Source organism: Schistocerca piceifrons, chromosome 1 (assembly GCF_021461385.2).
Source record: "Schistocerca piceifrons isolate TAMUIC-IGC-003096 chromosome 1, iqSchPice1.1, whole genome shotgun sequence".
NCBI lineage: Eukaryota > Metazoa > Arthropoda > Insecta > Orthoptera > Acrididae > Schistocerca > Schistocerca piceifrons.
The window spans coordinates 451,089,992-451,234,170 of NC_060138.1; the positions used below are offsets into that span (position 1 = coordinate 451,089,992).

The following is a 144,179-nucleotide window of genomic DNA, read 5'->3' on the forward strand; positions in this document are numbered from 1 at the left end:
TGGTGTTGGCGGATGCGGAAAACAAGCCGGAGAGCATGACATTCGAGTACCTATACTGACTTAAAGAACTTAGGAGTGGCAGAGACTTATGTAACATTTGCGTAGCAAAGGATGCAACAGATCAGGGATTTGTACGTGTGTAGGACAGTGGAGGGGTGTAGTCTGCATGTTCGGCTAGTTAGCAGTTTTAGTAGCTTCAGTGTATTGTGAGCTTTCTGCTGGATGATAAGTAGGTGAGGTTTCCAAGTTATTTGGCGATCGACGGTTAGTCCAAGGTATTTTAGTGTATTAGTTAGTTGGATGGGACAGTTATAATCGGTGAGGTAGAAGTCATGGAGACAGAATACTGGGTAGTGCTATCCTATAAGTACAGCCTGGGTTTTGATTGGGGTTAATCTTAAGGAGCCATTGATTACACCAGGAGGTAAACTGATTCAAGAGGATTTGGAGGGATCGTTGGGATTTCTGGAGATTAGTATAGAGGTAATCAGCATACTGCAGGAGGTGAATGGGAGGAGGTTGTTTGGATGTACCAGCAGTGTCTAAGAGATAAAGGAGAGGGGAGAGAATTGAACCTTGGGGCATTCCCACAGGTGGGCGGAAGGTATGGGAATTGATGTTGTTAACAGTGACATAGGATGGGTGATTGGAGAGGAAGGATGCAATAAGGCAGACATAGCTGACAGGAAGTGTATAAGTCTGGAGTCTGAAAAGGAGACTGGAATGTCATACAAGGTCGTATGCTTTCCCTATGTCAAGGGAGATAAGGATTGCGGGTTTAAGGTTGTTGAACTGTTGGAGTAGGAGATGGGTGAGGTACATGAGTTGATCATCAGCACAGAAGGTGGGGTGGAAGCCACACTGGCTGATTTAGAGTAGATGGTGATGCTGTAGCTGGCAGTGGATGCGTTGGGAGGGATTGGATTCACAGATCTTGCTAAACATTGAGATAATCCACATGGGACAGTATGAGGGGTTTATTTGATTTCAGGTTAGTAGGACTTTGGGGAATGGGAGATAGTAGCCTGCGAAGAGGATAGTGGTATGCAGAGTTACAAGGGTTACGAAAAAGGAGATATGGCATTCTTTGAAGTGGTGGTGGGTAATATGGTTAAGACCAGGGGAAGTTTTGCACCTTCTGTGAAGTCCTTGTTTTATATCCTGTGCTATGATTAGGTGTTTAATTCAGTTTCTGCTATTTTTTCAAGTACCAGAAGCTGGGACCCAGGGGTGGGACTGCGGTATCTGTGTGCTCATGAACAGTATGGAATCGGGAGTAATCAAGGCGAGGGCCATCAGGGATGAAGAAGATGTCAGAGAGATGGGATGCAAAGTGATTGGCTTTGCTCAGGACTTCGGGTAAGGGAAGGTTGTTGTGAATGATTGGGTAGTGACGAATGGGATGGGTGCCAGTAAGTCGGTGGAATGCTTTCCAGTGTTTGGAAGAGCTAACTGGGAGTGTAGCATTGAGTCTGGTGCACGTCTGGTGCGAGTCCAGGCATTATTTGGCATTGACTAACATTTCTAATGTGTTGTTGTACTTGCCGATGATGTGGACACGAATCCGGAGGCAGGAGCAACATACGGCACAAGATTCAACTACAAGCAGTACAGATGGTGATAAGAGATTGGGGCGATGAGGATGGCTTTAGCATGAATATGCACGGAGACAGCATCTGACAAGATCTGTCGCAGGAAAGCTGTGGCATGGGGGATATCATCGTGTTGCTGGAATGTTTGAGAATGGTTTCCGGTCTGGATATCTATGGATTCCCGTAAGCATTCCAGTTGCCTCAGGAATAGTCGTGGACAACTTTTGGAAGGAAGATGGGACAGGGTGCATGAGGGCCAGGCAATGTGTAAGATATGGTGAGGAGGATAGGTAGGTAGTCACTTCCAGTTGGATCAAGGACATCTGCAGTGATTTGTCCAAGGAGGTTGGGTGATGCTAGGATGACAACAGAGGTAGTGTCGCTTCCCAGACAGGTGTGCTGTTGAATGGGGGACAATGTCTGACTTCGTGGAGGTTCGCTTGTATTGCTAACTTCCGATAGCACACTACTTGTGAAAGCGTCTTTATGCACAGTGCGTGCAGCTACGTGTAGTTTACCGTATGTGACAGAGGATGTGAAATGTTGTCTATCGCCGGGTTCGAATCCTGCCTCGGGCATGGATGTGTGTGATGTCCTTAGGTTAGTTATGTTTAAGTGGTTCTAAGTTCTAGGGGACTGATGACCTCAGAAGTCAAGTCCCATAGTGCACAGAGCCATTTTTGTTGTCTGTTAATCAAATTAAAGCTGCACATGTGCACCAACTACAACGTACAGCCGCCATCTAATACAGTCACGACACTCTCTGGTGCGAAAGTTGTTACTGTTTGACAGTTGGAGCGACACTAGCGCTCCAAACAGTGAAGAAGCAGAGAGTCACAAGCGTAGTAAGCATAGTGTTTGTTGTTAAGAAATTTCTACTTAATTAACGAAATACTTGATTCAATGACATAAGCTACAACTTATTCGTGAAGAAATATTTTCGAATACGCGTACAGCTCACTCCGCAAAAAGCAAGAGACTATAAACATACATTGCATGCATCAGAAGCGTATATTTCTGTTGTTGTCTGTTGTTATTATAGGCACTTTTTTGATAATTCAAAAAATTTTCATAGAGTCTAATGATTGGCCCCATTCTTACATTACAATCGAATATCTGACACACGAATATTTTTGTAACTGTAATAATGTTTACTTCAAAGACGAATGTGTTGGAGATTCTTGCCGTTTGTTGCTCAGATTTGAAAACAATTGCGTAATTAGTTTCTTCGGTGTTGGGAAGCAGTTATATTGCTTCTGATGCTTTATTATCACGTCTTTGTGTTTTTCCTTTGTGCTACACGTGTGGTAACTTATTTGGCACGTTAAATAATGTAGGTATTACATTCAACATAGGTTTCCTACGTTTCGAATTTACTGATTTGGCTCAAAGTGTAGTGAATAAAAGTTTGTGCAGGGAAGACGTGAATAACCGGCAAAACCCGATTAATCAACATGACAATAAAACTCTGCTTTGTTGGGCAGATACACGACGTCAGGTTTTCTGGTAGTTACCGGCGATTTTTTTATTAAATAAAAACGATATTATTCAGCAAATATCTCTAAGTTATAAGGGAACTGTAAATAGACTTTCCTATAATGTATCGTTTTGTATCTCCCAGGATGCTTAAGAAACTAAAGAATGAGAAACGTGGAGTTATTTTTAGTTATTACTGATTTTTATGGCATTACGTACACTACCTACAGTAAAAACTATGTTACAAATCAATTTAACCGTTAGTATTTGCACTCGTCCGATATCGTATTCATAAGTGTTGCTTGCTGGTAGCTTGGGGCGCTGCTATTGAAGAGGGTAACAAAAACTGGACATAGTGTCCCGACTGTTTTGTTAGACTGTGCACAGATTTCATTTGACGTGAAAGAAAGCGTTTGTTGCTGCTAGTACGGACGGCGCTCGTCGTCTGTCAATGCGAAAGCTAGGTATGCTGTTTTATCTTCAACTCACAGAGCGTGTTCAGTTCATACAACAAGCAAAGCTAAACATAATGTAATGTAATTATGGTGTAAAAGATACTAGAAGCAAAAAAGATCCAGTAAACATGGGCTCAAAAACGCAATCCTTAAGGGCTATGAGCACTTCAGTATCTTCGATACTGCGAAACTAATGTAGTCTGGCTGCAAGTTCTTTGCTTTCCATATCTTGAGTGGAGGTAGTATGGACCAAAACAAGAAAACAAGCCAAGTAAACAAAGGCTCTAAAGCGCATGCCTGAAGAGCTATGAGCACTTGTTCAGTAGAAGATAAATCTTTCACAGTGGCGAAGATGATGAGGTGCCAATTGCTCTAAAGGTCTTAGCCTTAAAGACCATGTTTACTGGACACTGTTTCTTCTTGGTCCACCTAGATATGGAAAGCAGAGGGTTTGTAGTAGAAGAGATTTTTTCATATTATTAAAGAAAAAGTAGTGCTGAGTGTTGTTAATGTATGCGTTTTAGAGCCCATGTTTACAGAGACTTTTTTCCTCCTAGTACCGTGTACTTTTAACTTTTTACGTTTACGACATCAATTATGATACATCGTATCTAATTCAGAAAGTCGTTTGCTCATTACCTGACACTTGGACTGGACGTGATGGCAGTTCCTCTGCACGAAGTGTGTGTTCTCTGTGCGTGAACAATTTTCTCCGACCAGTGCGGTCGCATAGTGTAACAGGTTACGAAGAAAGGTTGCAGTAAATGTTCATGCGAATGTACGGAATGAGTTTCGACACCATATGACAGACTCGCGAATATAAAACGGTTTAGCCGTCATAAAGAACAGTTGATATTTCATAGAATACTACGTTTTATTAACTCCAGTGGTTATACATATAAAAGCGCTATGCAAAATCAAAGATGTATATACCATATAGGTAAGAAAAAAGGAGGGAGATGGCGCAGGAGACCATAAACAGGGTGAGTCACCTGACGTTACAGCTGGATATATTTCGTAAACCACATCAAATACTGACGAATCGATTCCACAGACCTAACGTGAGGAGAGGGGCTAGTGTAATTGGTTAATACAAACCATAAAAAAATGCACGGAAGTATGTTTTTTAACACAAACCTACGTTTTTTTTAAATGGAACCCCGTTACTTTTGTTAGCACTTCTGAACATATAAACAAATATGTAATCAATGCCGTTTGTTGAATTGTAAAATGTTAATTACATCCGGAGATATTGTAACCTAAAGTTGACGCTTGCGTACCACTCCTCCGTTGTTCGATCGTGTGTATCGGAGAGCACCGAATTACGTAGGGATCCAAAGGGAATGGTGATGGACCTTAGGTACAGAAGAGACTGGAACAGCACATTACGTCCACATGCTAACACCTTTTTATTGGTCTTTTTCACTGACGCACATGTACATTACCATGAGGGGTGAGGTACACGTACACACGTGGTTTCCGTTTTCAATTACGGAGTGGAATAGAGTGTGTGCCGACATGTCAGGTCAATAGATGTTCAATGTGGTGGCCATTATTTGCTGCACACAATTGCAATCTCTGGCGTAATGAATGTCGTACACGCCGCAGTACATGTGGTGTAATGTCGCCGCAGGCTGCCACAATACGTTGTTTCATATCCTCTGGGGTTGTAGGCACATCACGGTACACATTCTCCTTTAACGTACCCCACAGAAAGAAGTCCAGAGGTGTAAGATCAGGAGAACGGGATGGCCAATTTATGCGTCCTCCACGTCCTATGAAACGCCCGTCGAACATCCTGTCAAGGGTCAGCCTAGTGTTAATTGCGGAATGTGCAGGTGCACCATCATGCTGATACCACATACGTCGACTCTTTTCCAGTGGGACATTTTCGAGCAACGTTGGCAGATCATTCTGTAGAAACGCGATGTATGTTGCAACTGTCTGGGCCTCTGCAGTGAAGTGAGGACCAATGAGGTGGTCGCCAATGATTCCGCACCATACATTTACAGTCCACGGTCGCTGTCGTTCTACCTGTCTGAGCCAGCGAGGATTGTCCACGGACCAGTAAAGCATGTTCCGTAGATTCACTGCTCCGTGGTTTGTGAAACCCGCTTCATCGGTAAACAGGTAGAACTGCAATGCATTCTCTGTTAATGTCCATTGACAGAATTGCACTCGATGATTAAAGTCATCACCATGTAATTGCTGATGTAGCGACACATGAAACGGGTGAAAGCGGTGACGATGCAGTATGCGCATGACACTACTTTGACTCAGTCCACCGGCTCTCGCAATGTCCCGTTTACTCATGTGTGGGTTCATGGCAACAGCAGCTAACACACCAACTGCACCCGCTTCTTCTGTGACAAGCCTGTTACGGACCCGTTTGCGTGCTACGACCATACCTGTTGCATGCAATTGGCGGTAGATGTTTTGCAATGTGCGGCACGTTGGATGCTCTCTGTCTGGGTACCGTTCTGCATACCCCCTGCAGGCTTCAGCTGCATTTCGCCGACACTCGCCATAGATGAGTACCATCTCCGCCTTTTCAGAGTTCGAATACACCATGGTCACAGTTCCTACAACACTACACATCACAGACGTCTGGTAACACGGTGTACTGCAGTTGGTCTGCGTGCGGAGACGAATGCAGAATAACAATAGCAGCAAGCGCTACATGCGAACACTGCGACAGCTAGACCAAACCACAACAATGCACTACAGCCACACTCGTAAACACAGTCGTCATCGTAAATATGTCCCTGCAGATGCTGCTCGCAGACAGTGGCCTGTGTTTGTTACAACACGCAACTGAACGTCGGAGGTTTCAAGCGTCAACTTTAGGTTACAATATCTCCAGATGTAATTAACATTTTACAATGCAACAAACGGCACTGATTACGTATTTGTTTATATGTTCAGATGTGTTAACAAAACTAACGTGGTTCCATTTAAAAAAATGTAGGTTTGTGTTAAAAACATACTTCCGTGCATTTTTGTATTAAACAATCACACTAGCCCCTCTCCTCACATTCGGTCTGTGGAATCGGTTCGTCAGTATTTGATGTGGTTTACGAAATATATCCGCCGGTAACGTTAGGTGACTCACCCTGTATAACATAGACCGCTTATGTCCCTATCTTTCCCTTGTAACGCTTGAGACCAACATCTAAATCACATGACTCGGGGAATAAAGTCGAGTTCCTGTCATTACGCTCTGTGTGAAGTGGAGCTGACAGTTACAGTTTCTTTCATTTATAGCTGAAATCAAGCATTGATTCACAATTCAACGAGCTGTAGTGCTACTCTTACACATGTAGTAGTGTAGTTAACATAGATCCTTCGGAATTCCTGATAATAAAGCAATGGCTATCGTTTTCACACGTGGTCAAGTTGGAATGTATTGACAGTTATTCCAACAAGCGACACAGTGACTGTTCTTCAATGAATACTTGTTTTTTTGTGTGGTTTTTTTCCACTGTGAATTCTTGTAGTCCACCGCTTCCACAGAACTGAAACACAAAATAACTATTTCGAACGCAGGGTTAGTTTTCTGACGAATCCACAAGAATATGTGTGAAATGCTTTAGTAAGCTTCTGAAAGAAAGGAAATTCTTTTATGTGCATAATGTCAGTATTTACACAAAATAAGCACGTATGTTTTCTGACTTTTGTTTAATGCAGCACAGATACCGAAGCGATATCAAGCTAGGAAGCGTAAGATATTACAAAACGTTGATTATATTGGTGTAGTGAGCTAGATATTAACGATACGTCGCCTCAAAATCTTAGAAATTCACGAAGTTTTACATCTAAGGACCAATTTCCACGCTAATTATCAACTTATGAAAATACCTCTGCAAATAAGAGTATTTGAAATTAATTCACGTACACAACTAAGATTCTAGTCGCTTGACCTAATCTGTAGGGCACAAAAAAACTGTGTATTCTGAGAATATGCGAAGGTCTTTACTTCTGCATCTAGTAAAAAGCACATTTGATCTGTAATAAAAATGTCATAAATTGTGCAATACAAATGTGTAGTGACATGCTCAGCTTCGAGCGCCGAATCACATGACTTAGTTGTTGGTTTCAGTAAAATGACGTCATGCGCAGTCTATGTTATCTATGGTCTTTGGAAGGCACAATAAACTTACGCTGAACGTTGTTTTGAAACCAGAGTGGGCGGGGTCTGCCGCCATCTTAAACATCCCAAAACATCACAAGACTATTTCTTACGATTGCTTATTGTTCATTATTTCTGTCGAGCGCACGCAACACTTGTTTTAAATACTAAAAATTACAGTGCTTGCGCGAATAACATAGTGCCAGGAACGCAATTTCGAACGTTTTTCTCTTCTTGAAAGTGTATTTGCTCTAGTAATATGACATATTTAGCCTCCTTACCGTAACTTGTTCATGATTTCTACTAATCAGGCAGTGATGTGAAACGGGTGCTTTCGCAACCCATTTAATTCTACTTGTATTTACACCTATAACAAATGAAGCTGGAACTCCGAAACCAGTGCGTGTTTCCTTGCTGGTGTTGCTTCTTGTTCGTTGCATTTTCAGCTTTCATCTCGTATGCACAGCATTTTTAATGTTTACATTCGCAAAAACTTTCTTACGTATTCTTTATTACCCATAAACGTATGCATTGAACAAAGAAGAAAGGCATGCTATCGTATCTTGTGAAAGTCAACAAAGAGAACAATTCTTGAAATGCCAAAGAAACAGAACTGCATAGAAGTATACCTCCATGCAGAATAGAATTCGCGTTTTATTAGACTGTCAGTACATTAGTCACTCTGTAGTTTACACATCTTCTCACTCGGAAATCTTACCTACAATATGTCACTCAGTATGTGACCAATAATAGCAAGTTACGGGGTAAAAGAAGATATAATTGTAACATGTTTCAGCGTCATGTAATACAATAAATGTGATTAAGGGTATGACCTCTAAATCTTGGACCCCATAAAGTGGATATTTTGCTATAACATGTACATAAATAATTTTTTTGAGTAATGATAGCCTAACCGGCGAAACATACAGGCCTACCTTTCCGACAGCAGCCTATCTGCTTCTTTTCGCGGAATATTTCTCACCAGTAATTCTGTCAGTTATTCAGGACTAACTAAACATACAAGAGAAAAATATTGCTTGAACGGAAAACTTACGAATGAAATGTGATAGTATTTATCTTTGGCTTGCGATCCGATCGATTGTTGTTGTTATGGTCTTCAGTCCAGAGACTGGTTTGATGCAGCTCTCCATGGTACTCTATCCTGTACCAGCCTCTTCATCCTGTGCCAACTACTGCTTAGCGTATTCATCTCTTGGTCTCCCTCTACCATTTTACCCTCAACGCTGCCCTCCAAAACTAAACTGGTGATCTCTTGATGCCTTAGAACGTGTCCTACCAACCGATCCCTTATTCTTTTCAAGTTGTCCACAAATTCCTCTTCCCCCCAGTTCTAATCAATACCTTCCCATTAGTTACGTACACTACTGGCTACACCACGAAGATGACGTGCTACAGATGCGAAATTTAACCGACAGGAAGAAGTTGCTGAGATATGCAAATGAGTAGCTTTTCAGAGCATTCACACAAGGTTGGCACCGGTGGTGACACCTACAACGTGCTGACATGAGGAAAGATTCCAACCGATTTCTCATACACAAACAGCAGTAGACCGGCGTTGCCTGGAGAAATGTTGTTGTGATTCCTCGTGTAAGGAGGAGAAATGGGTACCATCACGTTTCCGACTTTGATAAAGGTCGGATTGTAGCCTATCGCGATTGCGGTTTATCGTATTGCGACATTGCTGCTCGCATTGGTCGAGATCCGATGACTGTTAGCAGAATATGTAATCGATGGGTTCAGGAGGGTAATGCGGAACGCCGTGCTGGATCCCAACGGCCTCGTATCACTAGCAGTCGAGATGAGAGGCATCTTATACACATGGCTGTAAAGGATCGTGCAGCCACGTCTCGATCGCTGGGCCATCAGATGGGGACGTTTGCAAGACAATAACCATCTGCACAAACAGTTCGACGACGTTTGCAGCAGCATGGACTATCAGCTCGGAGACCATGGCTGCCGTTACCCATGACGCTGCTTCACAGACAGGAGCGCCTGCGATGGTGTACTCAACGACGAACCTGGTTGCACGAATGGATACAGAAAATATTCGACTGCTGCCCTGGCCAACACATTCACCAGATCTCTCACCAATTAAAAACGTCTGGTCAATGGTGGCCGAGCAACTGGCTCGTCATAAAATGCCAGTCACTACTCTTGATGAACTGTGGTATCGTGTTGAAGCTGCATGGGCAGCTGTACATGTACACGCCATCCAAGCTCTGTTTGACTCAATGCCCAGGCGTATCAAAGCCGTTATTACGGCCAGAGGTGGTTGTTCTGGGTACTGATTTCTCAGGATCTGTGCACCCAAATTGCGTGAAAATATAATCACATGTCAGTTCTAGTATAATATATCCGTCCAATGAATACCCGTTCATCATCTGCATTTCTTCTTGGTGTAGCAATTTTAAAGGTCAATAGTGTAATCTACCCGCCTAATCTTCAGCATCCTTCTATAGCAATACACATTTCGAAAGCCGCTATTCTCTTCTTGTCTAAAATGTTAATCGTTCATATTTCACTTCCATATACGGCTGCACTCCGTACGAACAGTTTCAGAAAAGACTTCCTGTCACTTACATCTATACTCGACGTTAACAAATTTCTCTTCTTCAGAAACGCTTTCCATGCCGTAACAAGTCTACATTTTATATTCTCTCTGCTGCGGCCATCATCAGTTATTTTGCTCCCCTAATAGCAAAACGCCGGCCGGTGTGGCCGTGCGGTTCTACGCGCTTCAGTCTGGAACCGCGTGACCGCTACGATCGCAGGTTCGAATCCTGCCTCGGGCATGGATGTGTGTGATGTCCTTAGGTTAATTAGGTTTAAGTAGTTCTAAGTTCTAGGGGACTGATGACCTCAGATCTTAAGTCCCATAGTGCTCAAAGCCATTTGAACCATTTTTGAACCTAATAGCAAAACACATTTACTACAGTACTTTGAGTGTCTCATTACCTAATCTAATTCCCTCAGCATCACCGGATTTAATTCGACTACATTCCATTATCCCCGTTTTGCTTTTGTTGATGTTCATCTTATATCCTCCTTTCAAGACGCTGTCTGTTCCGTTCAGCTCCTCTTCCAGGTCCTTTGCTTTCTCTGATAGAATTACTATGTTGTCGGCGAACCTCAAAGTTTTTATTTCTTCTCCATGGATTTAAATCCTACTCCAAATGTTTCTTTTGTTTCCTTTACTGCTTGCTCAATATACAGATTGAATAACATCGGGTACATACTACAACCCTGTCTCACTTCCTTCTCAACCATCGCTTCCCTTTCGTGCCCCTCGACTCTTATAACTGCCATCTTATTTCAGTAGAATTTGTAAATAGCCTTTCGCTCTCTGTATTTTACCCCTGCCATCTTCAGAATTTGAAAGAGAGTATTCCAGTCAACATTGTCAAAAGCTTTCTCTAAGTCTACAAATGCTAGAAACGTAGGTTTGCCTTTCCTTAATCTATTTTCTAAGATAAGTTGTAGCGTCAGTAATGCCATGTGTGTTCCAACATTTCTACGGAATCCAAACTGATCTTCCCCGAGGTCGGCTTTACCAGTTTTTCCATTCGTCTGTAAACAATTCGTGTTAGTATTTTGCAATCGCGACTTATTTAACGGATAGTTTGGTAATTTTCACAGCTGTCAATATTTGCTTTCTTTGGAATTGGAATTATTATATTTTTCTTGAGTCTGAGGGTATTTCGCCTGTCTCATACATTTTGCTCACCAGATGGTAGAGTTTTGTCAGGACTGGATCTCCCAAGGCTATCAGTAGTTCTAATGGAATGTTGTCTACTCCCGGGGCCTTGTTTCGACTTAGATCTTTCAGTACTTTGTCAAAATCTTCATGCAGTATCATATATCCCATTTAATCTTCATCTACGTCCTATTCCATTTCCATAATATTGCCCTCAAGTACATTGCTCTTGTATAGACCCTCTATATACTCCTTCCATTTTTCTGTTTTCCCTTCTTTGCTTAGGACGGCTTTTCCATCTAAGCTCTTGATAATCATACAGGTGGTTTATTTTTCTCCAAAGGTCTCTTTAATTTTCCTGTACGCAGTATCTATCTTACCCCTAGTGATACATGTTTCTACATCCTTACATTTGTCCTCTAGCCATCCCTGCTTAACCATTCGCAGTTCCTGTCGATCTCATTTTAGATGTTCTTATTCCTTTTCGCCAGCTTCGTTTACTGCATTTTTATATATTCTCTTTTCATCAATTGAATTTAGTATCTCTTACGTTACGCAAGGATTTCTGCTAGCCCTGGTCTATTTTTCCGTACTTGACCCTCTGCTGCCTTCACTGTTTCATCTCTCAAGGCTACCTATTCTTCTTGTACTTTATTTCTTTTCCCTGTTCTTGCCAATCGTTCACTAATATTCTTTCTGAAACTCTCTGCAACCTCTGATTCTTTCAGTGTATCCGGGTCCCATCTCCTTAAATTCCTGCCTTTTTGGAGTTTCTTCCGTTTAAATCTATAGTTCATAATCAATAAATTGTGATCAGAATCCATCTCTGCCCCTGGAAATATCTTACAATTTAAAACCTGGTTCCTCTATCACTGTCTTACCGTTATATAATGTATCTGAAACCTTCCAGTGTCTTCAGACCTCTTCCACGTATACAACCTTCTTTCATGATGTTTAAACCAAGTGGTAGCTATGATAAAGTTATGTTCTGCGCAAAATTCTTCCACGCGGCTTCCCCTTTCATTCCTTACCCCCAGTCGGTATTCACCTATTACTATTCCTTCTCAGCCTTTTCTTCCAGTCGCATTCCAGTCCCTCTTGACTACTAAATTTTCGTCTCCCTTATCTATCTGAATAATTTATTTTATCGCATCATACATTTCTTCAATCTCTTCATCATCTGCGTAACTTCAACCTACAGTATCTGTTTCCATTTTTAAATTTTCTAACCTACCTGCCCGATTAAAGGATCTGATATTCAGCGCTCCGGTCCGTAGAACGACAGTTTCGTTCTCCGATCGATTAGTACAATTGTAAATGACGCAAGCTGGCATTTTTTAAGAAACAACTACATCACCACACAAAGCACCAGATGGCATTTGGGATACGACCGCAAAAGTCGAAAGATATCCTCAACGGTCGAACTGGGCACAGGCACGTCAAAGTGTCATCACGGGGAAGTATCACCGCGGTGAGGAGGTATCAGTGCGGTGAAATGTATTGAGCCACTTAAGATAACGAACGTCAGCTTGAAGTTTGTGGCATAATGGCAACTCGCTTCCTTTTTGCCTCCATGGTATATACCGATCACGGATGTTATAACATACTCCCACAGATACTGTAAAAGGGGAATATTTGTGTGAGATAACAGCGAGAGACTACAAATTCAGCACTTGGTTTTCACTTATTTAATACAGCGCAACAGAATAACTGTTTATGGGTAGCTGTTTGGGTTTCAACATGGCTGCCGTAGGTTTGTAGCTTACAGTAATTTATTAATTTATGAAACCTGTGTGATTGCTAGGCGATGACGCATGACGCACTCTGACAATATAGGTCCTTTTTTTTCGCACTCTGACAATATGGGTCCTTTTTTTTTGTCCGTACACCGCCTTTGCATGAAAGATATTTGTCTTCCTACTATCATCTTCCTCTTTCATTTAGAATTCCAACGTCTGATGCTTTTAATGACCACCAAGTCGATTAGTTTCAAATTCTGATATTGCTACCTTGGGACACATTTTGCAGTTTGCTACTTCCTCAGTGACGTGTTTCGCCTCCTGCTGCGGAAAACATTATTAATCCGATGGGGCCGATGACCTCGCTGCCATCAGACTGAGTAACCAATCCCAAGGTTCCATACGTGGATGTAAGCAGTTTATATGAAAGTTATTACCAGAATCATACACCGAAGACAGTTTCCAGATGTGAGTCCAATGTCGGTACACAGCTATGTTACAAGTATTCAACGTAGCACCATTTTCACCAAGGTAAGTAGTTCTTCCAAAGTTTTCCTATTACAGAGTACAAGGTGTTACATAAAGACTCATCATATTTCTTGGGACTGTAACTTAACACGAATTAAAACACAAACGTGGAGTGATTTTTAACTTATACATAGAAGCACCAAATTTTTATTTTCTTAAACACCATCAGATTGTAAAAGGGTATATCTTTTACATGCATGCTCATACAACTTAGGGCACTTTTTACCAGCAATAAATTTTTATTTTACGCTTCACAAATATTCATTGAATCTTCGAACGGACGCGCAACAAACGTACTAACAGTAATCAAAGTCGTGAAGCACTTTTTTGGATGTGTGGATGTACTGCATTCACTGCTATTGACAAGTCGCGCCGCTGTTCAGCCAAAGTTTCTGATAATAGGGTGGGGAGGGCGGGGGGTGTGGAGCAAATAGAAGGGAGTGTTCTACGAAACAATCGTATGCTATTTCAGCGGACCAGTATCTTGAAACGATTGGTACGATCATCGAACGCCTTGGGATGTAGGACAGTGCGGTATTCTCAACGGAAATCAAGCCGGATAATTGTAACTGAATTCCATCTATTTTAATCGAGAGCGAAAAACACCTTTTGTTGCTGTCTTACAGCCACTGGTTAGTGAACAAAGTAGTAAGAGAGAGAGTGAACGACCTGCGGCACAGGGACTTCTAGCGGCAACCTAATGAACTGGCAACTTATAACTGTCATCGAGATCAACTTCTGCCTTCACTGCATAAGTTAAAATTCACCTGAAGTTTGTATCGTTGTTCACGTAGGAGACATCGTCTTGTGAAATAGACTGAATCTTTGTTTACAGGCTGTAAGGTGTCAGGCAAATCCAACACCTTCCATGAAAACCCTGATGTGATAGCAAATCCGGCAATATGTCACATAGCTCCGAATAAATCCTGACATAAAATTAACCAAAGTAATACGATCAACGAGTGAGCAAATGGGATACAACAGACTAACACAAGAATGTCTAAATGCATGTCATACCTTCCCACCGTGAAACAGACGCAGTTTCGAGGGGAGAAACGAGAACAGAAGTCGAGAGCAGAGCTGTGTAGGATAGAAGGCCTTACGATAAGAGTGGGATAATGGGATACCCGCAATTCCGGCCGACCGCCAAGAGGTCCATCCCCCAGATCATGTTAAAAGATAGAGCCCTCCAGAAGAACAGTATAGATCTTACGATAACACTAAAAGGGCCACACCAGCTGCAAGTTTTAGCGGGAGACTATACGCGTCTTTGACACGTAGCAAACATTAAAAACATTGCCCCACCATGAAAAGTATAACGTTTCTCATTGGATGGACAGAATTTTTGTAGGTGGAGCTTAAGGTTAACATTGAGACGCTAACTGGTCAGTTGAAAACACAGCCAGATATCTTTTCCTAAACCAACTTCGGTAAACAGTAGTAAGGATAAGTTCGAGAGAGTTGCTACCGAGACAGTGAGGTGTGTGGAGCTGCGCCACCAGCTGTCCCTGACGCTACCTAACCACCAACAAGGTAATGAACGCACACGATGCCGCATAAGAGCGCATAAGGCTTCACTCAGAACTGCAGAAGTCTCATCTGTTACATCCCCTTTTTACGTAATACTCGTGTCGATCGTCAATTAAACTTTGTGGTATTCACATTTGCTACTTGAAGTTAGAATCTGAAACATGATAATTTTTCTGTTATATATATATTGAGAAGCCACATCAGCCACTGTAATTTACGACAAGTTAGATAAGTAATTAAAGATAATTGAGGGTCACTGTAGACCATTTTTGATAGTTTTCTCTTTTATGAAACTTAATTTAAACCTATATTCTAGATGTGATATGGCATAGGTCATCCTTCGATCCATTATAGAACTTGGAAACCCATTCAGGGAATATTCGTTCACATTTTTGTTGAACACAGTTGGTTTTTATCATCCTGTATTAAAATATTTCCTTTTATCAATAATACAATTTATAAACAATGTTTTGTGAAAATATTCCAGTGGTAAACTTCACTGCTTTTTCGACGTTATTTTACCAGCTAACTAAAAATAGGAAAGCCTTGAACCCCTTCCACTAAATTTAGTTAGTATTAAGATTCGTTTACAGGGAGTGCAGTGGAGCTGACGCTGAAATCATTAAGTATTTCACTGTATCATCGCTAGTCTCACTGAACTCTTCTGAACTCTAAATGTCATGTGTGGTCTGGCTTCTCCTTACCAGCAACTGGTCCCAGGTTCAAACTAGTCAATTTCCTAGAAACACGCTCAGAGCGTCGTTGCGTGAAAGTGGTAGGGAGACACGACTTAGAACATAGAGACACCACGCAGAATGTTAGAAGGCTGTGGATTTTGTGCTCTCACATTATGACGCTTAAGAATTCACTCTTGAACACCTCATTGTAAAGTGGCCAGAAACGTGAATGACCGTCCGCTTAACATCTGTTGATCTGCAGAAGGCGAACGATACAGTCCCAGTGCGTGCAGCAATGCAGAATTTTGGTATAGGTATTAGGTACGTCTAGGCAGAAAGAAACGTGTATGAGGGGTGCAACAATGTGTTTGAAATAGTTATCAAAATTCCCCAGAAATTCTCCGTACATAACGACTTTATTTAAAGTATACTAAGAACGAGTTTTGGAAAACTGGAAGAGAAAATGTCGTCAAATGGGAATGCCCATAGAACAAGAAATACTGTTTACTCTTCGTCGATGATTAGATCCTGATAGCAGGGGACAAAGATGACCCGTATTACATGTTCGGGAAATTACGAGGAGAGTACTGAGAATCTGAGAATGGGGCCTGCCAATAAATACAAAAGAGACGAGATACATGGTAGCTGGTGAAGATGAATGTGGGATTCTGCAAAATTAAAAAATCTTACATTTAAATACTTCGGCATCACTTTTACAACAAATAGAAGAAGCACTTAAGGCATCACAAATAAAATTAGGCCTGGGAAAAGAGTGATTAACGAACTTCGCTAGCTGCTATGGAGTCAGAAAATTACAAAGAAGACAAACATCTTGCTGTACATGTGCATCATGGAAGTATCAATCACAAAACACTGAAATATGGGAGCTAGCCAATCAAAAAGGCGAAAAATAAACAGACGTCTCTTTAGATGGAGAGGAAGCTGTAGCACCTCTAGACTGGAACATGTCAGAAATGAAATAATGTGGAAAATTATAGGAGAGATAGACAATATTCTCAATGACATAGATTGCAAAATATTAAGTTTATACAGCCATTTAAACTTAATGGATGACAACTAGTGGCCACAGGTTGCGTAGCGGTACACTTCCCCCACTGTCACACCACACTGTGTAAGTGTGAGGAAGAGCAGGAGGGGGAAACTGCACACGCACCACATTTAAATGGTAATGCAGTCCCTCTGTGTACGATTTGGTTTCACATTTCTCAATAAAATAGACCACAAACAAAACAAATTTTCAGTATTATTTAATAAGTTTTGGCTCTCTGAAGACATAATATAATTTTTATTTGGTATAGACTGTCGGCATACGGACCGATGCACACAATTTCAAATGTTTTCGCGCTCAAATTGCCATTTAATCGTGATTTACTTAGTTTCACAACCCAAAGAATCTTTCTTACACATATATTCATTGAAATATTTTATCACATTTGCATTTCCATTATGCAGACGTGGAATCTCTTCCCAAGGAAAACATCGTAAAATTCCTGGAGAGTTTTAATGTAAAATAATTTATATTTTAAAAGAAAATTACTGTGCAAGGCAGAAATTTCCGTCTGAAAAGCACCACATTCAAATGAAAAGGGAAACGGTTTCGAAAACAGATGTGAGACTGGCGTTGTCCTCAAAATGCTTAGACAGTTATCCTTTTAAGTATTTCAAGGCCACATTGAACCCTTCCACAACGCTATTTTCTTTCTAAATGCACCCATACCAAATCATAAATAAGTAGTTTCTGACCTATCAGTGTCTTACTGTGGGCATTGTGCGGTCAAGTCTACTTAAAATGTGGGGGTGTGCGATCCATTCCGGATGTTCTAATTTTTGTTCCAGCTCTTCTTTTTTTCTTCATAAATTCAACAGCAGCGGGTCTTAAATATAAAAATGGTTTCAGGCAAGCTCCTTGAGATAATCGCTTTACAGTAGTACATGATCTCTCAATAGTCTTCGCTCAGTTCCGTCGAAAACTGTCGAAACTGGCAGTCGAATAAGGCATGCGGCTTTAGAAAATTTACTGTTCGTCCCAGCAGTTTTATCACGTATTCCAGGCCTGAAAATTTAGTACAAAATGCTTCTTGATATACAGAACAGTGAATTCCGTTTGTCGACCGCTGTAATTTTTTTCTCGTTCATTTTCAACTAACTCTTTCTTTGTGCATCGTGTTGTAATGTCTTTCCATCACAAATCTGCAGTGCCGGCTGACTACGCAACTGTTCTAATTTTCGTTTCTGCTCCCCTTTTTCTTCACAAATTCAACAACAGATATTGACAGTTTTTATTCTTTTCTTCTGTCACTCCTGCTATTTTCAAGGCATATGACGATTGATCGCTAGGCTGCCTCCATTCGTACAAACAGCCAATGGACCTAGGAACTTCTTTTATACCACGAACAAATAGCGAAGGGTAAACAGCGCTGACACATGATTCTGTCGGCGCTGACACATGATTCTGTCAACCGGGAAATGGTGCATCGCAGTGCTAAATGAAATGTCACTCGTTAGAGAGTACTGGCGAGAAGTAGCGGTCACACCCGAGTGATGTCTAGCCTCAGCCCGTACGCAACCAGTACACGGTGATCGACTGTGACGTGGAAGACGCAAGGTGTTAATGCTACAGTGAACTCAAGGGGCCTTTAGGAAGAAGATTGGACACATAGGGAACTATGGAAGTTGAGGAGTCTTCGTTTGGTTACCTAAAAACGGACAAGAATGCGATACAAAAATTTAGATATTGCATTTGACAGTAGCAAGGATCGAACCCGGTCTTTTTTGTTAAATTTCAGCTAACCAAGCGGTGAAATTGTTTGGCAACACCGTCTCTGATGGGCTGCTAGAATTTTGCATGCACAACAATCTGATTGGCTAATTTCAAAGCTAATTAAACTGCAAAACCGAGCAACGAATCAAATTTTCTTGTAAACACTCTTACAAGCTTCTCAGACGGTTTATGGCCACCTTGTACATATACTGCTTCGGGGACGAGTAACCTCCTCTATGGAAACTAAACCCGATATGGCATGCACTGAGTGGTGAAACTCATCTTCCTCAATTCACTCACCAGATTCATAAGACTGTAGGTAGCGGAATACAGGTTCATGCCTCGTTCCTAGAATTTCCTAAAACAATGGGTAGAATCGTACAGCCTCTGCTTAATAAATAAAATACGTGTCTATGGGATATCGGGATGAATATGCGACTGAAAGAATCCAGACCAACGGAAAGAGTCCAGTACGACGTCAAAAAGAAAATGCGTCGTAAAATGTACCTCAGAAAAGTGTGATAGCGTCCTTACTGTTCACATTATACAGGGTGCTTCACAATTGGTGTTACACACTTCTAGAGGTTGTCTAGGGGACTTAGTAGGTCAGGTTTTACACAGGAACCTATCTCCGGGAACGTCATCCAACGACACTACAGAGCCTCAAAGTTATGGGCACCAACGCCTGAAAATGTGTGCACAGGGTGAAAATTATTGAACTATATGAAAAAAAGCGTAAGTTAGTTACAAACTACGACCTGGACACGCTTTATTGCAGATGTAAGCGTCACCACATACATTCGACATTAGTTGTAGCATATTGCATTTGTCTGCCATCATTGGCTATGATATGGCGCAGACGAATAGCGAATTTCAGCATGACCAGCTGAAGTGTCGCGATACCGATGCTGTCGATGACCACCTGAATGGCTGCTTTCAGCTCAGCAATGGTTTTGGGGTTATTGCTGTACACCTTTTCTTTAAGTAGCCCCACGAAAAGGAGTCGCATGTGTTCAGATCTGGAGAATAAGGTGGCCAATTGAGGCCCAAGCCAGCAGCCTCTGGGTACCCCAGAACCAGAATGCGGTACCCAAAGTGCTCCTCCAAGACATCTAACACTCTCCTGCTTCGATGGGATCGAGCTCCGCCTTGCATGAAGCACATCTTGTCGAAATCAGTGTCACTTCGGATAATGGGGATGAAATCATCTTCCAAAATCTTCATGTACTGTTCGGTAGTCACCGTGTCATAGTCCGCGGCCGGGTTCGATTTCCGGCGGGGTCAGGGATTTTCTTTGCCTCCAGATGACTGGGTGCTGTGTGTCTTTCATCATCATTTCATCCTCATTCACTCGCAAGTCGCCGTGGCGTTAAAGAACTTGTGGAGCGGCGGCCGAACGGCCCCGCGAGGGGTCTCCCGGCCACCAGTGCCATACGCTCATTACATTACCGTGTCATAAAGAAATATCGCACAGATTATGCCGTGACTGGACGTTGCACACCACACACTCAGCCGTTGAGGGAGAAGAGGCTTCTCGATCGCGAAATGCTGATTCTCAGTCTCCCAAATGCGCCAGTTTTGCTTATTGACGAATCCATCCAAATGAAAGTGGACTTCGTCGTTAAACTAAACTAAGAATGCGCATACTAATTTCCATCATGCCCCACGCCCAACAGTGCAGTTTGAACGTTCTAACGCAAACTGTTGAGCAGACATGACGATTTTATTTCAAATAGTTCAATAATTATCAGCGTAGGGGGATTCTATAGTGCTGTGACAAACTTTCTAGGACGATGGAGAAGGATAAACATATCGATTTTAAGAAAGGGTCCCTGCACCGCAAACAAACGAGTCGAAAGTAATAAGCGAAATCGTTTTGATTTCACTGACAGTGGAATATAAAGGTACCGTTGTTGCTAAAACTGTAGGTTAGGCAGCATTCAGAGGTGGAAGTATGAACCAAAACAAGAAGAAATATGTAGTAAACCTGGACTCTCGAACATATGCCTTAACAGCTATAAACATTTGTTCAATAGAGGAGATGTGTTTCACACTAGTGAAGATGAACAAGTGACTCCGTCAAAATACACAGACGAAAAAAATAATCGAAACACCAAGAAACAGCTGTGCGATATTAAAAAAAGTTTGCAGGCGTGTTTTTACATTTGAAAGATGAGGTTTATTTACACCTCGCACCAGTAGCATAAGCCTGGCGCTAGTTGCGCCACTATGAGGATGCATATGGCTTTCTTTAAATACATGCTCTAACGGTCGTGAGCGTTAGTTACCTTCGAGAATGAACGTGGTGAATTGATGTAAGTCAAGAATGGCTTTAAGGCGACAAAGACGCCATTACCAACACCATACTGAGTTTGAACGAGGTCGTGTGATAGGGCTACCAGACGTTGTATGTTCCTTCTACGATAATGCAGAAAAACTTGTCAGGAATGTAGACACTGTTCATGACTGCCGGCAGCGGTGATCACGAGAATGTACTGTAGCAAGGAGTCGGAGCTCCCGACGGCCACGTTGTGGTGCCGACAGGGAAGACCACGCTGATCGGCTTATGGCTGCGGCGCATCCTACAGCATCCACAGCAGTGGTTTGAGTGGCACCATAGCGGCACAACAAATTGTATTCCAAGTGCAGCTCAAAGCCAGACGCCCCGTAGTGTGCGTTCCACTGACCCCAAACCAGTAGTGTCAAGCGAGAAGTCATTAGAGGGCAGGGTGGAAGTCTGTTGTGTTTTATGATAAAAGCTGGTTCTACCTCGTTGCTAATGATGGCCGCATGTTGGGTAAAAGGTAGTCAGTTGAGGACCTGCAACCAATCTGACTGCATACTACGAGGGTAATCCCAAAAGGAAGGTCTCCTATTTTTTTATAAGTACATAAACCTGTTTATTTCTACAATGGTTTACATCAGTTTACAGCTTGAACATTTAGCTATTTCGACATAATCACCATTTCTGTCAATGCCTTTTTGTAGACGCTGTGGCAGTTTTTGTATGACCATGCCATACCAGCTTGCCGCCATGCTGTTCAGAAAGTTATGAAACTCTTCTTTCACCTCGTCGTCGGAGTTGAATCGCTTTCCGGCAAAGTGTTATTTTAACTTAGGGAACAGGTGATAGTCACTGGGCACCAAGTCAGGACTATAGGGTGGGTGGGTGATTATGTTCCACTGAAACTATTGTAGGAGAGCAACGGTTTGCCGAGCGATGTGTGGGAGAGCGTTGTCATGGAGAATCTGTACGCCCTTGCTCAACATTCCTCTTCTCCGGTTCTGAACTGCCCGTTTGAGTTTTTCAGAGTCTCACAGTACCTGTCAGCGTTAATTGTGGCCCCAGTGGGAATAAAGTCGACAAACAATACCCCTTTCCGATCGCAAAAAACGGTTGTCATGACTTTACCGACAGACTGTGTTTGTTTGAATTTCCGCGGATTTGGCGAAGAAGGATGCCGCCACTGGCGTGATTGTTGCTTGGTCTCAGGTGTAAAGTGGTACGCACAGGTTTCGTCACCCGCGACAACTGAGTCCAGAAAGTTATCCTGTTCGGATGCAAGGCGGTGAAGAAACGCGTGGGAAGCATCAACTCGTTGCCGCATGTGGTCCTCAGTCAGCATGCCTGGCCCCATCTTGCGCACACCTTCCTGTAGTGCAATGTGTCCGTTAAAATTCTGTGAGCGGTGCTTCGGGAAACCTCAGGACCCAATGTGCAGAGATCATCCAGGATGATCCGCAGATGTTCACGCATGCTTTGCTCAACCTTCAACACTGTCTCCTCAGAAATCGACGGTCTCCTGCTCCTTTGTTCGTCGTGAATTTCGGTCCGACCAGGTGCAAACTCTCTACACCTCTTACGAACATTTTTGACATCCATGCACGACTCACCATACACTTCCGTCAATTGGCGATGGATTTCAATCGGCGCAGTCTCCTTTGCGTTCAAAAACTGAATAACTGCGAGCAATTCGCACCTGGCGGTAACATCCAACGGGAGCTCCATTCTCAACGGCTGCCAAGCCAAGACTGAGCGCCTCAGCGCGGCGTGCGCATGTTTACACACAGCGCGTGAAGCACTCTTCATAACAGTGTGACCAACAAATAGAATTCTGTACTTTAAAAAAACAGGAGACCTTACTTTTGGAATTACCCTCGTAGATGCAGTGGAACGGCGTCTGGAGCTATGGTGTGGGGCGCAATTTCGTATGACAACAGGAGCGGTCTAGTGGTTATCCCACGCACCGTGACTACAAATCTGTACGTCAATCTGGTGATTCGATCTGTTGCGCAGCCATTCATGAATAGCATTCAAGGGGGTACTTTCGAACGGGATTACGCTAGCTCATATACCGCTTTTCCGAATATGCTCTATAGAGTGGCGACAAGATGCCTTGGTCAGCTCGATCACCAGATTTCTCTCCAGTCGATCACATCATCGGATAAGAACTCCAGAGTCGTCCACTAACAGCATTAACCGCCCCTGTATTGACTGACCAAGTGCAACAGGCATACAATTCCATCCCACAAAAGTGACATCTGTCAACTGTACAAAGCAGCAACGCACGCACGCACGCTTGGATTCAACAGTCTGGCGATTACATCGTTTATAAATGTACCAGAGCTTCACGCTTGCAGTGGCTTACCTTGCGATTACATTAACCTATGATCTTGCAATGTTAGTTACTTAAGTATGTTATCTAGATAAATGTACAAACAATACTGTTGGAGGAACATCCCCAACTGAGCATTATACCAGAGGTTGAAAATACCGCTACAGTTGTAAAGTTCTTTTTATTATCACATGACCGGTTTCCGGCTCTTAAACGCCCATCTTCAGGTGTCTTAACTTGGTGCTGTGACCCTCGAGCGCCGCGGTGGACGTGCAAAAGGCGCTGTGTGCTACCTACGAGCATCCTCTGCGCTTAGTTTGCTGGCAAATGAATGTGAACCAAGTTTATTTTCCTACTGATATTTTCAAGTAACCAAGTACCTAGTTGTAAAATGCGGAGCGCAAGATGCCTAGACAATTACTGCTTCTCCTGTTTTTACGATGAATATCACCCCAGCACGTGGAAGCGATCACCTGTAAAATAATAAAAGTGTATAATTTAAGATACGAAGTTCTCGTGTACGCCTTACAATCCCCTGACGAAAATTTATTTGCCATCCCAAATTTTCCTTTGCCCTCCATTTTAATGCCGTTTACGAAATACTCAGCCTCATTTTGGTTTCTTTGCAGTATAAGTAATTCGACCCCACGAGCTTCGAATTACTGTTCTGTTCTCTTTCCGCTGTGCCAGCCGCTGCCTTGCAACAACACTAACGTAAATGACTCATGCCTCGCGCGAGCCACGCCAATATACACTCCTGGAAATGGAAAAAAGAACACATTGACACCGGTGTGTCAGACTCACCATACTTGCTCCGGACACTGCGAGAGGGCTGTACAAGCAATGATCACACGCACGGCACAGCGGACACACCAGGGACCGCGGTGTTGGCCGTCGAATGGCGCTAGCTGCGCAGCATTTGTGCACCGCCGCCGTCAGTGTCAGCCAGTTTGCCGTGGCATACGGAGCTCCATCGCAGTCTTTAACACTGGTAGCATGCCGCGACAGCGTGGACGTGAACCGTATGTGCAGTTGACGGACTTTGAGCGAGGGCGTATAGTGGGCATGCGGGAGGCCGGGTGGACGTACCGCCGAATTGCTCAACACGTGGGGCGTGAGGTCTCCACAGTACATCGATGTTGTCGCCAGTGGTCGGCGGAAGGTGCACGTGCCCGTCGACCTGGGACCGGACCGCAGCGACGCACGGATGCACGCCAAGACCGTAGGATCCTACGCAGTGCCGTAGGGGACCGCACCACCACTTCCCAGCAAATTAGGGACACTGTTGCTCCTGGTGTATCGGCGAGGACCATTCGCAACCGTCTCCATGAAGCTGGGCTACGGTCCCGCACACCGTTAGGCCGTCTTCCGCTCACGCCCCAACATCGTGCAGCCCACCTCCAGTGGTGTCGCGACAGGCGTGAATGGAGGGACGAATGGAGACGTGTCGTCTTCAGCGATGAGAGTCGCTTCTGCCTTGGTGCCAATGATGGTCGTATGCGTGTTTGGCGCCGTGCAGGTGAGCGCCACAATCAGGACTGCATACGACCGAGGCACACAGGGCCAACACCCGGCATCATGGTGTGGGGAGCGATCTCCTACACTGGCCGTACACCACTGGTGATCGTCGAGGGGACACTGAATAGTGCACGGTACATCCAAACCGTCATCGAACCCATCGTTCTACCATTCCTAGACCGGCAAGGGAACTTGCTGTTCCAACAGGACAATGCACGTCCGCATGTATCCCGTGCCACCCAACGTGCTCTAGAAGGTGTAAGTCAACTACCCTGGCCAGCAAGATCTCCGGATCTGTCCCCCATTGAGCATGTTTGGGACTGGATGAAGCGTCGTCTCACGCGGTCTGCACGTCCAGCACGAACGCTGGTCCAACTGAGGCGCCAGGTGGAAATGGCATGGCAAGCCGTTCCACAGGACTACATCCAGCATCTCTACGATCGTCTCCATGGGAGAATAGCAGCCTGCATTGCTGCGAAAGGTGGATATACACTGTACTAGTGCCGACATTGTGCATGCTCTGTTGCCTGTGTCTATGTGCCTGTGGTTCTGTCAGTGTGATCATGTGATGTATCTGACCCCAGGAATGTGTCAATAAAGTTTCTCCTTCCTGGGACAATGAATTCACGGTGTTCTTATTTCAATTTCCAGGAGTGTATAAAGGGTGGCAATTATTGAACTAAATGAAATATATACAGGGTGACAATTAGTGAACTATACGAAATAAAATGATCTTAACTTCTGAACGGTTTGCGTTAGGACGTTCAAACTACACGGTTTGTCTGGGGCATGAGAGGGGAATTAGTACGTGCATGCTTGGTTTTATTTAGCGGCGAAGGCCACTTTCATTTGGATAGATTCGTCAATAAGCAAAATTGGCACATTTGGGGGACTCAGAAACAGTATTACGCGATCGAGAAGTCTCTTCGCCCTCAAGGGGTGTATGTATGATGTGCAACGTCGAGTCCCAGAATAATCGGTGCGACATTGCTCGATGGCACGGTGACTACCGAATGGTACGTGAAGGTTTTGGAAGATAGTTTCATTCCCATTATGCAAAGTCACCCAGATTTCGACAAGATGTGGTTCAGGCAAGACGGAGCTCGATCCCATCGAAGCAAGAGAGTGTTTGATGTGCTGGAGGGTCACTTTGGGGACCGTATTCTGTCTCTGGGGTACCAAGAGGCCACTGCCATGGGCCTCTGTTGGCCGCCATATTCTCTGGATCTCAACACATGCGACTTCTTTTTCTGAGGATATTTGAAAGACGAGGTGTACAGCAATAACTCCTCCTGAAAACACCCATGTTCCGACGCTTCAGAGGGTCATGCAGAATTTCGCTATTCGTCTGCGCCACATAATCGCCAAAGATGTCAGACGTATCGAACATGGCATAACCTAAATCCGAATATCTGTAGTAACGTTTACATGTTGAATAAACTATGTGCACGCCTTAGTTTGTAACTAATTTACGTTTTTCTTTCCTTTTAATTCAATAACTGTCACTCTGTACATACATAAACCGTTGGCCACTTTTATTTCTACAGGAAATATATTCTCAAGTGTGAGTATGGGCTGCCTCCGACTGTAGAACAGAATGGCGACACTGAAAATATTTGCCGGGTAGGGACTCGAACCCGTATTTCGCGCTTGTCGTGAGCAGTCACCTTAACCATACCGGCTATCCGTGCAGTCTTCACAGCCAGACTCAAACCTCCATATGTCGGCGTCCATGTGTCACTGACGTGTAATCACAGTCGGGCAAGCATGCATGTCCGAAGGAAGATGACCGTGAAGCCTGCAAGGATGCCGAAATGGTTACGGCGACCACTCGCGACAAGGAAGAAATCCAGGCTTGAGTCCCGATGCGGCAAAAATTTTCAGTATCGTCATTCCATTCTATAGTTGGAGCTTGCCCGTATTCGCACCTGCGAATATATGTCCTGTATTTCGCAACGGCTGTAGTTGCCGCAGTGCCTGTCCAGAAGGAATATTGCATCGTACTTCTAATAAACACAGACACTACAATATCGTACTTTCATTCCTGGGCGAACCCTGCATACACCATCAACCTGGACGAAACCGGCTATGGCGTGTAGGTGCGGTCCCATTGTCAGAGGCCAGACTTCTACATCCAGACAGTGCAGAGATCACTGGACCAGACAGCTCGAGTTAGACATCGATTTTAGATAGAGGGCACTGCGTATAATCACAGTCTAACGTAACAGTCGCGACACTCCGTCTTTTTTTTTTTTTTTTTTTTTTTTTTACCCACTGCGATTGCAGCGCGCCAAGCTTCCAGGAAATTACACTGTTGCGTTCGGCGAGATCTCGTAGAAGTGAAATCAAATGGTAATTGTTTATATTGGTCTATAGAGTGGTTTTTAGGAACGGGACCGTCTGTAGCGCGATAAATTGCATCAACAACAGGAAGAGGTTTCGTAACGACCCTAGGAGACGTGAACCGCTACAATTAGAACAGTTTATTTACGATTTTCCTGTAACCCACAGATATTTACTGGAGCATGCAGTGGTTTTTAAGAATAAAAAATTGCTAGTACACAGCAAAAGACCAGATCTTTCGCAGAAAGCTGTTGTGTATCTATTCAAAAACGTGAAGTTTTCTTCATTACAATTCCAGTGAAATCTGTGAACGTCAAAAACAGGAAACGTATACGGAACGCAAACCTACGTTTGCAGTAGATGATCTACCACAACTGTAACTGAAGGAAAAACCACACAGACGTGAAAACAAAAGAACAAAATTGTTTCCCAACACAGAAGATGGTTCAAATGGCTCTGAGCACTATGGGACTCAACTGCTGAGGTCATTAGTCCCCTAGAACTTAGAACTAGTTAAACCTAACTAACCTAAGGACATCACAAACATCCATGCCCGAGGCAGGATTCGATCATGCGACCGTAGCGGTCTTGCGGTTCCAGACTGCAGCGCCAACACAGAAGAAACCAATTCCACAAATGTTGATGCATTCGAGGCACAGAGTGCAATAATCTTCAACACATTTACCTTTGAGGCAAAAGCAATTACGTTTACAAAAATATTTATCTATCAGAAAGTCGAGTGAAGTGTGAGACTGTGTGAAACATTTGGCTCCCTACAAAGTTATGTGTCAAGGAAAGAGCCTATCATAATAAGAGCAGATAACAAAAGAAATATGTTCTTCTCGTGTATGAAATATGTGTTTATATCCTCCTGTTTTCACTGGAGGAAGCTGCAGTTATGTGCATATTCGGAAGTATTTCTTCACCATTAAGGTCTAGCTTATGTCTGAATTAGGGAAATTCGGCTGTTTTACATTATTTCACAATCATTCATGTCATTTGATAATTTACTAATGCTCGGAACGCTAAAATGTAATAACTACTTCGCTAATTAACTAGAAAAATAATTAAAAACAAACTTTAATTTTAGGGTTGCTTTCTCGCAGCTTGGGGTGCTAGTGTCACACCAGCTTTTACAGCAGTCACGCCCTTTACATGGGGCTCCCAAAACCGGAATCCGTAAACTGACTTCCCAAGACGGCTTCTGGGCGCTCAAGTAAACACTTCAAAATCTGTTCCGGAAATACGGTTCCAGTTGCAGAATTTCCAATTCCGTGATCGATTTTCCCTCTAATTTTAACGCAACTGGTGTTGACACGTGCTTGGGTTGTCAAGCTACGTCTTGGTTTCAGAATATTCGATTAATAGCGACTTATTGTACAGTGTAGGAGAAGCAGAAATATTAGACTGAGCATAAAGCTATCTACCTGTAATATTAATGTATAGCGAAATCACAATTGTGTTTGCTGAATCACAAAATGGCCATATTTAACTGGGCTAGCAGATCCGCTTCAGACATTAACATGTAAACATAACAGCGAAACACGTTTTCCGAAATTTGGTTTTCGTCTTTTGGAATATATGGCGCATGTAAACGTGGATACTGAGTGTCGCGAGTGTGTATGTTAGACTGTGGTATAATCTTAATGCTATCGACTAGTTTTATCGATAGGAAGGGTCGATAAGCCAGCGAACAAGACAGCGGCCATCGCCCTCGCGTCAGTCGCGCGTTGTTTTGCACCGGTGCTGTGTTGTGTCGCGTATCGCGTGTGCCCTAGTGTCCGTCGCGCTGATGCCCCGACAATCGCAAAGCACGCTCGGAGGGCTACGTCGCTCGGTGAGCGCCGTGCTTGGAGCCTCCTCGCTGGTTTCCTGGCGTCGCAGCTGGAGGCGGTTCGCGTCCAGCGACACGGTAAGTCGAGAACTGCGCGATAGGTTTCCAGGTGTCTACTGCCCGTGCAAAAAACATTACAGCTGCACAGAGCACCGTGGTACTGCTGTGTCCCAAGAACATCGTATACTTTGTGTATGTTCGCAGGATTGTGTATCCAGTCCTGTAAAATATGTATATTGTCTGAAAACATCGACTACAGATCAGAATGCTAACTGCCTTAAAACAAGAGTCGGTTTCCTTACATCCGAATAAATTCGTTTTAATGTGACTGTGTCAACCGACAACAGACATGTAGCGTAATCTGACGTCGACTTTAGTTGGGGAGGTAACAGCGTAGTTGCACAGCGAAGTCACTGAATCTGAATACAAAATAAATATGCTAACAGAGCTATCTGTGTAGTAGCCTACAATGAACGCACTTATCGCTAACTGAAACGGTAATACATCTACGACGAGCATTTTGGTACAGGCGGTGACTGTCATCCTTCAACTAAAGAAATGCAAAGAGTGTAAGGGGAACGCCAAAGCGTACCTATTACCGAATAAATATGTAAGAGCCAAAATTCATCAGGCATCCAGCTTATGTAATGACGTCACTGTAGCAGGAGACTGGAAAGCAGCTTTCACGTGTTATAGCTGTTCATCTGACCCGGGCTCCGCTCCGTGGGACTTCGTAACATTGCTTCTGATGTGTGTGTATATGTATATATAATCTCCAGGACTATCGACGTATCCGTTAAGAGATAATTCAGCAACTATGCTGATATTTGAAAATTAATGTATAGTTCATTTTTTCGACTGTACAATACAGTGACCATTTTCTGTAGCGTGCTGTACTCAGTACTTAATAGGTAGTTTCTGCGTGACATGGCGGTGGTCGTGATCACATTTTATCGAAACTAGTCTTATTATAAAGGAAAATCTGCAACTGAGACTGCGTTTTCTTTCATGAAAACTCTCAGGGGATCACTTTTAGTAAGTGTACATTGGTTGATTTGTAGATCTTTTGCTGCAGTTCTACATATTGCAGTAGTTCTGAATGTGTTCTATTAATTCCGCTTTACCAGTGCAAAATAACTTTAGGGTAGTCGCTGCAAATGAACGAAGTTCCTGATGTCGTGCCCTTATACACACCGTGTGTGCATCACATCAGTACTCTGATTTAATGTGTTTAGCCAGTTTTCTTTTTAGCCATTTATTACAAACTGAGTGATGTATTTTAAGATTAACATCCGATCGCCCTTATTAAGAAACGAAACCGAGAAACCTTAACACTCCTGAAATGTCCCAGATCTCGGCCTTAAGACTGTTGCACACTACAGCAATTTTTACAGTAACGTTACTGTCGTTTAGATAACTGTTTTGTAGACTACTGCGTCTTGTTTGGTTTTGGTCATTAAGTTATTTTCAGATCTATAACGTATTAACATTGACTATGTGACCTGTCAATTTCGATATCTACAGTTAACGTCTTTTTGTCTACTTTAAGATGATTGTTCAGTCGACACCAATGCCAAAGAAAAGAAATTTCAACTCGAACGGGCAATAAATTTGTTGTAAGAGAATTCTAAACTGTCATAGTCGTAAAATGAAAACTGACAAACGTTGTATTAGTTTTAACTTCGGGTTCTACAACTGAATAACGTATAGTGATTTCATTCTTCCTCAGCGTTTGTTTCGAAGTTTCTATTTTTTTTTAATAAAATTTTGTCTTTGAGTTGGAAATTTTCGTTTGCTAATGTTTCGCGTTAACTTTGCTCGAAGGATCCTAGAGTAAGTTAAAAGAACCGTACAGTGGCAGTTCCATCAGGAAATCGAAATTTTATGTATGCTGCTATAACATCTATACGTCCACCAAGCAGGACCCATGTTTTAACCAGAAACGTCTAGACATGTGCTTTTTTTGTCGAGAGAAGCAATAACTTTTCACCACCACTTCAGTGTGGTCACGAATTGACCAGCATCGTACAATTCCACATCAAAACTGTAGTGCAATAGCGTGTTGAAATCTCTTTCGGACTAACCGATGACAAAAAGAAACGTGAATCGAATATATTTCATTATTAAAAAAAGACGATCGTAGAAAATTGTATAAACATCAATGTCGTAATGAATAAAAAATCTTAACAGAAGATGTACTAGTCTCCACGCATATCCAGATAACTGTCATTTCTTAAACTCCTGGGTGGAGGGGGGGGGGGGGGGGGTGTTGTGTTCGGTGAGGGGAATTACAGCTTGTGTAGAGTCAGTCTGAACGAGGGGAATTACAGCTTGTGTAGAGAGTCAGGGGTCGACAGAAGCGTCCGATCCCACGCGTCGGCTTTGACCCATGACGTAAGGGTGTTGTCGTGTGTGACATGACGGTGCGGAGTTTGGTTTGTGTGTGGCTGTCTCCAGTTCTGTTTTATCTTATTTTATTTACTTTTCTGATCTGTTCGTTCTATATCGTGAGATTTTTTAAATTTAAAAACACTTATTACTTATTTGGGACTAGTGTAGCAGGGGATACAACCCGTCGGCTTTGGACAATGACGTCACAAGTCGCCAATCGAGAAGCGATTCTTCTTAGTGTTGTAGCTCCCTTCAGTGGCTGATAAGTGTTTTTTGGCTTTTTAAAAAAAATCTCACGAGATAGAATAAACAGATCCACTTTATTAAGCAATCAGTAAAAAAACGAAACTGAAACATAACAGCAAAAGCGAAAATGGTAAACTGCTCTCTGGCGACTTGTGACGTCATTGTCCAAAGCCGACGGGTTGTATCCCCTGCTACACTAGACCCACTTATTTTAATTATCTGTTTCCTCCAATTTCTGTTTTAGTTTATTATATTTATCTTTCTGATCTGTTCGTTCTATCCCGTGAGATTTTTTTTAAAAGACAAAAAACACTAATCAGCTACTGAAGCATCTTTATCTTCTATGGGTTGCAGGGGTTACGACCCCTGGGGAGGTGGGTGGGTATTCATGCATGGCTGTCTTCACTTACACGTTGTAGCTACGCAAGGCGTCTAAATTTGTTTCTATTTAGTTTCCCCCCCACCCAAAACACCCCATTTCCGGCGCTTGTCCCGTTGGTGTCATTAGGCTTCTTGTGGAAAGTGTGTGTTTTCGTTTCCGCCATATTTGTGACGTCATGGGTCAAAGCAGACGGGCGGGATCGGACGCTTCCGTATTTCCGAGAGTCAGTCTGAACCGGACATTCACGGAACATTTCGTTACACTGATGGAGACAGAAAAATTGCACGTGGTGAACGAACTAGCAAATAAGGTATCTGGGACGGAAATCGGACAAAATTTAGAAAATAAATGGTGTAGGAGGGAACTAAATTGTATTCAATAGTGCCGAAGTGTATTCTGTAATAATGTGAGCGCACATAAATATCGCAGAAGACTGACCGACGCTGGAATTAAAGTTCCACGCAGAGTAAGAGCAGAAGTCGTAATATGCTGTAAATAACGTGGCAGCTATGACAGGATTAATAAAGGAAATGAATTTCGTCTAAGAGACCGTGATCATGGTGAATATTTTGTGAATATATCTGGAGGTTTTTATTCCAGAAAGTAATATAACCTGCAGAATGAATATGAACTTGAGCAGCAAGAGCAGACGAAAGGGGATGTGGTATGGTGGATCTGTTAAGTTCCATTGGTTGACCTCACTGGAACTGCGGAAAACGTCGGTAACTTATTTGCGGCTGACGCTCGATTGGTTCACTATTGTTTTGGGGGTGATACGGGCTTCCTAGATGCGTAGAGCTTCGTTCTCATCACTCAGGGTGCCATTCGCGTGACGCAAGTAATGTTAATGTATATCGTAGATACAGATCCTGCAACAGGGGCTTTCTGAACTATGTAACTTTCATAATATAGAGATATCACGGTGGTTAATATCGAGAACTGCCGATAAGCCATTTGCTACGATATTGTAGAGATCAGTAAGTGTAGTACCATGGTTTTAAGAGTTTCCTATGACTTTCCTTCTTATTTAATGTCACCACAATTGTAAATGGTTAGACCACATTATAAATTAGGAAGCGAATGTTTAGTCGCAGTTGTATACAGTTTTCTGTAGTTACGTGATTATGTTGTTTCTATCAACAAGCTCCGTTCTACAACAACAGTCCGAAGACAGTCTCTGAAATGTCACTGTTATCGCAAATTTCAGAATTTCTTACACCCGAACCCGGAAACAATGTTTATTTGCGCAAAACTGATATTTCTTACGGTAGTTACAGATATATTACAGCCTTCGACAAAACTTACTGCACTTATATAAGAAAAAAACGTTTTTTTTTCTGAGAGCGCACGAAAGAATTAAAAGACCAATATTGAAGTTGGTAGGTGACTCTTGCTTCTGCTATCTGCAGGAAATTTGCAACCAAGGAAAACCTTCCTGTTATTTATTCTTAGTCATCAAATGATTTCAGTAGTAACTCTTCTAAGTACAACGATGAATGAATTACTATTTAACGTATTCGAATTTTCTGAGTTCTTAAGAAACCAAAACTGGATATTTTACCCTAGTTTTCCACATTTGTCAGTATTTCTTCCGTCACTGTGTTAATTTCGTGAAATAGAAAACAATCGCCCTCAGTCATTCGTGATTTTACTTCAATGCGCGATGGATTTCAAACCCTGGGAGGTCATCTACAGGTGCACTGGCAGTCTACATAGATCATTTTTGCAGATTTAGATTAACTGTGGTTCTGGTAAGATCATAATGGTATGTTATAAAGCAGGCTAATTGTAAAGGCAAGTTTACAAAACTAAAACTGTTTCCATTGGTGGATACATGTTTTTTGATGCACAGTATGAGAAACTTTCCGTTCTACAGCACATTCTGTATACGAAAGTCAACAAATCAAAAAAATTCAAATGTAAAGATGCTGTATTTCTACAAATATGCAAGTGTTATTATTTCAAAGGAGATACAAATCCATTAAATTACTAGTTGTGCAGGATATCATTTACAAAACAAATGTTCGTAAATGTCAAATGTGGATTATGTTACCAAATGGTTGCATAATTAAACATTTGTTTCTTTAGGAAGACATCAGCTGTAAGGACTACTGAAAAACTGTGGCTGCTGAACTCCGTTCATTCAACATATTTTCAGAAGACTTTATTTTGTGTAACATTATTTCTAATTGTTCTACTAGATCGTTATTGATCATGGTTTTCTTTGTGGAGTGTAATTAGGCTGTTGTGGATGTCATTCAGTGTCTGTTAAGGTGTATGTGGTTGGCTGTTGTGATTTGACAGATTGGTTAAGTCTAAAACCATTAGCGTGCACTCTGTGTTGTGTGTGGAAAGTTCTTACTGTTCTGCCTTTGTAATATGCAGGGCAGCTGTTAATTGTATTCTACATATTCCACAGTGTTCTGTTTTTGTGGTGTTAGGGTATACTCCGTGAAGTAAGTATTGTCGAACGTTGCGGATTATGGAGAATGATACCTTAATATTCGTGTTTCTAAATAATTTATCAGCTTTCGGTGATGCTGTGTCCAAATAAGGAATACTTGTGGATAAGTATGTCAGTTGTTATTGTCTTAGTGCTTCTGTTATTGATATTGACCTTTTTGTTGGATAGTTTGTCAATCGATTTTTTCTGAAAACCAATTATTAACTTCAGTTGCTTTGGTCATATCAATTTGTGTTAACGTTTTTGGTTTCAAAGGTAACGTGTGTGCCATGTTTGGCGTGGATCTAAATGTAGCATATTCGTGTGTGTGGATGGTGTAATGATTCGTGTATAGTGACATCAGTGTAGATTGGTTTCCTGTAGATGTAAAAATTGCTCTTGTCGTTCATTAATAATTGGGTAATTTCCAAGAATGATTTCCTATCGAAGTTGGATGGCTCCAAACGTTAGACATCGCAGTTGCGATAGTAAATCGATTATGGAAGTCTCGTGGTGCGTGTTACGAGTATGTTTGAAGGTGTCACTACAGAACGACAAAAGAAAAGCGTTAGAGAAGCACTCGCAAATTGAAAGGACGGTGTTATCGTCTTGTCAGTCCGTCTGATGTATGAGCTGCTGGGACAAGTCCTTTTTTCCCATACCCAGGGTAAACTCTGCCAATATCGCGTCAGAATATCGGCAGTGTCGCATGCGTCGGCTTTCCCCTGCAAACGCAAGTTGTGAAAGTATAGGTACAGGAACATAAACAGTTCGTCCCTCTGTCCTGGACGTCCTTCTCTTTTTATGGTTGACTAGACAGACTTCCACAGGCGTTCTATGTTCTGGGTATGGACACTGGCGTCATCTGGAGAGACAAACTCGACAGAGTGGTTCACAAATTCGCGCTCGAACCCTTCAGCTTTGAGACTCTGGTATGACTGAAACCCGTCGGTGATGACTTTTGTTCCAAGCAGTAATAAATGCTTTATAAGGCCGACTGAAGTGATCTTGTCTCGCGACAATACCCTGACAACGAAACACTTGCGTGAGTCCCTTTCTATGCCACCAAAAACTCAGATATGATCTACTTCACTTTTAGAAGGTCGTCCTCTCTGATTCTTTCGTCTAGAAATGTGAGACTCGTCTACTTCCACTATTTTATTGGGTCCACCAATTGGCACACTGTAATTTGTCACTATGACGTAGCACACTTCTCGGCAAAACCCGAAGTAATCACAGACGCTATTCGCCGATAGATTAGTTTCTGATGCTGTGGCTTGCAGAGTGTAATCACGAATCCAGCACGACACAAGAATTACGCTCGTCTGAATCGATAATTTAGAGGACTCGAACCACGTATTTTTCCTGCTGCTGGTTCGCTTTCCACAAAGTCCTCAAAGAAATTGCAACGGAATGTCAGTGTCCGCACTCCTCTTACGCAGTTTCACCGACTTCGCAGCACCACAGTCAATACAGTCTCCCCTGTCGTCGTCCGGCAGAAGTCCATATTTCCGGGAAAGTCACATTTGTTTACACTGCATATGCATGGAATTAGTTTTCCATGTGAGGTAATCCGCAGAAGAAACTTAAGAAGCAGCACACATTACACTCGCTATGAAGAGAAACTGTCACAATCAATCATGGCAGGAACGTAACGTACTGAAACTGAAGAAACAACACAAAACTAATACAAATGACGATCACAAGTAATTTATCATAACGCGCGCCACGAGACTTCCATAATCGATTTACTATCGCAACTTCGATGTCTATCGTTTGAAGCCCTCCAACTTTGATAGTCAATTATTCTTGGAAATTACCAACAATTGTGAGGCCTAGTAAATTTATGGATCGATTTGTTCCATTTTCAGTTGTGAACTTCATTCTATTGTAGAATGAACTGAATAAAGTAATAAGCTCATAAAGTTCCTCTTTTTGACATCAAATAGGAGCAGAGCGTCATCCGCATACCTTCTATAATATACAATTTTTTCGAAAACTTATTTTTTGTGTGGTTGAGGAATGTCAACCATGAGGCTTGACAAGTTACCAATAGCTAAGTCTTCTATCTTCTGAGATAGTACTGCTTCAGTTATACCATTTGTGTGATCTGATTCTGAAAAATAAAATGGAGGAATTCGTTGACAATGTGGCCACTGTGCTCCCGTAAGGCAGCACGCCTTTTCGTAAGAAAAGAAAGATCTTCGGTTGTCCATGACCGTGGCGCTCAAACAAGGGTAGAGAAATGCCATCACCCGACGGCATGTGAATTTTGTGGCTCTGATACAGCTTTTCGTTTCCATTTGCTTTTTCGTATTTCGCTTTCGTGCAGCCGCATCCAGAGACGCCTGCCGGTAGCTGATTCTTGCGGTAGCTCTCCCAGCATGGCATAGCGTAGAGTAGCGATCGAAGGGCCGCCGGAGCAGTTACCAGTTACGGTAACCCTCTTAGACCAGCCTGGCGTAGTAATGAGATTTCCTTGCTCCAAATTGAGGGGCCATCTTGTGAAAGTCACAGGAAGCAGGGTAACAAAATTAAAACTCATCGAGCATGCATCGCCCTCGGCCGTTAATTACTGCTGTGTGCTGCGCCTTATTTCTTATTTAAAGACGCCGCAGAGAATTCTTTTAGGGCTCTCTTTAATTAGGTTCCAGATTTGTGGGACGTGATTTCCTTCCTTCACTTAAGACGGACAAAAAAACAGTGAAAGGGGCTGGTAGGCTAGTTGCACAAAATTAAATATATAAAGCCTACTACTGAGCTTGTATACTGTCATTAAGTAAGTCTTCTTTCGGGTGTTAGCTGCAAGCACCAATGAATCATTTGACGGAAAATCTAATAAAAATACGACTAAACAACTAAATTCAGTAGTAACTTGACGCCTTACAAATAAATGCTTATTGTTAAATTTCATTCGTACCTAGTCACAGTTCATTGTACTGTATTAAGTAATTGAATTAAGTCGCACTTAGTGTAGCAGTATAAGAATTTCCATTTCGCTGTAGCGAGCATAACAAGTAACCATTAAATACTTAGACATTATTACCCCTGGTTACCGGAAGGCCTTTGTGGTGGACTTGCGTAATGTAAAATGAGCCTTTTTTTTACAAAGCTTGGAGTAGGAGGGGCATCTTGTTCACTGTCGACGTTGACTTAAGTTTCCAAATGTTTTTTTTTTATTTGAATGCGGCATTACCATCAAAACAGTTGTTATATTCATAAAATAAACCTGTTCTCTATTCGTGAGTCTTCTTCACTGATTGATAGTACCTGACTACTTTCGACCAACGTTCACTTGAATATCATACCAAAAAAAGAATAATTAATGGGAATTCACTTTTGCCGTTATGTAAATAGCTTATCTTTTTAGTCCACAAACTTGTATCGGCACATTACTGGCATCAACAGCGCATACTTCTATTCATTTGTTTTTCATTAGAATTTAAAGTTGTGTTGCTTCTTGTTTAAAGTTTTGGTTGCTGTACACATCTGCATGCTCATCTGTTTTAGAAATGCGTACAGGATATCTGAATAATTGTATAATGAACAGTACTCGTAAATTAAAATATAATTAACAAAATGCAATGCTTGTTAGCGTTTTTTGTGGTCGACATTTTCCTTTGCAAGTATTGTTCAATAAAACATGTACCGTCTTTCTGTGCATGTTGTGTAGTACGCCCTACAAATATTAAAATGATAGGACCTAGTGATTACAGAAACTTTCAGGCAATAATGGCTAGTTTGCACTGTAGGCGGACGTGATTTTTCACGATCTATCCTGCAAACATGGCTGCTATTACAGCTTAAAAACGGTTACGAAAGTAATAAATTAGAAAAAATCTGACCTGATAGCAAAAGGATTGTCTTAGCTGGGCCAATGGGGCCATTTTAAGAATATGGAAGCGTTGTTACGTGTACCAGACGATCAGTCATATCGCCGTGAGTGTGAAAATGATCAAAAGAAGGAAACAGATCAACACGCTGCTGGATTCCTTTGGTCGGCTGCATCCACCCCGACGAACACACTACCACATAGCAGCCGCTAGTGGACGGAGCATACGTAATGCGCTCAGCATCGTCTGATTTCATTAGATTAGATTCCTTTTTTATGTTGACCCTAATCTCTTTCAACATGCTATCCATTGCGTTCAAGAGACTTCCAAGAGCATCATTGTCTGACAGAATCACAATGCCTTCTGCATGCTCAGTTTTTTTTTCTTTTTGCTTTTATTGAACTTTAATTCTCCTTCTAACTTTGATTTCGCGTTGTTTTACAGCCTGCGCAATGTAGAAGTTGAATAATTTGGGAGATTTGTATGACAAACATGTTCGTACTTAAGATCATGTGAAGGTGACATTACCCAGTATTGTGATTTATGTATTCCGCTGCTAATTTGTTTTCCAGTAGAGAATCTTACTTTTGTTTAGCGTGACAATGGCGACTTACAGCAGGGACTCGGTTTCCTGTATATCTTCTCAAGCCGTCAGCGTAGGGCTCGAGAGCCTAATACATAGGTTAAACGAAGAGTGTCAGAGGACCGCTGCATCCATTTGGCAATAGCGGTAAATCTAAGAAAACCGGATCAAAGAACAACAGGCTGTCAAGTGACTGTAAGCCTTTCTACTCATCGAGCTACATCGCCGCCGGACCATGCACAATTAAAGTTGAACCTATAGTGCGGTGTTGCAGACCACGGCTTTGTGATGTTACAAATGGCGGCCGATGGTCAAAGTGCTGAAAGCAGATCTGTTGAACGTTAGGGAGGAGCAAGGGTCCGACCTTAATGAGCGCTGTCGAAGGAGCTGTATCTTCAAGAGGTGGAATGAGAAATTTCAGGTATGCAGACTCGATTGGTACGAAAAGAAGTTAGTAAAACAGAGTTTAAAAAAACAGCTGTAAGTGGGACAACTGATAATGCAATGCAGTACATAAAGATCAAAAAATTTTCACAGCCTATGTAAACCTCAGTTATTGAGCAATTTCGATGGCTATAGGAATGAAAGATGTCTCGGATGAAAGATATTAAAATGCATGTTCCATAAAATTCCATGGTGATCCAGCCGCTAATTCTAATGCTAGTGTAATAATTACGCATGGCAAATAAGTAAATGTGACCACAAAGCTGATGGTGCTAACTGTACGCTGAATTTGACGACAGCATGCGATAAAACCAGAGATTTGTGTCCAACACATGTAGATTAGTAACTGTTAACAAAATTATTCGTTGAAGAAATGCAACTTCTTTAGCTTAAATTAAGCACCATTCAAAATTATTGCGCCTGGTGTAATTGTTGAATTCACCTTCATCAAAAGCGACAATAAATAGTCTAGTTACGTATTTCTTCTTGATGTGTGGGTCTTCTGCGTAATTGCTACTGATGTCTTCTACTATTACTGATAGCTATAACAAGCGCATGTGCATCTGTGAGGCCTCAGAATGACGAGAGTTTAATAGGACATATCTTAACAATTTCCTAGACTTTACTGGTCTAACACAGGTATGATTTTACGAATATAGACTGAAACGGGAAGTTAAAATTTGTACCAAGGCTGGGAATCGAAACCGGGTCTCCTGCTTACTCTTTGAAATTGTCATTTCGTTTCTGTAAGTACCTGTACCTGGGTTTAAGACTGAATGCCCTATTTACGTTCAATGAAAGATGCTATTCCAGAACATGGAGAGCCTCGCCACTTCTTTTCGTGTGTAAGGGGAATTTTAACACTTCGCCGTTCGCACGTCTCGTACAAATTGATTCTCTTGTCGCCGGCAGCACTAATTCGGATTACTTGGCTTTTCGCCGGCCATTCTTGACATTATCGGGAGATTATAAATTGTTGTTAAAAACGGATTCGTTGACCAATAGTCGTCAATCCTTGCTTTAAAAAAAATCATAAGGATAGCAAGCCCAAACCATATTCTAAATTCGGGACCCGTAATGTCCACAAATTTGGAATTTTTAAATATATTTTTCTTCTATTGCAACTTTGACTGTAGAACTTGTTGGTTTCGTTGCTAATATATTCAAATAGATCGTTCCCAATATATAATTCGACAATATATTCGACGCCCTGTGTATCTTCGGGAAATGTGTTTGGACCCGGGCATCCTGAAAATTTATTATTGGTCCCCGGAAAATCAGTCTGACCACTATCTACTGCCTTTCTCGTCTGATTCATCCGAACCAGCTGGCAACCGTAGCGTTCGCCGAATTCTTCTTGGACGTATTTGATTATCTTCTGCTTCACTTTAATTTTTTTAATATCCAATGTCTTCTTTCCAATCGGCCAAGTCGTCCGGAACGTCAGACAAGACGTCCGCGCATTCATCGTAAATAATCGTATCGTCTTTATCGTGTGCCATGATGAAACGGCACAAGTACTTGTAAAAAAAAAGCTTGTTCATGTGTGTAACTTAATGTTACTTAAATAACACCAACAGAGTGCAAAAGATGCTGTCGCCGGTCACTGCGCGATACTATGCACGAGACACCACTGTGGTGTCACCGGCCGTTGACCGCCATTTAGCGCACGACACCACTGTGGTGTCGCCGGACGTTATAGTATCAAGTAGACTGGAGAGGCAGTGAGAACTTGTATCGAGAAGGAAGGCTTGCTAGGGTAATCCCTGCAATTGTGAAAACCGCTGCACCAAGGTGGCATAGTGGTTAGCGCACCTCCCTTGTAAGAAAAAGTCCTGGGTTCTATTACCGGCCTTGGCACAAATTTACACAAGCCACTTCAGTCTCTACACAAGAAAACATATTTCAACATCCACAACCATGTGGTAATGAAAGGCCTATTTTTGTTGATTTGCTAATCCTATAAGATGAGCATCAGTGGAGGGGACCCTACTGTTTATTATTAGGAATCACTCGGATTAGCTACCACTGAGTTCCATCTGTTCCTGAATTTTGACTGGGAACAAATAAGTGTCTAATTATGAAGTAGTTGAAGTCACAGGCTTCATGGAACTGCACTCATAGATGGAACATAACACTCTATTAAGGTCATAAATTAAAAACGAATTAAGTCGGAAACAAGGGCACAGTTTACAGAAGGACTCGTGCAATTTTCTGTTCTTGTCTTCAAATCTTTAATAAAGTGCCGGTAATCGGTAGGTTATTCCTCACAAGCATACTAGCACAAGAAAATTGAATATTGGTTGCCAAATGAAAAGTAGAAGTTTGTTAAATAACGATTGGTTCGGCTTAAGGTAAGATAAAGCCACTCGAAAAGCAGTTTTGACTTAGCGCTACATAATGGAAGGAAGACTTGTAAAAAAATTAAGATAACTTCATTGGACTTGTCGACCTAGATAAAGCGTTCGACATCGTAAAATGGTGCAAGATAACAGAAATTTTCAACCAAAAAAGGGAAATTAAGTTGGAGGCTGCAGGGAAAGATGAGTGATGTAAAACATATAACCACATAAACATGTAAGGACAAGGACGAAGTGTTCACATTAGGATGTGTGTCAGACAGGGTTTTAGTATTTCGCCCCTATCGCCCAATGTGCCAGCACTTGGTGAAAAGCAATATCTTTTATGGGAAATCTCTGGAAGCATTTTAAATAAAACATTTGTTATCAACATTCTACATCTTTATTCTTCGTGTCTGCATATTTGCAGCGCTCTGCCGACAGAGGGCTTCGGACTGTGGCCTGTAACACAGCGATGTATAACGTAACAACGTTGTTGCGTGAGAAACAGCGAGCTGTTACCTAGTTTCGAATTGAAAGACTTCGTTCAAACATAAAGCACCCTCTCCTTCAGCATAACTACGCCAGACCACACACCAGCGCCGCGACACGTTGGTTTAACTGTCATCGATCATCCTCCATACCGTCCCGATTTGTCCCCATCAGATTTTCACACGTTTCCAAAACTTAACGAATACCTTGACGGACATCACTCTGATAAAGCGGTGTAAGTTGGCTGTCTCAACAAAGTCCAATATTCTACGTGACGCTACCAACAACCTTGTCTCTCGTTGGGAAGAAACTGTTCGTCACCATAATGACTATGTTGAGAAATAAATATGTATACATGAAGATAAAGATGTAGAATATTAATAACTTTCGTTTTAATTGAAAATACCTAAGAGCGTCCACATGTAAAATTTAGAGTCATTACTTAACAGCATGCCCCGTACACGTTGTCGACACACTGACCGAAATAACATGAAGATTCAGCAGTAGGATGTAAATTAAATGAAGAGGAACATCAATGAAAAGTATCACTGATTACGTAGAAATTCTCAGTGAAAATAAAGAATTACGAACGTGTCGAGTGGGATGATGTTTCATGAAAGGAAACCAAGAGAGACGAAGGTAGGGCAGAAAAGAATTGAGATTAATGATAAACACAAAAATTAGTGACCACGGAACAGACGAAGTGAAGGAATTCTTCTACCTTGGAAACAAAATAACATTCAACGGACGAGGCAAGGAAAACATACAGCAGATTACCACTGACAATGTCTTCATCCCTAGTGAAAAAAATACCTATTAGTACCAAGCAATGGTCACTTGTTTGTCACTCTTTACATTGCAGTCCCCAACCCTTAGGGCATAAATTCATTAGGGCTTTACCCAGTAAGCTTAACGATCTCGAAAACTCTGGATGCGGGCCTGATAACATTTAATTTCTAAAAATTACTTCTACGTGTGTTCGAGGATACATACCCCTAAGGCATGGTAACCTTCACATTCACGCCTTACTTCTTAGGATACTAGTCGCATCTGAAGGCAACAGCATTTTGTCCAGATGGCAGGTCTTCAATATAGCTCAGTTTTGTTGACATGGTAGTACGCATTTTATAGTTAGAGTTCTGATTACATACCACAGTTCCCTCTCTCCCGCGTTACCCTAAAAAAGGTTCGTAAGAGATTTCTGCATCTTTCCCTCAGTGTGTGTTAAATTTGTTGGAAAATTCTCCATTTGTCTCGAGCTCACTCCCAGACGAGATCGCAAATATAATTTCATTTTATTGCTAGTGTCGGCTTACCTAAAATTCGCTTTCAGATCATAACAAAATACATTGATTAGTGTAAAACTCACAAACGGTGGTATTGGGAACATACAATTTTCGTGAACAGCATCTTTTGTTGTACCGTCCAATGGAATGTAATCTAAATGACCCTAGAATAATAACTCCTCGGATGTAATACACACGACAGAATTGGACAGGTTACATATGCGGACACTGCGACCATATTTGCCAAATTATGTTGTTCTAAAGTAACGTCAAAAGCAGTGGATGTTATGGCCTGTGTGTAACGAGATGCGTTTCCCACACTATTAATTAGTACTGGGTAGTTATAGTTTGACTGTGTTCGGAGTGGTGCAGTGCTGGCTGTACACATCGCAAGACACACAAACATCGCATTATTCGTATTCATAAAGTACTACGCTCACGAAGTGTGCTGAAGAAAAATAGTTCACCTTTGGTCACCAGTTGAAAAATATGGCGGTGTAAACAGTCAGAATGTGGAATGTTCCATGTATTGACGTAATTATGCTTTTTGTCACTTGGCGATGCACGTTGATTCCTTTTGTGAATTGACTGTTGCTGCAAAAGGGGGGTGATAAGATTGAAGTCACATGGATTTCGCTCTGAGACCTGGAAGACGACACATCTTGAATGGTCTTGAGATGATGGGGTCGTCAGCGTAGGATTCTCAAAGCAGATCTTTAACCTGGAAAGCGACATGTCGCGTCGCCCCATGTGGCATTAAAACAGTAAACACATTTTCGCTCTTGCAGATCTATAGTCAGTGGGAAAAAGAAAGACGGTACATTGCCGTTAAAGTTTTAATCAGAGCGGCAGCAGTAGTATCGCTGCATTCCGGGAACGTCGCTGACAGAAGCGTACCATGTCAATTGGCTGAAGAATGCGATCAATAAATTTGAAGAAACTTTGAAGTGGTGCTGCAGATGGAGATGGTCCATTCCCATGGCAATTGCAGTTACCCATGCAGCACACGAATCCAGTTCTTCAGCTAGTGCTCTAGATATATAACGGGAATTCTTTCTCCCTTGGTCAATAGTTCAAAGGATTCTGGGCGCGTTTTACCCTAGTATCCATACAATATTCGGAATGTGCACCAAATGAATCCCAAAGATGGTATACAATACCGTGACTTTGCTTTCGTTTATTGACACTCGTGGAAGTGTATGACATGTGACGGGGGAATATTTTTGGACGGAACAGGTGCATTTTAATTAGCACGTTGCCGTAAATGTACAGATCTATAGCATAGGTGATTCCACTCCACCACACGCTGTGCAAGTACTGCGCTCAGATTATGTGACTGTGTGATGTGACTTCACAAGCTCCTTCCGTTTTTCTTTGAGAAATAATACCTCACATACCTGTTAGGCGTACAGTGACATCTGCACTTTACAAGGACCTCCTCGTGCAACACGTGATTCCAGCTTTTCAAGACCGAAACTGTGACCGGATAACGATTTTCATGCAAGATGGGGTGTCAGGACATGTTGCTTTCCAGGTGAAAGATTCACTTCGAGTAACCTTCAATAATGATAGCATCATCTCTAGACAGTTTCAAGATGTGTGGCCTTCCAGATCCCCCGATGTAAATCCATATGACTTCCCGTTCGGGAATATCTGAAAGATGGTGGCTATCAGGGATGTATCCGAATCCTTCCTGATCTGAAGGATAGCATAATATGGCAGTTTCCCGAAGCTTACACATAGCAGATTCAGTAAAATGTGAACGTTTGCAATGATTCGTGACTAGGAAAAATATTTACTAATGAAGGAAAAAGAATTTCAATGAGCATAGAATTTCAAAGAGTATATAATTTCATTTTTAGTAATTCTTAATAACAACTACTGAGGTCAAAGTCACCATCCACTAAAATCGACACATAAATGTTATAATTCTCCTCCGGTATAGACCCCTGTAGTATCTCTAAACATGTGGGAATTATGCTCTTAATTATGGTCGGTATAATGTTCTGCCTATTTTTATTTTTTCTTAATAAAAGCAAAATCTTTGCCTAGGGAAAAGTTCTATACCTTAGAACCGGTAGGCACAATGCTTCGCGCAGCGAAAGTGCGAACACCGTGAGAGCTGACACTTCGATGGTTCGTTACGTATATTCGTAGTGTGAGCAACCCAGCCCGTTCGCAGTCAAGTGACATTTAAGTTAAATCGGACTTGAAGGAACCGAGAATTATGTTGGGTGTGCGTGTTAGTTGTATAATCGTTGTGCGTGTTGCGGAGCTAGCAGGCACCGAGAGTTGCAGGAATGACGGCAGGAAGAGACTCGTGCTTACGCCAGCGACGGGCAATTACCGCTCCCGCGGAACGCAGGAAACGTCAGTCTACGGCTATGCTCTTCTGTTGCGGTCTGCAGGGAACCTGGCTGCCAGAACAGTAGGAGAGGCTGGAAACGCTCAGTCGCTGCCCTGGTCGCATTTCTGAAGGGCCAACACACAAGCGACGGATTGCTGAGATCCGTCGCGAGGTCGCTTGACATGCCCGTAGATCGCACGTATGTGGGCACATCACACTAAACGGATCGCAGCGATCGATCGCTGATAGCTCCTATTTTCTAAGCAATCAGTGCTGCAACACATGCGACGAATAAATTGTGGCTACCTGGTTGCGACTCGTATGTAGAGTTACGCGTGGTTTTGTAATTTAGTTTAGTTGCTCTGTGCCCACGTGGAGTGAAGATTTTATGAGGAGCAATCAAATAAAAACCGAACACCTGCCACAACGGGTCATGGAATGGTTCCATTCAAAAGTGTTCACCATACTCATTAAGACATTTATCCCACTGGGAGACGAGACGATCAGCTGCTGTTAATAGAATGCGATTGGCTGCTGAAGGACCCACAACCGAGCCTATTCTTGCACTTCCTCGTCCAACTAAAACAGCCGTCCACGTATGTCTTCTTCAGGTCACCAAATATGTGAAAATGTAGGTGTGAAAGATACAGGCTGTATGGAGGATGCTGCAGTATAGCCCAACCGAACTGCTGAAGTGCAGCCTTCGTCCTATCCGCAATGTGAGAACGGGCCTTATCGTGGAACAGGATGATTCCGTCCGAACGCATTCCTGGACGCGTCGTAGTTTCTGCGAAATGTGCTCATAGCGCTTCACACTGATCGTAGTTCCACGTTGGAGGAAATGGACGAGCAGAGGAAACATCCTGTTGCACGACAACGCCCGCCAAAGCACAGCCGATCGAACGAAGGCTACGTTTCGGCGATTTGGTTGGGAAATATTGCGGGATCCTCCTTAGTCAGGATCTTTCACCGTGTGATTCTCACATCTGTGACGAACGAAGAATGATATGCGTGGACATGCGTTTCACTTGGACGAGGACCTGTTTTTGATCCCTCAGCAACCGACCGCATTCTAGTTAAAAGGACTGATCGTCTCGTCTCCCAGTGGGATAAATGTTTTCACGCACGTGCAATTAATTTCGAATGGAACCATTCCGTGGTCTCTTTGTGGCAGGTGTTAGGTTTTCATTTGACTGCCCCTTATACTCAGAACTTGTAGCAACCAAGAGAGCGTGAACCAATCTGGAGAGAAAATGAATGCAGAGTTGCAGCTGTAATGAAAAGAAAGTATTACCTATCTAAAATCTATGATACTTTTAGACTTCTCAGTGACCAGAATTTTGAGATTCCTGCAGTACAGACAAGTCATTTGAAATAATAGTTACAATCACAATAAAACTGGATTCCAACTGTGTTCATGAGAAAAAGCAATATGAAAGTTTCTAATTCCTAAACAAAATGCAATAATACAACGTGTACAGCTCTGTTACATTGTTTAGAGCAAACCTACTTCAGTTTGACTCTTAGGTTTTTAATTAACCTTTCCTATTGTATTTTCTGTTTTACAGCAGGTTTCTAAATTTTTATTTTATTGCCATCCCTGGCGTGTAAGGCCTTCTACCCAGACCACAGCGTCTTGTTTTAAAACATCTGTTCAGTCTGTATTTAATGGTGATTTGCTAAATTGTAGCTCACTGAAAAACACTATTATTTGCACAGTTGTTTACTCCTTCATTAATATCGTGTGGTATTTTATTTATTGAGTCTCGAATTACTAGTTCAAAATAAATTGTAACTGTAAAAGACAACCAATAGTAACTGATTACGGCCCCGTCCGCAATCGTAACCGAATCCTGCCTTCCCTTGACAACCAGGTTTCAGTCCCAATGTAAAATTACTTAAATCGGAACTCATTTATTTCAAGGTACTGAACCATCATCTAGAGGCTACACAGGTCGTATAGACCACTACTAATTTAAAGTAACACTTGCAATCAAAAACAGAGAGCAAAATATTAAGCGCAACAAGTACAAACTAAAATCTTGCTCCAGTATAACTGCATTACCAGTCTGACGACGTTGGGTGCAAGTGTTACACTGGGATGCATAGATTAACACAGGAGAGATATTTATGGCGGCCTTCATCAAAGCAGTCAGACAGATGGCTGAAGAATCGAGAAAAGCAGTCTGAGCTGTCCTAAAAGTTACCTACGACAAGAAAGGGTCAGCCCACCAACGCTGGTAACGACAGAGCTCCGGAAGGCCAGTATGCTGTGTAACAGACCAGATGAGCCGCCCCTTTCATCTCCGGTCGTTTCTCTTATTCCAAAATTTGAATGCGCCATGCGCCACGAAATTCTAGTTACATGTGGTGCCACAAAGTGAGGTTAGTTACATATGTTCTATGTAACTGCACTAAAAAAAACAATGAAAATCATCCTCATAAATAACGCAGAATTACAAAACACAGTATATAAATGAATCAATTATTGCATGTGTAACTCAAGAGTCAGAGCTTTAGTTCTTGCTGCTGGTGTAGCTAGTTCCCACGACTGCTGCAGCGTTGTCATGGCCTACCTACAGCTCAGTTTTATAAGTATGTCAAGAGTTCCGTTCGGGAGAACTAATCTATGAGTCTACCCAGCACTACTGAACACTATTTCACAGGACATAGAATACTGCAAATATCGGTATCTCTCAGGAAGTCTTTTTAGTCAGATCGCTGCACTCCAGAACTACATGCTTTGGTTTTCATTCTGCATCACACTTGTATCTCTGGTCCATTCTCCTATTAATGTAGATAGCTAGGACATAGGCCATAATCTGTCAAGAAATGTTAACCCACGTGATGGCAGCATATGCCTTATTTTGCATTGCTCATGGATATTTTGAAGCATTTCGTGAAGCGAAAATTACTCGACCGGTTTGGTATGACCTGTCCTTGTTACGTATCACACACAGATAGCGCTTACAAGCTTAAAGTGCCTGTGAACCCAGGCCCTGCCAGGTTAGGAAATCCCACAGTCAGTGACATTAAGACACCACAATAACAGCTGTTTCACAAGACGTAAAATAAGTCAATGAGGAAGGAATTACCTTTACTTTAGATCAAACGAACTACTACTTGCACTAAATACTTCTTTTATAATACTATATGCAGTGGGTTCAGGTTGTGTATTTGGCGATGAAGGAAAACTCTGTGTACTTACGAAGATCATGTACAATAAATGTTAGAGAATCTTAAGGAACCTAACTTCATGCAAGCTAAAGACGAAAATTTGCCAGGACAATTCTTACACTATTTCAACTTAAAGAGAAAGACAAATGCTAATGTAACTTCAAGCACACTGAATACAAGAAAATTTACTGGAAAAATATTACGCTGACAGTGTTACAAAAATCACTGTCGACTGTACACTGAGTACTCAATTGTAGCTGGACAATAACGTCTATCTGCCGAAAGTCTTCCTCGAATTTAAGCCCCGAGAACACACGCACAATACGTGACTGGCATAGAAATAAGGGAATGAAAAGAACTGCACAAGTCGTGAACTACCTTTAGTTTTTGTGAAGCGGAAAACTGTTTTTCCCTGGCTAAGTCAACTGGCTGTGTCCACTCGCTAAGGCTGTGTGACGTATATACTGTTGCCCTCAGATGTTCCACAGATCTTAACTAGCATATCTATAGACCATAATCTCCAATCTGGAAATATTATAAGGTATCAGTCTCGTGAAGACCCACACCTGTTCACAAAAATCTCTCTCTTCCACAGCAACGACAGATTGGGATGTGCTACGTCCAGCATGAACCATGGACCTTGCCGTTGGTGGGGAGGCTTGCGTGCCTCAGCGATACAGATAGCCGTACCGTAGGTGCAACCACAACGGAGGGGTATCTGTTGAGAGGCCAGACAAACGTGTGGTTCCTGAAGAGGGGCAGCAGCCTTTTCAGTAGTTGCAAGGGCAACAGTCTGGATGATTGACTGATCTGGCCTTGTAACAATAACCAAAACGGCCTTGCTGTGCTGGTACTGCGAACGGCTGAAAGCAAGGGGAAACTACAGCCGTAATTTTTCCCGAGGGCATGCAGCTTTACTGTATGATTACATGATGATGGCGTCCTCTTGGGTAAAATATTCCGGAGGTAAAATAGTCCCCCATTCGGATCTCCGGGCGGGGACTACTCAAGAGGATGTCGTTATCAGGAGAAAGAAAACTGGCGTTCTACGGATCGGAGCGTGGAATGTCAGATCCCTTAATCGGGCAGGTAGGTTAGAAAATTTAAAAAGGGAAATGGATAGGTTGAAGTTAGATATAGTGGGAATTAGTGAAGTTCAGTGGCAGAGGAACAAGACTTCTGGTCAGGTGACTACAGGGTTATAAACACAAAATCAAATAGGGGTAATGCAGGAGTAGGTTTAATAATGAATAGGAAAATAGGAATGCGGGTAAGCTACCACAAACAGCATAGTGAACGCATTATTGTGGCCAAGATAGATACGAAGCCCACGCCTACTACAGTAGTACAAGTTTATATGCCAACTAGCTCTGCAGACGACGAAGAAATTGAAGAAATGTATGATGAAATAAAAGAAATTATTCAGATTGTGAAGGGAGACGAAAATTTAATAGTCATGGGTGACTGGAATTCGAGTGTAGGAAAAGGGAGAGAAGGAAACATAGTAGGTGAATATGGATTGGGGGACAGAAATGAAAGAGGAAGCCGCCTGGTAGAATTTTGCACAGAGCACAACATAATCATAACTAACACTTGGTTCAAGAATCATGAAAGAAGGTTGTATACATGGAAGAACCCTGGAGATACTAAAAGGTATCAGATAGATTATATAATGGTAAGACAGAGATTTAGGAACCAGGTTTTAAATTGTAAGACATTTCCAGGGGCAGATATGGACTCTGACCACAATCTATTGGTTATGACCTGTAGATTAAAACTGAAGAAACTGCAAAAAGGTGGGAATTTAAGGAGATGGGACCTGGATAAACTGAAAGAACCAGAGATTGTACAGAGATTCAGGGAGAGCATAAGGGAGCAATTGACAGGAATGGGGGAAATAAATACAGTAGAAGAAGAATGGGTAGCTTTGAGGGATGAAGTAGTGAAGGCAGCAGAGGATCAAGTAGGTAAAAAGACGAGGGCTAGTAGAAATCCTTGGGTAACAGAAGAAATATTGAATTTAATTGATGAAAGGAGAAAATATAAAAATGCAGTAAGTGAAACAGGCAAAAAGGAATACAAACGTCTCCAAAATGAGATCGACAGGAAGTGCAAAATGGCTAAGCAGGGATGGCTAGAGGACAAATGTAAGGATGTAGAGGCCTATCTCACTAGGGGTAAGATAGATACCGCCTACAGGAAAATTAAAGAGACCTTCGGAGATAAGAGAACGACTTGTATGAATATCAAGAGCTCAGATGGAAACCCAGTTCTAAGCAAAGAAGGGAAAGCAGAAAGGTGGAAGGAGTATATAGAGGGTCTATACAAGGGCAATGTACTTGAGGACAATATTATGGAAATGGAAGAGGATGTAGACGAAGATGAAATGGGAGATATGATACTGCGTGAAGAGTTTGACAGAGCACTGAAAGACCTGAGTCGAAACAAGGCCCCCGGAGTAGACAATATTCCATTGGAACTACTGACGGCCGTGGGAGAGCCAGTCCTGACAAAACTCTACCATCTGGTGAGCAAGATGTATGAAACAGGCGAAATACCCTCAGACTTCAAGAAGAATATAATAATTCCAATCCCAAAGAAAGCAGGTGTTGACAGATGTGAAAATTACCGAACTATCAGCTTAATAAGTCACAGCTGCAAAATACTAACACGAATTCTTTACAGACGAATGGAAAAACTAGTAGAAGCCAACCTCGGGGAAGATCAGTTTGGATTCCGTAGAAACACTGGAACACGTGAGGCAATACTGACCTTACGACTTATCTTAGAAGAAAGATTAAGGAAAGGCAAACCTACGTTTCTAGCATTTGTAGACTTAGAAAAAGCTTTTGACAATGTTGACTGGAATACTCTCTTTCAAATTCTAAAGGTGGCAGGGGTAAAATACAGGAAGCGAAAGGCTATTTACAATTTGTACAGAAACCAGATCGCAGTTATAAGAGTCGAGGGACATGAAAGGGAAGCAGTGGTTGGGAAGGGAGTAAGACAGGGTTGTAGCCTCTCCCCGATGTTGTTCAATCTGTATATTGAGCAAGCAGTAAAGGAAACAAAAGAAAAATTCGGAGTAGGTATTAAAATTCGGGGAGAAGAAATAAAAACTTTGAGGTTCGCCGATGACATTGTAATTCTGTCAGATACAGCAAAGGACTTGGAAGAGCAGTTGAATGGAATGGACAGTGTCTTGAAAGGAGGATATAAGATGAACATCAACAAAAGCAAAACAAGGATAATGGAATGTAGTCTAATTAAGTCGGGTGATGTTGAGGGAATTAGATTAGGAAATGAGGCACTTAAAGTAGTAAAGGAGTTTTGTTATATGGGGAGCAAAATAACTGATGATGGTCGAAGTAGAGAGGATATAAAATGTAGGCTGGCAATGGCAAGGAAAGCGTTTCTGAAGAAGAGAAATTTGTTAACATCCAGTATTGATTTAAGTGTCAGGAAGTCATTTCTGAAAGTATTCGTATGGAGTGTAGCCATATATGGAAGTGAAACATGGACGATAAATAGTTTGGATAAGAAGAGAATAGAAGCTTTCGAAATGTGGTGCTACAGAAGAATGCTGAAGATTAGATGGGTAGATCACATAACTAATGAGGAAGTATTGAATAGGATTGGGGAGAAGAGAAGTTTGTGGCACAACTTGACTAGAAGAAGGGATCGGTTGGTAGGACATATTCTGAGGCATCAAGGGATCACCAATTTAGTATTGGAGGGCAGTGTGGAGGGTAAAAATCGTAGAGGGAGACCAAGAGATGAATACACTAAGCAGATTCAGAAGGATGTAGGTTGCAGTAGGTACTGGGAGATGAAAAAGCTTGCACAGGATAGAGTAGCATGGAGAGCTGCATCAAACCAGTCTCAGGACTGAAGACCACAACAACAACAACACGTCCAGCACGCTGCCCTTCTAAGAAGTGTGCGCCCCCCCCCCCCCTGGAATTACTCACTTGTAGTTGCCCATATTGTTGCAGCCTTCCCCCACGATATTGTGGGTACGCCTCCTTCCACAACTAGTGTCGGCCAATGAGAGCTTTTGCTGCAACTTCCGTTGTTTCTTTGCCCAATGGCGTTTCAGAAACGAACTGGGGCCAACGCTAGCTTCATCTGATCCGATGAGCGTTCGCCATTCTTCTATTTAGTAATAAGCTCCACCCAAACAGGAACTGTCCACGTGGACTAGATGCATTGTTCACGCCCCTATCACATGATACTTGAATGTTAACAGAAATCCCGGTTTCTCACGTCGTTTTGATCCTTCCTGCGCCTAAAAAGTGGCTTCCCGTTGCGTTCTTAAGTGCTTTCTTAAGTTAAAAGGCTTTCGTAGAGTAGGTTCTGGACTCATGCCCTATACGCAAGTGCGTAACGTAAATTTTATGGCGAGCTGATAACGCACTTTCTACGTTCTTACGTTTCCACGTAAATTGATGGGCAGTGTTCTCCTTTTGGACGACCCAAACGAATCCGCTGCTGCTTTAAGATGTTTATTTCAGAGCAGGTGTGAATCAGAAGTGTCGCCCAGTTGTGACGCATTGTTGTGCTTTTATCTCCACCGAAAATTCCAGGTGCGGTCCACGTGTCGACTCCGTAATTGATCTCCTGGGTCGAAGATTCGCTGGTTTATGGCTTTCCTAAGTTAAATTCCGTGTCGCTGTGCCGGGGTCGGCTGGGTAGCCTCGCTTACGCTTCAGTCCACTGCTACAGAAATGCTACTTAGCTGTCGCCGGCCGGAGTGGCCATGCGGTTCTAGGCGCTGCAGTCTGGCGCCGAGCGACCGCTACGGTCGCAGGTTCGAATCCTCCCTCGGGCATGGATGTGTGTGATGTCCTTAGGATAGTTAGGTTTAATTAGTTCTAAGTTCTAGATGACTGATGACCTCAGACGTTAAGTCGCATAGTGCTCGGAACCATTTGAACTTGTCCGTCAACAAGCAAATTAGGTGGATTTTGTTAGTATCGAGTTCGTGTGAGCCACTCATAAATTAATTACTCTCCGTTTTATGCAAATAAAATGATTCCAAGCGAAGTATGGAGTGTCGGGTATGAAATTCATCAGCTTGATGTGTAAAATAGATTTCTTGATGTAAAAATTATGTTAGGTGAAAAAATTATCCTACAACCTTACAACTCACCATAGCGTTGTCCCATCAGATTGTCACTCTCTATCAATTTACTTTCCTCTTTCTAACCAGCCTGAATCCTGTGTTTAACTGTGCTTTGGCTGTCTCCCTACTAATATTACTCGCTGCTCACCCCGCGCCCCCCCCTCCCCCCACTCCACAATGAATAGGTTTCTGTAAAACCAAAGGGTGTCGCCCCAATAATAACCAGGACCCCTTGCACAAAAATGCTCTTATTCTCATGTTAACCCCAAATGCACCTGCCTCAGCAGTCTTCATAACATCAAATCATTTTGCATTTTATTTAGTTACAGCTATTTCCTGTAAGTCTACTAGATAGAAACTAAAGCCACATAGTTTGGTTAAATGGAAAGAAAGAATAGAGAAAGCATGTGCAGCTAATATTTATGGTAACTGATTAAACGTCCTGACTTTCTCCTGTCTCCTGCCTTTCTCCATTTACTCACCGTTTCTTTGTCTATCTTCTCCTTCCTTTCTCTCCATCTCCTCCTGCCTCCTCCATCTCCTCCTGCCTCCTCCATCTCCTCCATCTCCTCTTTTCCTCTTTCTATAACCATTTCCTCACACACCTCTGTCTGTCTCGTCTTCTCTCCCCCCCCCCCCCCCCTCCGGGTTAGGCGATTGCAATAGGACTGAGGTATTCCTGCCAGTCGTAAGAGGCGACCTAAGTCATTCTCTCACGTTTTAGCCTTTAGGTGACGGTCCCCTGTAGGGTTTGACCTCCATTTTTCAAAATTTTTTCGAAGAGCTATCCGATGGGGAAGGGCGCCTTACATGGTGCATCATGTCCATTGTGCCTTGAGATCTTCAGCCCACTTTCTCGCCGTCGCACTGCAGTACAGCTCATTCTCCAACCCTTTGTGAGCTTTCCAGTCAGTAGCCCACATTTTGGTTGAATGCCCCCTTCTTTTGGCTCTGCATATTGAGTACAGACTTCCCCACTCTTTACCTTTAATGTTGGCTGACGATTCCAAGATGGTTGAACTGGTTCTCAGTTTCTTCCATTAAAGTGGTTTTTTCTCAGTTTTAAGGTTTGTAATCTCTCTGGTGTTGGGGCAGGGCGGTGAGGGTTGGGGTGTCTCCCACTGTAAGCTGTTTGGAGATTCCCGACTCCCCTCCTCTTTTCTTTCCCCTTTACTCTGTTTTTATCACTTCTCACAAATGTTTAGTCTTCTTTTCCAAAACACACTTCCACATTCTAGCGGTTGAACACTTTTAACTAGCAAGTGGTCTTCACTGCATCGGAGGTGGGATATTTCCTGCCTCTAGCACAGCCTTGGGGTTTTCTCTCTTGCTGACTTCCCTAATTTTGTTTTTATCATTGATGACATGACTGCACTTTTAGGTTTTCTAGCCTTTTATCGTTCTGATTTTTTTGAGACGTCAAACAGTCTGAATGGACCACATTTTAAACAATGGACTGATGACGTTGCTGTTTCGTCCCTTCAACCCCAATCAACCACCCATCCCTTGGGCGAGGACATCTTCCTGCATGCATTTCTCACCATGCACTATGCATTGTCGCTTTCTGCGCCGACGATGACCATGGACTTCTTTGCACTTCATACCCAGTATGGTAGCCAGTCCATTGTGGTGGGTCCACCATGTAACTTGTTGGTTGTAGCCCCATGACAACAAAGGGATCGCTCTGCTGATTCTTGCACCGTTAACTCCCCACGTATGCCAAGGAGCAGATGCTAGTCATCCTGGGGCATCGGGACTCCCAGCAATGGCCATCCTGCCTGGTGGCCTTTGCTGTGGCAGGGTGGCGCCCGTGGGGAGGGCCCCTGGTTGGAGTGGGTGGCATCAGGACAGATGACACGTGATCAAGTGTACCGCATCATCACTTGCTGGTGATCAAACACCAGCAGACTCTAACCGTTCCAAGACTCAGTACAATGCAAGAAAGTGCAACCCAAAATCATTCCCCTCCCTAGCCACACCTTGGGAGGAATGCCAGGCTAAGGATGACAGCGAACCTTACTCACCCTACCTCATATGTACAAGAACTGATTTGGACTCCTTTTCGGTGAAGCCACAGTTTTTTTATAGAGCATTTAGAGGACAAATTTGGGAAGATTGGGGGATTGTCCAAAATGCGACCTGGGTCAGTCTTGATAAAAACATCCTCTTCCCAATCACTGACTTTACTCACTTGTAACAAGTTGGAGAATGTTCCTGTTACCATTACGCCACATAAGAGACTAAATATGGTCCAGGGTACTATCTTCCACAGGTACCTACTTTCGCAGTCTGACGACGACCCATGTGCGAATGTAGAGTGGCGAGGTATTCATTTCATGTGGCACGTCCATGGGGGTCTGAAGGATAGTCAGGTTGCCACTGGTGCTTAATCTTGGCCTTTGAGGGGGACACCTAATCTGAGAAGGTCAAGGTGATGATCTACTGCTGTGAGGTCAAGCCATATATCCCTCCCCCTACGTGATGCTTAAAGTGCTGGAAGTTCGGCCACATGTCTTCCCACTGTACATCCAGCGTCACATGTCGAGATGTGGACGTGTATCACATCCCAATAATCCATGTGCCCTGCCTTCTATCTGTGTCAACTGCAGAGAGCATAATTCACTTTGCTCGCCAGATTGCTAAGAGAAAATACGAGCACCTACATCCTGTGGCATATGACCAACTCATATGCCGCCGCTACGAGAGCAGTTTTAGTCCCATTAGTTCTGCAAAATCCAGTTCGCTCTGAGCAAGACGGCTACACCTGCCCCCTTGATGGTGGGAGTCACTTCCCCCTGTTGCTCCCACACGAGTCCCCACTTCTTAGCCAGAGAAGAGTAAGTCTTCTTTGGCTCCACCAGGAAGGGTGCTTTGGTCACTCCCTTCCCAGGTTTCTGCTAATGGGAAAGATGACGCCTGCCAGTGGCTGAAGTGCCCAAAAGCAGCTGGTCATAGGGCTTCACGATCATCCTCAGTCCTGGAGACTGAATCAGTGAAGCCTTTACAGCCATAGAAACCCAAGGATCAGAGATAGAAGACCCCTAAGACCAAGGAAATTGCAGTGGCACCCACACCACCTACAAGCTCTGCATCTGAGGATAAGGTGGAGATTCTGGTTTCCACTGAGGACCTAGATTTCACTGGACCCTCAGACACAATGGTTATAGACTGCTCACGCAATAAGTCGGAGGCAGCAGGTGACCGAGGCGTAAACGGCCACATTGGATTTTTCATGCTTTCCCAGTTCATGATGTCATCCTCCAGTGGAATTGAGGCGGTTTTTTGCACCGCCTGGCTGAGGTATGGCAACTGTTAAGCTTTACACCTGCTTTCTGTATTGCCCTGCAGGAAACCTGGTTCCCAGCAATGCAGACCCCTGCCCTCTGTTACTATAAGGGATATTACAAGAACCGTAGCAACTACAATCGAGTCTCTGGGGCAGTTTGTGTTTATGTCCTACACTCAGTCTGTAGTGAAACGGTGCCCCTTCAAGCCCCTCTTGAAGCTGTGGCTGTCAGAATTATGACGACGCAGGAAATATCGGTCTGTAATGTATATCTTCCTCCAGATGGTGCAGCACCCCTGAATGTATTAGCTGCACTGATTGATCAACTCCTTGAGCCTTTCCTAATTTTGGGAGATTTTGATGCCCTTAACTCGTTGTGGGATGGCACCGTGCTTACTGGCAGAGGCAGAGATGTCTAAACTTTAATGTCCCAGTTCGGCCTCTGCCTCTTAAGTACTGGGGCCACCACTCATTTCAGTGTGCCTCATGGTAGTTATTTGGCCATTGATTTATCCACTTGCAGCCCAAGACTTCTCCCATCTATTCACTGGAGAGCATATGACGACCATTGTGGTAGTGACCACTTCCCCATCTTCCTTTCATTGCACTGGCGTCAGGCCCACAGACGTCTGTCCAGATGGGCTTCAAACCAGGCACACTGGAAACTCACGTCTGCAGTCCACCCCCCCTGCGGTTTGGGGGTAAGAATAGGCCCACTGTATTCCTGCCTGTCGTAAGAGGCGACTAAACGGAGTCTCAAATGTTTCGGCCTTATGTGATGGTCCCCTCTCGGGTTTGACCATCTTTCTAAATTATTCCGAAGAGCGAGCCAATTGGGGAAGGGCGCCTTACATGGTGCACTGTATCCATCGTGCATTGAGACCTTTAGCCAGCTTTTTCGTCATTGCAATGGTGTCCCACTCGTTTTCCATCTCTTGGGCGAGGATACGTCCCTGGGTGCGATTACTATGCTGCACTCTGCAGTGTTGCTTTTAACTGCGACGACGACCTTGGACATTTTTGCACCTAAGATCCAGCACGGTAGCCAGTCCGTTGTGGTGGGGCCGCCATGTACCCTGTTGGTTGTAGCCCCCTGACAACACAGGGATCGCTCTACTGATGCCTGCGCCGTTAACTCCCCACGTATGCCAAGGAGTAGATGCCCATCTCCCTGGGGCATCAGGACTCTCGGCAATGGCCATCCTGCCAGGTGGCTATTGCTGCGGCTGGGTGGCGCCTGTGGGGAGGGCCCTTGGTTGGAGTAGGTAGCATCAGGGCGGATGACCCGCAATGAACTGTGGTACATCATCTCTCGCTGGCGGCCAGCGACCAGCAGTCTCTAAGCGTTGGAGGGCTCATTTTAAAGCTAACGTTTATGACCCCAAATCGTTCCCATCCCTGGCCACACCATGGGAGGAACGAAAGGCAATGAATGACAGTGTCGTGTATTCGTCCAGGTATCTCATCTGTACCAGAGCTGATGGTGACTCGTTTCTATCCGTGAAGCCTCAGTTCTTTGTAGAGCATTTAGAGGACAAGTTTGGGGAGGTGGAGGGCTTGTCCAAAATGTGCTCTGGATCAGTTTTGATAAAAACGGCATCCTCTGCCCAGTCACACAGGTTACTTGCTTGTGACAAGTTGAGGGATGTTAACGTTACCATCACCCCCCATAAGAGTTTAAATATGGTCCAGGGTATTATTTTCCTTCAGGACCTACTTTTGCAGTCTGATGACGAGCTGCGCGCCAATTTACAGCGTCGAGGTGTACATTTCGTCCAGCGCGTTCATCGGGGTCCGAGGGACAATCAGGTAGCTACCGGTGCCTTCATCTTGGCCTTCGAAGGTGATACATTACCAGAGAAGGTCAAGGTGATGGTCTACCGATGTGACGTCAAACCCTATCTCTCTCCCCCGATGCGGTGCTTTAAGTGCTGGAAGTTCGGTCACATGTCCTCTCGCTGTACATCTAGCCTCACATGTCGAGATTGTGGACGCCCATCTCATCCCGATACTCCATGTGCTCCGCCTCCCATCTGTCAACTGTGGAGAGCCTCATTCCACTCGCTCACCGGACTGCAGTATCTTAGTGAAAGAACGCACAATCATGGAATATAAGACCCTGGACCGACTGACCTACACTGAGGCTAAGTGGAAATTTGAACGGCTTCATCCCGTGTGCATGATGTCATCTTATGCCTCCACTGTCACTCCTGCTCCAGCTCCTTCAGCTGCAAGACATACAGTCAGCTCTGTCAGAGGACCTCACCTGCCCCCTTGATGAAGGGGGCCCCTTCTCTCACTGTTGCTCCCATACCATCTACCTCAGGAGCAGCACCCACTAAACCACTGGGGACACCAGTCCCCACTTCTAAGCCGGAGAAGCGTAAGTCTTCTTCGGGTTCTCTCGCTCAGAAGGGATCCCTTGGGTCACTCCCTTCCCAGGTTCCTACCAGCGGCACAGCAGACACCAACCAGTGGCTGAAGAAGCCACAGGTCGCTGGTCGACGGGTTTCACGATCCTCTTTGGTCCCGCAGACTGACTCCAATAAGCCCTCTCAACAACGGCAACCAAAGGAACAGCGAGAGAAAACGACTTTGAAGACCCGTAAGACCAAGACACCTGCGGTGGCACCTACTCCACTGACACTTAAAAGCTCTGTGTCTGACGATGAGGTGGAGATCCTTGCATGCGCTGAGGACCTCGATCTCGCCGGTCCCTCAGACGCAATAGATAGCACTTGCACGGGTGCTCCATCGGCGGCAGCAGGTGACCCAGTGGCGTAATCTGCCTTCCCAGTCCCATGACGCCGTTTTCCGCCATGGACAATACCATCCTCCAGTGGAACTGCAGCGGTTTCTTCCACCATCTAGCTGAGCTCCGCCAACTTATCAGCCTTCACCATTTCTTCTGCATTGCTCTTCAGGAAACTTGGTTTCCAGCAATGCGAACCCCCGCCCTCCGTGGTTATCGGGGTTATTATAAGAACCAGGCAGCATATGCAAGGGTGTGTGGTGGCGTCTGCCTCTATGTCCTTCACACTCTGCACAGCGAGTCTGTCCCTCTCCAAACCCCTTTAGAGGCTGTCGCTGTTAGGGTGTGGACGCCACAGGCTGTTACCGTCTGCAGCCTTTACCTTCCACCGGATGGTGATGTCTCGCAGCATGTCCTGGGTGCGCTGATAGCCCAATTGCCGCCTCCTTTCTTGCTACTGGGCGACTTCAACGCCCATAACCCTCTGTGGGGTGGGTCCGTGGCAACAGGTCGAGGCGCCACCATTGAGCATTTATTGTCGCAGCTCGATCTCTCGATTTTAAATGATGGTGCCTTCACACACTTCAGTGTGGCGCATGGCACATTCTCCGCCATTGACCTTTCAATCTGTAGCCCTAGCCTCTTACCGTCTGTCCAATGGAGTGTGCATGACGACCTGTGTGGTAGTGACCACTTTCTGATCTTTCTGTCACTACCACAGCGTCACTCTTCTCGGCGCCCTAGCAGATGGGCTATGAGTAAGGGTGACTGGGACTTGTTCTCCTCCTGCCGCTATTGAGCATCTCTCTAATGATGACATTGATGCGGTGGTTCAATCGGTCACCACCGGCATCGTTACTGCCGCCGAATCTGCCATTCCCTGTTCCTCTGTGTCCCCTCAGCGGCGGACTGTGCCTTGGTGGTCGCCTGAGATCGCTGCAGCGATTAAAGATCGCCGGCGGGCGCTACAGCGTCACAAGCGACAGCCCTGCATTGAACACCTCATCACCTTCAAACGGCTGCATGCGTGGGCCCGCCGCCTTATCCGCCAAAGCAAGCAGGAATGCTGGGAGCGGTATGTGTCCACCATTGGCGTCCATGTCTCTCTATCGCAGGTCTGGGCCAAGATCCGACGCCTCTATGGCTATCGGGCCCCTGTCAGCGTCCCTGCGCTCTCGCTGAATGGAGCAGTTTGTACAGACTCCGACGAAATTGCCAACAGCTTGGCAGAGTATTTTGCTTTTAGTTCCACTTCTTCCAATTACCCACTGGCCTTCCGCTCCATTAAAGAGCGGATGGAACGTCGGAGCCTTTCGTTTCGCACCCACCACCCAGAATCTTACAATGCTCCATTCGGTGAGTGGGAATTTCGCACTGCCCTAGCCGCTTGCCCTGATACCGCTTCTGGGCCAGATGGCATCCACTGTCAGATGCTGAAACACCTTTCAGTGGACTGCCAGCGGCGCCTCCTCGATCTTTACAAACGTCTTTGGATCGAGGGGAGTTTCCGTCGCAATGGCGGGAAAGCGTTGTCATCCCCGTTTTGAAACCTGGAAAGAGCCCTCTGGAGGTGGACAGCTACTGTCTCATTAGCCTCACCAACGTTCTTTGCAAGTTGCTTGAATGGATGGTGAGCCGGCGCTTGAATTGGGTACTGGAGTCTCGGGGCCTTCTGGCTCCGTCTCAGGGTGCGTTCCGTAAAGGCCGCTCCGCCGCCGACAATCTAGTGAGCCTGGAGTCGGCCATCCGTACTGCCTTTGCCCGCCGTCAGCACCTGGTCGCTGTCTTTTTCGACATGCGGAAGGCGTACGATACGACAAGGCGTCATCACATCCTTTCTACGCTTCATGGATGGGGTCTTTGGGGCCCTCTGCCAATCTTTATCAGAAATTTTCTGTCGTATCGTACCTTCCGCGTGCAAGTCGCGGCCTCATATAGTTCCTCCCACGTCCAGGAGACCGGTGTGCCACAGGGTTCTGTTTCAAGTGTCTGCCTGTTTCTAATAGCCATTAACGGGCTCGCTGCGGCCGTGGGAAATTCTGTCTCCGCTTCCCTGTATGCTGACGACTTCTGCCTTTACTACAGCCCTACTGGCATTGCAGCTGTTGAATGTCGGCTACATGGCGCTATCCGCAAGGCGCAGTCTTGGGCTGTAGCTCATGGGTTCCAGTTTTCGGCAGCCAAGACCTGCGTTATGCATTTCTGCCGGCGACGTACTGTCCACCCAGAGCCGCTGCTTTATCTTGCCGGCGAACTTCTTTCAGTGGTGGAATCACACAGGTTTTTGTGGGTGGTTTTCGATGCCCGGTTGACTTGGCTGCCTCATACAGCAGCTTAAACAGGCGTGTTGGCGGCATCTAAACGCTCTGAGATGCTTGGGCCACACCCGCTGGGGCGCCGACCGATCTACCCTGTTGGGGCTCTACCAGGCGTTAATCCAGTCCCTTCTGGATTATGGGAGCCTGGCTTATGGCTCAGCATCCCCATCTGCGTTGCGGGTGCTGGACCCAATACTACACAGCGGGATCCGACTTGCCACTGGTGCCTTCCACACCAGCCCTGTGGACAGCATACTTGTTGAGGCAGGTGTCCCTCCACTGTGACTGAGGCGCCAACATTTACTGGCGGCTTATGCTGCCCATGTTTTTAGCTTGCCCGGGCATCCAAATTACTGTGTCCTGTTCCCGCAGTCAGTCGTCCATCTGCGAGACCGTCAGCTCCGGTCAGGTTGTCCAATCGCCGTACACATCAAAGAGCTCCTCTCTGGGCTTGGGTTTTTCCCAGTTCCACCTCCTTTCCGGGCACCTCTGTGCACGCCCCCATAGTGTGTGCCTCGCCCTTGCCTTCGGCTCGATTTGACACATAGCCCGAAGGACTCAGTCCCTCCGGAGGCCACTTTTATTCCATCCTGGCCACGTATCAGGGCTCTGGAGTTGTTTACACCGACGGCTCGATGGTTGCTGGTCGTGTCGGTTATGCTCTGACTCTAGGGGATCACTCTGAACAACATTCATTGCCGGCTGGCTGCAGCGTTTACACTGCTGAGCTGGTCGCCATCTTTCGTACCCTATAGTATATCCGCTCCTGCTCAGGTGAGTCCTTCGTGATCTGTAGCGATTCCCTGAGCGGTTCGACCAGTGTTTCCCTCGTTCTCGTCTGGTGATGGCTATCCACGAGTCCCTGCATTCTCTTGCCCGTTGCGGCCGCTCTGTGGTCTTTGTGTGGACCCCCGGTCATGTCGGTATCCCGGGCAATGAACATGTTGACCGCCTGGCCAAACAGGCCACCAGTGAACCCACCCTGGATATTGGCCTCCCGGAGACTGACTTGCGGGCAGTCTTCCGCCGCGAAGTTCTCTCGCTTTCGGACACTGAATGGCGCAATCTGCCCACGCCAAACAAACTCCGTTCTCTCAAGGCGACGACGCGTGTGTGGCAGTCATCCATGCGAGCCACTCGGAGAGATTCAGTTGTTCTTCGTCGGCTCCGCATTGGCCACACACGACAATCTCACAGTTATTTATTGCGTCGTGAGGACCCGCTTCTCTGTTGCTGTGGGGCGGTTTTGACGGTGGTGCACATTTTATTAACTTGTCCGCTTTTAACTGTGCTCAGGCAGACATTTGCGCTGGCTGATACGCTCTCTCCCCTTTTACTAGATGACTCTGCCATGGTGGACTTAGTTTTGCGTTTTATTCGGGCAGGGGGTTTTTATCGTTTAATCTGAGTGTTTTTTAGTGTTGATTCTGGCTTTTAGGAAACAGGGACCGATGACCATCGCAGTCTGGTCCCTTTAATCCCACATACCAACCAACCGAAAAGGTTAAGGTGATAGTTTACCGCTGTGATGTGAAGCCATATATCCCTCCTCCGATGCGGTGTTTTAAGTGCTGGAAGTTCGGGCACATGTCATCTCGCTGTACTTCTGGAATCACCTGTCGAGATTGTGGCCGTCCTTCCCATCCCGATACTCCATGTGCCCTGCCTCCTATCTGTGTTAATTTGCAGAGAACACCATTCCCCCTGCTCACCGGACTGTAGGATCTCCCAGAAGGAAAGGAAGATAATGGAATATAAGACTCTGGACCGCCTGACCTACACCGAGGCAAGGCGGAAATATGAGCGGCTACATCCTGTGCCCATGACATCCACCTATGCCGCTGCTGCAACACTGGTACGATCCTCTCCCATGTCGTACTGTTGCCTCTCAGCTATGTCAGAATGAACTGGCCCCCTTGGTTGTGGGGGGCACTTCCCCCTCTGTTGCTCCATCTACTCCAGGAGCAACACCACCTCAACCATCGGGGACATTTGTTCCCCCTTCCCAGCCGGAGAAGCGTGAGGCTTCTTCGGCTACTCTAGCCAGGAAGGGGTCCCTTGGGGCTCTCCCATCCAAGGCTTTGCCCAGTGCCAAAGCGGACACCCGCAAATTTTTGAAACAACAACTGGTCGCTGGTCATAGGGCTTCACGATCGTCGTCCGTCCCTGAGACTGACCCAGTGGGGCCCTCCCAGCCAGACCCACCAAAGGCACAGCGTGCAAAGCAGTTGAAGAAAAAGGCTCCCAAGCATCGTGACATTGCGGTGACACCTGTCCCACCACAACCTTCCAACTCTGCTTCTGAGGATGAGGTGGAGATCCTGGCGTCCGCTGTGGACCTCGACCTCGCCAGTCCCTCCGACGCCATGGAAAGCACTAGCACAGGTGCTCAATCGGAGGCAGCAGGTGACCCAGTGGCGTAATCTGCCTTCCCAGTCCCGTCACGCCTTTCCCAGCCATGGACAACACCATCCTCCAGTGGAACTGCAGCGGTTTTTCCACCATCTAGCCGAGCTCCGCCAACTTATCAGCCTTCATCCTTTCCTCTGCATTGCTCTCCAGGAAACTTGGTTTCCAGCAATGCGAACCCCCGCCCTCTGTGGCTATCAGGGTTATTATAAGAACCGAGCAGCTTTGAAAGGGTGTCTGGTGGCGTCTGCGTCTATGTCCTGAACTCTCTTCACAGCGAGTCTGTCCCTCTACAAACAGCTTTAGAGGCTGTCGCTGTTAGGGTGTGGACGCCGCAGGCTGTTACCGTCTGCAGTCTTTATCTTCCACCGGATGGTGATGTCGCGCTGCATGTTCTGGCTGCACTGATAGCCCAATTGCCGCCACCTTTCTTGTTGCTGGGCGATTTCAATGCCCACAACCCTCTATGGGGTGGGACTGTCTCCGATGATAGCGGTCGTGCCGTGGAGCATTTGTTGGCTCAGCTCGACCTCAGCCTCTTGAACACCGGTGCTCCCACGCATTTCAGTGTGGCCCATGGCTCGTCCTTGGCCATTGATCTCTCTCTTTGCAGCCCTGGACTTGTCCCATCCCTCCATTGGAGAATGCATCCTGACCTGTGTGGTAGTGACCATTTTCCCATCTATTTGTCACTGCCCCAGTGTTATTCTTCTGGGCGCCTGCCCAGCTGGGCTCTCCATAGGGCTGACTGGCCGGCTTTTACTTCCGCTGCAACCATAGTCTACCCCACAGGGTGACACTGACGAGGTGGTCCGTGTCTTAACCACGTCAATCATTTCGGCGGCCGAGGCAGCCATCCCCCGCTCTTCTGGACTCCCTTGGAGGAAGGCTGTACCCTGGTGGTCGCCGGAGATTGCTGAGGCTATTCGCGACCGTAGGCGGGCCCTCCAGCGTCATCGGCGGCACCTGTCTCTAGAGACCCTCATCGCCTTTAAGAGGCTCCGTGCCTTGGCCTGTCGTCTTATTGCACGGCATAAGCATGAGTGCTGGGAGAGGTATGTCTCATCCTTGTGCTCCTGTGTCTCCCCCTCGCTCGTGTGGTCCCGGATCCGGCGGATTTATGGATACCAGACCCCTATGGGTGTCCCTGGGATCTCCTTGGATGGCGCTGTCTGCACGGACGCTGCCGCCATTGCTGAACACCTTGCGGCGCACTTTGCTAAGAGCTCTGCGACTGCAACTTATCCCACCGCCTTTCGCTCTCTAAAGGAGCGAGCCGAGCAGACGCCGTTATCATTCCACACGTGTCGTTCTGAAAAATACAATGCTCCTTTCAGCGAGAGGGAATTCCTCGCTGCCCTCGCCGATTGCCCTGATACAGCACCAGGACCAGACCGCATCCACGCTCAGATGCTGAAGCATCTCTCCAGGGACTGCCAGAGACACATCCCCATCATCTTTAACCGCATTTGGAGCGAGGGCGTGTTCCTGTCGCAGTGGCGAGAGGGTGTTATTGTCCCCATCTTGAAGCCCGGTGCGGACCCACTGGTGTTGGACAGCTATCGTCCCATTACCCTCACCAACGTTTTGTGCAAATTGCTCGAACGTATGGTGGGGCGGCGTTTGTGTTGGGTCCTTCAGTCGCGTGGTCTCCTCGCTCCATCCCAGGGTGGCTTCTGTCGGGGCCGGTCTGCAGCGGACAATTTGGTGCGGCTGGAATCTGCTATCCGTACGGCCTTTGCCCGACGTCAGCATCTCGCTGTATTTTTTTGATCTGCGGAAGGCATGTGACACCACATGGAGGCATCACATCCTTGCTACGTTGCATGAGTGGGATCTTCGTGGTCGGCTCCCGGCTTTTCTTCAAACCTTTTTATTGCGCTGCTCTTTCCGGGTGCAAGTCGGTGCCACCTCTAGTTCATCTTATACACCCTCCGGCAGTCTTTTGATCTCCCGGGCACTTTGCCTTTGGTTTTATGCAACGATGCCTCCATGGCTGACGACGTTTTAAATTTTATCTGTGGTAGTCCTTTTTATGGTTCCATTTAGGGAGGTCCTGCACCTTTCCCTTTCTGTGTCTCTTGTCCTCGAGTCTCTCATAATTGGTTGCAGATTTTGATGTGTCGTCGGATGGTTGACTCTTTCCCTTCTTTTTGTTCTCATGGTCAGTCAACCAGTCTCTGGCCATCTTCTCTTCTTCTGTTTGTTTCTGTCTGGTGTTCATCTGTACTCTTCTTGTCTGTAGTGTTCGTTGCCGCATTTGTGTTCTTTCAGTGCCTGGGGGGAGTCTCCTTCCCCTTGGGGTTTTACCTGCTCCGCAAATTTTTGTCTCGCCTGTTTTTGGAATGGGGGACTGATGACCTTAGCTGTTTAGTCCCCCTTACACATCCCAACAACCACCACCAGCAGTCGACGTTGATACTCCCACACACGGTAACATCGATGTGATGCAATGGTTATAAAGAATCCGCCTCAATTGTAAACAGAAACCGGATGTTGACCTAGGTTTCGGCGTGGATAGCCACGCCTTCTTCGGAACACACTAAAACTACAAACTGCCTAAAGAGGTATGCTGTATTAATGTTGGACCTAAGTCAACATTCAGTTTCTATTTGCAATCGAGGCGGATTCTTTATAATCATTAAATTATTCACGATTTCTGACGCGCTGCAGTGTTAAGTTCTCAAATCGACGTGATGGTTGAGCAGGTGACTACTACAATAGTCACTGCAGCGTAAAACGCGATCCCTCGCTCCTTAGGGGGCTCCCGACGCACGGCAGTCCCTTGGTGGTCACCGGAAGTCGCTGAGGCAATTAAGGAGTGTCGGTGACCTGTGCAGCGGTATAAGTGGCACCCTTCCCTGGAGCACTCGTAGCCTTTAAGCAGCTCCGTGGCATCGTTCGGCAGCTTTTAGCAGGAGTGTTGGCAGAGAGTCTCCACCATTTGGTGCCATACGGCACCTTCCCAAGTCTGGACGAAGATCAGACGGTCGTTTAAGGTGCAAGACTCCAACTGGTGTCCCTGGCATTAACATTAAAGGCGTGTTATCTACCGACGCAAACGCGATTGCCAAGCACTTCGCTTAGCACTGTTCTCGAGCCTCTGTGTTGCATTTGGCAACCTCAAACCGTGGATGGAAAGAAAGGTCCTCTCGTTCACTAAACACCAGTGTGAACCCTATAACGCCCCATTTACAGAGTAGGAGTTCCTCGGTGCCCTTGCACATAGACACAAGAAAGCTCCTGGGCCAGATCGGATCCATGGTCAGATGATTAAACATCTCTCATCTGACTACAACCGACATATCATCATCATCATCATCATCATCGTCAACTGGATCTGGTGCAATGGCGTCTTTCCATCGCAATGGCAGGAGCACAATCATTCTGGTGCTTAAACCCGGTAAAAACATGCTTGATGTGGATAGCTATCGGCTCATTGGCCTCACCAAAGTTCTTCGTAAGCTGCTGGAACGTATGATGTGTCGGCCGTTGGGTTCTGTCCTGGAGTCACGTGGCCTACTGGCTTCATGTTAGGGCGGCTTCTGCGAGTGTCGCTCTGCCACTGATAATCTTCTGTCTCTCGAGTCTGCCATCTGAACAGCCTTTTCCAGACGTTAACACCTGCTTACTGTCTTTCTTTATTTACGAAAAGCGTATGACACGACCTGCCGACATCATATCCTTGTCGCATTATACGAGTGGGGTCTCAGAGCCCCACTCCAGATTTTCATCCAAAATTTCAAGCCGCTTCGTACTTTTCGTGCCGAAGTTGGTGCTGTCGAAGTTGGTGCCTCCCATAGTTCTTCCCATGTCCAGGAGAATGGGGTCCTGCAGGGCTCTGTATTGAGTGTATCTCTATTTTTAGTGGCCATTAATGGTCTAGAAGCAGCTGTAGGATCGTCCGTCTCACCTCTGTATGCAGACGACTTCTGCAGTTCGTACTGTTCCACCAGTACTGGTGTTGCTAAGCGGCGCCTACAGGGAGCCATCCACAAAGCGCAGTCATCGGCTCTAGCCGCCGGTTTCCAGTTTTCGGCCGTAAAGTAGTGTCTGTCAGCGTCGTACCGTTCATCTGGAACCAGAACTTTACCTTAATGACGATCCACTCACTGTAGTGGTGACATACCGCACGTTAGTAGTTCTCCTGAACATCCAAATTACCATCTCCTTTTCCCGCTCACGACGTTTCATCTCCCACATCGGCGGCCCAGGTCTGGGCTTATAATTGCAGTTCGTGTGCGATCCCTTCTCTGCGAACTGGAGTCCCTGCCTTTACCACCTATACTTGAAGTTCTTTCACGAACACCTCCATGGAGTACAACTAGGCCGCGACTTCGCCTGGACCTTCCACATGGCCCTAAGGACTCTGTTAACCCGGCGACTCTCCACTGTCACTTGCTATCGATTCTCGACCTGTACTGGGGCCATGAAGTGGCTTACACCCATGGCTTGATGGCTTTTGGTCACGTTGGCTTATCTCGTGCTCCTGAGCACATCCGCTCATGCCCAGGTAAGTCATTTCGCCCGTGTAGTGACTCCTTGAGCAGCCTACAAGCAATCGACCAGTGCTATCCTCCAGTCGTTCATTGGTGTCTGCCTGGACCCCAGGTCACGTAGGAATCCCAGGCACCGAACTTGCCGACAGGCTGACCGAGCAGGCTACTCGGAAACCTCTTACGGAGATCGGCTTCTCGAAAACCGACCTGCGTTCAGTATTACGCCACAAGGTTTTGCGGCTTTGAGAGACGGAATGCGTGCTATTAAGAAAACTACGAATGTGTGGAAGACCAATGTTCATGCCTCCTTCGGGGACTCTGTGGTTTTCTGTTGGATCTGCATTGGCCATACGTGGCTGACGCATGGATACCTCCTCCATCGCGAGGACCCACCTCGGTGTCGCTGTGGCTCACGAATGACGGTCGTCCTCTTGCTGGACTGCCCACTTTCCGCCGCTCTGAGGAGGACTTCTTAACTTTACCAGCACCCTACCTTCGATGTTGGGCGACAATGCCTCAACAGTAGCTTGAGTTTTACGTTTTATTCGTGAGGGTGAGTTACCATTTTCTCTGAGTTTTAGCGTATGTCCTTTGTCCGTGTGTGTCCTCCACCCTAGTGCTCTCAGGGTGGGGGTTCTAATGTGTTGCAGAGTGGCTGGCGTTTCCTTTTTATCCTCATGGTCAGCCAGCCATGGTAACCTGCTTTCTTGTTTTAACCTCTTCGACCTGTTTCTTGCGTCTTCGTGGTAGTCTTGTCCCCTTTTGCCCATTTTAGTGTTGTTGCCCTCCAGTTGTTGTGGTTTTTCCATTCATTCTGTTTTGTGTTGTAAATCTCATTGTTTTATTCTCACCCTTGTGCCATTGTTTCATTCGGAACAATGGACCGATGACCTCGTAGTTTCGCCCCTTCCCCCCTTTTAAAAAGAAAACTAACCAAATCCACTAGCGTCTCTGGAATCCTGCGGGTAGTGGTCAGCGTCTGTTCACCTAGCTTGTGTGGCTGCTCCATGCTCTTCTTGATCTCAACAATCAAGTCGTAAACATGTGACATTCATAGAAGATCACCTGAAAACAAGTTTCAACTTGAATAAGCATGACGGAAGAAAAGGAAAGAAATCCACTACCCTAGACATCGGTCTCTAGACTGAATTTTCATGGTGATCGGCTTCTGTGGGACCAGGAATGTCAGGCGCAGAAGAGTCGAAGCTTCTCATAATCTCAAACACCAAAACAGAAAAACTTCATAGAAACTCTCAACACAAACACGCTCTCCAAAGTAGGTAAACTCAAACAACTCACAAATACTATGGAAAAATTCCACATAAATATCCTTGTGGTTCAAGAAACACAATTTACTGGTGACAATCATTTTGATTCAGGAAACTTCAGAATCTACAAAGGAAAACCTGCAGTCCAGCTGAACAAGGGACCCAAACAATTTGGCACAGCTTTTGTTGTGCACAAATCAATTATAGATTCAGTAATAACTTCCATTCAAAATCAGAAAGAATCTCCCCAATCTCAGTAAAATCTGGAAATAAGGCATACACACTTATAAATGCACATACCACCAAAAATGATTACAATAGAAAACATCCACAGGTAATATGACTTCTGGGAACTATTGGAGGAAACCTCAAATAAAATCCCTACTCATGACGTGAAAACTGTGGTGTCACCGCCAGACACAACACTTGCTAGGTGGTAGCCTTTAAATCGGCCGCGGTCCGTTAGTATACGTCGGACCCGCGTGTCGCCACTATCAGTGATTGCAGACAGTGTGTCGCCACACGGCAGGTCTAGAGACTCCCTAGCACTCGCCCCAGTTGTACAACCGACTTTGCTAGCGATGGTTCACTGTCTACATACGCTCTCATTTGCCGAGACGATGGTTTAGCATAGCCTTCAGCTACGTCATTTGCTACGACCTAGCAAGCCGCCATTATCAGTTACTATTGATATAGATTCATGTACCGTCAAGACCGACGTTCACCATTTACGGATTAAAGTTAAGTATTCCACAAGCTAAGTCCGTTTTTCTAAATTTTAATTTCCTTGTCCTGTTCCAGACCTCACGCCAGCCTGCGTGAGCTAAAACGCGTGCCTTTCGGCCTCCTTCTAGTAACACGGTGTTGGCTCTCCTGCCAACCAAAACAAAAACGATGTTGGGAAATTTCAATGGACAACACTGCAAAGACAAATAATTCAGGAAAACGACGGGAATTCATACAGCTCACACGAGAACAAACAAAAACGGCGAGAGACTGATAAACTTCCGAAAAATTTTTGATCTTAAAATCATGTGCATACATTTGCTTAAACCTGTAAAAAAAAAAAAAAAAAAAAAAAAACCCTTACAACATGGAAATCACCAAATTCAACTTTGAGTGAATTTCAGGTAGACCATGTTGCCATATCTAATAAGAATACCAAATAAATACTGAACGTACGAACAAGAACAGGCTTTTTAACCTAACAGAAAGAAACCATCAATGAACAAAACAGAATTTATCCAGAACACCTTAAACTTAAAAAGAGTGAAATTTTCCAGGAAATTGGGCAATCAAATACAACGAACTGGAAGGAACTTGAAGTTCTGAAAAACTCTATGAAATTTGCCAAACCCCCAAGAAAGAGAAAACACAGGTGGTGGAAAAGCGCATGTGATAAGGCAATAGGAGAAAGAATACAACCTTTGAAAACTTTCAGTAGCAACAAAACGACAGATAAATGGCAGGAATTTCTAAGAAAACAGAAGCTGATTCAAGGCAATATGAAGAGAAAAAGGTAGATACGAGGTAAGCCGGCTTGAAGAAATTGGGTAAGAATTTATCAAGACAAACACCAGAAATATTTACAAAATTTTCAAAGAAAACCCTAACAGCGTATCAGCCACCTAATATCTGCTTTCGCCAGCTCGACGGATCACTGGAGACCAACCCTAAAAAGAACTGTCAAATTCTAGCTCAATATTTTCACTCACTTCTCAACCGTGAGCCTCCGACAGAACAACTAGATTTCGAAAAACCCACATCCAATCCCGATTAAAATCCACCATCACTTAAAAAGGTAAAGGAAATAATCGATTCTTTGAAGATCAAAAAGTTTCCCAGGGAAGACGGAATCATAGCAGAAGTATGGAAATTAAATGACAATAATCTCACACAAGCAACCCACAGAATTATATAAAACGTTTGGGAAACTGGACAAATACATGCAGAATGGAAATGAGCATTAATTCACCCTCTGCACAAAAAAGGTGCAAAAACCGATACAAATAATTACAGGGGAATTTCACTGCTCCGTGTAATATACAAAATTCTTGCAACGGCTCTGTTAGGCAGACCAGAAGAACAAGCGATACAGTTAATAGGGTAGTATCAGGCAGGGTTTCGCAAAGGTAGTTCTTGCATCGAACAGATACGGAACTTAAAAACAATTGTGCAAATGAGATGATGTAGTAATACTGTGGCAACTCTTGGCTATTTTAATAAAAGATTAAGATTCAGTAGGTAGACACATTATTCCACACTTTAGAGTAGTTCAGAATTGACAGGAAATAAAGGTCAATTATTCAACATGCATTAACAGATACAACATCCAAAGTTAAATTCATGGGAGAAACATCAGAAGCATTTCACATCCATACTGATCTTCGCCAAGGAGATGGAATGTTCCCCCTTCCATTTGACATGATTCTGGAAGTAGTTGAGAGGACACAGGAAAAGGAAATAAAAGAAATCCAGCTTAGGATTAAAAAAGAGCAGTGAATCAGCGTGAAGTGTCTGGCTTTCGCCGACGATCTTGCCATTCTAACGAACAATAGGAGGAAGCACTGGAAAAACTACACGAAATCTCATAGAAAACTGGACTACAAATCCCCTACGAGAAAACACAATACATGAAAAAGAAACTGTAGATAATATCCCCATTACTACTCCCAAGGGAACCTCCACATCGCACCCCCCTCAGATTTAGTTATAAGTTGGCACAGTGGATAGGCCTTGAAAAATTGAACACATCAATCGATAAAACACGAAGAAGTTGTGTGGAACTATGAAAAAATAAGCAAAATATACAACCTGAGTAGTCCATGCGCAACATATGCAACGTCAAGGAGAATGTGAGCTCAGGAGCGCCGTGGTCCCGTGATTAGCGTGAGCAGCTGAGGTACGAGAGGTCCTTGGTTCAAGTCTTCCCTCGAGTGAAAAGTTCAATTTTTTTATTTCAGACAGTTATCAAAGTTCAGGCACTCACACATAATCAACTTCGCTCTCCAAAATTCCAGGACATGTTCAGATTTGCTTGGACATATGCAGGATTTGACGGTCTACACGGAAAAATTTGAAAACGTTAAAAACATTTGTTTTGACAGAGCACAGGGAAAACTGTGCGACTGTGAAACTGTTGCATTCATTTGTTGCAGTTTATGTGACAAACTCTTATGTTTTCATCACTTTTTTGTGAGTGATTATCACATACGCAAGAAAACCTAAATCGGGCAAGGTATAAGAATCTTTTTACCCATTCGCCAAGTGCACAAGTTAGGTGGATCGAAAACATATTCCTGTAATGTGACGCACATGCCGTCACCAGTGTCGTATATAATATGCAGGGTGTTACAAAATAGTACGGCCAAACTTTCAGGAAACATTCCTCACACACAAAGAAAGAACGAAAGAAAGTATGTTATGTGGACATGTGTCCGGAAACGCTTACTTTCCATGTTCGAGCTCATTTTATTACTTCTCTTCAAATCATATTAATCATGGAATGGAAACACACAGCAACAGAACGTACCAGCGTGACTTCAAACACTTTGTTACAGGAAATGTTCAAAATGTCCTCCGTTAGAGAGGATACATGCATCCACCCTCCGTCACATGGAATCCCTGATGCGCTGATGCAGCCCTGGAGAATGGCGTATTGTATCACAGCCGTCCACAATACGAGCACGAAGAGTCTCTACATTTGGTACCGGGGTTGCGTAGACAAGAGCTTTCAAATGCCCACATAAAGGAAAGTCAAGAGGGGTGAGGTCAGGAGAGCGTGGAGGCCATGGAATTGGTCCGCCTCTACCAATCCATGGTTCACCGAATCTGTTGTTGAGAAGCGTACGAACACTTCGACTGAAATGGGTAGGAGCTCCATCGTGCATGAACCACATGTTGTGTCGTACTTGCAAAGGCACATGTTCTAGCAGCACAGGTAGAGTATCCCGTATGAAATCATGATAACGTGCTCCATTGAGCGTAGGTGGACGAAACTAAAATGAGCTATAACATGGAAATTAAGCGTTTCCGGACACATGTTCACATAACATCTTTTCTTTATTTGTGTGTGAGGAATGTTTCCTGAAAGTTTGGCCGTACCTTTTTGTAACACCCTGTATAAGCCGTGTTTTCCTGTGGAGGAATCGGTTGACCTATGACCTTGCGATCAAATGTTTTCGGTTCCCATTGGAGAGGCACGTCCTTTCGTCTATTAATCGTACGGTTTTGCGGTGCGGTCGCAAAACATACACAAAACTTACTACAGTGAACAGAGACGTCAATGAACGAACGGACAGATCATAACTTTGCGAAAATAAAGAATGTAAACTTTTCACTCGAGGGAAGACTTGAACCAAGGACCTCTCGTTCCGCAGCTGCTCACGCTAACCACGGGACCACGGCGCTCCTGAACTCACTCTCCTTGATGTTGCCTATCTTGTGCATGGACTACTCAGTTTGTATATTTTGCTTATTTCTTTATAGTTCCAAACAACTTCTTCTGTTTTTTCAATTGATCTGTGTTCAGTTTCTCAAGGCCTATCCGCCGTGCCAACTAACTAAATCTGAGGGGGGTGCGATGGGGAGGTTTCCTTGTCAGTACGTGACTGTGGCACAAGTTGCCCACTTCAGATATCTGAGAGAGATAATCCAACCATCAGGACTGAACGAAATAGCCAATAAAAGTAGAATCTCCAGATTACACAAAGTATATAAGCTCAGTTGGAATCACTATAATAAGAAATCTGTTTGTCAATGCAAAACTAAGGCATTACAACACAGTACTCCTACTAGAAGTTACAGTGATTCATGGTCATATGAAGATCAGAGAGACTGAAAAGCAGGAAAGAAAAATTCTGAGGAAAATATATGGACGAGTGTTTCGGGAAGGAATTTGGATGAAGAGGCCAACAAGAGGGATTTACAAATACATAGAAACAATAACAGACACCATTAGCAAGAGAAAGACGAAATTTTATGGACATACCAGCAGGCTGAATAAAGCCAGGCTCACAAGACAAATCTTTGACATAGTAAACAGCAAAAACAAGACTAAGTGGATCTCCTGAAACAGAAGACGACATTAAGGAACTGGGAATCACACAAGACAACATAAACAATAGAGAACAGTTTAGAAACATCATGAAGAAACCCACTTAAACAAGAACACACTGAGAACAGAGCAGGAAAAAGATGGCCGGAAGAACGCAAGAGGGAACACAGTGAACGTATGAAGAGAATTTGGGAAGAATGAACAAAGAAGAAGGCATCATGACTACTCAAGTTCAATCGCTCTCTTAAGAGAATAATCGAAAATAAACATTAGTTTTCAGCATATACTTAGTTAGGTTGCGACATTTGGTACACAAACGAAACAGGAGGAGACACACAGTGAACTCAGAGTATTTACATCTTCAAAAGCACAGCTTTCGAACAAACATCTGTTACTAGTGGCAGAAGAGTTATAGTGCACCGCAACAATGACAAACCAGATCAACAATATGAATAAAAAAGTTCAGAATATAAAAAAGTGCCTATGTTTCGTAAATAAAGTGGTAGACCGACTTAAAGAACGTGTTTAGATGAGAGAAAACTCAGATGCCAACCAAAAACGCGGAAAACAGGAAATCTGTTACAGAAAAAACGAGACGTGGACAATTTTATAATCAAAATAAACATCAAAACCAAACTGTAGTGTTTTAGATCCCACTGAAGGTCTCTTAGAGTAAAAATAGGCGAAACGCACCTCAGAGAAATAAAATACAGTGCAACAAGAAAAGATGGTTTTTATATACAAAACAAATAGAGCATTGATTGTTGGTATCGCCGCGGCACCCTTCAGATGCGCCACCGATGGTCGTCCTATTAACAGGGGAGTTAATCAATCGGCAAACAGTAGGATAATACGGGCTGAGCACTGCCTGAGCTGGAAGGTACTTGTTTGCCCAGCACAAAGCCACCCTCTGCAGAGAATCTTCGCTCCACAGCCCCACACTATATAGTATGCTGCACAGATGACGCTGCTGGTCCAAATGGCTAAACAAAGTAAACATAGCTAAACTGACTTTGGCCACGTCAAACGCCTGTTTACGTATTTACTGGCACTGTAATCCAAGCTTGTTTCTGTAAACGGAAAATTATCGGTCGACTAAATGTGAAAGATGCAGCCGTATAGAGGGTGACAGAGTTTTGCATGCAGGCTGAAAAAAAAGGTCCCTGCAAGCCACGAGACTGGAATACTGCAGCAAGCTCTGTGAAAGATGGGTATTTCAGACCGACTGTCTGCATTTCCTACAATAATTAAAAGAGAAATGTTATGGCTGGCACCTTCAGTTTTGCATTACAATGCACGAAGGACTTCAGAATGGAAATTTCACCTCAAAGCTGATATTCAACGACGAAGCAACCTTCAATTTATCTGGGAAGGTTAAGCGTGACAGCGTGACTGTGTGTGTGTGTGTGTGTGTGTGTGTGTGTGTGTGTGTGTGTGTGTGTGTGTGTGGTAACGGCCCTTCTCTGAGAAGACCAGGACGGGTACCCCCTACCTTGATGTGTTGCATCTACATCTACATGACTACTCTGTAATTCAGTTAAGTGCCTGGCTGAGAGATATTCGAACCACCTTCAGACTATTTCTCTACTGTTCCACTCTCTAACGGCGCGTGAGAAAAATGAACACTCCCGTCGTTCCGATTTTTCTTATTTTATTATTATGAACATTTCTCCCTGTGTAGGATGTAAAATATTTTCACATTCAGAGGAGAAAGTTGGTGATGGAAATTTCGTGAAAAGCTCTCGCAGCAACGAAAAACGCCTTTGTTTTAATGATTGCCAACCCAATTCCCTTTTATAGCCATTTCATCCTCTCCAGTATTTAGCGATAATGTAAAACTAGCTGTCCTCCTTTGAACTTTTTCCATGTTTTCGGTCAACCGTATCCGGTAAATATCAGATACAGCACAACAATACTCTAGCAGAGGACGAAACAGCGCAGCGTAAGCAGTCTCCCTTGTAGGAATTTTGCATTTCTTAGGTGTGTTTGTCGTACCTTCACAACGACACCATCTATGTAAGCCTTCCAACTTTTGTTTGTAATTGTAATTATTAGATAATTAGTAGAACTGACAACTTTTAAATTTGTGTGATTTATCTTCTAATCTAAATATAATGGGTTTCTTTTTGTACTCGCCAGGATGACCTCTTACTTTTCCTTAATGAGAGACAATTGCCACTTTTCACACCCTTCAGATATCGTGTGTCATTTTTCAGTGGTTTTGATCTTCTGATAATTGTACTAGAGGTAAATAACAGCATCATCTGCAATCTGAGGGCTGCTCAGATTATCTCCTGAATCGTTTATGCAGGTCTGGAACAGCAGAGGTCTGTAATACTTCCATGGGGAACGCCGGACATCACTTCCGTTTCACTCGATGACTTTTTCAGTTGCTATGAGCTCTGATATTTCTGAAAGGAAAACTCGGATTCAAACGCACAGGTGAAATGATATTCCATAGGCACGCAGTTTATGTCTCTTCTGAGAAACGAAGTCAAAATCAGTCTAGAAACCTAGAAATACGTAATCAGTTCCAGATCCCTTGTCGATGGCACTTACTACTTCGTGAGAATAGTCAGGTAAGTTTGACAAGTACCATATTTTCTGAATCCTTCTTGACTGTTCGTCAGTGAATCATTCTCTTAGAGATTATCCATAATGTTCGAACACGGTGTATGTTCCAAAAACCTACTGCAAACCGATGTTACCGATATTAGTCTGTAATGCAACCGATTACTCCTATTTAGTTTCTTGATTGTTCGTGTGACCTGAGCTACTTTCCAATCTTTTGATACGGATGTTTTGTCGATATAGCGGTTGGATATGATGGCTAAGTATAGGGCTATTGTACCAGCGTACTCGGAATGGAACCTTATAGGTAAGTTATCTGGAGCGGAAGACTTGCCATTATTAAGTGGTTTAAGCTGCATCGCTGCTCCAAGGATATCTACTTTTGAGTTACTCATGTCAGCAGTCTGCTTTGGTGAAGGAAATAATTCGGCACTAGTGGCGTTGTCATCAGTTATATTACCATTGATGCTGCCCAGTGAAGGTACTGACTGTGTCTTGCCGCTGATGTGCTGTACATAGGACCACAATCTCTTCGGATTTTCTGTCAGATTTTGAGGCAGTTTCATTGTGGAAACTATTAAAAATATCTCACCCCTGAAGTCCGCACAAAGTTTCGAGCTTTAGTAAAATATCACTAGTCTTGCAGATGTCGTGTTGTGCAGTTGTTCTTAGCATATGCGGCTGTTCATCGGACAACTCTGATACAGAGAATTTCATCTTCCGACAAGGCGGCAATGTTCGTCGCAACCTAAACGACGAACTTCCGCAGCGCTGGATTGGGTGTGTTGTTGATGTGGCTCTCCTCTTTCGTACCCTCGCCTGCCAAATCGCCTGAGCTGACGCCTTACGACTTACATTAACGACCATGTTAACGTTCCTCCACTGCTTACAACATTGCAACAGCTCAGACAATGCGTCAATGCCTCTGTAGATACCAATGTATATAAATGACCTAGTAGATAGTGTCGGAAGTTCCATGCGGCTTTTCGCGGATAATGCTGTAGTCTACAGAGAAATTGTAGCATTAGAAAATTGCAGCGAAATGCAGGAAGATCTACAGCGGATAGACACTTGGTGCAGGGAGTGGCAACTGACCCTTAACATAGACAGATGTAATCTATTGCGAATACATAGAAAAAGGATCCGTTATTGTATGATTATATGATAACGGAACAAACACTGGTAGCAGTTACTTCTGTAAAATATCTGGGAGTATGCGTGCGGAACGATTTGAAGTGGAATGATCATATAAAATTAATAGTTGGTAAGGCGGGTACCAGGTTGAGATTCATTGGTAGAGTCCTTAGAAAATGTAGTCCATCAACAAAAGAGGTGGCTTACAAAACACTCGTTCGACCTATACTTGAGTATTCATCAGTGTGGCATCCGTACCAGGTCGGGTTGACGGAGGAGATAGAGAAGATCCAAAGAAGAGCGGCGCGTTTCGTCACAGGGTTATTTGGTAAGCGTGATAGCGTTACGGAGATGTTTAGCAAACTCAAGTGGCAGACTCTGCAAGAGAGGCACTCTGCATCGTGGTGTAGCTTGCTCGCCAGGTTTCGAGAGGGTGCGTTTCTGGATGAGGTATCCCCCTACTTATACCTCCCGAGGAGATCATGAATGTAAAGTTAGAGAAATTGGATTGCGCACGGAGGCTTTCCGGCTTTCCCGCGAACCATACGCGACTGGAACAGGAAAGGGAGGTAATAACAGTGGCACGTAAAGTGCTCTCCGCCACACACCGTTGTGTGGCTTGCGGAGTATAAATGTAGATGTAGACAGGATGTGTTTACCTAAGGTAAGGGACGAAGTAGACCAACACTTGGAGGTGTGCCCAGTGACGGAATGCGGAACTCCTAGAACATTTGTAGCATGCTAAATGCAAACTTGGTGATATTCTTTGACACAGGATATGCCCTCCGTTGATTTATAACAGGTGTGGATAAAAATCCTACGTAGAAATTGTAAGTTTTCTTTACTGACTACCGGTTTCGGCTCATTACCGAGCCATTTTCATATAGATCTAAAACTTCGTTCGCTGTGTGACACTCATTACACATAATCGTATTTTTAGAGCTAAGTCGCATTATCTAAATACTAAATCGTAAAGTGAAACATTTGATTGGTGATTAGCGTTGTCAATTTAATAACTAAGATTTTCACTTTAGGACTTCTCATTTAAAGAGGACGCCTAAGCTCTCGAAATAAGACGATGTGTAACGAGTGTCACACAGCGAACAATATTTTAGATTTACCTGAAGATGGCTCAGCAATGAACCGAAACCAGTAATCAGTAAATAAAATTTGCGATGTTGACGTAAGATTTTTACCCACACATGTATCAAACCCGGTGATTTTACGGTACTATTAATGCATCAGTCATTTTTGTACGTGAGGACGAGTGAATCATTTACAAGGTGTGACAGTAAAGTAATGAGACTGATTTTCTTTGTAAGATGTGGCAACCCTGGAGGCTTGCGTAGTTACAATATCTTTGACCTTGGTCTAGAAGCTGTTTCTAGTCCAAGCAGCACATCGATGCAAATGCTCAGTCGTGAGTTGCTCTGTAATAAGTTAACACGTGTTTGTGTCTCTTGTCACGGAAATGAAACCGCATAATATTGCACAACGTTATTCCATTTCTTTTTTGAGATAAATTGAGTGAAAACGCGACGACAACTTAAGGAAAGCTTCAGAAGCCTTTTGGAGAGGAAGTTACGTCAAGAGCTCAAGTTTTTTGTTGGCATAAAATGTTTATTTAAGGCAGAACGAATGTTGAAGATGAAAACCGCAGTGGACGACCATCAACCTCAAGGACGGATGTCAACTTGGCCAGGGTGCGTGAATTCCTGGACAAACAGTTAACCAGTATTACTACAAAGAAATTTTAGAAAGACTTCGTAAGAGTTCTTCGTGTCCGTGCCAACATTGGTGATGAATGGATTCTACATCACGATAATGCGCCATCCCATACTGCTGTCAGTGCAGCAATTTGTAACCTCAAAACAAATTTCAGTACTACCACAGCCACCCTATTCACTAGATATCGCTCCGTGCGACTTTTTTCTATTTCCAAGAGTCAAAACGGCGGTCAAGGGACAACATTTTCAAACAGCACAAGATGTCCAGAAAGCTATGACGAGGGTCTTGGAGGATATTACAGAAGATTCTAACAACCCTACCACAATAAAGGTCAAAAATTAATTATGATGGTAGTGTTGCTAACGCTGCTAAGTATTGCATTTTCGGGCGACAGCAAAGTTATATTATGTGGCGGGTGTCATTAGAGCACAGTTAATAGTCATTTCTTGAAATAATGGATAAACTAGGCACTCATCGTTTCGTGTTTCCCATGCTGGTCTCGTTGGGAACTCATGGCTCAATCGTCGAAAAATTAGGTAGTGATGATTCCAAGCTCGGATGCAAAGAGGCCTAGGTGATATTCTGCGATATTCAAAAGTTTTATAGATGTGTTTCATAAACCATTCTTGAAGATTAAACTTTTGCAAGTTAGAACAATGGTGATGTAAAAAAGTAATCAGCACTCCGAATTGAAGTTACACTTCTTTTTTATTACTTTTGTTGCAACATCACTTCTCAATATAAAACATACTTGAAAATATCTTCCTCACTGTTAAAGTTCACATTTCATAAGCTGACTACAATTTGCGTATTTTCAACATGACGACCAAGGCTTGACTCTCTAATAACTGCTTACGCCCCCCAAAAAAGTACGACGAAGATCATAGTGACAAAAGAAAGAATACACATAAGAATAATATCATTGAAATATATACATATAGTAGTATCGAAGTACCTCTACATTAATGAAATCAAATCTGAATGTTATCACAGAAATATGTCAACTATTTTACAGAAACACAGTAGAATATTGCTGGTATCGAGAGGTTGAGGTGAGGTGCCGTAATGCTTACGTAATTAAAGTACCATTACAAGATGAGCTCCTGAAATGTTACCATCAATGGCAGAAGGGCTGGAAAAAGTGTGTGCAATCAGAAGGGAACTACTTTGAAGGAGACAACACTATACTTTACTAAAATGGTAAGGAAAACTTTTTTTCACATCAATCTCATTACTTTCTAGCACCTCGTATAGTAGGCCTGTATTTCGGCCCCCAAGACGCGGATCGAGACTAGAGACGTTGAGACAATTAGTCGTACTGCTTTGTGGACACAAACGGAGAAGCGGCTGTAGAGCGTGGCCGCCCGCACCAGACCAGTCCGCTTACATTCGGCTGAGCCGCTCGCTCACAGCTCACCGTCAATCAATACCAAGTGCGCCGCCGGCGCGGCTTCCACCGCAGCAGCGGCTGGCAGCATGGCAGCGCGGTCGCCGCGGTGTGCGCCACTGCTGACTGCTGGACGCCGCCAGCTGCTCGCGGTCTTCACCTCACCACAACCTGCGTCACCCTAGAGATGCTCTCTTGCTCCTCATTCCCACCCCATTCCCCCCTATTACCCACCCCCCTATTGCCCACCCCCCTATTGCCCACCCCCCTATTGCCCACCCCCCTATTGCCCACCCCCCTGTTGCCCACCCCCCTGTTGCCCACCCCCCTGTTGCCCACCCCCCTGTTGCCCACCCCCCCCTGTTGCCCACCCCCCCTGTTGCCCACCCCCCCCTGTTGCCCACCCCCCCCTGTTGCCCACCCCCCCCTGTTGCCCACCCCCCCCTGTTGCCCACCCCCCCCTGTTGCCCACCCCCCCCTGTTGCCCACCCCCCCCTGTTGCCCACCCCCCCCTGTTGCCCACCCCCCCCTGTTGCCCACCCCCCCCTGTTGCCCACCCCCCCCTGTTGCCCACCCCCCCCTGTTGCCCACCCCCCCCTGTTGCCCACCCCCCCTGTTGCCCACCCCCCCCTGTTGCCCACCCCCCCCCTGTTGCCCACCCCCCCCCTGTTGCCCACCCCCCCCCTGTTGCCCACCCCCCCCCTGTTGCCCACCCCCCCCCCCCCCTGTTGCCCACCCCCCCCCCCCTGTTGCCCACCCCCCCCCCTGTTGCCCACCCCCCCCCCCTGTCGCCCACCCCCCCCCCCTGTCGCCCACCCCCCCCCCCTGTCGCCCACCCCCCCCCCTGTCGCCCACCCCCCCCCCCTGTCGCCCACCCCCCCCCCCCCCCCTGTTGCCCACCCCCCCCCCCTGTTGCCCACCCCCCCCCCTGTTGCCCACCCCCCCCCCCCCTGTTGCCCACCCCCCCCCCTGTTGCCCACCCCCCCCCCCCTGTTGCCCACCCCCTGTTGCCCAACACCCCCCCCCTGTTGCCCAACCCCCCCCCCCCCTGTTGCCCAACCCCCCCCCCCTGTTGCCCAACCCCCCCCCCCCCCTGTTGCCCAACCCCCCCCCCCCCTGTTGCCCAACCCCCCCCCCCCTGTTGCCCAACCCCCCCCCCCGTTGCTTAGCGTTTTAAATGTTTACCTTTCCCGCTCTTTGTCGCAAAACCATCAACAAAATTCGTTTTACCGCCGTAAAAGTGCTTTAAACCTGGCTTAACGACATCAACTCCTAGCGAGCAGCTTTCCACAAGCGTGGAATCGGTGAACTGCTGTTTCACAAAATTTTGTAGAATATATTGTTAATAATCAGTTTATTTTACGTTTACTGTTATGTTCAATAAAGTAGTGGAAGAAAGCATATTAAAATATTGAATGAACTAAAAGAAATTAACTTTCAACAAGCACTGTACGACGAAAGTCTGTTTTAATAAAACAAAGTATCTGTAACACGAGCGTCCTTTGTTTGCAAGATGTCCTGTTACACTGAAGTAGCATGGAAATTTAGAAATTAGAGTAGATACATAAAAGAAGTCCAGTTCACAAACGATTCATTGTCACAGTATAATAAATAAAAGTTTATTCACAAAATCAAAAGTTGTCTGAGCAGAAACAGAAAAATCTCAGGTGTGCAGTATGTTACACTAAGGGGTACGGGAAACATCGAGAAGAGAGAACTTCATCTCGTTAAATCAGTTACGTATATCCTCCAAAAGTGACATTAGTTTCTGCCACAAGGCTTCATTAATCAAATGTTTGTGCACGATGAGGTTTCCGTTGAGCCGTATCAGAACCATTTCTATGCTTATAGATATTTTAAAGTAAATCGAATACGTTTCCGAAAAGTATTTTAGATTAGAACACATTATAAACATAATATGTTAACGTTAAACTTTCCTTGAATTGATAAGAAAGCACAAATTAACGGCTCAAATATTTTTAGCATTCAGACTTTACACCCAGCAATAACTTTTCTTTTTTCTTGCATCTTAAAGATAGTTACTTATTGTTATCGAGGGTCACGAGGGTCACAAGAAAGAAGTTGGTGAGGTCGTAAATTGAAGCAAAGTGCTTAGAATGTCAAACTCCAATGCTACCTATCATGAGTCCATATTAAACATGTCGGTCCTGTGTACGAGTGCGCCGTATTTTCAGAGACCGTATTAAAGTTACAAATGCATACTCATTTGAGGTGTGTTACCCAGGGCTCACGTTGAGTGGTTACGCACGTGTAACAACACGGCGTGAGAAAACGCTAGCAGAGACAACAGCGCACGGGAGATCATCCGTATGATTGTGGATAAAAGTATGTTGATGACATCAGCCCTGAGGGTACTTAAATTACGTAATTATGAAGGCAGACATAATACTTCTGCAGCTGTTCAGACAGCTTGTTTTTAATAACCGTTTATTTAACAAATACGACCATGGAAGATTTCACACCGCCACTAACCTAAATAGATTTGCTTAGTATAAATTACTTAATACGATATAATGTGTACGTCGTTTGTGGAATGTTTTAAGACGGGCTATATTGTTGCGGAATTCAATTTGGAAACATAAAGCCTGGACCTTGAATCCTCTTTGATACAGCTGCGTGATTTTTTTTTTTTTTTTTTTTTTCTCATTCCCCATAAATGGTATTAAGGAACTAGCTAACAACATAGCGCTAACAACTGTGTTGGTGATGGTTGTGTCCGTGAAGCTGTTCAAATGTTAAAGTAACGTTTCCATAAACATTCACTAAAATTTTAATCTTTCATTGTCCATGGTGATGGAGAGCTTAACGAGGGAACACGAGTATTTTTAGAATAAATTTTCATTCTGCAGCAATGTGTCACCTCATTTGAAATTTCATTGTCGTGCTTGGACTGATCATTTGATGAGCAGTTTCTCCCGGAAAGCAAGGGCCCAATTTCGAGTACGGTCCGCCACATAGCTGTAATTGTCAGGAAGCTTCACAAGTATTTTATTCAATTCTCTGATTTTTTTGTTCACTGATCTGTATTTACTGTTTCCATACACTCTTTCAGAGCCAAATATTTCCTTCAGACATCTTAAAAGGATGGACGAATCCATCTACGTCTTCAAGCTGTCAGTGCTTTACAAAGAAATCGATAAAACTGTTTCCCGCGTGTCAACAACCCGGAATACATCTTAGCCGAGTTCGGTTGTGTTGGGTACGAGACGACACTTACGTCTGAAATTTAGTATGAGGAGCGTTCGAAGGCCGTACAGTGCAGAATCGGTATGCTCTCAGGCAGAAGTCGTAGTGAGCAATGAGGCAATCATCTCACCGACGTATCAGGTAGAACATGGCCATTCGGTAGAACATTATGCCCTGCAGCGTAGAGAGGTCCGTAACTGTCTGCTGCACATCCTAGTCCGACAGGAATCATAGACACTTCTTGTCCTCTTAAGGGGTCGAAGGCGTCAAAATCCTAATCAGAGACATGCCATCCAACGCACATTCTTCATTCTCCCATGAATGTCTACCATCGTTTTTCCTTCAGACGCCAAGAAAGCAATAACAGAACGTTGGTTCTGTTAGGAAACATTTGGCAACAGTTCGTTTCTGCATTTTATGTACGCACTTAAAGACACATTTTCCACACTAATCCATTGCTTACATGTCGGCGCTTATCATGATCCAGTGACATCCAGTCACATTGTGACCCCCGCCTGTGTTCGACGCCAACGTGCAATAGCCATTCAGAGACGACAGGTGGCAGCAATTGCAGTGGTGGGATGTAGAGAGCTTTTAGAGGGACGGGAGGGGGGAGAAGATACAAACGCAGTGCAGTCTCGTAATGTACAAACGGAACGATTCCTCTGACGTCCGAAAGGGCATCGTCATTGGCATTCCTGCCAAGAGTGGAAGTATTTCAGAAACGGCTAAGTTAGTAAACTGCTAGTGTTCCGTCGTGGTTCAAGTATACTATGCATGACAAAAGGGCTTTATCCAGCGTCCAGGCAACTGTGATGCACCACAGGCCGTACATGATACTGCTGACCAACAGCTGTGAAGATGTCTTCTGGGCGAACTGAAGCAACTGTTCAGCAACTGACCGCCCAGGTGAACTAAGGGGCTGTCAACACTGTCTCCCCAACGACCGTTCAGCGAACGCTGCTGCGTACGGGCTACTGCAGTAGGTGCTTGCTCATGCACCCATGCTGACTGCCGTTCACAGGCGACGAAGAGTGTAATTTGCACGCCAATACCGTAAAGAGGTGTCCACTAAGTGGTGAGAGGTGGCCTTTCCAGATGAATCGCTTACGCTCTATACGGCAGAGGTACACTGGCATGTACGACATGAAACGTCTGAAAGCAAACAACCTGCATCATTTCAATGCCCTTTAGAATGTTTCATGACATTTCCTGCATGATCTCTTCATTCTGAAAGCCACAAAGGATCAACACAAGTACGCATCTGTCCTGTGGACCATGTCCAACGCTACATGCAGGCTTTTTCCCTCAGCACGATGGCTTCTACCAACAGGGCAACACTACATGTTAAACAGGATTAGTATAGCGTTCTCCTAAGGCCACCAAGTTACCGCATTTAAACCCAATCAAGAATCTGTGGGACCACCTCGATCGGGGCTGTTCGCGCCACGGATCCTCAGCCAAGAAACCTAGAGCAGCTGGCCACCGTACTGGAGTCAGCAGGGCTCCACGCAACCCTCGGCACCTTCCAGAATCTCACTGACGCTCTTCCTGCCCGTCTCACAGTGGCATGCGCTGCAAAAGGTGGTTACTTAGGTTTCTGGCAGGTGATCACGTTAATGTGACTGGACAGCATACATCCACAATGGAGTTGCACTACGTTTCTTGTAAGCCCGCCCGGGAAGCCGCTCGGGCTAATTCGCTGCTTCCCGAGCGGGAAGGCGTGCTGGTCTCCAGCACAAATCCGCCCGGCGGATTAGTATCGAGGTCCGGTGTGCCGGCCAGCTTGTGGATAGGTTTTAAGGCGGTTTTCCATCTAACTCGGCGAATGCGGCCTGGTTCCTCTTATTAGTTACACTATGTTGGCGATTGCTGCGCAAACACTGTCTCCACGTACGCGTACACCATAATCACTCTACCACGCCTACATTTGGTTTTACACTCGTCTGGTGTGAGACGTTCCCGGGCGGTCCACTGGGGCCGAACAGCACAATAACCCTGGGTTCGGTGTGGGGCGGCGTTGGTGAGTGGATGGTGGCAGCATGTTGTGGGGTTGAAAACCAGTGATGGCTACGGCTGGACGACGCCTCTCCGTCGTTTCTAGGTCCCCGGTTTAAATACACAATACACAGGTTTCATGACTGGTTCAGCAACGCCATCGAATATACACTTCCTTTATCGGCTCTTACATGTAAAACAGTAAATATGAGAGAGTGGAAACAAAAAACGAAAGATATTCTGGAAAAAGTAGTTGACGCAAAAAATGTTTATACGTATTTCGAAGCTTTAGCTTCGACTTCTGGTGACCGTCTTCAATCTTAGCTTTCGGGATCCACCAGGACAATACGGAGAACAAGAGTTACAAACTACAGAAATTCTAATAGCGAAGCCTTTCTGAGAACTGTGATGACGAGCCAAATCTAAAATCATCTGTTGTAGATAAATCTAAGACACCAAAGTGCGTCGTGAGTAATAAATACAGATCTTTGTGAAAGGCTCTGGAATGAGCGTTCTGCGATTTAAAAGACGACTGTTCTTTCGTACTGTTAAGACAGAAATCTTAAACGATTAATAACATTGGAATAATAAGAAAGATGAGTGTTAGAGTTTTAATGCTGATTGTAGACGAATGACAAAGTTGGCCAGTCTGCAGCGAATCGTTTTAATTACACTTTGTGATTGAATTTCATCTGCAGATTAATAGAGCATCAAATAAGTTAACTGTAAAGGAAATAGGCCAAGGCAGTAAAAAGAAAAGGCCGCGAACTAAACGCGTGGCAAGACAAAAAAAATGGCTCTGAGCACTATGGGACTTAACTGCTGTGGGCATCAGTCCCCTAGAACTTAGAACTACTTAAACCTAACTAACTTAAGGACATCACACACATCCATGCCCGAGGCAGGATTCGAACCTGCGACCGTAGCGCGTGGCAAGACAGAAAGACGGCTTCTGCCTCGACTTTTGGCAACATCTTTCATAGAGAAGGGACGCCACACACGGGAAGCGGTTTTCACTAGAGGCTCTCCTTTTTCATTAAAAACTTATAAACGACTCGTTTCAAATTTGTGCGTTTATTGCACTGTATAAAACTTCTCATTCGACTCTGAGGAAGCTGGCCGATGAGGCCGAGCGGTTCTAGGCGCTTCTGTCGCAGGTTCGAATCCTGCCTCGGGCATGGATGTGTGTGATGACCTTAGGTTAGTTAGGTTTAAGTAGTTCTAAGTTCTAGGGGACTGATGACCTCGGTTGTTAAGTCCCATAGTGCTCAGAGCCATTTGACTTTGAGGTGCAAATGGTTCAAATGGCTCTGAGCACTATGCGACTTAACTTCTGGGGTAATCAGTCGCCTAGAACTTAGAACTAATTAAACCTAACCAACCTAAGGACATCACACACATCCATGCCCGAGGCAGGATTCGAACCTGCGACCGTAGCGGTGACTCTGAGGAAGCTAAGTGGCACACGAAATAAGATTTTTACGTATCTCATAGTTTCGTAGTTTCGTATCACTACCTGATGTAGTTTTTGTTTTCTCGATATTCTTCGTAGTTATTGTGGTATTTTCCATGTATTCCGTAACATAAATATTGAAGAGGTTGCAATGAAAAATATGGTCGCAGCCGACTACACATATCATTTATTGTCGGTGGTATGTTGCTAAGTAGTAAATGTAGCTGACATGCTGGAATTGTTTTTAATGTTGGAACAGAACCCAAATTTTATTACAAAATGGAGAAAATATTTTATATGCGCGAGGACGCCAAACGCGCCGCCAGATCGCTCCACGCGCAATCACTGTAGCTTGCAGCTCTGTCGTGACAGTTCGTGGAAACCGACGTACCTTTCCAAATTAGTGATCCGGAATTAGTCTTGCACTTACTGCTGGAAGATGACAATGTCTGATGATACTCTACTTCTACATAGTGGAAAAGTTCAAACACATTCCATTTTTAAGACAATGCTAGACAAAAGTTTCTTCATGACACTCACAATCGTCATTTATTAAACGAAAACGAGGTTTCAGTGAGTTCTTCACATTAAATACGTACGTCCTCAGTTCGTGGTCCATTGCTTAGCGTTGATACCCCTGGATCGCAGGGTCCCAGGTACAATTCCCGGCCGAGTCGGGGATTTTCTCTGCCCGGGGACTGGGTTTTTGTGGTGTCGTCATAATTTAGGAAATGGTGACGTTGGACTGCGATAAAAATTGGGAATTTGTACAGGCGCTGATAACCATGGCGATGAGCGCCACACGAACCAAAATAACAATAATCATCATTAAATATTTATAAGTTTAACTATGTCCTAGACCTGGTCAAAGAAGCTTTGGGGAAGAATTCCTCAAATAGATAGTTGTATCCAGTAGACCTAAAATTAGCCGTAATACTGAAATAAGAAAATCCACCATAACTGGGAACTACAAACGAAAGCAGAACAGCGACATTCGCACCTCAGGTGGGAAATCCTACTGTTTTCAAGACAGTAAACCGAGCTGCATTAATATTCAGCACGTTTTGCACAAGTACATCAGAAATTATTTAATCTGTGTCAGTATTTACCAAGCTGAGTCTGGCTTAGACACAGAAACGTTCACTATAGTAGCTCTTAATGCAGTTAACTGCGGAGCGAGCTACGTTGCATTTTTAGTAAGTGCCAGTTTCGTAGACGATTGCGATACTAAATTTGAATAAATGAATACATTTTAACGAAAGAGAACCAATCGACGCTTCTCATCTGCACAACTGTATCCAACAACATTTTATTTTACCCATACGTAATTCCACACCAATACTCGGAAAACCACTGACGAACATGACAGACTGTACGTCCTACTGCACCAGTTGTAAGGGCTCTCGCCATTCCATTCACGCATGGAGCGCGGGAAGAGTAATAGCTTGAATGTGTCGATGCGTGCTGTAATTAATGATGTCCTCACGACCCCCTGTCGGAGTGATACGTAACGCGGTTGCAGTTTACACCTAGAAACATCATTTAAAGCCGATTCTTTGGAACTTCGCAACTAGGCTTTCTCGGGATATACATATATAATATATATAGGATTCTACTAGCGCCACCAGATACTTCCGAGTCGTCTTCGCGTAATGAACGTTAGGGGGACTTCCTCTAAACCGTTTGCTCTGAGGATCAATCGCATGCCGTGAATCATTTTTGAGTGTCACTTGTAGTGCTGGTAATTCCCCAATGGGCAGGAGGATCTTCGAACACTGCGCCTAAATAGTTTGACAGTCGTGTGCGGTACAATTCATGGTGGCGGAACGCCTCAAGAGTCGTTGTCAAGTAGACCCACAAGTCCAGAACGTTTTCGGGAGCGGCTTGCAAAATGTAATATAGCACCATGCCCGTCAGTCTGTTGACGGCACATTAAAGATAGAATATGTCGCACAAGTGATTTCTAAGGAATCTCCTTCGTAGATTATACTTCCATAGTACTCTACCTGCTTTAACCCTAACTGGCCTATGTCACTTCAGTTTCATAGCCTATAAAGCCTGTTGAATCTAGGTAATTGTAAGAGTTTAAGATCCCAGCTGTGACTTGTTCGTATTGCAGTCACAGGATACTACGTCCTTTAGTTTTGTGAACTGCACATGTTTACATTTCTTAACATTTAAAGGGAGGTACCCGTCTGGGTACGACACTGAAATCTAGCAATCTGGCTGAAAATTTGAGCAGCTTCTTTCAGACCATACTACACTACAGTTGACCGCATTATTTGCGAAAATCTAAGGTTCCTATTAATATTATCCACAAGGTCATTAATACACAACATGAACAGCAAGGAATCCGTACCGACTCACTGGTATGCATCCCGTGTACTTTTTCACACACCCCTCGTGGATGATGCCTAGACCACGGATTAGTACCGATCTATTCCAGGGTCCTATGGTCTCTGTCACCCCCTATGGTTTTCCGGCATCTTGTACGTGCCATCCTTGCAGAGTTCCAGGGTGCCACCATCTTCTACACTGATGGTTCTAAGACAATTGATAAGATGGGATGCGCTTTCACGTCTTCCACTGGCGCAGAATGTCATTTATTGGCAGGCTCATCTACTGTGTTCACAACAAAGCTTCTAACCATTCACAGAGCCTTCCATTTGGTTTCTCAGGCCTCCCTCCACACTGTTTTGATTTGTTCCGACTCAATGAGCAGCCTGCAGGCTATCGACCGATGCTACTCACGTCACCCTTCGATCTCTACTATCCATGACCTTCTCTCAATTCTCTTTTCTCTGAGTCTCAAATCACATGGTAATACCAGGGAATGAACTGTTTGATTCCTCCCCCCCCCCCCCCCAATCCCCTTTCATGATTTCAGCTGCGGATATGCGGATCTACGTCAAATCTCTCTTTGCCCCAAAGTGGAATGCCATCTGTTGCGCTTCTGCTCATGGTAAAAAATTCAGTACAATCAAGGAGTCTACTGCAGTATGGCGCTCTTCCTTCCGCTTCTCTCGGAAGGATTCAACTGCTTTATACCGTCTGTGCATTGGTCATACCAGGCTAACCCACTGTTTCCTTCTGCGTAACGAACCACCCCCACAATGTGGTTGAGCCAGACTGACGGTATCCCACAAGTTGGTGGAATGTCCCCTTCTTTTGACCCTTCGTGGTAAGTACGGTCTTCCAGATTACTTAAATTTAATATTAGCAGACGATTCACGGCTGGTTGAACTGGTCCTCAGTTTCCTTCGTGGAACTGTTTTCTATTCCAGGTACAAGGTTTTGCTTCACTCCCTGACCGTTCTTCAGGTCTTCCCAGTCTGGGACCCCATGACCACTCCATGGAAAGACTGCCCTTTCCTTCCAGTTTTTATATTTTGTGTGACCTTTTGTGGCTTTTACTGTGCGTGTTTTAACTTCATTATTTCACACACATCAAAAAAGTTTTGCATCACCTCGGTTCCGAGAGTTACGGAACTTGTACAGCAAACTGGAATAGAGATCAGCATAAACATAATTTCCGCCCTCTTCATTGCTCATAAAAACCATACATTGCATGTTGTACCACCATACAGCAATATTTTCAGAGGTGGTGGTCCAGATTGCTGTACCTCTAATACACAGTAGCACATCCTCTTGCATTGACGAACACCTGTATTCGTCGTGGCATACTATCCAAAAGTTCATCAAGGTACTGTTGGTCCAGATTGTCCCACTCCTCAACGGCGATTCGGCGTAGATTCCTCAGAGTGGTTCGAGGGCCAAGTCGTCCATAAACAGCCCCTTTCAGTCGATCCTAAGCACGTTCGATAGGGTTCATGTCTGGAGAACATGCTGGCCACTCTAGTCGAGCGATTTCGTTATCCTGAAGGAAGTCATTCACAAGATGTGCACGATGGGGGTGCGAATTGTCGTCCATGAAGACGAAAGCCTCGCCAATATGCTGCCGATATGGTTTCTCTATCGATCGGAGGATGGCATTCACGTATCGTACAGCCGTTATGGCACCCTAACTAACCTCGGCCCCACATGATTCCACCCCAAAACATCAGGGAACCTCCACCTTGCTGCATTTGCTGGACAGTGTGCCTAAGGCGTTCAGCCTGACCGGGTTGCTTCCAACCACGTCTCCGATGATTGTCTGGTTTTGAAGGCATATGCGACACACATCTGTGAAGAGAACATGATGACAGCATTGAGCTGTCCATTCGGCATGTTGTCGGAACCATCTGTACAGCGCTGCATGGCGTCGCGATTGCAAAGATGGACGTCGAGAGTGAAGTTGCACATCATACAACCTATTGCGCACAGTCTGAGTAGTAACACGACGTCCTGTGGCTGCCCGAAAATAATTTAACATCGAGGCGTTGCTGTCAGGGTTCAGATGGTTCTGAACACTATGGGACTTAACATCTGTGGTCATCAGTCCCCTAGCACTTAGAACTACTTAAACCTAACTAACCTAAAGACATCACACACATCCATGCCCGAGGCAGGATTCGAACCTGCGACCGTAGCAGTCGCGCGGTTCCGGACTGCGCGCCTAGAACCGCTAGACCATCGCGGCCGGCTGTCAGGGTTCCTCAGAGCCATTATCCGTACGTAGCGGTTATCCATATCCGAACAACATCTCTTTGGTTCACTCAGAGATGCCAGGAAACTTCCCTTGTCGAGAGCCCTTCCTGGCACAAAGTAACAATGCGGACGCGATCGAACCGCGGTATTAATCGTGTAGGCGTGGTTGAACTACAGTCAACACGAGCCGTACACCTCCTTCGTGGTGGAATGACTGGAACTGATCGGCTGTCGGACACCCCTCCGTCTAATACGCGTTGCTCATGCATGGTTGTTTACATCTTTGGCGGGCTTTGTGACATTTCTGAACAATCAAAGGGACTGTGTCTGTGATACAATATCCACAGTCAACGTCTATCTTCAGGAGTTCTGGGAACTGGGGTGATGGAAAATTTTTTTTGATGCGTGTATAATTTGGCTCCCCTGGACGGATCCGTCCACTTCTACCGCAGCGTTCTTCTTCTGTGAGTAACTTCGGAATCATGGGACGGATGACCTCGCCGTCTGGTCCCACAAACCCTCTGAATGATTGGATCAATCAATAACTCAATCAGTCAATCAACCAATAAATCAATCAGTGAACAGGAAGATTTTCAACACATTTCCGTGGAGGTACACCCAAAGTGAGGTCTACATCTGTCAGTGATTCTACATTCAAGGTAATTCTCTGCGTCCTTCCTACCAAAAAGTCCTCAGTCCTGTCACACATTTTGCTTGATACCCGTTATGATCGTACTGTTGTCAATACTCGTAGGTTTTGTAGAGTGTCCAATTCTGTTCGAAAACCGAGAAATACTGTATCTACCTGAGAGCCTTGATCTATGGCTTTCATTATTTTACGCGAGAAAACTGCGAGTTGGTTCTCACATTACCCATATTTTTGAAACCCATGCTGTATATCATAGAACAGGTCGCTCTTAGAGATATCTCATTATGTTTGAACTCATATGTTCTAAGGTTCTACAATAAATTGATATTATGACTAACTAGCATACCAGTGCTCGTTAGTTGATACATCTAACGAAACAATGGCTAAAATCTAAGTTACAAAAGAGATTCTGCAACCAGAATAATCTCATCTAGTCTGATTTCTGGCCTGCAGACCGGTCCAACAAACATGCTTTCTCATTTGCAGCATTAATATTAATCCTCAATTTTAATAATGCTACACACACTCTCAATTAGTTCACATTTCTGGCTGACGTCGCTTAACTCTAGCTGGACTGCCCCATGAATGAGGGACCGACGGCCTCCCTGTTCGATTTCCGGATGCCAATCAGTAACAGCGTCTACCACAACTACTAACTAACTACTAACTAAGAGTGTATTCAGTTAGACTTCCTATTTTTAATGACGTCAATTCTTGATATGAACAGAATACCATTGAGAAAAGAGCAATGTAAATACACACATAATAACAAATCTAATTTAATTGCATACAACACAACAGTGCAGTTAGTTCTGACGACACTATACTTGGTAGTTCTCGGGCAGTTAAAAAATCTAATTCTGCTACAGAAGTCAGGGCCAGTTCGAGAACATTTTTGCACGCAAGTGACCTTTCATTTGGTGCACTCCCCCTTTTTCCCACGTACACTTCATCCGTGTCGGTTTTTGTGACTAATTGAGATAAATCAAGATACAAATCTTCTAGTTACTTCTGGCGCCCTTCTCAGCCTGGCAGCGCAAGCGGCGGCTTGTGTTGCTTGGACCTTAAACCGACCATAGCTGCAGTTGCACAATACAGCCAGTTGTTAACAGCAAACAGGTTAATCTACTGCGGACACTCAGAATAATCAGGTTTCACTGCGTGAAAAGTTACTAATATGCTGTTGGCTACTTTCTTGTAACAACTAAAAAAATAGGTGTTACTAATCGAGAAATTCATATTTTATACGACGAAGTTCCTACGCCGAGGCAAATACGAAATGGAATACAAGCATTACTCTGCTGTCAGACGTTCGTAACAGTTTTATCGATAGTACCTTTATTGGTCTTATCTAACTTCTTTCGTTTTTTACTTAATGTGATTTCTTTACAACCATGCTCTTCGATATAACATCGATGTAAATGTTTTATTATTTATGATAATGTAATTGTAATCTACAGATTTAATGTCAAAAGTAATGTACTGCAAAAGAATGAAAATGTAACACTTTATTTGTTCGCATAAAACACTGAGGGAACTCCCTCCACAACGGAACTGGCTAGGCGGGAATAGAGAAGGTGGATCTGGCGGTCGAACTGCAGAGCCCCTATGTGGTACGAGACATTCAGTGTCTAGCAGACAGAGTGCGCATCGTGTGAACTGAAAGTGGCGAGAATAATGGCAGTTACATAATATAGCCTCGAGTGCGGAAGTAATCAGGCTTATCTACATCCACATCATACTGCGCAAGCCACCTAATGGTGTATGGCGGAGGGTACTTTGGTACCACCGAGATCTCCAATCCTGTTCCACTAGCAAATGTCACATGGGAAGAATGGTTGTTTGTTAGACTCTGTATTGGGTCTAATTTCTCAAATTTTCGTGGTCAGTGCGCGAGATGTATGTGGAGGCCACTAATACGTTGTCAGACTCTTCCCGGAAAATGTTCTCGATATTTAGATAGCAAATCTCCTTGCGATTCATAACACCTCCCTTCTAACGTCTGCCAATGGAATCTGTTAATCATCTCCGTAACGCTCTCGCGCCAGCTAAACGACCCCGTGACGAAAGCGCCGCTCTTCTTTGGACACTCTCACACTCTCACTCACTCACTCACACTCTCACACTCTCACTCACTCACTCACTCACTCTCACTCACTCACTCACTCTCTCACTCTCACTCACTCACACTCTCACTCTCACTCACTCACACTCTCACTCTCACTCACTCACACTCTCACTCACTCACTCACACTCTCACTCACTCACACTCTCACTCACTCACTCACACTCTCACTCACTCACTCACACTCTCACTCACTCACTCTCACTCACTCACTCACACTCTCACTCACTCACTCACACTCTCACTCACTCACTCACACTCTCACTCACTCACTCACACTCTCACTCACTCACTCACACTCTCACTCACTCACTCACACTCTCACTCACTCACTCACACTCTCACTCACTCACTCACACTCACTCACTCACACTCACTCACTCACTCACACTCACTCACTCACACTCACACTCACTCACTCACACTCTCACTCACTCACTCACACTCACTCACTCACTCACACTCACACTCACTCACTCACACTCTCACTCACTCACTCACACTCTCACTCACTCACTCACTCACTCACACTCTCACTCACTCACTCACTCACACTCTCACACTCTCACTCACTCACTCACTCACACTCTCACACTCTCACTCACTCACTCACTCACACTCTCACACTCTCACTCACTCACTCACACTCACTCACACTCTCACTCACTCACTCACACTCTCACTCACTCACTCACACTCTCACTCACTCACACTCTCACTCACTCACTCACACTCTCACTCACTCACTCACTCACACACACTCTCACTCTCACTCACTCACACTCTCACTCTCACTCACTCACACTCTCACTCACTCACACACTCACTCACACACTCACTCACACACTCACTCTCACTCACTCTCACACACTCTCACTCACTCTCACACACTCTCACACACACTCTCACACACACTCTCACACACACTCTCACACACACTCTCACACACACTCTCACACACACTCTCACACACACTCTCACTCACTCTCACACACTCTCACACACTCTCACTCACTCTCACACACTCTCACTCACTCTCACTCACTCTCACTCACTCTCACACACTCTCACACACTCTCACTCACTCTCACTCACTCTCACTCACTCTCACACACTCTCACACACCCCTGGTAAGGATCCTAGGTAGGGGAACAATAATCGAGAATCGGTCGAACAAGAACCTTACAAGCCACTTCCTTAGTGGATGAGTTACATTTCCGAAACCTTCTTCCTTTGAATCTGAGTCTGGCTTTTGCTTTTCCCAATGTTTGTTTCATGTGATAACACCACTTACGGCCGCTCTGGATCGTTACACGTAGATAGTTACGGTAGATAGTTTCCAATGGTTCGTCATCAATAGTGTAGCTACACACTAGTGTATTTCATTTCCTGAGTACGCCCAATATGTTAAATTTTTTTACGTTCAGAGCCTGCGCCATTCATAGATTCTCTGCAGGTCATTCTGCAAATCATTACGGTCTTCTGGCGTTGCTACTTCGTTACTCACAACCGCATCATCTGCAAATAGCCTTAGAGAGAATCCGACGCTTACTGCTAGATCCTTTATACATATTGTAAACAATAATGGCCCTCACACACTTCCTTGTGGTACTCCGGAAATTACCGTCGATCTTGCTCCGTTAAGAGCGACGTGTTGAGTTCCGTCTGCAAGGCAGTCTTGAATAGAGTAGCAAAGATGCTTCGATATTCGATAACCCGTACATTTTACTTTATTTATTTACTTTTTTCTAAATGGCAGTGCGGGACGGTGTCATGCCTTCCTGAAGCCACGGAGCACGGCATCAACCTGAGTGCTGTTGTCTACGGCCCTGTGGATCTCGTGGAGGAACAGAGCCAACTGAGTTTCGCAGTATCTCTTTTTGCGGCATCCATGTTAAGATTTTTATAGAGCTGATTATCTTTCTCCAAGATCGTCATAATTGTTGAATATAATACATGCACCTTAATTATACGACGGACTGACGTCAACGATATATGTCTATAATTATGTACATGTGTCCTACGGCCCTTACTAAGAACCGGAATGACCTGCGCTTTCTTCCAGTCGCTATTTACCCTTCTTTGCTCAAGCGATCTACGCTAAATTACTGCCAGAAGGGGAGCATGGCATACTTCGGTTGGCTCTGTACTACGAAAATCTGACGCTAAGAAGAGAATTTTCAAATATTGTTATACAGGAAGAGCCATGGACACTTCTGCCGCCCTTTGTTGAATACCAAATGAGTTCGACACTGCCACCACCTTCAGCTCAAATTATCAGTATCGTCGCATGGACCAGTTACGTAGTTTCGCTTTCAACTATAATTTTTTGTTCTGTAAACCTCGTGTTGAGCCACCATATTTTATCCTTGGTCTTCTACCTCGACAAGGTCCTATCCAAACTGCTACGCTGAATCAGAGTATCCTGTTTTGCTCAACCGAAAGCAGCTACCGTCTTCAACAAAAGTTAAAGAGACTTCATGGACCTCTAAAGGACAAACTTATTTAGTGAGCATAAGTTTTGGTATACTCGACGTAGTCTTCATAAATGAACAGTTAAAGTATTGAGTTTCAAGATCTTTCTGTGGTGTCACCGCCAGACACCACACTTGCTAGATGGTAGCCTATAAATCGGCCGCGCTCCGTTAGTATACGTCGGACCCGCGTGTCGCCACTATCAGCGATTGCAGACCGAGCGCCGCCACACGGCAGGTCTAGAGAGACTTCCTAGCACTCGCCCCAGTTGTACAACCGACTTTGCTAGCGATGGTTCACTGACAAAATACGCTCTCATTTGCCGAGACGATAGTTAGCATAGCCTTCAGCTACGTCATTTGCTACGACCTAGCAAGGCGCCAGTACCAGTTACTATTGATACTGTAATAATGTACCGTCAAGACCGACGTTCACCATTTACGGATTAAAGTTAAGTATTCCACCAGCTACGTCCGTTTTTTCTAAATTCTAATTTCCTTGTCCTGTTCCAGACTTCACGCCAGCCTGCGTGAGCTAAAACGCGTGCCTTTCGGCTTCCTCTTGTAACCCGGTGTTGGCTCTCCTGCCAAGCCACAACACTTTCTTATTGAAATAATAGTGTTTACAATTTCATGTATTATGTAGTTGAGTGTTTCTCATATTGTATTGTGACTAGTGTACAGCAACGATCTAAAACTACCGATAAATTAGTTTCTGGGCCCCCATGCTAATAGTTGAGCCAGATTTAAATAAATTACAATAACAGCAATCAAGCTTAATTAACTGGCTAAAAATATTGAAACTATACTACACACATGCTCATAAATTAAGGATAATTGTAGAATGTGGTGCCACACAACGTGGCACTACACCAAACTGTTGCTAATGACATAGGCACATAGGGAACACACACGACACAGTTCACAGTATTGGTGATAAGTTGAGAAAACCGTCCCGAAACACTTCTGCTACAAAACGTCACTGTTTCCTGCGCATATACCCCGACATCAATATGGGATATGATCACCATGGCACACAGGCCGCCCAACTGGTTGGCATACTCTGGATCAGCTGGTTGAGCAGCTGCTGGGGTATAGCCTCCCACTCTTGCACCAGTGCCTGTCGGAGCTCCTGAAGTGTCCTAGGGCTTTGAAGACGTGCAGCGATATGTCGACCGAGAGCATACCAGACGTGCTGGTCTGGAGAACAGGCAGGCCGCTCCATTCGCCTGATATCTTCTGTTTCAAGGTACTCCTCCACGATGGCAGCTCGATGGGGCCGTGCGTTATCATCCATCAGGAGGAAGATGGGACCTATTGCACCCTTGAAAAGGCGGACATACTGGTGCAAAATGACGTCCCGATACACCTGACTTGTTAGAGTTCCCCCTTTCGAAGACATGCAGGGGTGTACGTGCACCAATAATAATCCCACCCCACACCATCAAACCACGACCTCCATTCAGGTCCCTTTCAAGGACATCTGGTTCCTGGTTCATACCAGATGAATACCCGGTGAGAATCACAGTTCAGACTATACCTGGACTCGTCCGTGAACAGAACCTGCGACCACTGTCTCAATGACCATGTACTGTGTTCTTGACACCAGGCTTCACGGGCTCTCCTGTGACCAGGGGTCAGTGGAATGCACCTTGCGGGTCTCCGGGCGATAAATCCATTCTGTTCAGTCGTCTGTAAACTGTGTGTTTGGAGACAACTGTTCCACTGGCAGCAGTAAGGTCCCGAGCAAGGCTACCTGCAGCACTCCGTGGCCGTCTACGGGCACTGACGGTGAGATATCGGTCGTCTTGTGGTGTTGTACAGTGTGAACTTCCCATACTTTAGCGCCTGGACACGTTCTGTCTCCTGGAATCTTTGCTATAATCTTGAGATCACGCTTCGTGGCACGCGGAGGGCCCAAGCTATGACCTGCTGTGTTCGACCAATTTCCAGTCGCTCTAGTATTCTATCCCTCATAACGTCATGAATATGTGTCCTTTGAGCCATTTTCGATACCAGTCACCATTAGGACGTCTTAAAACGTCTGCACACTTACTCGTTGCACCGTACTGACATGCACCAACACGCCTCTGCGTATGTGGGCTGCTGCCAGCGCCACCGTGCGACAACCGCAGGTCAAATGCATTGCATGGTCATACCCCGAGGTGATTTAAACCCGCAAACCGCCCACCAGAGCGTTGTTTCACCATGTATCAGCATTATCCTTTATTTATGAGCATGGGTATAGATCCATGTGTCACATATTCCAAATGAGCTGGTTAACATAAGAAAGTGAATTTTTCTTGGGAGTGCAAATATTAATAAGTAAAAAAGGTATTATTACTTCACAACTATTTCAATATTAGTAACTTCGCGTAATTAAACTGACAAAAGAACATCTTCCCCAAGTCAGTAAAGCTCCACCATTAGTGACCATTTACATATTATTCCCATTATATTCCCAATCTAATGCACAGAAAGTGATGCTGAGAACCAGTTGTTGCCTAAACACATTAATAGTCCACCTGTGTAGTTAGTCAAATCACTGGTACACTCCTTGCTAAATTGTGGTACTGTCTTGTATCTTAATCAAATCAAGTAAAGTCAACCGCAGTAGTTAAGTTTATGATCCATGATTGTACTAGGTACAACTTCGCCTAATTTCATTTCCCGTAATTACAGTTTACTAGATTACTAATAGAACCTCGGTTCGATTCACGTTTACTGTTGTACTGCTTTCTCTCAATAGAAAGTTTCAGGGGAAACAAGTTTAGTCCGAAACCTTGCCACTGCACACCGTCACGGTCACAAAATAAACATCGACATAAGTTCTCAGGGTATGGTGCCGCGTCATGTTGTATAAAATTACTGCTGGAGAAAACCAACGTTTCGGCCACGGTTGCAGCGGCCTCTTTCTGGGTCTACTGCTGCGTCCTAACTCTGCAATGTCCGTTGTATTTTATTACTGTTCACTGCGCATGCCATTATGTCATAAAATTCAGCGAAGCGTGTGTGTTGGCCAAGCAGCCGGTTATGACGAAACGCAAAATCAGAGTGGCCATCGGAATACTTAAACACCTTATGAACATGAACAGACAGGATGGACTCACGCTTGCCCATCTAGGCTGTCAGAAATCAAAGCCCAACAGACCGCGCTGTCAACACGAGGTGCGAGCACTACCGGCGAGTAACTGCTGTCGCGCGGAGGACGTCTAGCACTTGGTAAACAGGAGCCAACTTGCATGAGAATGCATGCCTTCTCGGCGAATCTCGATGATAAAATCTTCTCGGGTTGACAGCCGAGTCAATGCGTTGTTCTCCAGCAACGTTTCAGCAAGTTTCTTACTTGCCATCTTCAGGCAAAGTGTCGAGTTCCGCCGCCGCGCTGCAGAAGTTGTTGGGGCATCTTGGGTTGTCCAGTCTCAAAGATACAAGTACAATCCTTGCGGCTACGCCGCCAATAACAACATATATTGGAAATAAAACATTGACTTTTTGGTGGGCTTAGTTTTTCCTGAATTAAAAACATTTCAAGACACTGGATGGCTTTTTCCTTCTCCATTCGCTCACACATTCACACGATATATACATTGCACACATTTATACATCTTACGGTATACACACACACACACACACACTTATTTATTTATTTTTATTTTTGTTTATTTTTACTTTTTTGTTGTTTAAAATATATGTACACGAGAGTATGGTCTTGTTGTTCTCGCAGGTCGTCTGGCCATCTGGTGGAGGACTGGTAGTGGACCCTGTGTCGAAGTTGTCGCACAAGGTTGTTTTCTGAGTTTTGTGTGCTGTCGTAGAAGTCTTTGGCAGTGGTTCTGAATCGGTTGCTCAGGTAGTGCACCCCTGCGAGCTCGTGAAGCTCATTCGTTGGGAACCGGTGTGGCAGGTGAAGTGCCCTTTTCAGAGCACGGTTTTGAATTCTTTGTGGTCTTTGTATGTGGGTTGGAGCAGCATTGCCCCACACTACAGCGGCGTAGTCTAGGATTGGCCGCACCAGTGTGAGGTAAAATATCACCCCCAGTCTTGATGGTAGTGTAGATGATGAATGTAGGAGTGGGTAAGGCACTACCATTCTTCTCCTTGCTTTCTCTCGGATGTTTTCTGTAAGAGCGAGCCATTTCAGACGCCTGTCGAGGGTCACACCCAGGTATTTCGCTGTTTTTGACCACAGGACTGGATTTCCCCTTATCCCGATCGGCTGGATGTTAGGTGGAAAAGGTCTTCTGCAAATATCTATTGCGTGTGTCTTCGTGGCGTTGAAGGGCAATCGCCATTTCGTCGCCTACTCGCTCAGCGTATTACACGCTTGTTGCAATCTTGCCTGGAGGTGTGCAGCATTCATACTTCGGGAGTAGATGACCGTGTCCTCGGCATATAGAGACATTTGTGTTCTGGCCGTCGATGGTAGGTCAGCTGTGTACAATTTGTAGAGCAGTGGTCCCATAACACTGCCCTGAGGTACTCCTGCTTTGATGAGTCCGGTGGACGATGTACCACCTTGAATGCGGACATGAAATGTCCGGTTTTCGAGGTAGCTATTGAGGTAGCTTTTCAGGAGTGTTGTGACATGGGGTCCCCCCCCCCCCCCTTATCTAGAAGTTCATACAGGAGGTCCTCGTGCCACACTCAAAGGCGCGTGAGACTTCCAGAAATAAGCCCAAAGAATTCCTTCCTTTACATGGCGCCGAATGATTTAACTAGGCGTAGTAGCTGCTGGGTGGTGTAGTGGCCTCTGCGAAAACCGATCTGGACGTCTGGTATCAGATGCTCTGCTTCAACATGCTGCTGAAGTCATTTTATATACAGACGTTCAAAGAGTTTCGATATAGCGGTAAGAAACTGATTGGTCTGTAGCTTGCTGGCGATCGAGGGTCCTTTCCTATCTTCCGTATGGCGACGACCTCAGCATGTTTTCATGTGAGGGGGAAGTCACCTGTCGCCAAGATCTCGTTGAAAGCCGCCATTAGTGGTGTTGCGGTGGGTGATAGTTCCTTCAGCAGCTCATTTGCTAGGATGTTTAGTCCTCTTACTTTTTTCCATTCAGTTCTTCGAGCTGTTTTGTTAATTCTGCTGTGGAAATTGGTTGGATGTGTTCGTCTTCAGCTCGGCTGGGGAGGTGTCTTGGAAGGCGCTCGTTAACTAGGCCAATGTAGGCTGCGCCATCATCTTCCAGACTGATTGGTCTTGCAGCTGTAGCAGCGCGATATCTGCCCAAACTTGGTTCTTGTGTTTTCCTACTGCTACCCTTATTTCTCATTGCAGTCGGTTTGCTCGGCGCTTTGTGGCTGGGTTGCGCGTTGCCTGCCATTCTCTGAATGCGCGTTTTTTTTTTCTCTCTGATGCTGGGTGGGTGGCGGCAGTTGGTGAATTTTTGGTCGTGTAGGTCGTCTCGGTGGCGTGGCTTTTGTTGCAGCGTCCAGTGCTTTGGATGTTCTGTATAGTAGTATGGCTTCTGCTCCTGCTGTCTCTGGGTCTGGTGTGTCCGGAAGGTCTCTTTAGAGCGGTTGGCGGTATGTTTCCCAGCTGATTCCTCGGATATCCAGGTGATGTCTTGGCGGTTTATTGATGCCTACAAGGTCGACATCAAAGATGACAGGTTCATGATTTGAGGTAAGGGCCCTTCTGGTGGTGGCAGTAACACCATGGCTATATCCAGTACATCGGTCTGGACTCTGGAAAGCATGTGGGGTCGCATGGTCCCACAATGATGGCATGGTTTCTTTCTGCGAGTCGTAGGAGACGGCGTCCACTGATATTTGTGACGCGGCTATTCCAGTTAGTATTTTTTTGCGTTAAAGTCGCCGGCAACAAAAAGGCTTCCCTGTTGTGACAGTAACGCCTCGAAATCTGCTTCTTCTAGATGGCCACGATGTGGCTTGTAGACTGCGATGAATTGTATGCGGCCTCTTGATGTTTAGACTGCAACCGATGTGGCTTCTACTATGACTAGTGCTGGGAGTGGCAGTTGATGATGCATCAGGGAGTTTCTTACGTAGACTGCTGTTCCTCCACCAGCAGTCGGCCGGTCCGTCCGGAAACAGCTGTAGTTGGCGCCACTTATATATCAGGTTCCAGGTGTGTCTCGGTGACAAGGCACTCGTCGATTCTTTCGTCTTGAAGGAACTGGCGAAACTCGCCTACTGGAGTGTGGATTCCATTGGCGTTCCACGTACACACAGTTAGTCCAAATCTAGCTGCCATATTGAGTGGTGGAGGCTGGCTTTAGAATGGCCTGTAAGGCAACTTGAACTGCATCAGATATCTGCTGCGGAATGGCGGCCATGATAGCCTGGAGGGTGTCAGTGATGGCTTTCGTCATGGCTTGCAAGACTGAGATCAAGTTGAACTCCTGGGGGGGGGGGGGGGGGGGGGGAGTGGAGGAGTGGTGTTGTGTTGTGCTTGAGTTGTTGGCGATCCGGCACTGATTGTGTGCTGCTGGGGCGCAGCAATGGTCAGAGGGGGTGGAGCTGGAAGATGGGGAATGACCTGAGCACGCCTTCGGTGGTGGGAGTTAGCCTTAGAAGATGGGGCAGTGTTGGCGTTGGTTGCTGCGACATTTGTGTTTCTACTGTCAGCTGCTATAGCAGCATGGGTGAGACGCTGGTGTGTGGTTGCCTTTTGTCTGGTCCTGTAGGATTTGATCACTTCACAACCGAGGTAACTGGCAGTGTGATTTGTTGCATTGGACACATGTGGGGGGAGGGGAGTGTCTTTATCCTTGGGGCATTCTTTGGACGTATGTTCTTCGCTGCACTTCACGCACTTACTGGGCATTGCACAGTATCTGGCCAGATGGCCAATGCCTTGGCATCGATAACAGATGGTGGTGCCACTTTCGCCCCGAGGTTCCTCAATTGTGACGTCCGTGTTGGCTATGGTCTTCAGTGTCAGCAATTTTCGATTGTCTGGTGTATTGGTAAGAACTACCTTAAAGAGGGGTCTTTTTGTGTGTTTTTGGCTATTGTACTCTGGAGATTGACCTGGGGACAGTTCCAAAGCCTTAGAGTTCTTCCCTCAGATCATCACACGAGAAACTGTAGGGGAATTTCAGGGCAATAGGTGTAGAATCCCCACTACCTTTTAGAGATTTCCTCCGTGACTTTCACGAAATGCGCGGTAGTTCTGGTTTGAAGCTTGTAAAGATCATTACCGGCTGTTCTAAAGTGGAAAGAGTTACTGAGAAGGCCCTTGATAGTTTGCAGGATGATTTTGTACGTCTCCTTGAATTCTATGATGGGAGGTGGTTTCTTTGACTTTGTAGTAATGAGTAATGTGGGCCGTGGTGGCCGAGGTGTCGTTTTCGTCTGTTGGGTTGGCTTCCATAGCCGCGAAAGAGTTACTTGTTGGTATCGGAGCGGCGCTCGTGATCTTGCGAGCAGGAACCGTCCGGGTGGCTGAGATGAATCCCTCCTCAACTGGAATGGGGTTGGGCTACTTGTGTCGATTTTCGTTAGCTGACGAGTTCAGGGTTGTCTCATCCGTCTTCCTCCTCTTGGCAGGCCCAGGACGTTCTTCTGTTGGCGTGGAACACCTGGTAGCAGTTGGCATTAAGCCTGTGGGAAGCTTCAGGCTTTCATTTGAATCCAGCGCGGCACTGCTGGGCGTTGAAATGCCTGCCCGATACAGGTAAGCGTCTCTTGTGGCGTTCAGTTCTTGCTACTTCTCGATAGACTCGGACGAGCGAGGTGCGTTTCGTGCGTCAGCCATAACGCCAATGGAAGCGTCGAAGTTTGGGCTTGTCCCATGCGAAGGGGCCCTGGCTCGCGAAGTCCCTAACTATCGGTCCCTAGGTGAGCAGTGTTTTATTCCTGTCTGGTTCACGTCTCGTCTGGATCTTTATAGCCGCTGGACCACGGCCTTCTCTGCATCCTCGGCGCCGGTCGGGCCAATCAGGCGCGAGCAGAATCGGCGCGGCGGCGCGTGGGGTGGTGGTGGTGGTGGTCCGCGTCTCGCCTCGGTGCGGCCTATTTATTTCATCTGCCGCAACCGACCTGCCTCCATCGGTGGGCTCTCGTCTCAATCCTGATGATGTTGTGTTCCACGCGCTGCTGAATTGGAAGCCACTATCCCGATTGACCAGGTTATCACTGACTCGTATATCCACCGCCTCTTTAATGATAGTCCCAGAAACCTTTCGCTCTACACCATCTCTTCGTTTCTTCAAATTGAAAAGTGTGTTCTTCACTGAGGCTGTATTCCGTTACCGCGGATTTTTCTTTTTGTCGGAGGCGAACGCTTCTCACATGTTGAGAGATGCCTTGTGTTACGCAACGCTGCGTCTGTCCGATATATTGTTTCCCACATTCTCAGGAAGTGCTGTAGACACTCGGTGTTCTTAGACCCAAGTTGTCCTTCATTGAGCCCAACACATTTCTGATGTTTGCTGGAGGATGGAAGATGGTTTTTATCTTGTTCTTTTCCAGTATCCTGACAATCTTGACCGTGGGCGGCCCTGCGTATGTTAGGAACGCTAGACCTTCCTTGTTCTCCTCCTCCTCCTCCTCCTCCTCCTCCTCCTCCTTCTTGCTCACCTGGAGAGGGCGTCTAACATGCCTTACGATGTATCCATTCTTCTGGAAGGTTTTCTTCAGGTGCTGAATCTCAGTAGATAAACTGTCCTTGTCGCATATGTCATGAGCTCTGCGGACAATAGTAGTGAACACGGATTTCCGTTGTGCTGGGTGATGACAGCTGTTGGCGTTGAGGTACAGGTCTGTGTGTGTTTTCTTTCGGTAGACCGAGTGTCCCAGTGTGCCGTCCCTTTTCTTCATCAGGATATCGAGGAAGGGTAGGTACCCATTCTTTTACAATTCCATTGTGAACTTGATGTTATCGTGTATGCTGTTCAGATGGTTGAGAAATTCCATTAGGGTGTCCTCGCCGTGCGGCCCCACTGCGAACGTATCATCCACGTACCGATAAAATACGTTGGGTTTAAGGTGTATTGTTTCCAAGGCGATATCCTCGAAGCATTCCATGTAGAGATTAGCGATACATGGTGCCAGTGGGGATCCCATAGCGACTCCATCCACCTGTTGGTAAAACTTGCCCCCAGACTGGAAATATGTGGTCGTGAGCGCTTGACGGAATAATTCCACTGTGTCTTCGCCGAAATGATTATCCAGTAGTTTCAAGGAGCCCTCTAACAGTACCCTCGTGAAGAGGGGAGGGGAAGGTTACGCTCATCAAGTATCTGTTATAAATATAGGAAAACAAAGTGTGATAATCGTGAGTGTAAATATTATGTTTATTTGTGCGACGGCCCTTCGACGGTTGAGGTTTCAAGCAAAGTTTTTCGTCCGACTTATTTCATTCTTATATGTCTGAAAACGTTGGTTTTTTGTTGAAATAGTTTATTTTTTGGACTTACATATTCCTCTTCATATCATAAAATATAAAACCAGCAATGGTGTAAAAGCTCTACATACAGTAAATACCACGAACAAACTCGTAATGGGAATGTAGCAACCATGCGAGTGTGGTAAGTGCTGCTACTAGTGGAGTCAGTCATTACTGCTTTGAAAAGTGCAAACCGAAATGTCTTAAATGTAAATTTAAAATTAACGCTAAACAGATAGCGTTGAAGTGTCACCACAATCTGTAACGCAATAGACGAATCGGTCAGTTCAGATGGTCCTCATCGGCAGTGTTGGGATTTATGAATGTTCTCGTCAAATTAGAAATTTACACTGGCTCGGGATCAGCGAGGTATCGTAGAAATTCAGAGATGTTTCTGAAGCCTCGTGAGTTCCCCCTTCACGACTCATCTGACATAGCTTCGCCAGTAAATTGTAAAGTCCCCATCTCGCCCCCTGACGTCAATTTTAAAGTGCTAGTAAAGCGTACTTTAGCAAACATGCCGTGTCGGAAGAGTAATAATATTCTTATACCCACATCATAGGTTTTTCTTAGATTTGAAGATATACATAGGAGAATGGTCCAGAGTTCTACTTCCATCACAAGCAAGCCGGCTTGAGCCGAATTTCGCAGTGACAAAAAATAGGAGAAAAGGTTACTATGCTGAACCGGGCTTCGTGCTTCTTACTGAATAACGAGAAGCCAGTGCCAAGGTAGTTGCGTAGCACTTCAGTTACGGTTCAGTGCGGTTTTTACTGTGGGACGTGCAAGCGTGAGCTCAGATTAATCACATTTTTATTAATAATTCCATATCGTAACACAGAAGTTCGCACAAATTATAACCTTCACGCTGGGTAACGAAGATACATGGAAACTGACAATACCAGAAATAATCAATATTCGGCCCAGATGCATATAGTCAACATCCGGATTTAAAATGGGCACAGTAATATAACAACAATTAATGTATTCTTATCAGATTGAAATATATATTCGACGATAATCTTACTCAGCACAGATGATTTCACAAGTGAATACCAAGGGGAACCAATATCAGTCTGTAATAAATTTAGAAATGGGTACACAGGGACACATTACGTACAGAGACAAGCAAATGCCACTGAAAGATATAGCAGTACTACCATCGACCTCCATCATCTACCAAACTAATGCCAAAGGACCACACAAAGCTAATTACCACACATGCAAGAAAGTGTAATGCAGTACAAAATAAGTCATACAATTCACAATGGTGATACGGTAATCTCTCCATGAGCAATATGATACCAATACCACAAAATATAGTATGCTTATGTATCATGGCCCCCTTATGCGAGGTTGTAATTCATGTGGCACAATCCCTAATGACTTCCCCGCACTCCAGAACCGCCACAGCAGCACCAACCTACTTCACATTGTCGTCTTACACGGAACCACTGTGATTTACTCTACACGATTTTTCAGTAACGGAGCTGTCCAGCGTTCCTTGCCTTTGGCTGTCAACCAGCGGTCTCTTCTGGACACCAGCAAAAGACACCAACTAATCTCCAAATGGTTGGTGTCGACGAACAACTGGAGACGCCCTGCGCTGACCCTCATCGCGGTGCTGCCCGCACAGCAGTCTCTGTTCCATTTTACCTTCCTTTCTCGCCATCGACGAACTGTCTTTCACTCTGCCACAAATCCGTGCTTTCGGTCATGCCACACGGCAACTATTTTGGTCATTGAGTAGGTACATGATGAAAGACCCGATGGTATGGTAAGGTTAAAATTTATTAAAAACAAAAACTGGAACACCGATCGACCATAAGAATTGGCAAAGACGTTAGTAATGAAGGGGCGGTAAGGCGCAGACAAATGAAAAAAAAACCATCATTCACTGTTTTGTACATGACTTTGTTTCACCCTCTTGTATGTAGAAGTTCTATTTACAAGTGCCGTTCGGAAGATGACGGGCTAAGAGTGTTTTGTATCACATATGTTTCGAAATAAGAAAAACTTTGAAACCAGTATTAAGTATCTTTCACTCATGTGAAGTGAAACCAAGTAAGGAGGATTTTCTGAACTATGACACCCACTGGTGTACTTAGTCCGCTGCCTGCATCTACAATTGAAATGTAAGAGAACAAGTCCGATAGCCTAAAAATTCGTACAACCACACATGTCAAATAACGCAATTGTGTGGTCCCTTTTTTAAATGTTTTTTCATATGCATATGTATTTAATTTTTAATTTATTTTTAATTACTAAAACACATCATGCAAGCCGACATTACACAAGCGAGGACTGCGCGCCGTGCGAGGATCCGTGCGTAGCCCCATAGCGTCGCACCTTCTACCGCAGTGAGCGCCAGTGTCGGAGTCCCCTGTTGGGCCTACAATGCAAACCGCTTCCAACCCGACACGTCAAGGGTCCGCCCATTGACAGACGTCAGCCGTTCCTCCAAAGCCTGGATTCCAGTTACGTGCTGCGAATAAGTTAGCCATTACCACTGGCCTCCAGCTTGTGTTGGTTCCTTTCCGTAGCGCATTCTCCTCCCACTAACTGACCCCATGCTCTTAAATAATGACAGATGAAACAAATGTGTGTCGTGTTTTATCCACATATGAACGCTGACGCATCTAGAGACGGAGCACGAGCTCGCATTTTCATAGTTGTGGTCCGTTTTAGGAACCATGAAAGTGTTGAACTTAGGCGATTTTGAGGATATACGGGAGAAATGAGGGCTAATTAGGTACCACAGCACAAATCGTTGGTGGAGCTTTGAATTCTTCGTCAGGTCAAAGATTTATTTTGTCTCAAGGTTGCTTAGTGGACATATTGCCCTTAAGACATCCACGTCTGTTGCGTCGTTCTTGACAACGTAACCTGTTCAATAACTTCTTTCCGATGCTTTTTGTTGGTTCCAAGTGTTCACTCAGTCGAATGACCAGGAATTTTATGTCCGAAAACACCAGTTTTGTAAAAATTGTCATTTTTACTAGCTCCATTTTAGTGATTCATGTTGAATCATTCAAATACAATGTGGTTTCAGGACGCATCTTCAAAGGTTTCTGTGCGTTTGAAAAGGACAGACTACTAGGAGCGATAAAGAAGTCCTAATACTTCAACGAAATGCAGAATAGAAACATGTTGCCCAAGAAAAAAAAGTTAGTAACGTTATATGACTCGAATATACAAAGAAGATAGCCACAGACAGCACACTTACATAAATTCAGCGCATTCGAAAGAATGGGACTATATATCGAAATACTCTATGTATTACAAAAGAAATAGTTTCGTGAAAGTAACTGATGGCGTTGAATACGTCATAAATTTCTGCTCACAGTGCCCAGCCGTGCTAGGGCATAATGCCCTCGGTCATACAAATTCAGAATGCAAGAATAATTTCCTAGTTGTAAGATTATTTACATTTTAACTTCCTGTCACAATATCATCGCATTAGATCAGTGAAGCAGGGAAAGCGCAAGTCTCGTATGAACGTCTAGCAGCACATCATATGTAGTCTCACCGTAGACCTATCGTGAAAACTATCTGGAATGCATAGAGCTTCTACCAATTATTTTTTATAATTCGCCATGCCTACGCCGCAGTTGACTGAAGATTTATTAAAATGATTTCGAATCGCGTATTTGTGATCCATAGCAAGACTAGGTGGTCGCATGCTGATATGGCACACTTAAGTAAATCAAGTATACAGGATAACACATGCCTGGTACAGTTTTGAACGTGACTGTCCCTCTGCAACCGTATATAAGTGTCAACATAGGAATCACACAGCCAACAGGTTGAAAATAGCTGTTCAATATACTGATCTAGGTTTCGACGCCTGTAAGGATGTCTTCATCAGAATGAAATTTTAAGAAACCGTAATGTTACATTACGAGAAAACAATGGTCAAAGTTTAGAGCAGATATACTAAAGTTAAAAATTAAACACTTTCCAGCCTTTGGCACGCATACCTTGCTAGGAACATCAGACAGGTAAATAAGCACGTAACACACGGCGTCAGTGATTCGTCAAACATTAGTATACTGAAGTTCGCACAGTTCACAACTTCGTAGTGACACATCAACTCAGACTTCTCTTTATAAACCAAAACAACTTCATTGGAAATATAATTTAGAAGCAGCGCTTTAAAAGATAGTATCACACTGCAGGAACCGAAGAATTTAAGATATCGCGGAACAAAATAAAATGAAATGATAAATTATGCGGCAACCAACTTCCGAGTAATTAGAAGTTCGAAAACTTTTTGTACCTTTCCTTCGGGGCAAAAGCTCGAGACAGAATACTAGCTGCAATGCCCCATCCCGTCTTCCCCCTTTGGAATAATAAATAAAAATGGGAAAATAACTAAATGTTGTTGTGATGTTACTTACGTAATTCACAGTAACGGCGGGGGTGGGTGTTACTTTACTAAACGCTGATTTAACGCATTCGTTAGCTTATTTTGTTAACAATCAGTTGTCCAAACAGTGGAGTGTGCAGCCTTCACGTTACAACCACTCACAGAACCAAGATACTGTGCCAGTACCCTTCATTGAAGGCAATTCTCAAAACATGCCTTCAGCTTAATCTGTTCTTTTCACTATATACAAACCAAATTGTTTCAATACATTTTGTTGCAAACGTTTTCTTCCCAGTAACAGAGTTTACAAACACACAATATAAGGTAAACAAATTTAATATAGGAAATCCAGCATGTATGAATACATAATATTAACTGCATGGGATCATTAGATCGGTACTACATGTTCGTTACCGCAAAACAAGAAAAAGTGTTGCAAACATTGGCTGTAAAGTAGATACCTTACAAGCTATGAGCACTTAGCTCATCTTTGCTACTGTAAAACACACCTCTTCCATTGAAAAAATGCACTAGCTCATAGGATATGCATTTTAGAGCCCATATGTACTAGGCTCTTCTTGGTGTAAGGAACCCGCCCACGAAGTCGGTAAAAACAATTTAGTTACACCTTTTGTATTACATACTACACAGAACGATACCACATGGTCCAGTCACATTGTGAGCACTACCTATCTTCGACGTCAACGTGCGATAAGTACTCACACAACAAGTGGCAGCACAATCAGTTGAGGATATACTACGTGTGCCAGGGGGACACGAAACAGATTGCAGTCGTTGTCGTAATGCGGAAACGGATCGATTGATCTGACACCCAAACCGGAATGATCATTGGCCTTAGGGCCGAGGGTAGAAGCATTTCCGAAGCGACAAAGTTTGTAAACTGTTCGCGTGCCGCCGTGATTAAAGTATACCGTACATGGTAAAACTGAGCTATCCAAAACCTACGCGAGGGAACTGTGGTGCACCACTGACCACAGATCGAGGGGGTGAATGAGAGCTGCGGAGTTGTGTGCGGGCCAATAGACGTGCAACTGTGGGTAACTGACAGGAAAGATGAACCAATGGGCTACCAATGGGCTACCAACGGTGTCTCCTCAACAAGTGTTCAGCGAACGTTGCTAATTTTCATGCCAGTAATGGACGTTGACGAACGGAGTGAAACGTCTGAAAGCAAACACCTTGCAACAATCGTAGGAAGGTTCCAGTCCGGAGAAGCAGGCTTTACGGGCTGAGGAATGTTCTCCTGGCATTTTCTGGATGACATCGTCATTGCGGAAGGCACAATGGGTCAACACAAGTATGTATCTTTCCTTGATTATCACGTCCACCCCCCCCCCCCCCCCCTACATGCAGTTTGCTTTTCTCGGCATGACATCTACCAACAGGACCATGAAACGTCACACAGCTCGCACTGTACATGCGTGGTTCCAAGAGCACCAGGATGTTTACCGTACTCCCCTAGCCACTATGTAAGGTGTCGGGCAAATCCAACACCTTCCATGAAAACCCTGACATGATAGCAAATCCGACAGTATGTCACATAGTTCCGAATAAATCCTGACATTAAATTAACCAAAGTAATACGATCAACGAGTGAGCAGATGGAATACCACAGACTAACACAGGAACACCTAAATGCATGTCATACCTTCCCACCGTGAAATAGACGCAGTTCCGAGAGGAGAAACGAGAACAGAAGCAGAGAGCAGAATCGTGTAAGCTAGGAGGCCCTACGATAAGGGACGGGCACCCACGTCGCCAGCCGACCGCCAAAATCATCCCCCAGCCCATGTTAAAAGATAGAGCCCTCCAGAAGAACAGTATAGATCTTACGATAACACTAAAAGGGTCACACCAGCTGCAAGTTTTAGCGTGAGACTATACGCGTCTCTGTTACGTTGCAAACATTCCCCACCACGAAAAGTGTAGCGTTTCTCATTGGATAGACAGAATTTTTGTAGGCGGAGCTTAAGGTTAACATTGAGACCCTGATTGGTCAGTTGAAAACACAGCCAGACAGCTTTTCTTAAACAAAATTCGGTAAATTGTAGTAAGGAGAAGTTGGAGAGAGTTGCTTCCGAGATGGCGAGCTGTGTGGAGCTGCGCTGCCCGCCGCCACCTGACGCTGCCTAAACACCGTCAAGGTAATGAACGAACGCACGCGATGCCGCATTTTTGAGCGCATAACGCTTCTCAGAACTGCAGAAGTCTCATCTGTTACATCCCCTTTACGCAATACTAGTGCCGATCGTCAGTTAAAGCTCATGGTGTTCACATTTGCTACGTGAAGTAAAAATCTGAAACGCGATGATTTTTCTGTTATATAGTTATTGAGAAGCTACATCAGCCAATGTAACTTATGACATGTTATGTTAAGTAATTAAAGATAACTGAGGGTCACTGTAGATCATTTGGATAGTTTTTTCTTTTATGAAACTTAAACCTAGATTATAGATGTGATATGGCATAGGTCATCCTTCGATCCATTGTAGAACATGGAAACCCATTCAGGGAATATTCGTTAACATTTTTGTTGAACGCAGTTGCTTTTCATCATCCTATATTAAAATATTTCCTTTTATCAATAGTACAATTTATAAACAATGTTTTGTGAGTAGAATGAATATTCCAATGGTAAACTTAACTGCTTTTTCGACGTTATTTTACCAGCTAACTAAAAATAGGAAAGCCTTCAACACCTTCCGCTAAATTTAGGTAGTATTAAGATTCTTTTACAGGGAGTGCAGTGGAGCTGACGCTGAAATAATGAAGTATTTGATTATATCATCGCTAGTCTCACTGAACTCTTCTGAACTCTAGATATCATGTGTGGTCTGGCGTCTCCTTACCAGCAACAGGTCCCAGGTTCAAACTATTCAATTCCCTAAAAAACACGCTCAGAGCGTCGTTGCGCGAAAGTGGCAGGGAGACACGACTTAGAACATAGAGACACCACGCAGAATGTTAGCACTACACTCTCCACACTTCAACTAATCGAGAGTCTATGGGAGCCCCTTAATGTGGCTGTTCGCGTCATAGATCCCCAACCAAGAAACCGAACGCAGCAGGTCACATCACTGTAGTGGGCATGGTTCCAATCCCACTAGGCACCTTGCACCTCCCTGAAACTCTTCCTGCACGTCTGGTAGCTGTCGTTGCTGCAAAAGGTAGTTATTCAGGCCTTTGACAAGTGGCCGCATTAATGTGACAAAACATAGTAGCACACAAAGCCAGCTAACCTCAGATGGAAAACTATATTTCAGCACCGAACCTAAATTGGATTAATCTTGACAGCGATCTCGTACGTAGTAAGGAATGTTCAACAACGGGTCTCCAGTGAAGGTGACTTCATCAGAACAGAATGCGACTTCGAAAGTATCTCTCCAACCTATGACTCCAACCAGACTGGACACAGCACTCCGAAGCACCGTAATATAGTGGCCAGTTCCCTCAGAGATTCTAATCCATGTGACTCACAAACAGCCAGCGAACGCTGTTGGCTGAAAGCCAGCCGAGTTAAAAGATATAATACTTATGCAGAGACTCAGCAAAGCGCTTTTAAAGGTGCCGGTAGCGCTCTGTATTTGAGCTGGTTTGTGCAAGATTTTAAAGATTGCAGTAAAATAATTATTACAATTCACAAGAGGGAAAATATTCTGTGAGGTAATGAAAGAGCCGACAAAAAGACACCGTTCAGCCTGTAATATCTATACAAAGACATGTGTATTAACGTTCCTATAATTTGACTACGATCACTGAGCCTCCACCTATCCATAGTAAAGGTTCCTTCGTTCACCATTTTGTGCATCTGTTGCAAATCGACATACATCAAATACAAGAGAGGCAAATGAATTCCTGATGTTAAAATACCACAAACAACAAGAAAAGAGATTTCAAGATGTTTGAAGTATTTGTACATAATCTTTTCTAATTTCACGATTGATATATTTTCCGGCCTAAAAAGGCCTAGTGTATCTGAATAGCTGAACGGAGATAGAACCCTCTCACCTCCCCCTCCCCTCCCCCCCCCCCCCTACCGAACCAATTCCGGCGAGAAAACAATGCGAAATTCCCGTTACTTCGTTACCGTTACGTGACTGTTTCAAGCTTTCACAGTTCGTATCGAAACGAGTTGGATCGGCGGTAAAACTTGAGCAACGCCACGTAACATCTACATTCTTAACCAGCGTGTACGAAAAAATTCACCGAGGTGGTGCAGTTTTTCAGGGAGTGGAATGATATTGAGCAGAAACTTGATGCAAATTCCTACCAAGCTTAAGGTTTTATTACTTCTTTTGCTGTCAATCCGTAGATTCGTCTACAACATTTCTCTTTCTCCACTTTTCTTTATTTACCACAAATCTTAGTTCAGAATACGTTGCCAGCTTCAAATCTTACTTTATCTGCCTGATGTAATGAAGTTCTGCTTTGTTCCCAATCACTTTTTCCTAAATTAATTTCACAATGAACGGGCAGAGTATGTATAGGTCCGTTACTTGAGTCTCCCACAGCGATCTTTCCTCTTCTATGTTGGTGAAGATTTCTTCATTAACCATCCCATCTGTGAAATCTTAGGAACTATTCTCCAACATTATTCCATAAAAGACGGTATCTTTCCCGTTCTGGCTTCCATACCGCCCGTATCTGCGAATCATATAACGGCAACACCCGTAACAAAAGGTTTTACATGCTATTTCCTAGATTTTTATTTAATTTTTCCTGGATGTCTGTAGCTTTTTACTCTTGATGAGTGCTGTTTTACCTCGCGTCGTGTTGCATCTGATACTCTGTTATTCATATGTACTTAGAGCTGGTGCTGCCTCCATTCATATATACTGTAGTCGTGCTGCTATTGGACATTTACAACATACAAGTATTGGAACTATTCTTATATTCACAGTATTTGAACCGAAACAGTACTTAAAAGTTCGATACAGATTGAGAGACACATAAAATAATCTTCTGGTTGGTCGTTGTTATGCAATGAGTGAACACTGTGAAATGCTGTAAGTGCGCGAATGAAGCCCAAGTTTGATGATGCCTGAATGAATTTTTTTCACAGCAGCAAGACAGTCCAGGCTCACTGAATGTTGTCAAAAAGAGGATGGACGGCGCGCAGGTTATCAGCATTTAGCAGTCCACCATAAAATTATTGCACATGGCCCGTGGCCGTTATCGGATCCATGCAGTGACGTTACAGGAAAGTAGTACAGTGTCACTAAGGAAAAAAAAGATGCACTGTGATTGCTTGCAAGACAACCTGCATACACTGTCAAGTGGTTCGGCGTGTCCTGATGAGTCACGATAATCCTAGCGAAGCGCTGTCACTCCCAGCTGCAATAACAGGGTTCCCACGAAAGTAATATACAGTGCCTGAATCGTACATGTATAGAACCTCGTATGGTAGTAGCAATGGATGTGACATACAAAACCATGACGGAATTACTTACATTCAGAGAAGAAGGAAAAAAACCTTGAATGACTAGATAAGATGTTCATATTCACAGGACATGTACATCAGTATGTCCTGCAGAAACAATTAGCATTTGAACCATGTCGACCCAAGTGTTAAAGGTCAAAATCGATATCGCGGCGCAACATAACCTGTAAAATGTGCCTGCGGATTTCGTTGTCGATGTAAACCGTAGGTAACAGATCAGTGTCAACAGACGTGTGGGATGCTTCGCAGACCTAAGCGCGAACCGTACGGTCAACTCAGTGAGTTTGCAAAGCGCACATTACTGGCACGAGTGAAAGTGACACATCCATCCCGGTAAATTGCTGCTTGTGTGCAACGAAGTGTTTCCGCAGTGCAACAGGTGTGAGCCGAATGGTTTACGGAAGATCGTAGATGACGACGAGATGGGTCAGGTCTCACCACCCAGACGACTCCCTCTGAGAAGATCGACTTCTCATCCGAACGGCATTGCAGCACAGATCATCCTTCTCGGATGTGATGCGAGGCACAACAGGGGAAAATATCGTACACCATCAGGGGTGACAGCCAGTCGCCGTTTATTACGGCATGGGTTCGGTGCGCATCGTCCACTACTCCGCCTACCTTTGACGAATGTGTAGAAACATTTTAGAAGGCAGTGGTGCACGGAAGGACGTCACTGTGGACAAGAACGGCATCAGATAGTGCTTAGGACGAATCCAGGTACTGTTTCTAAGAAAATGATGTCAGCATTTCGGTTCGCTAGACAGGCGCAGCGGCTTACAGTGACTGCATTCGCACAAGACATACCGCACCAACTCAAGGTCTTACGGTGTTGGGTGCTAATGGGTACAACCATAAATCACAATTGGTGCGTGTCCAGGGCAGTGTGATCTACGTGAAAGATGTCCTGCAATCCGTAGTCACACCCTCTCTGCACAACACGCCAGACGTCATTTTTCGGTAAGTCAATGCACGGCCACATACTTCTATGCAATACATGGCTGCTTCGTATTATTTCATTTTTCCCCATCCCGCCAGATCACCAGACTTGTCTCCAATCAGAAATGTGTGGGGGTATGCTGAAGCGACAGGTGCAGAGCTGTGATCCAACGCCAATCACCACAGATAAACTTTGGAACAAGGTGAATGCAGCATGGATGGTTATACCACAAGACACAATCGCGTCTCATACACGTAGCTGCAATCACGTTATCAGAGCTCATGGCGGATCCTGGGCCCACGACGCAACAGGATATATCCTTAGCCGAGCTAATTGAAATGCTAATCATTCCTGCAAGACACACTAATATACATTTCCTGTGAATATGAACTTCCTATCTCTATTCGTTCAAGGGGTTCCTTTTTTCTGAACATGAGTGTACATAGCTTCCTTCATAACATAAGCAAAAAATATATTCGCATTTCTTGGATGGAAACTGGTATGAAGTCACTGACTTTCCTTTTGTATTATTGCATTTTCAGTACTTTGTCCAAGCTCCATTCTCCTTAATTCCTTCAAGAATTCTCTCAGGCATGGATTTTGTTAGGGCTTGTAGTTCTTGAATCGAAACTGTCATCCGCTCTTCTCAGCTCACACTCGACCTTACATCGCGTTCCACTGCGATAAAAGCGCCTTAAAAAGATTCCCAATATGTTTCCCAAGGAGCATATCCAAGCTACGTACAAACCTGGGCAATACATCGATCTCTTTATCTTCAAACCACTTTTGGTTGCACCAAAAACATTCGCAGATGCATTACCTTGTTTCAACACTAGGTTTTTCGTTCCTCAGACATTTCAATCAATGCTGCGCATAATATCTTAGTGTACACGCTAGTGTTCATTGTAGCGTTCAGTGAAGCAGTGCGTGATTTAGCGTTAGCACAGAAGGCTGCCAAAATTATAACACGTCCACGACCAAAATTTCTGCTCATTCTTACCTCTTGCTCTGTTCTCAGGTCATGCTAACAATATACAAATCCATCGGGTCCATCTAAATTAAACTACTTCTCATCACTGAAGATCACTTTATCCCTTTCTGAAGCCCATGACACATGTTTTTCAGCAAACTCAAATGTAGCCTATCCACGTTAGGTGGTACAGCAGGTTTGTGCACTCACTTCTTGAATGCAAGACGTTTGTCATATGACAAAATTTATCTTAAAAGTCTGGCAGCTACTGCCAGCAGTAAATTAGCAACAAATTGAGAAGAATAACATGTTGTGAACTCCCTATGCGCAAAAGTTACCTGTTTCGATGCCTCAGATAATATTCCATATTTTCGTTTCTGTCCATATCAAAGCCACGAAATTATCTGCACTGTACGAGAACGGTTCAACTTGTTGCCGATTTAACGATTGGGGAGTCCTATCTCCTTCTACGCATCCATATTCGCTTTTTGAAGACATAATTGCTTTCCGCCTGGCTGTGCCACAGTCTTGGTTTATGCTCACAATTCACACAGTTACTTCGTTCATCATAAGACTGAATCTGATGTAAAAAAAACTCAAAGATGATGATTGGTCTGCAGCTGTAGCCCTCGTGCACTGGTACTGCTCCGCTCTTGGAAGTAGGTCCTACTTATCTGTTAGATATCTTAGTTCTGTCTCGTTGTAAATGAAACTTTAAGTTGTTGAGATCTATTAACAAGCGTCAACGCTTTTCTCAATGATACTTTAGCTACGTAATTTTTATTTCAAAAATCGTTTAGTCACTGTCTCTGTGCTACTGAATGTTTCGCTGTTAACTTGTACCGCGAAAAATGGATAACACTGCTTCCTTCTTTGTAGTGAAACACTGGTGCGGAACACCATTAATGGATAGAAACAAGTTGTTGTTAATGTTTTTCACAACATCGCAGACAAAAATCAGCTTTGTCGTTTTTCAAGAAACAGTATGCTGTAAATGTAATTAAAGGTTTGCTCATCATATCCTTGGTGTAATCGGTAGCGTCTGCGATCTGTAATAGACTGCTGGGCGGTTGGGCGAAACCTGGTGTGATTTACTTTTTTTTTTTTTTTTGTTTCAGTAGCTAACTCATTCAGATATGAAAATTCATCAAATGTAATTAGTTCATGCTCAACAATCAGTTTTTCAAGAAAAAGGCACGTCTTCTAGTTTCTAATTACACATCAAACGCAAATTTCTGATTTCATTGCATATACACATTCTTAACTACCGATATTTTTTAAACGGTTGTTAAAGTCAAGAAAACAGGACACAATTAAATTTTTTGGAGAAAAATCAAATATCCTTTATTTGAATATGCCCATTGCTGTGTAGGACAGACGAGCCAGCATGATAAGCGTCGTAGAATCATGGCGAACAATAATGTTCACGCCGTAGAGCACATCGTACAGATGCCGCATTTTTTCAGTCGTCACCTGCAATCTGAACCAAACAGAATTGGTCTGGAGCAAACTTAATGGATTTTTCGCCAGAAATAACGAGGCGTTTAAGCTTCCAAACGTACTGGAACTAATGCACGAAGCTTTGTGACACGTCACTGCCGAACGATGGTGAAATGGAGGACAGCACGTCATAAAAGAGAAGGAAATGTGCACTTCTTGATGACTTGGAATTCTGCTGCTGATTACCTCGTTATCAACGTAGCAGTTCTGAAATGTACCATATTCCTCGGAGTCCGATGTGGAAGTATTTCAGATATTATCAAACGACTGACAGTAATACCTTCAATGGCTTCAATATTTAACTACATGGTGAAATCCCAGCAGTGCGCTTTTACGCAGCACATATCGCATGCAGGTAAATCACTCTTGTTAAATGCAGGAATTGTCTTCATTCTCGTTTTTAATTGCAGGACTATATTAGCTAAGATCGGGAGCATGTTACGTTTTCCATCAGATTACCTAAGACGCGGATCGCCTGAGTATTACCATTATTTCCCTTCTTATCAAAAATTGACATTAAAGATCATATTGTTCTCTGCTCATCTCTTTTTACGTCTTTACTACAACTGTTAACGTCACTGCAGGTTAGTTGGACCAGGTAGTTGGCCAGTGTTGCCAAAGTTAAATGCGCCGGTGAAGCTGTTGTCCCGTATTATCGCTGAGTCGATGTACGCGTAACCACAACATGAAACGTATCCTCATTACCCTAGTTCACTGTACTCTAGACAGCTTGGCGTCCTCTACACGTGAAGCGAAATCCAATGATGATCAAGCAAACGCGGAGGGAGACATGGTGTAATGTTTACATGAGGTTTATTCTTATTGCAGTGGTGTCGGTTTCCTATCTGCAGAAAGGAATGTACGTACACTCCAACACCACACAGTCGACTGCCTTTATACTGAGATCCATTTCCTACCACCTGGACCACCGGCGCCTTGCTATATGTAGACCTACCACTGATATCAAATGCGATATCATTTGTCTGCATTTCTCTGTTCGCTGGACCTAGTAATAATGCATGTACACTGTCCGCAACTACACCAACCGACAGTGTTAATTCTCCTACGAATATCCACAAGTTGATACTAATTTCCAGTACTGTACTGGACTAATAGGCTGAATATCACAGTGGCTTGTTGTCGCTGAGTGGGCGTGTCTCTGGCCGTTGCAGTGTGCTGGCTCCTGCTGCTCGTATATGGCAGCGAGTAAAATTCTCCCGTTGAGTCACTGGCTACACCAATAAGGATTTTTGGTTTCCTTCCTGTCTGTTTTAATCTTATATCTTTCTGAAAAATGCCTTCATACGTTGTTGATACCTCGTGTGGCCTTTTTAAGATCGTTTACAGATTGGACTAGTACTGCTATAACACGCCCAAGTGTTACCTTTTTGATTTCTCCACGTTTTCAGCTTACGTATTTTTACGTTGTTGCATATTCAGTGTATGTTTTAAATAATTAATGGAATAAACCAGATAGAGTAACGACTCCTTCCAAAAGCAGACTGTTAGTTTCCTTCCTCGTAGACGACTTGTCGGAATATACTTCTTCTCTAACGTCCTCGGATCGTTACATTTTTTCCTTTCTTTCTCTTACGGAAAAGCCGTTACTTCTCTCTTCAATCTTCCGAATGCACCCGTAACAAGGAACCGTTCTGTGATAACACAAGGTTCAGAATATCTTGAGTCACAACCCCTCATAAACTACATGAGGTACACAAAATTACCTATTGTATTCTTTCTTTTTTCATTTTTTACGAAGGCACTTGGAGGGGACGATTATGCCTACTGAGCTCCTTAATCCTACTACTATGCTAAGGCAGAAGTAATAAATGGTGTGCTTTCCGCTGTAAAGTCTGGGTCCGAAAGGTCAGTTACAGTCACTGAGACCTAGTCCTATCCTTCGGACCCGTCTAGACAGCACGGTTATTGAGGACGCGGCGTGTTTAATTTAAACAACGAAATAAAAATATCCGTAATTAAAAACCATTTGGAATATTACTTCAGCGTCATTAGTTTGCGTAATAACGAGCACCACATTGCTTCCGCATGAGCGGTTTCCATGAAGCTTGGCCTGAAGCAATGCAACAGCTATTCTATGAACATCTGCTTCTATCCACTTGTTGGACAGTGAGTCGGTACTAACGAAGAAAAACATCAGGTGACTCATTATTTCCAAATGTTGAAATGACTACGAAATTATTCTTTATCAAAACAGGCACCTCTGGAAAAGAACATGACACAGCTAAATCCACATGAGGACACGAGTTGGTTACTTACTGTTCTAAAGACAGAGGAGTGTTCGGGATATTCTATCGACACAGGAAACTTACGCAATAAACATAGTTAAGATGTGCGTTTATTTTCATCTACAGGGATGTTTAGGAGCCTGTTTAGAACAGCGAAACGTGACTTACGACACTTAAGGTACCCCACTATCTACTCTTAGTAGGAAATAAAGCCGGCCGAAGTGGCCGTGCGGTTAAAGGCGCTGCAGTCTGGAACCGCAAGACCGCTACGGTCGCAGGTTCGAATCCTGCCTCGGGCATGGATGTTTGTGATGTCCTTAGGTTAGTTAGGTTTAACTAGTTCTAAGTTCTAGGGGACTAATGACCTCAGCAGTTGAGTCCCATAGTGCTCAGAGCCATTTGAACCATTTTTTTTAGGAAATAAGTGCGTAATGCTGTTGTGTGAAAAGAACATAAGAGAATCAAATTGGGAAAATCGAGAGTTAGATTGTGATGGTCTGTCAGCTGCCACATGTCAAACACATACTGATGAGGTTGAACCCAGAAGTGCAGAGAAACGCATTGGATGCTGCGGTCTCACTCTAGAAAAGTGCAACCAATAGAATAATCTGTACCACGGCTAATGAGCGTCGGAAATGCGGTAAATGATAATCGCTAGTAATATTCACGAGGTGCCACGAAAGCTGTGGGCTTATGTCTATCTTGTCCGTTCATGACTATTTTCGCAACCCATGGCGTTATTGAAAAAGTCAACGCAAAAAGATTAGGTTCTTCTAAAGTGATTTGAGGACATGAGTGGCGAATTCCACTTGATACTCCCTCACCCACATTCACCACGTTACATCGTCTGCCACCTATTGCCTGTTCACAACACCTTAATTACCACCTGCTAGTCTGGAAAAATCAGGTTTAGATTGTTTTCACCCTTAAACTACTCCCAAAGAACAAAAAATTATTTGCCTCTACAAACTACAGCCAGTCAAACATTTTGTTGTCTGATTAACATACAAATAATTTATGTAATAAAATGCAACACCTGCACCCGTACTTATGTTATTTATTTTATAGGTATACCAGTTTCGGTGATGCAGTGCACCATCTTCAGGTGTACTGAGTCACCTAAACTGGTAGCTAAATAATAAATAACATCGAAAGGATGGCTGCAGGTGTTGCATTTTATTGTGTAAGTGAACGGCCGAAGTCCTTCAATCCTTCAGTCAGAAGGATGGACGTACAAAAATAAATGTAACTTCGTCCAGTGATGAAATCACTGTTCAAGAATGGTTGTATGTTTTATTAAAGCCTATCGTGCAGTAACGTCACTTCAAAATCTGCAATGAGCAGATTGTAAAGTTTGCCACGCCGTAATTTTAACTTCCATCATCTCTCTTTAACATGCCATTTCCAGTTTCCAATTCGATGAAATAAATATTCTTGTAACATGATTCCACGGAAATGTGAAAAATAAGAAAGATACATCTTGCTTCTAATTGGGAACAGCGATCTTTCGAGCATAAACTGAATGGATTATCAAGCCAAAGCCGCTCTCGAGCGAGAGTTTTTATTCGGAAAGTATGCCGGCCGGGATGGCCGAGCGGTTCTGGGCGCTACAGTCTGGAACCGCGCGACCGCTACAGTCGCAGCTTCGAATCCTGCCTCGGGCATGGATGTGTGTGATGTCCTTAGGTTAGTTAGGTTTATGTAGTTGTAAGTTCTAGGGGACTGATATCAGATGTTCAGTCTCATAGTGCTCAGAGCCATCGGAAAGTGTCTCAGCTAGTGACCGCTACTCTGTGAGGCAGAGATTATTAGTTAATGTTCAAAACAATTAACATACACTTCCTAAATAGCAGCTTCAGTTGCGACTGACATCTATGGGGTTCCATCCCTCCATGTATCTGTTATGTCTGTCTGTGTAGGTATCTGACACTATTGCCGACTCATACTTGTTATAAAATGCGCGGAATCATTTCATTGTAAAGACATCTCCTTATGCTGGAACTAAATAACTCCGCCCATCAAAATAGTGCATATTCTCTTTATTTTTGTTCGTAAACTTTTTTCCATTGTCCATCCGCATAGGAAGTTCATATGCGTCATCACTGCCCCGAAATTCACTTCCTGATGTTAGTCTAACAGAAGGCACTGGAATGGCAGTGATACGCTTCTGTTTCGAAAGAAATTGTGTTCACAGACGTAATTAAACTAAGACAGTAAACTTCGTCAATTCTAATGCAATACAAGAAAGGGATTGTGAAACAATATAAAATTTTTTTGGTGAGTGAAAACTGCAAATAATGGTGCGTACTACATTTGTGTCGTCTGATTTAAGATCTTACTCTGTTGCAGAAGCGAAAGCTACTGAAATAAGAATAAATTCGCAACTCTCTAGATCTAAAAAAATTAGCTTCTATTTCAGTTTTGTAGGGGACAAGGACCGAAATACGAAAGTAGGCAGCTTTCAAAGGTTAAGGTATGCTTCCTCTTTACCAAACAAAAACGTTGACTTTTAACTAGATATATTGCCGAGTATACATCGTCAGTGATCACAAGGAAAAAAGTCCTGGCGTTGCTCCATTATTTTCTGTATTAGAAAATGTGGACCCCTAGCGAAATAATGGAGAATGCTGCTTGATTCGGTACAAAGGAGGACGTTGTATTACGCGTTTATAGCAAGATCTGACACTCATTTAATACAACTAGTAGGAAATACTTCGTCCTATTCGACATTTCCGAGACTATACCAATAAATTTTGAAATTGGCGAGAAAATTGTCCCACGTTATTCGGGAGCGAGGAGACGCATCTGTTAGAGCTGTCAGCGATATGGATGAGTCAGCACGCGGCATACATGTCGAATACGCAGCACAGAAAATTCTCTAGCCGATGCCATATATCTTTCTCTACAGTTTCCCATTGATACATCTGCTGTATTGAACTGTAATCGGAAACTATGTCGAAGCGAGTGACGTGCCTTGGTGACGTGAAAGCTTTCTCAGGGACGGTAATATCCGTTCCAATCGCATCTGTAGCAGACAGGGAGAGTAACGTCACAGACGAACAGCATTCCTTTCGCATTTTATTCGTGATGCCTGACAGCTCTTTCTTCAGTCGCAGGTGACATCTGCGACCATACGAATGGTCTTTCGTCCCTCTATAACCTCTGTGACACGTACACAACCGTACTGACCAGAACTTCAGACAACCACTCGAATTTCTCCTTTTATTGGAGACATGTCTAGGGCCAGCGCATATCCTAAGGTGTAAACAGCTCAGAAGGAAGCGGAAACATAAGCAATACCACTCTTCACAATTAGAATGAATGCACCTTCTGACAAAATACAGGAGATGCAATGGAATTCAAATATCATTAGACTGCTTACGAACAGTTTAAACAAATGGGGCTGGAAGAATTGTGGGAGAGTTTCCTCTTTCTTTATCCCGGAGTGGCAAAGAAAGCCTCGAAAGCCCTCGTATAGTTCTCATGTGAGAACAGATTCTCGACACCAGCCATCACAAGAACAAAACACTGTAGTTGCCTGTGAACATAAAGACTGACTTTATATGTGACTCAATTACTTTCAAACCAAACTTTTAGGGGATGTTTAAGGAAAAAAGTTTTAACTGTCTTAATGATTCTCTAGATTTTTCTCATGACTTTCATCACACTTAAGTGCCTAGCGAAGGGATCATCGAAATGTTTTGACTCTTCTCTACTGTTCCATTCTCGAATAGCACGCAGCAGAAACAAGCACGTAAATCTTTCCGTGCGAACTTATTCTATTACTATCATTATTTCTCCCTCCGTAGTATGGCATTAACAATATATTTTCGCATTCTGAGGAGGCAGTTGGTGACTGAAATTTGGTGAATTCTTGTCGCAACAAAAAACGCCTTTGTTTTAATTATTGTTTCCAACGAACTCGTCGTTAATTGTACGTTAGACCCTATATCCATTTTCTTTTTCATCATCACAGCTTCTAATGAGCGGGAAACGAAGTATTTTGGCACCAATGCTCTTCGTATTTTATGGTAACGATCTTGCACACAGTATTAATGGCAATTTCAGACTTCTAAGATGATACAGTTATCTGTAGTGAAAAACACTCTGAACAAATGCTCAGATTTTGATAAGATTTCAAAGCTGTGCAGCAGCAGTGGCGCTGCACCAGTCAAAGAACAGTCTGGATTGTTGACAGGTTCCTGTTCACCTCCTCCCCCCTCCCCCCCCCCCCCGTCCCACCCGCACGCCCATGACATCAGGCACTGTGACCAGATCTCCCCCTCCCCCTCCCCCTCTCCTCTCAAGGCCAGTTACTCCATATATAAAATGGCGGGAAATTGAAAAACTGCATGAATTCAAAACAGCCCAATTGTGCTAGGGGGTTTCCTCTGACTCCAACGGTGTCACTGCAGAAGTAGAGTAGTGGTCCAGTGTAAAATGGCAGGAAATAAAATTAATGTTTAGGCTGTCCTGTTGGTGTGAACTGCAAAAAAACAAAGATGGCAGTCCAAGATGTCAACCTGGAGATGAGAGTATAGTCTGTATGATCGCCACATCACTTAAATCGAAGGTGATGGATCTGCCTATACCAGGACAGCTCGCATGGTTCTGAGATTTCATGTGTTCCAAGTTTAGAATCTTATCCGAAGTGTAAAATGTCTGGAAACTCAAATTACCTGTTTTTCCCTGACATTTCAGTTCACTTGGTTTAAGTTCAAAAACACTAGGGCCAGCAAGTTTAAAGAACTCCATGTACCTCTCTGACATCATAGTTCAAACAACTTCCTCAACCTCAGATACCGTAAGTTCAAACACCATAACTGACTTGCCCTGTGTAAAATTGCTATGTTGTGGGATAGGATAGGAACAAATGCCTCTTCATTTAAATACTTCACTGGGGCGCGCCCATGCATTACGTATCACTTATGTTCCAGTCCAGTATGAAAAATGGTGACCATCGACATCATGCTAATGCTGGAGGGCTGAGCTGCTGCCACAATTCGACGCCATATGTCAGGAAACATCTGCTGGATAGGCAACAGGCCTCGATTGCACACCGGTGTAGGTGTCCATCACAGAACAAATCAGTTCAACTGAGAGTTACGGCAGCACCCACTGGTGAAAACTCCTTGAACAGGGGCAGCCCAGTAGACTGCCAATTCAATTGACAAAGGCAAGCTCCAGGATAGCAGTTAACATTCCCACTACTAACACGCTGTTAATGATGGTATCTGAAGTCACAGTCCATTTGATGTAAGTTAAAGTGGAGAGGAAATTTGAAAATTTGATAAGGAGGATTTAAACTATGTTGAAAAGAATGGGAAATTCAAAATAGCCTGTAGCATACACAGACATTCAACAAGGAAATTTAAAAATTCAAACCCACTTGCACTCGTAGAATTTGTGCAAATGGCTCAGGAATCAATAAAATATAAGTTCACGTCCTATGCTTGTAGAATTCACCATAGAGTATTAATGTGCAGTGTGGGTAACAGCTGTGTCAATAGCCAGTCCCACAGATGCATCAAAGTGTGCGAATATACATCAGGTATACAATAAGCACACTGAGAATTAAATATGTTCGTATGAAGTGACAATATTTGATGACAAAATGGTAGAACTACAGATGTCTTAAAAAGTGACATTTTTGAGACTGCAGCTTTATAGACCCCATACTCACTGTATTCAAACGTGGAAAACTGTCAGTGTTAGGCGCAAGACACAGATGCCTCTTGTCAAGCAGGAAGCATAACTATATAGTTCAAAGCTCTCAGCGACTTGAAGCACTACGCGCTTTCAGGACAGCACTTGATCCATAAACACATACCTGAGGCATGAGTCATGCATGCCAGCGCACTGCCCTGGCAGCAGCCAATGGTTGGCGATACACTCTGTACGCAGATGCATGCATCTGAGTGCACCAGTTTGAGACATGTCCTTCTTCTGTGCCTTCCGGCCTCCCCGAAAAGTCCACAAATTACATAATTCTTCAGTTACCTTGCATCTAAAGTAACTACAGTCCCAGTAAAATTTGATAGTAGTGCAGTAGTATAAAGAGGTGACAACTTTTTTTTTTTTTTTTTTTTTTTTTTTTTTTTTTTTTTTTTTTTGCGGTGAAAGATTTCAGGAAATAATAAAATGTAATTTTAAATACAGTAGTTTCTACGTCTACTATCTAAACGTAACATTATGGACACTTTGCTGCCTAAACAGGCAAAGCTAAAAGTCATAGTTTCTGCGTCTTCTAGCGAAATATTTCTTAAGAATGTTGTAGTCTTCAATCCAAAGATCAGTTTCATGCAGCTCTCCATGCCATTCAATCCTGTGCCAATCCTCTTCATCCGATAGTATCTAGTGTAACCTACATGCTTCTGAATATGTTTACTTTATTTATCTCCTGGTCTCCCTCTACGATTTTTACCTCCTATGCTTCCCTCCAGTATTAAACCGGTGATCCCTTGATGTCTCAGAATGGTCCTGTCAACCGATCACTTCTTCTAGTCAAGTTGTGCCACTGATTTTTTTCTTCTCTCCCCAATTCTATTCACTTCCACCTCATTAGTTACGTGATCTACCCATCTAATCTCTAGAATTATTCTGTAGCACCCCGTTTCAAAAGCTTCTATTTTGTTCGTGTCTAAGCTGTTCACCGCCCATGTTTCACATCCATGCATGGCTAGACTCCAGACAAATACCTTCATAAAAGTCTCCCTAACAAGTAAATCTATTTTCGATATTAACAAAGTCCTGTTATTCATAAACACTCTTCTTGCTATTGCCAGTCTATTTTACATACTCTCTGCTTCGATCATCATCAGTTAATTTGCTGCACAAACTGCAAAATTCATCTACTACTTACAGTAGTACTTTAGGATACTTTAATTATCCTTGTTTCGCTTTCTTTGACTGTCATCTTACATCATCATTTCAAGACACAGTCCATTATGTTCAACTGCTCTTCCATCCTATGCTTTCTGTGGCAGATTTATGTCATCAGCAAACCGCAGAATTTTCTTTCTTCTCCTTGACTTAAATTCTTATTAGAAATTTTTCTTCTGTTTTATTTACTGATTGCGCAATGTACAGACTGCAGGACATCAGCCGGCCGCTGTGACAGTGGTTCTAGGTGCTTCAGTCCAGAACAACGCTGCTGCTACGGTCGTAGATCAGAATCCTGCCTAGAGCAGTTACTTAGGTTTAAGTGTTTCTAAGTCTAGGGGACTGATGACCTCAGATGTTAAGTCCCATAGTGCTTAGATCCATTTGAACCATTTTTGAAGGACATCGAGGATAGGCTACAACCCTGTCTCACTCCCTTCTCATCCACTGTTTCCCTTTGATGCTCCAGTGCCTTCTGGTTTCTGTACAAGTCGTAAATAGCCTTTCATTCCTTGCATTTTACTCTGCCTTCAGCATTTAAAAGAGGTTTACAGTCAAGCTTTCCAAAAACTTTCTCTAACCCTACAAATGCTATAGGTTTGCCTTTCCGTGACACACCTTCTAGGATAAGTCGGAGGGTCGATATTTCCTCATGTGTTCCTACATTTCTCTGGAATCCAAACTGATATTCCCAGTGGCTGGCTTCTACCAGTTCCTCCACTTTGCAACCATGACATGAAACTGATAGTTTGGTAATACACTTGGCACCACCTGCTTTCTTTGGGATAGGAATTACTACAGTCTTCTTAAAGTCCGAGGGTATTTCACTTGACTCATACATCCTGAACACCAGTTGCAAAAGTTTTGTTGTGGATGGTTCTCCCCAGTCTCTCAGTAGTTCTGATGGAATGTCGTCTATTCCCAGGCCCTTTCAAATCTCTGTCAAATTCTTCTTGCAGTACTATATCTCTGATCTCATCTTCTACACCCCCTTTCATTCCTATAACATTGCTCACAAATACATTTCCCTTGTATAGACCCCTTGCATACTCCACCCACCTTTCAGCTTTCCCTTCTTTGCTTAGGTCTGGTTTTCCATCTGACCTATTGATATTCACACAGCTGCTTCTCTTGTATCGAAAGGGCTCGTTAATTTTGCTGTGGGCAGTGTCCATCTTTCCCCCTAGAGATACACATTTCTAAACCATTACATCTGTCCTCTAGCCATTCCTGCTTAGCTATTTTGCACTTCCAATCACTCACTTTTTAGAGGTTCGTATTCCCTTTCGCTTGCCTCCTTTACTGTATTTTTATATTAACTCTATCTATTAAATTCAATATCTCTTGTGTTATCCAAGGATCTCTACTTGCCCTTCATTTTTTACAGATTTGACCTTCTTCTGCCTTCACTAAATCATCTTTCAAAGTTGCCATCCGTTTTCTATTGTATCCCTTTCCCCTGTTCTTTCAGTCATTGCCTAATTCTCTATCTGAAACTCTAAACAATCTATGATCCTTTCACGTTACCAGGTCCCATCTCCTTATTCTTATGAATAGTTGGTATAAACTCCAACTTGCGAGGCATTTGAGAAATATAAAGAATCGGTTGATCAACTTGCAGTCAAGATCAGAATGACCTCTTAAAGAGTATCGATGCAGGAGAGCCGAAACCTTACAAACACCTGCAGAATAATGTGTTACACATTTACACCCTCTTTAGTGATGATCCAGCGTGACACTACCCCCTTGGTAGGCTTTAGGAGGTATGAGGCATCAAATGTTCACGACGTCTGTAACAATTTCACTCTAACATGAGTCATTTCATTAAAATTTTACCGTAACGTAGCATGTTCTGTTAAAATCTTACTGTAACTTGTAGATATATGGGGTGATGGGTTGCTTAGTCTTTGCTGATCAACACATGAACTCTTCAGCTTCCTGCCATATTCCTGCTTCGTATTATATATTCAAAATTCAGACTTGCTCTGAAATATTTTAAGTACCCCTATATGTGCTCCCCACGACCTTGAATAACTAAGTCCGGCGTTTCTAAGTAATATTTTACTTTAGCATAAAAAATTTCAGTGTCTCACAAACCACCTAATTTTTCTCCAGTTTCACCACTCATCTCCTGACACTTTTAACTCTGACTGGCAGAAGAAGCATTCACCCTTGACCGCCTTCGTTGTAGGAATCATACCAATATCAATTAGAAAAGATTCCTAACAAAGCACTTAAACTCACAAATATAAATCTCACTACCTTACTATCCGCAACGGTAACAAAAACCTTTTGGATACTTCCTGTTTCGTTTTATCTAGCACACAGTGATAAAATAGACGTAATTAAATCGATAAACCATACCAGTTCTATGTACTACTCATTTAAGATTTTTCAGTACTAGATAACGATATACTGATTCTTCATGTGGCAAAACGTTTAACGAACTTAGATGACGTAACAGATTATTTGGTAAACAAGGGAAACTGTGTAAAGCTATAGCAAGAGTAGAGAGAAAAAAAATACTGAGAGCTAACTATTGAAGAAATGAGTACCCTACCGCTTGTCTCTCATCTTCACCAGTTTTATTTTTCCCACATATAATTTTATGTCAAACAAAAGAGAAAGATATTAGCTAATAGACAATAGAGAGTGCAATTTTTCAGTAGAGTTCTTATTCTCCCGGTCACAAATAATTCCACCCAGAATTAAGCGTGTGCGTGTGTGCGTGTGTGCGTGTGTGCGTGTGTGCGTGTGTGCGTGTGTGCGTGTGTGCGTGTGTGCGTGTGTGCGTGTGTGCGTGTGTGCGTGTGTGCGTGTGTGCGTGTGTGCGTGTGTGCGTGTGTGCGTGTGTGCGTGTGTGCGTGTGTGCGTGTGTGCGTGTGTGCGTGTGTGCGTGTGTGCGTGTGTGCGTGTGTGCGTGTGTGCGTGTGTGCGTGTGTGCGTGTGTGCGTGTGTGCGTGTGTGCGTGTGTGCGTGTGTGCGTGTGTGCGCGGAGAGGCACAATAGGACATTTTAATTTCCACTGTCCCGAATATAGATTTGATGGCTTCCACTGCAAAATATACACACATGAATTCCACAGAGCGAAATACAGTGACACGCGTTACAATGATGCTGTGTGAAGAGGCTTGGCACTGCACATTGGCACATTTAAGGCCGAATAATATTCTTAAGTTTCCTCGAACATATATGTATATATCAAACTCTTAAACAAGATATTCGCTACAAAATGAACGTGTGTGAAAAATCGATTTTTAAAATTTTTGACGCCCTATCTGAAACGCTCAGGGGAGCAGATAGTATTAGGGGGTGGGGGGGAGGGGGGGGGGGGGGAACGCCACTATAAAGTATTTTCCCTGCTTCGGAAGTGTCGTGCATCCGGGGCTGTTTGTACTGTACGGCTGTCGGTGTGTGATGAAAGAAAAAATATGTGATATTTGAGAAATAATACATTAACTAGGAGCATCCAAAGGTTCCTCCAATAGGCTGCCAGAGACCTGCAATTTAAGTTGTCTGTATGGACACTTAGAAAATGTAACAGACCTACTAAGGAGACTGCCTACACTACGCTTGTACGTTCTCTTTTAGAATACTGCTGCGCGGTGTGGGGGTCCTTACCAGATATGACTGACGGAGTACATCGAAAAAGTTAAAAGAAAGGCAGCACGTTTTGTATTATCGCGAAATATGGGAGAGTGTGTCACAGAAATGATACAGGATTTGGGCTGGAAATCATTAAAAGAAAGGCGTTTTTCGTTGCGACGGAATCTTCTCACGAAATTCCAATCGCCAGCTTTCTCCTCCGAATGCGAAAATATTTTGTTGACACCGACATACATAGGAAGGAACGATCACCATGATAAAATAAGGGAAATCGGAGCTCTTACGGAAAGATATAGGTGTTCATTCTTTCCGCGCGCTATACGAGATTGGAATAATAGAGAATTCTGAAGGTGATTCGATGAACCCTCTGCCAGGCACTTGAATGTGATTTGCAGAGTACCCACGTAGATGAATACACGTTTAATTTTATTTTGAACTATATTCAGTGGTCACTGTAACAACATGCTTTTTCTCACAAATCTCTTTGCCAGTATCGTGTTGTGAATTACCACTCCCAAGCAGAATTAAATAACTGGTATTACTCAAGTTATTTTTTTCGTCATAGTTCATTCTGATTTTCTTCTACACATTTGTGGTCGATTTTTGTGCACTGTATTTCATTGGCAAGAAATATGTAGTTCAAAAATCGAACCCGTATATGCAAAATAACATCAAAATGAAGTGGAATACAAAACAATGCAGCTAGAAGCAATAATTTAATGCTGTTTAATAGAAATAATTTAGAACTTGAGACCTGTTCATGATTCTAGCAGATAGTTTTGTAAGAAAAATTATATTGTGACAATTCCTAGTGAAGATGCTTTAAAATAAATCGTAAGCAAATGTCCTGAATGAGACTTTCATTAGCCACAACTGACGGTATGTAACCTATATGGCGTGTGAGCGAAATAGTATTTACTTTACATTTTACCGAATCATTGCTTCTCACTTTAGCGTCATATCGAATTTGAGCTTAGAGAGCCAATCGAAAGATACTTTAGATACAACTAGTTTAAAATGTTCGATAACTCAAGCTACAGCCACGTGTATTTATGTTCGTATCTGATGGTAGCCCAACAGCCGAAAACCGGTTTGTTAAATAACAAATATTACAAATGTGACATGTGTTTTTCATTAGTAACATAAGAAATTTGTCGCGAACGAAGAGAACAGTCGGTTAATGGGATGTAACTGTAAAAGATCTTTGACGAGTTAGCAGTTGAATTGCCCTCTACCAAACCTACGGTTCGGTCGGTTTGGTACCCTACATAAACGACCTAGTATTGGTGGCACTGTTAGGGAAAGAAACATAAATTAATATGTGAGAAAATGGAAGCGGACATTTTTCTGTTTCGTTTGGCACATTATTAGAACCACACCTCGTTCTGTGTTAATCCATTGTGTACTCTATACACTTACAAAAATACTATGTTTTATAAGTAATAAAAATTAGTTGATCGTGCTACTTCCGCGGTTTTGTAATCAAGTCGATTACTTCTGACGCGAAAACAGTTTATATGCATAATATAAAAATGTGTGTTGTTGTTGCTGCTGCTGCTTTGTACTCAGTAGAATGTTTATCATGATTAAAGACAAGTGTTCCCAGTTACTATTGACTCATGCAAAAGTTGTTTGTGAGTAACAGAAACATGTTTTACATATGCTCAAGAAAGTGACGAACCAATGTTTGATACCATTTTTTGTGTTGCCGAGTTTTTGATTTTACCTTTTTCTGAATAAATAGCATTATCTAGAACTATGTGATAAATCTGTAACTTTTTTAATTTTTACTCCTACATGTCTGTTTCATGTTACCGACCAATGATTTTTGAATAAAACCTTAATGAAATATTGACAGTTCCAATTTCGTCATGAATATGTCGACTTTTTAAGTAATAGACAGGAAGGTAGCTATGTAGAACAAAAGTGTTCTGTAGGTTACAGAGCTCCTTATGATATATCTTGACTCAGTTTTCTAGGCGGGTCCTACGTGAATCCAGTAATACACCGATCGCATACGCAAACGAAGCAGTCGCATGTAGCTGACGCCCGGTTGGTATGCAACCTACCTAACACACAGGTAATGCAGTTAGTCATAACTGACCAAAGCTGCTAGGGAAACTACCGCAGTTCACTAGTATTTGTGGTTACGTTAATCTATGGAAGTTTTACAAATGCATTTAGGAGCGATAGAGCGATCCGAAGGTCGTAGAACAGTAGCGCAGCTCGTTTGCAGCAGCGACCCGCTTTAGGGCGTTTTTGTGGCGACAGCGGCAGCTCCAGCTGACTGTGGGACGGCGCGCCTGCGTCGCAATCAATAAAGCGGCCAGGCGCCCGGTCTGTCCCCGCGCATTGTCTCGCCAGCAGCCAGCAGCGCGCTGGCGCCAGTCGGACAGCCATGCACGGCCTCCGCCTCCGCCTCCGGATCGCTGGCGTGGCTGCCACCGCACAGACGACGACCCGCCACCTGTTGCCAGCGCCGCCTCCGCCGTAATTCGCCAGCTGCCTGCCTGCTGCCTTTCGGATTACGGCCGTCTCTCTGTCCTCCCCCTTTTCTGCCCCCCTCCCACTTTTCCATCGTCCCTCTCTCGACCTGGTATCATCTTCCAACCGTAATTCCTGTCCGCCCCCCTCTCAGCTCTCACGCACACACTTAACGCCCCGATGTGTTCCTGCCCTCCACTTTCGTCGCTCTTCTCCACCCGTATTCTTGTCGTACTGCTCATCACATGGTATTCTCGCTCTCGTTCTGCTGCGGAAAATCGTAAGTAGGTGGGTGAGGCCGATTCCATTTTTCTCCCCACGGCGTCAGAGCTCGCACCGGAGGGAGCTGAGTGGCAGGCAGGGGAGTGAAACAAGTAGCAGCAGACGCGAAGCTCCACAATCGCCGGGCCGAAGTCATTCTTCAGCGGTGCTATAGAGATTCTGAACGTGGTGTTAGAGAAACGATCTTGTTTTCTGCCGTATAGTATCCTTAGGAGCGTCTCTCTAATTCTGCTCTTAATTCCTCAATGCGGATTTTCACATACTTAGCTACCTCAACTTTTCTCGCTTATTCTCAAACTTTTCTCCATCTTTGCTGGAAAATTTCATTCCCAAAGCTATACAGTCTATAACATCTTGTCCTCTTTTTGAGAACAACACCTCATTATGCAGGTATGCAGTCACTCTGGTTAAAAAATGGAAGTTGCTGCATACACGGTGGTTCAAATGGTTCAAATGACTCTGAACACTACGGAACTGACCATCTGTGGTCATCAGTCCCGTAGAACTTAGAACTACCTAAACCTAACTAACCTAAGGACATCACACACATCCATGCCCGAGGTAGGATTCGAACCTGCGACCGTAGGGGTCACGCGGTTCCAGACTGAACACACGGTTGGAACCATACATCGTCGCTCTGCTCATGTCAGCTGTGTGTGTAGTATTACGTTATGAAATGTCCATAGTGTGTAGCGACTGGGACTGAGAAATGAAGAGTGTATCTCCCGCCTGTTATACTGTCAAAGAGCTTCTTCGCAGTATTGTACACTAGCAACGAAACAGGCAAAATGTTCGAAGTGTACGGATCCTGTTTTCGGGGTTTCGGAGGAGGGAGGCAGGGGAGGGGGGCGGGGCTAGAGTGGAGGTTCCAGGTTTCATACAGTGAAAGGTGGCTACACTGAGCCACAGCGCCAGAGATTGCGCCAAAGAGTTTTATTCAGCCGCCTCCACTGGCAGTGTTGGTTGAGATGTGGTAGTGGAGAGTTCTTATCGAGAAGTCGTGGTGGAGAGTGCTATTGAGATGTAGCAGTGGTGAGTCGTTGTTGAGAAGTTCCTATGGAGAGTGCTGGTTTAGAACTTGTAGAATTGGTTTGATGGGGTGGACACCAGATGTTGTTGGATTAGGGATGCTGTAATGTGCTTTTCGTCAATATATATGAAGGTAAAAAAATTCCTTTTTTTCATTATTTCAATGTCTTAAACAATAATGCCTCTTGGTCACAGGTTCAGTCAACAAGCATCTGGCTTGTGTTCTTGTATCAGAGTGTAATTCTGGTTTTCTTGCGCAATTATAGTATTTCTATTTTTTTAATTACTTCAGTATAAATGGTATTTAAAATTTCTTGTCTTATTGAAGAAGAACCGTGCCAGATCTGTACGTTGAATCACACTTCCACACTCAGAACAGTTACATTTGTGCTTTGGTTTCGTACGTTTTATAGTTGCTGGGGACTTAATTAATTAATTGTGTTAACGGAAATTTTCTTTCATTCTTTGTTGTTATTCTATGCAGTCAGATTGCGTACTAAAACTAGTCAGGGCCAACCGTTTAAGAGACAGCGTAACCGAACAGTCAGCTACTAAATCAAAAAATTAAAATTATTTACATTATATTTAATTAAGCCCCCATGCAACAGTCATGCTGATTTTGGGTTCCTTAAATTATCTGAGGCAACAGATGGGATGGTTCGTGCTACGTAAAAGGCCAGAGCTGACTATCTGGCCGTAACTCGGCAAATTAAACGTGTAAGAACGTAAATGCTTCTATGTACGAGTTATGTTGTGTTCGTTGTTCTTATATTGTAATTCCAAGACATGTCCAAGAGCCTCGTAAACGTGATCTAGGATGAATAAAACAACTATAGTTTAACTTTCAGCTGTTCAGATTTGCATATACGTGCCCTTCCTTGGATTAAACGTTTGTGCCCCTAACTGTCAGTCGACAACGCTCTCCCTTAAAAGATAAATCAGAGTTGTACGTTGACAGTATAAGAAACTTGGAGAACACTTCTTCATGGTAAACGTCGTGGCAGCAGGACACATCCGGAGGCCTGCTTCTTTCGAATGTCATTTCATAGACGAATCAGTGTCTGAAAAATACTTAATCTGCCAGTATGTTACAGTGGAAGGCATTGTTTTACAGAATCATTTCAACTTCTACATACTAAGGTGTAACAACATTCAGGAAAATACAGGTGACTAGCTTCCAGACATGATTAACAAAAAGAAAAGTTGGCACCAGTTTTTATAAAAAGTACTGAATATCGTCCGGTGTGAGTCAGCATTTCACCTGACTTGGCAGTGGTTGTGAAGGACAACGGAATGAAAGAAGTGGAGGTAAAAATGAAAAATAATCTTAAAATGAAGTTGATTTTCATGTTAGACAGAGAACAAGAATCTCAACAAATACTTCGCAGCCATCAAGCTGTGAGTTACTGTATAAATTACTGATAGGCTACCGAGCAGCACTTTTGTCTGAACAACACCGTGTTCACCGAAGCAATATGATTGTAATACCGTGGAATCGTTATTGACTCGTAAGGAATCCTACAGCTTATATTTCATAATTGGGGATATCTACGTTAAGTGTGATGGATTGTCAGTTTACCATACACATGGAGAATCTGTAAGGATAAAACGTAGTGAATAATTTTTCAGTCAACAGTTTATCTTAATAAGCATGACGTTCTTTAAATGACTCACCTGGGTGAAATGCACCTTTATTATTGGTAAAAAAAATGCAACCAGCCACAAATACTTCTAAATTCTTTGTTGCAGTAAGATAACCAGTCACAGACATTTCTGACCAACTTCAGGTGTCTAACACTGTTTTTATCAGCAGCATGATGTCAGCTCCAGTACTGCGCAAGAATATTTAAGTATACAGCTCCGTTTCGTCTGTCTTTAATGTAGGGAAAGTGTACAAAATGGCGCCATACTGAAACATATGTAAGTGTATAAAACTGTTTCACCATATATCTTAATAAATGCAGGCACATTAGCATGCTTTTACTATGGAGAAACATACTGCATAAAGTGGCGCTATATACTCAAATATTATTCTGCAGCACTTGAGGTGACAAAGTGCTGCTGATGAACACATTAACAAAACTATAAACGTTAGCCACCAAAAGATGGGCACGAATGGTCGAGCGGCTGGTCCCGGCAGAGGTTAGTCCTCCCTCGGGCATGGGTGTGTGTGTGTTTGTCCTTAGGATAATTTAGGTTCAGTAGTGTGTAAGCTTAGGGACTGATAACCTTCCAGTTAAATCGCATAAGATTTCACACACATTTGAACATTTCTGAACGAATGGTCGACACTAGTTACGGCACTGAAATAAAGCATTTTAAAAAGTATTTGTCTCTGGTTGCGTTATTTATCAACAATCTCTTAAGGCCGCTGAGTTCACGATATCCAACATGGATAAAGTAACGTACTTCTCCTGTACGTGACAGGACGGAGAGCAGGGAGTAGGTGTGAACGTCATAGCTAGAGATATTGCGGGAGTGAAAGTTAAAAACTGAAAAAAGCAAGCAGCACCTTGTATAAACATATCCCAGAGTTAAAGTTATCGACTAGAAGCAGACGCTCCCTACCTCAGTTACCTGTGAAAACGCGCTAGCTACTTCGAAATTCAACTAATTCCTAGATTTAATAGTTCTTCGCGCAATTTGACGTTTGACTGGCTTGGATTGTGACAAATAATTAGTTTCGTACAAGGGCCTAACAATAAAGATACCTGCACATTTGCTTTTTTTTTCCTCTCTCTTCTCAGTGCTCTGCTGTTGGTTATCTGTGTAGTTTTTTATAATCCGTTTTCAGTATAAGAACTTGTTACACGAGAGACACTGACGTATTGAAGCATCACACGATGGGCGAACGAACCAAACGCGTTTTGCTTGCCCTGTTTGGAGAATAAAATACACAGAAGCGTCAGGGTCAAAATTAAGCATATGGTAGAAGGAAATAAAATGAATGTTTTAGATTAGGTTCCATTTATCGAAAATGTGTGTAATAAATAACACGGCAAGAGCTATTAAATGAATAGTGCGTGTGAGCCAGTTGTTTCATAACAAATAAATGTCTGCCACATGAAAGTTGCGGGCGCCACCTTGAAAAACAATAAACGATCATCTGTAACGTGTCGACTGAAGAGTGTACCGCTCTTTATCACCCTGGTTGTCAAAGATACAGCAGTATCAGTTTCTTACAACACACGATACAGAAAGCGTATGCCGACATCATGTCGAAACAAACATCTCGATCAGTTGACTGGTGGCTGCATCTGTCTACAGTGATATTTATCAAAGCCTGTAAGCACCTAATGGTCTGGATTTCATTGTAATTTCATTTTTTGAGAGCTGCAAGATCACCAATGGTATCCGTTCTTTCCGTTATATCCGAAAGAATAGGTATCTCCATATATCTAAATACTTGTAAAACTAATGGTAGGTTTTCTTCTCCCACAGTAGCGTTTAGTTAAACACTTGAATTTATTGAAAAAACTGTCGTTTCTAAAAAAAGAAAGTTAGTTCAATGTTTCAAACTGCTTGTTACCCTTCCTCCCGGCCAAGTGTACAAACGATAAACGTAGTATTAATATCCGGAATTTCTGAGGAATTAGGTGAAATGTGCAATGATAAAATAAGTCGTCGGAAAGTTAAATCAATAATAAATTGTGGCTGTAATTGAGAACAGCTAGTACTTATCCATTTCAGTGTGTGTGTGTGTGTGTGTGTGTGTGTGTGTGTGTGTGTGTGTGCGCGTGTGTGTGACGGCAGACTCAGCTTTTAGCTCTGTGGCACTTGACTTAGATGTTGGTCTCAAACGTTTAAAACAGAAGACACAGAGGTGTGCGATGCCTATTATAAATATATCTATGGTCAAGGGCTCATTTCAACAACCTTAACAGCACAGGATGATTCAAGCCACCGGATGTACGTATAAACGCAACACGCGTGATTGTAACTGGAAAAAAGTTCTCCGCAAGCAGAATCTTCAGATAAGCAATTTCGTTGGCATCAGAGACTTGGCCAAACTTCACTGTAACTAATTGTTCTCACAACAGAATGTTATGAGGTAACGCTGCATCGTGTGGGAGAAGGGTCACACAACTGCATGCTTATAAAAATATGATAAGGTAAACCTCTCTCTCTCTCTCTCTCTCTCTCCCTCTCTCTCTCTCTCTAACGATACAGAGTATTTGATAACGATGATAACGTAAAAATTGTAATGAATTCAATGTATGTCGTTTGCCCATATGCTTCAACTTTGACTCAAGTTGATCCATATAGAAGAGGCGTAGCTACTATATTTTGTGTTATAAATGGAAGCATTGTCTTACAGAACAAATTACTGTAAACATTCTTGTTACAAAAAACAGCTTGTGCGCGTGCATTGTAATGATGCACTTACGTATGGAATAAAATTGAGAAGACTAAAAAGTTTGTGGACGGAATATTTGTCTTTCAGTTCTTATGTCGTTTTTTTTATTTAAGTTCAAGCAACAGTACTAAGGTTCCTGTAATTAACATTGTAAATGCGATTTTGAGACAAAACACAAAAGTACGTAAAAAATTCTAAGAATTCCTCACCATACTGCCGTATTTGATATCTTCGATAAGTATTAACGAGGTACGGATACAATTATATATACTGATTTCGGTACTAAATACCGTTCGATCCCTACTGGTAAACCCAGAGACAAATATTTCGGAGCCACATAGAGCTTATTTCTTCGGGCTTATGGAAACTTCTTTTTAAATGCGGCACGTTATCTTCTCTCAAACATTACCAGCAGCAGTCACCACCATTTCCTCCTCCTCTTCTCGCTGTCAGTCAGCTGATATTTCATAGGGCCGTATGGCATACTACAGCACTGCATTCCCTTAATTCATTGAGATACACATCGATGAAGCTGGCATTTTTTTTAACGATGGAGGCGGCATACAGCCAAAATGTATTTCATTACGTAAAACATTGAACTTTATTGGTGTTTATTCTCCATATAATACAAATCATTGATTTCGATATACACTCTGTACCAAATGTATCTGATAAACAATTAGCATCATCGGTTCTGTAAATATCATCCATAGATCGCTGATACCCACCAGTATCCTGCAACAACACTATACTACATCAGTAAAATCACGCAAAGTTGTACGACATTTTTAATTTTGTTTCACGGAATGGATTGCACCAAGTAAAATCAATTTTAGGTTTAGTATGTGCGGTGAAGTAAATCGAAAAATTCGATTTTACGTACATGGTAAAATGGTATAGTGGAAAACGAGTGGTCATTTGCCTATCCATATATGGTCGTATTTCACTCAATCGACACAGATGCGATAGGTAGATGCGATAGGTTCCCAGGTAAATCTGTTTATGAAATGTATATTCAGAAAACGATATTTTATGAATAAAGAACAATAATAAAGTTATCAAATGTAGCTACTCTCCCTCTTTTTCTTCACACCCTTCTTTCTTCACCTCCTCATTTCTTTCATCCTTCCTTCCTTCCGTCCTTCCCTCCTTCCTTTTTACACCCCTTTGTTCTTTTTTCTTCAGCTTTTTTCCTTGACCCTTCGTTTTATTTCCTTGACCCTTCGTTTTATTTCCTTGACCCTTCGTTTTATTTCCTTGACCCTTCGTTTTATTTCCTTGACCCTTCGTTTTATTTCCTTGACCCTTCGTTTTATTTCCTTGACGCTTCGTTTTATTTCCTTGACGCTTCGTTTTATTTCCTTGACGCTTCGTTTTATTTCCTTGACGCTTCGTTTTATTTCCTTGACGCTTCGTTTTATTTCCTTGACGCTTCGTTTTATTTCCTTGACGCTTCGTTTTATTTCCTTGACGCTTCGTTTTATTTCCTTGATGCTTCGTTTTTTTTCCTTGACGCTTCGTTTTATTTCCTTGACGCTTCGTTTTATTTCCTTGACGCTTCGTTTTATTTCCTTGACGCTTCGTTTTATTTCCTTGACGCTTCGTTTTATTTCCTTGACGCTTCGTTTTATTTCCTTGACGCTTCGTTTTATTTCCTTGACGCTTCGTTTTATTTCCTTGACGCTTCGTTTTATTTCCTTGACGCTTCGTTTTATTTCCTTGACGCTTCGTTTTATTTCCTTGACGCTTCGTTTTATTTCCTTGACGCTT

The 144,179-nt window shown here is 43.9% G+C and overlaps 1 protein-coding gene across 1 annotated transcript; it reads left to right on the forward strand.

The window, feature by feature from the left end:
• The first annotated feature begins 28,892 nt into the window (after positions 1–28,892).
• Positions 28,893–102,722, forward strand: LOC124734405 (leucine-rich repeat extensin-like protein 3). The gene is given in 8 exon segments (XM_047248535.1): positions 28,893–29,012; positions 82,616–82,789; positions 82,792–82,808; positions 83,082–83,157; positions 83,365–83,436; positions 83,439–83,463; positions 83,466–83,548; positions 102,651–102,722. Coding segments are annotated over 8 exon segments (639 nt in total).
• Positions 102,723–144,179: the final 41,457 nt, after the last annotated feature.